The sequence below is a fragment of the Xenopus laevis genome, chromosome 6S, assembly GCF_017654675.1.
Source record: "Xenopus laevis strain J_2021 chromosome 6S, Xenopus_laevis_v10.1, whole genome shotgun sequence".
NCBI classification, from domain to species: domain Eukaryota; kingdom Metazoa; phylum Chordata; class Amphibia; order Anura; family Pipidae; genus Xenopus; species Xenopus laevis.
Window position 1 is genome coordinate 120,231,148 of NC_054382.1, and position 144,179 is coordinate 120,375,326.

At 38.7% G+C, this 144,179-nt stretch overlaps 1 protein-coding gene and 1 long non-coding RNA gene across 2 annotated transcripts; one reads left to right on the plus strand and one right to left on the minus strand.

The window, feature by feature from the left end:
• Positions 1–27,921: 27,921 nt before the first annotated feature.
• LOC121395267 lies at positions 27,922–32,393 on the minus strand. The gene is made up of 4 exons (XR_005962371.1): positions 32,337–32,393; positions 29,004–29,068; positions 28,714–28,797; positions 27,922–28,385 (listed from the first exon to the last, which is right to left on the minus strand). It is a non-coding gene; the product is annotated as an uncharacterized LOC121395267 (long non-coding RNA).
• A 9,750-nt stretch (positions 32,394–42,143) lies between these two features.
• Positions 42,144–103,176, plus strand: emc2.S (ER membrane protein complex subunit 2 S homeolog). Its single transcript, NM_001087285.1, is given in 12 exon segments — positions 42,144–42,192; positions 42,480–42,527; positions 53,029–53,142; positions 60,574–60,638; positions 64,860–64,945; positions 66,852–66,909; positions 75,918–76,003; positions 76,150–76,209; positions 77,778–77,859; positions 80,247–80,357; positions 84,686–84,790; positions 102,072–103,176. Coding segments are annotated over 11 exon segments (894 nt in total). The 5' UTR covers positions 42,144–42,192; positions 42,480–42,487; the 3' UTR covers positions 102,159–103,176.
• Positions 103,177–144,179: the final 41,003 nt, after the last annotated feature.

Below are 144,179 nucleotides of genomic sequence, written 5' to 3' on the forward strand. Positions count from 1 at the left end.
AATAAAATGAAATGAAATATCCTGTTTTTTTTTTTTCATTACCCTTGTTTTTCTGTTCCACTGTGTCCTAAAATGATTTCTTTGAGCGTGATTTTGGGACCATGGGAAAGGCAAATATTGGTAATGTAATAGCTAAAGTGGGCGCTGAGTAACAATATCGGCTTTTATTGCACTGGGCAGGAGAAAGGCCGGTGTTATTAGTTACAGTAAGAGCATGTGGGATTTCAGGCACTACACAGAATATTGTGTATATTATTTCATGGAATTTTCCTGGTGTTCCTAATGACATACAATGGGGGGGGTTATTTATTAAAGTCCGAATGCTAAAAACTTGAAAAGTTTTTTTTTTTTTTAAATAAAATACGAAATTTTAGTGGAAAAAAAACTAGAATTTTTCGAGATTTATTATACCCGGAGGATGCAAGAAGTCTGAAGCCTAAAATCTGGCATCTCAAACCTGCCGATGTTGTATATAAGTCAATGGGAGAGGTCCCTATCCTCTTTGGGGGTAGATTTACTAAAAAGCAAAGTGGTTAACACTAGCAGCTTTTTCCCATCGTTGCCACCCGCAGAGACATCACCAATTTACTAACAGGCGCAAGCAACAATTCATTAGCGAACGTGACCTTCTAGCCTTCCCGTCAGCTAGAATCGAAATCGCCAGCAGGATGGCACTCTGAGCGATAAGTTTTTCAAAATCGCCCAAAGTTTCCTCGTGAGGCAGAACTTCAGAAACGAATCGCTTCGAGTGCCATCCTGCTGGCGATTTAGATTCTAGCTGACGGGAAGGCAGTTTTGGGGAGATTAGTTGCCTGAAGAAGAGGCGCTTTGTCACCGGCAACTAAATCTCCCCGAATCTTCGTGTGTGTCTCTGCCCTAAAGGGCAATTCACCTTCATCAGCAAAACTGCAATAATGCATAAAAACCACATAAATGTGTTCAAACTTTCATAACCTGCCAAATTTTGTAAAATGGACATGGTAATTAGGGGGTGTGGCCACAAAATGGGTGTAGTCATAAATGTTGTCCCACTTTCTATTTCCTAAATGTTGGGAGGAATGTTAAAGGTCAAATTTTAGCATTTTTTGAAACCACAAATAAACTCATTTCTACGAATATCAGTCAAAAGATCCGAACTGAAAAAGCACAAATGAGAAAAAGCTGCAGAAAAGTCACAAAAACTGTGACTTTTTTTTCGACTTGTCGCACAAAATCCAGCATGAAAAATCCCTGAAAACCTCAAAAAACACGAAGCAAGTTGTAAAAGGCATATCTGCCATTGATTTCTACATGATTTGTTTTTCCTCTGTAGTGTCCATTTTAATGATTTCAGTAAAAACCTTAAAATGTGTTGTTTCGTCTGTGTTTGTTAGTGATAGACAATGGATTTTGGAAGAAAAAATATATCCTTGGCTGTGTAAAGACAAAATTGTGTGCCACGAGCAATCTATCTTTATCTATGAGAAGTGATTTACAGCAATGTAGTTGGTTACCCACTAGAAATATAAGGAGATATTATACCATGGGGTTAATTTACTAACCAGCGAAAATTCGGAGCCATCACAATACTTCACCAGGCGAAAATTCACTCATACTTTCAAAATTACTTTGATACACTTTCAGTTTTTGGTGTTACTGTTTCAGGAGGTACCATAAACTGAGGAGTCGGAGTCAAAGGATTTATGTACCAACTCCACAGCCCTGCCAGTTACATAGGGGCATATTTACAAACCAACTGAAAAGTCGCCAGTGTTTTTTGGGTTGGAAGATTTTCCACTCAAAAATTATGAGGCACTTTGACTGGTCTCAGCTGGCGAAGGAAAGTCTGGCGAAAGAGGTAACATTCAGTAAAATCCACATCTTAGTGAATTTGCGGAGTAACATCCATTCGCCGGTGTGAAAAGTCGCCTGGTGATAGAGTGCAAATCACACCAGGTAGTTCTGTTACCGATTGCCCCTTTAATTGCCTCCTGATGAAATGTATCCTAGTGTGTGTGTGTATGGGATAGGAACATAGGGGCAAATTCACTAAAGGGCAAATTTTTCCTGGGAAGGCTTCACCACAAATTGCGCAACTTTGCCAGGTGCAAATTAGCTACCACTGTGCAAATTCACTAAAATGCGAAGTTGCATCTCAGCAGAGGAATGCTGGTGAAGTTTCACTAGCATTAATTCGTCAGCGTCGTATATAGGTCATATATGTATGGGGGGCACATTTACTTAGCTCGAGTGAAGGAATAGAAGATAAAATACTTCGAATTTGAATGGTTTTTTTGGCTACTTCAAACATCGAATTGGCTACTTCAACTACGACTTTGAATGGAATGATTCGAACTAAAAATCGTTAGACTATTCGACCATTCGATAGTAGAAGTACTGTCTCTTTAAAAAAAACTTCAACCCCCTACTTCGCCACTTAAAACCTACCGAGCACCAATGTTAGCCTATGGGGAAGGTCCCCATAGGCTTCCTAACAATTTTCTGATCGAAGGAAAATCGTTCGATCGATGGATTAAAATCCTTCGAATCGTTCGATTCGAAGGATTTAATCGTTTGAAACGATTTTTCCTTTGATCGTTTGATCGCAGGAAATGCAGTAAATCCTTCTACTTCGATATTCGAAGTTGAAAGATTTTACTTCGAAGGTCGAATATCGCGGGTTAATTAACCCTCGATATTCGACCATTAGTAAATGTGCCCCTATATGTCTTTATTAGAGATGTTGGTGCAAATGCTTGAAGTGGCCACTTATTATTACACATGTCCAAGGAAGACAAAAGAGATCCTCTAATGCCCTAGACATGAGCCCACCCTAAAACAAATGTGGCATAACCCTCAAAAAAAATGTAAAAATGAAAAAATGTAATAGTTACAACTTTTAAAGACTTTAAAATATGAAAAATTTCCATTGTTTTTTTTACAATTTTTATGACTTTTGGGCATACAGGATATGATGTCACTGACATAAGATTGAGGAGGATGTCGCTTCATCTTATCAGTTCACCAGGTCTAAGCTGGCGAAGGAAACAATTGTACTTTAGTGAATTTACAGAGAAACAATCGTTCGCCTGAGCAAAAATGCGCCTGGCAAAAGGGCGCGAAGCTGTAATAGCGACGGTCTCTTTTGCTAGCGCATTGTTCTCTACGTTTGTTAGTAAATTGGTGATGTCCCTGTCGATGAGATTTCTGGCGAATGTTTGCTAGCCACGGCCCCTTCACCCTTCAGTAAATACGCTTCATAGTCTGTAAGCTCCACTAGGACAGAGACTAATAGCAATGTTTTTACTAGACTGAGTGTGTCTTGAAATGCAAAAGCAGATGAGAAATCCAGTGTTTTTGGTAGTGCTAAGTCAAATATAATTAATTTCAAAAGTGCCAAAATGGCATGATGTAAGACTCCTCGCGCTTCGTGGCTGATTTTCTATATAAACATGTTTTTCTCTACAGTTTGACATTTTTATGTCCAATTCTTCTTTCTCTTGTGCCCAAATCCACAGGAAAAAGCCCAGGCAAATGGGGTGTGCCTGGACATAGCATTCAGTTCATTCACATTTCTTTGGCAAAACAAAATATTCGCAGGCGACATCCATAAAACTGCTAAACAAACACCGGTGTGAATCACACGGGAATGGTTTGCACATTGCTCATGCAAAACATTTCAGACATACTATATAAGAATTTCTAGCAATTCTTATATTATTATCTCTATCTAGACTGTTTACTTTGCATTGCACATTGAAGGGATAATAATCACTATATAAGTAATCAGCTCTAACAATTGGTTGCTATGGGTTACTAGACCTGGCTCACACTTTATAAATCTTATTACATAACCCCTTAAAGGAAAGGGAAAGCTCCAATCCAAGGGGAGGGATTAGGTCACCTCCGTCCCCCCAAGGATTGTAATGTTTTACATGATATCCCAGATAATTGCTCCTTTTAGCAGAAAACTGCACCGGCCTTGGGCACTTGCAAGTGTGGAATCATCGTCTTCCCTTTATCAGAATCCAGTGGCCAAAGCATGCATAGTATGGCAAAAAAGAGCTTTTTTTATTCGGACGCCCATTTTGACTTTATGCCAGCATCAAAATTGTTACGCAAATTTTGTGGGACATCCACGAATTTTTGGCGAAGCGAAAAGGGACAAATTTGCCCATCACTAGTCTGGGGTATCACATAAGTCAGTACAATCCTTGGGGTTGCCCTAACATGTGGCATCCCTTTGGATTGATGCTTTCCTTCTCCTATAAGGGTAAATGATGTAAATGACATTGGGAGGCCCATTTATCAAAAGTAAAATTTTAAATTCATGTGGATTTTTTTTTAACTCTATTGCATTCGAATATCCTCAAAATTCGATTGGGAGGTTAATTAATAAAAAAAATCGAATATATAAAACTTGAACGAATATTACCTACCAGAAAACTTAAATCGAATTCTAATCGAATTTGACTAAACTCGTTTCGATTTTTTTTCTAAAAAAAAAAAAAACTTGAATGTCAGGAAGGCTATTAACATCTTCAAATGGGTCACTGGACTTCTCCCATTGACTTGAACAGGAACTCGGCAGGTTTTAGGTGGCGAATAGTCATATTCAAATTATTCACAGGGTAAAGGTTTGATAAATCTCGAAATTCGAATCGAGTTTGGATTATTCCCATTTGAATTAGCGAGTTTTGACCAAAAAGACTATTCAAAATTTTAAAATTTTCGATAAAGGGCCTTATTTATCAAATTCCTAATTTTTCTGATTATTTTAATGAAAAAAGTCCGACCAAACTAGAATCCACAATCGGACCTTATTTATTATTAAAAAAAACATGATTTAACCGGATCAGGGTCAAACGCGAAAAAACAGAGCAAAAATCCAAATCATGCAATTTTTCCCCCGAATCACTAGATTTTCGGATTTGGATTTTGCCCGAAAAGTCCGAAATAGTCGGATTTTCAGGCTAATTCCAGCACAGTCCACAGAAAGTTGGTAGGTTTGAGATGTTTGATTTTCGGATTCTGACTTTTTCCATCCTAGGGGTATAATACAGTAGGGGGCAGATTTATCAAGGGTCGAATTTCGAATTTGAAAAACATCGATTTTTTTATTTTTTTTAAATCGTTTTTTTTTTTTGGCTGAATAGGTCTGTTTTCGATTGCATAGGTCCATTTTCAATCAAATTTGAATCCTAAAAATCGAAGTACAAAACTTGACTCCAAATAGGTTCTATGAGGTCCCACATAGGCTAAAACAGCAATTCGGCAGATTTTAGATGGCGAATGGTTGAAATCGAATTTTTAAAGAGACAGTACAATTTTCAAATTTTTTTCAAATTCAAATCAAATTTGGACTATTCCCTAGTCAAGGGACACAAAAATTGGCTTGAAATTAAATTTTTTTAATTAGAATTTTCACTTCTATCTTTAATAAATCTGCCCAGTAATCTAGAAAAATGTGAGTTCTTCATTTCCACAAAAATTCAGATTTTATAGTTAAAAAAAAAACTATTGTACTTTAGTGAATTTACAAAGTAACAATCGTTTGCCTGAGCAAAACTAAGCCTGTTAGTAAATTGCCGATGTCCCTGCTGATGAGATTTCTGGCAAATGTTTGCTAGCCACGGCAACTTCACCCTTCAGTAAATACGCTTCATAGTCTGTAAGCTCCATTAGGACAGAGACTAATATCAATGTTTTTACTAGACTGAGTGTGTCTTGAAATGCAAAAGCAGATGAGAAATCCAGTGTTTTTGGTAGTGCTAAGTCAAATATAATTAATTTCAAAAGTGCCAAAATATTCCCAAAATGGCATGATGTAAGACTCCTCGTGCTTCGTGGCTGATTTTCTATATAAACATGTTTTTCTCTACAGTTTAACATTTTTAATGTAAATGAAAAATGTAATAAAAAATGTGTGATTTTTTTAAATAAAATCACGAATTTTTCAGAATTTATTAAATCCGGAGGATGGAAAAGCCTGAAAATCTGGCATATCAGACATGTCCAGGTTGCACATAAGTCAATGGGAGACGTCCCAATGATTTTTTGATGTGCGCTGGGTTTCATGCAATACCCTGAAGTTTTCGGGCAAAAAGTATAAGAAATCTGAGTTTTTGGGTGAAAAATCCGAAAGAATCAGAGTTTTCGGGTGAAAAATCCGAAAACATCATGAAAATGTAATAATAAATAAGCGTAAAAACCCGAGCTGATTTGATTGGAGTTTTTAGCAGAAAATGTTGAAATAAAATCGGACTTTAAGGGCTATTCCACACGGGGAGATAGCGACGCGTTTGCGGTCGCGGCGACAAAGCGCCGCGACAGTCGCCGCGACCGGCGCAGGCGACAGTTTTGTATGGGCGCCTATGTAAAAACGCCTGTGCTAACCACACGAGGCGATGCGCTTTTCAACAGTCGCCTGAAAATGCCTCGCCAACTGTCGCCTGCGCCGGTCGCGGCGACTGTCGCGGCGCTTTGTCGCCGCGACCGCAAACGCGTCGCTATCTCCCCGTGTGGAATAGCCCTTATAAATAACCCCCCTAATGTCACCCAAAGAAAGCACGAAAAATGTATATCGGTAGGCCTAGAAACACCATGCAACTTTAATATTGATGTGTAATATACAACATGAAGCAGTTGTTTTATCTGGAGTTATTCCATGGTACATATGAAATTAAGTATGGGGTCAATACATCTATGGAAATATGCTTTGATGCGCACATATTAGGGTTTTTTTTTTGTGCTCTGCTTAAATTGTATTTTTCTAACCATCCAAAGCATTTATTACTCTGCAGTCAAGAAAATCTCCTTTCATCAGCTATGTCTGTACATACTGTATTTTATATCTTGTACACCATCCATGGCAACGAAAGCGACACTAGCAGCCAAAAATATGTTTTTACAATATCCTTGCGTCTGATCGAGCCCCGAAATCCCTTTCTTCACGTTGCCCACATTTATGTTGTCTTAAAGGACTATTTGCAGCTGAATATCATATTATTTTATTTAAATGTTCTGAGCTCTCTCTCCTAATATTAATATAGAAAACACTGAATATCCCCAGAGATAGCCCTAAATTAAATATTTCTGAACAAAAAGCCAAATACTTTCCCAATCAGTGAGATAAGATTACCACAATACAATTTCATATTGCTTGAACCAGCCATTGTGTGTTATGAACAACGCAGGGTCTTGGCCTGAACAATAGAACGTGATTAAAACACATCGGAGCAGCTCTTGTTGCCAACTTAACTCATTCTTCAAAAAGACCATCCTCGCATTCAGTATTTTCTTCATTTTAATGGCTCCCTTTCTGAAAACTATTCTGCATCCGCCTTTGGTTATTTAATAAGTCTGCAGGTTAATAAAAAGCCGAAATCCACATTGTCACATCTCTATTATTTCTGTAGCCAATAAGTACTTTCTATAAATTTTGATATTATAGAAACAATCTCTTTAGAAATACGCAATGCTTGTTTGTTCCCCTCTAAAACTATATTAAAAGGGAACTGTCCAGTGTCAGTCCCAAAAACCTGAAAAAAGTTGCACAAAAAAAGCATGATTTATTATGAGACAAAACTGCGACAATTCTAAATCCGGAAATACTCCAGCTAAAACCTGTTGAAATCATGTAAAAACTATGGCACTTTTACAAAAGGAAGCTCTTTCTTTGCTTCATAGTTTTGGAGGATTTTGTGAGTTTTTGATGCTGGATTTTGTGCAACAAGTCGTAAAAGTCACAGTTATTGTGCGACAAAAAAGCAAAAGTTTTTGCGACTTTTCTGTGACTTTTTCCCGTTCATGCTTTTTCAGTTTGAATCGTTTGATAAATAACTGACATTTGTGGAAATGAGTTTCATTGTGATTTCTTAAAATTAAAAATAAGAAAAAATTGAGTTTTAGTAAATCCACCCCCACAGTTTCACATATTCAGGTTTGTAATTCACTTTGATTTATTAAGGTTTAACTGGTAAATTCAATTTCAATTTTTTTTTGTGTCAAAACTCACAAATTCAAATTAAAAAGCACCAACTTGAATGTGAATTTGAATGTGAGATTATCACGCCTCGACCATGAAAAGTGTTCTAATTTGAATATTCGACCACCTTAAACCAGCCGAATTCATTTACAAGTCAATGGCAGAGGTCCATTGACCCATTTGAAAATGTTACTTGCCTTCCTGACATTCAAGTTTTTTTTGGAGGAAAATTTGATTTGAGTTTCATTCATATTTGATTCAAATACAAATCAAATTTTGGGACTATTCAATCATATTTTAGACGTTCTAATTTTTTCATAAATAACCTCCCATTCGAGTTGCGAGTACATTCGAATTTTAGAGAAAAAAAAAATTCACATCAATTCGAAATTTGACCTTTGATAAATAATCCCCTTAATGGCTGATTTATCAAAGAATGAGATGAAAAATTATTATTTTTTCTATGGTATGGTATGGGATCCGTTATCTGGAGACCTTTTATGCAGAAAGCTCTGAAATACAGAAGGGCCATCTCCTATAGACTCCACTTTAAGATATAATTAATCCCTATTGGAAGCAAAACAATCCTGTTGGGTTTAATTAATGTCTAAATGATTTATTAGTAATTTATTACCAATGGGTGCATCATAGTTTGAATGGAAATCATTTGCCACTCTGCTAACTTTTAAGAGAACTTTTGAGTTGCATTACCTCTGAACTCTATGGGAACCTTGCCCAGTGCAAGAAAAATATTCTTAGGGGTTTTCAACCTGGAGAAAATCCAAAACACAAACAATAACTACCTGAGAAGGAAAAAGTTGTGAAATACTTTGCAACATTTCTTTCACAAAACATTCGCCAAATTTTCGCAAAAACAACTTGATTGACAAATCAAGTGAAAATTGTTGCTGAAAATGACAGAGGCGGGTGATTTGCACATCAGGATGGTCCTTATTTTAAAACTATTCTTCTTTGAGAACAAGCTGGAGATGAGGATTAGTAATGGTAGTTTCAAGAACTGTCACATATATTTCTGTTTAAAGGATAAGTAAACCTTAAAAATCAGTGAATATACAATTAATGAGGGTGGTATTTTTAGCACTTTTGCAATGTTCATTAGTTATTTATTTTTTAGATTCCAAGATATTAAAGGATACATGAACTGTTAATATGAGTGAATTTTGTAATAACAGCGCCACCTGCTGGTCATTTTTTAGACCATTCTGACCACCAATCAGTCAAGGAAGTTGTCAGGAGAAAGAAAGAGGCTGATCTAATGTTCTTCTGTTTAGGAAGGATGTGAGAAAGGTTTCTAATTTTTTTCCTAAGCAGAAAAACATCAGAGCAGCCTTTTCTTTCTCCTGACAACTTCCTTGACTACTTGGTAGTCAGACTGGTCAGAAACTGACCAGCAGGTGGCGATGTTGTAACAAAATTCATTTATGTTAACAGTACATGTATCCCTTAATATCTTGGAATAAAAAAATAAATAAATGATGAATGTACATTGCAAAAGTTACTTTTCGGCATACAGGATATGATGTCACTGACATAAGATTGTTGAGGATGTAGCTTAATCTTAGTTCGCCAGGTATAACCTGGCGAAGCAGACTCATCTGAGCGAAAATTTGCCTGGTGAACGGGGGCGCAACTTCGTTAGTGATGTACTCTTTTGCTAGCGAATTGTTCTCTACGCCTGTTACCCAATTAGCTCATGTCCATGTGGATTGGATTTCTGGCGAATTTTCCCTACCGATGGTCACTTCGCCCCTTTAGTAAATCTGCCCCTATGTGCCTACATATGCAGTGTACTTTACCGCAGTACTCAATACATTGTCAGCAAGCTCTAGAGAGAGTTATTCCAGATTCTTTGGGTTGAACACAAATTCTATAGAATGCTAAAAAAAGGCACATTTTATTTGTCAGCGTCACAGTGGGCCCTATATATACAGGTATGGGACCTATTATCCAGAATGCTCGGGACCAGGGGTTTTCCAGATAACAGATCTTTCCGTAATTTGGATCTTCATACCTTATGTCTACTATAAAATCATATAAACATTAAATAAACCCAATAGACTGGTTTTGCTTCCAATAAGGATTAATTATATCTTAGTTGGGATCAAGTACAAGCTACTGTTTTATTATTACAGAGAAAAAATAAATCATTTTTAAAAATGTGGATTATTTCATTATAATGGAGTCTATGGGAGACTGCTATGCCGTAATTCGGAGCTTTCTGGATATTGGGTTTCCGGATAACGGATCCAATACCTGTGTGTATATATATATATCTATATATATAGATATATATATATATATATATATATATATATAATATGAGCTTGTTTTTGAAGTCCTGTTGTTCCTTAAAACATATGTAATTTATTTAGCTTTCAGCACAATAGTTAGTCGATTACGAATCTGACTTATTGAGGCTGTATTTCTTAACCTGACTGCAAAGTCTCCTGCCACGTTCATTTAAGTACTCATAGGCTCGCGTGGAGACTGCCAGGACATGGCTTCTTGATTTCTTGCCCTGTTCCCATTTTGGACTCCATTGCTCCGGCGTTCGGTGATGTATCCTGATCACCAGCTTCTTGACCTTACTGAGGATAGTGAATATGATGATTTTCTGGCAGCCGTTCAGATAGATGACATTTTTTACATTCTGAGAATATGTTCTTTGCTTTCCAAAAGCCTGCTTTCAATGTTCTTTCATGAAGAGAGTTGCTTAAGAAAAGAAATATACATAGAATGGCTATACATTATACTTGCACCTAGAGTTTGGCTTGTTTCCTTAATCTTTATATATAGCACACTGCACAGAATGATGTAGCAGGGGTTTATTTAGCAAGGGGGCTGCAATCTAGAATAGATGTCACAGAATAACCCAAGGGAGTCCACTGTGTGACATCTTTTGGCATCATTGTGACATAATCAGATTTTTTGCCTTTTCTTGAAGCCAACTAACGTATTCTGAAGGTTGCATTGCACATAGGTTTCTTCCTGATAGTTTTCTGCTTCCTGCTAATGTAATTCAATGGGGCAGATTTACTAAAGGGCGAAGTGGCCGTCGCTGGTGAAAATTTGCCAGAAATCGAATCCGCAGGGACATCGCCAATTTACTAACAGGCGTAGAGGACAATTCGCTAGCAAAAGAGACTGTTAGTTGCAAAGTTTTGCCCTATGGTCAGAAGAATTTTCACTTGGACAAATGATCGTAACTCTGCAAATTCACTAAAGTGCGAATTTTACAGTACGTTACTTCTTTCGCCAGAGTTTCCTTCGCCACCTTAGACTTGGTGAACTGATAAGATGAAGCTTCATCCTTCTCAATCTTATGTCAGTGACATCATATCCTGTATGCCGGAAAGTCATAAAAGTTCTAAAAAATGCTGGCGTTTTTTCATACTTTAAAGCGGGATTACCTTCAAAAGCTCTAACTATTAAAGGAAAACTATACCCCCCAAACAATGTAGGTCTCTATAAAAAGATATTGCATAAAACAGCTCATATGTAAAACCCTGCTTCATGTAAATAAACCATTTTCATAATAATACACTTTTCTAGTAGTATGTGCCATTGGGTAATCATAAATAGAAAATTGCCATTTTAAAAAATAAGAGATCGTAGGATTCACTGTACTCACAAACATACCAACAAACCATACATGTTAGGTCACATGAGCCAATTAACAGACAAAGTTGTGTCTTTTGCTTCCACACTTCTTCCTGTTACAGTTAGAGCTGCAGTATTTCTGGTCAGGTGATCTCTGAGGCAGCACACAGACCATCACGAAATGGTGGCTCAAGGCAAGAGATGTAAAAGGGCAATATTTACTTAAATATATATTCCAGTTTGGTAAGATTCTTTAATATGCCACTTAATATGATATGAACTATCTGTTGCTTAAGTGTTCATTTTGGGGGTATAGTTTTCCTTTAAAGATTTTGTGTTTCAAACTGTTTGAGGGGCAGCATGCCGCATTTACTGTATTTTAGAGTGGGCTCATGTCTAGGGCATTAGAGGATCTCTTTTGTCTTTATTTTGCTTCCCCAGCGTTCGGCTGCAGAGAAGCAACTTTGCATTTTAGTGAATTAGCGTCGTGGTAGTGAATTTGCTCCTGGTGAAGTCGAGTGAAGATTGGTGGAGCCTTCGCAGGCAAAAATTCCCCTTTAGTGAATGTTCCCCGATATATTTATGTATATCTATTTGCTGTCAATTATATTGTTTCCCTTATTTATACTACTTATTATTAGAAAAATGCTGTGTATATGATCAGGGGTAGATTCAGTAAAGGATGAAGTGGCTAACGCTAGTGACAATTCGCCAGCGTTACTATCCACAGGCAATTCACTAACAGACGCAGGCACCAATTCGCTAGTGAAAGAGACCGTCGCTAGCGTTCGTTCTCACTATCACCAGGCGACTTTTCGCTCTGGTGAAAGGTCGTTACTCCACAAATTCAGTAAAGTGCGGATTTTACTGAACGTTAACTCTTTTGCTAGATTTGACTTTACCACCTCAGACCAGGCGAACTGCTAAAAATAAGCTGCATCTTCCTCAATCTTCTGTCACTTACATCATGGCACTAGAAATGTATGGAGAGCTTGTGACACCTTAAAGGGCATGTAAAGTCTAAAATAGAATAAGGCTAGAAATGCTGTATTTTGTATACTAAATATAAACATGAACTTACTGCACCACAAGCCTAATCAAACAAATACTTTATGCTTTCAAAGTTGGCTACAGGGGGTCACCATCTTGTGACTTTGTTATACATCTTTGCAAGACTAAGACTGTGCACATGCTCAGTGTGGTCTGGGCTGCTTAGGGATCGTCATTAACAAAACTGCTTGAGTTCTGCATGGCTGGGAAGTAAGGCGGGGGCTCCCCCTGCTGTTCATAAGTATGATTGTTTCCCTGCTCAGTAGTTAGGGACCGTCTGACAATTCCTATCCACAGCAGTAAATGAAGGGAGAATTTCACTGCATACAGTCAGGTTTCTTATAAAAACGGTACACATTTTTTAATTGAAGTATATTGGAGATAGGTTTCTTTTTCATTAAAGAAAGTAAAAATGGGATTTTATTTTTTTGCCTTTACATGCCCTTTAATAAGTACCCCTAAGTCTTGTGAGAGGTATGGAATTTATTACATGAAATAAAACCTATGAAATAAGTATCTCATTCAGAATCATACATAGTTTCTGAAGCTCCCAACAACTGTATGAGTTTGGGCCCCCTGAAGTGAAGCTCACAACCTACGGGAAAACACTACCAACATGAACATTAATCTTATCATCTACCAAGACTTTTCCATCTTGTTTTCCTCACAAAGCCTTTTATGCATGTCGCAACACTGTGCATCACATAATAATAATGCCCCTAAGAAACTTTGAAGTCCAGCACATATTGATGATAGTTTATGGAAGGGATGTATATTAGAACATATTTCTAAGTATGTTGTGTTCCTTGCAAATGAAGAATGCTAAAACACAGTGTGATGTTAAAACAGCACATCTGGAAGAAGAAATAAAGGACAATGCTTAGGTTTGCATGAGAACTGGTTCCAAAGCAAATAAGAAGGGTTAGGAAAAGAGGTACAAATTTGCTACAGATCATGGTAACATAGCTTTCAAACAAATGATCAATAAATGCCTCCTGTTGATTGGTTGCTTTGGGTTATTAGACATGGAGAAAATCTGCACCAGACCTATATGAATACCTGACATGAATGTCCTGCCTACAGGACACCTGAAGAAGGCAGAAGGAGTACCATGATTGCTCTATAGACTCACGTCCACAAATGCAGTTGCAGTCTCTGCAAATTAAAGGTACTTGCATCAAAATACACTCAATGCACATTCTCTGTAGTCATGCTTGGTGAAACTCGGTCCTTCCTGTTTTCTGTTCCGAATTCGAGTGCTGCTGCACCTATTGATGCATCAAGAACCCTGGAACTACTGCCACCTCTTGACCAAAGTCAACTTGCACAACACACTTGTGCCTAAAGAATCTCTTGCCAATCACTGAAAATGACACCAGACGTATATTTCTACACAATTGCCCCAAAATGCGTGCTCAGTTACGGTCATTTTGGCAAACTGGGCATAATCAGGGGCAAGTGCATTGTACCCTTGAGTCCGCATTATGGGGAAAAACACCGCATTGTGGTGAAAAAACTGTTTGGCAATGCCCAAGCTTTTTTATGCAACTAAAGCTTGCCTTCAAGTCAGGAATTCAAAAATAAGCACCTGCTTTGAGGCCACTGGGAGCAACATCCAAGGGGTTGGTCAGCAACATGTTACTCACGAGCCACTGGTTGGGGACCACTGCTTTAAAACATAAGAAATGAGACCTATTAGCGATTGGGCAAATTTTTTGGCAGTCATGGAAATCTGGCCAAATACCCCATTTTGCCACCCGCAAATTTCTTCACAAAACTAAGGCAAGAATTAGCCACGGAAAATTTGCTGCGACAAAAACAAAAAAACACCCATTGACTTTAATAAATTTGGACAAAAAAGTCGCCTTGAGAAAAAAAATGCTCATTGACTTTAATGCATTTGTCGCACGGAAATTTTTTTTGATTGTGTTTTTCACTGAAGCTAAATGGGACAAATTCGCTCAATAGGAAATAGGTATGCTCTATCATTTCCATTAAAAGGGCCCAATCACTTAACCCTTCCACTCTCTGGAATTATTGGAGTCCCTATAAACAAAGAGAGCTCCCTCTCTTCTACTTACTGTTACCCAAGTCTCAAACGAAACAGATAAAGAATTTATTATACAGGGTGTGGGAATTCACTCAAATGTTAGCCTTAGCAATAACTTCTAAAAGTAGAAAGGCTGTGATATCCAGGTAACTTTAAACACAAAACCGTCTGTTTTATTCACAACTAAGTTTTCAAAAAGAAAAGTAACTTGTAACAGAAGTAACAGTAATTACAGTTCTTGTTCACTGGGGAAAACAGCCTGTTGCAATGGCCACACACGTTTTGCTCTTTACAGAAAATTAAGTATGTAAGCATACATCAACTTATAATAGACTTAGCACAGGAGTATTTACAATCTCTCTACTTCAGACAAATACTTCACAGTCCTATACTTTCTATTTCTTGCTTCCCTTCATAGAGTTCCCCTCCCCAGGTGGTGATATCACTCACCGCAGCTGAACAAGTTATTACCTGCTGATTGCACCCATCCTATTATATTCTCTTTATATGCTGGTTTCATAGAGCATCCTGGGAGATATGTGCCTTCTCTCTAGTGTTTTCCCAGACATTGTGCCACAAGGGATTTGGGAGGGAGAATACAACTATTAATATTGTTTATATAAATATTGCACTTTACAGAGTTACAAGTTATTGATGTCATGCCATGGCAGAGCTTATGGGCATATTTATCAAGGGTCGAATTTCGAATTGAAAAAACTTCGAAATTTGAATTCAAAAAGACCAACCGAAATTAAGTCGAAGTTTTTTTTTTTTTGGTCGAATAGGTCCTTTTTCGAATCATACGAAACTAAGGAATAGCGCATTCGATCCAATTCGATTCAAAGTTTTTCCCCAAAAAAACAGATATATCAAGGGTTGAATTTCGAATTTTAAAAACTTCGAAATTCGAATTCAAAAAGACCAACCGAAATTAAATCGAAGATTTTTTTTTGGCCGAATAGGTCAGTTTTCAATCGTATTTGAATCGTTCAAATCGAAGTAATAGCACATTTGATCGAATTAGATTCAAAGGTTTTACAAATAAACTTGGATTTTTCAAAGTCCACCAATTGACTCCAAATAGGTTCTAGGGGTTCCCCCATAGGCTAAAACAGCAATTCGGCAGGTTTTAGATGGTGAATGGTAGAAGGTGAAATTTTAAAGAGACAGTACATAATAAATTTCGAATTTTTTTCAAATTGAAATGGAATTTGGACCATTCCCTAGTCGAAGTACACAAAAAATAGCTCGAATATCAATTTTTTTTCAAATTCGAATCGAATGTGGACTATTCCCTAGTCGAAAAAACTTTGAAATCTGAATTCAAAAACACCAACCGAAATTAAGTTGAAGTTTTTTTTTGGTCGAATAGGTCCTTTTTCGATTGAATAGATCCGAAACTAAGGAATAGCGCATTCGATCCAATTCGATTCAAAGTTTTTCCCAAAAAAACTTTAATTTTTCAAAGTCCACCAATTGACTCCAAATAGGTTCTAGGAGGTCCCCCATAGGCTAAAACAGCAATTCGGCAGGTTTTAGATGGCGAATGGTCGAAGTCGAATTTTTAAAGAGACAGTACATAATAAATTTCTAATTTTTCTAATTTTTTTCAAATTCAAATCGAATTTGAACTATTTCCTAGTCGCAGTACACAAAAAATAGCTCGAAATTCAAATTTTTTTCAAATTCGAATCGAATGTGGACTATTCCCTAGTCGAAGTACACAAAAAATAACTCGAAATTATTTTTTTTTTCATTCGAGAATTCACCTCGACCTTTGATAAATCTGCCCCTTACAGTCCTGTTTTGGAATGTCGGAAGAAACCAGTGTATCTAGAGAAAACCTGGAACTGCTGACACAGGAAGACCATCTTTGCAGATACAAGCAAAGTTTAAATTATATGAAAGAATGAAAACATTTTATTCTGCTTAGCACAATAAATAACAACAGGAATAGGTTTTTAATTAAAATAACAGACATCCTATTTAAAGGGCTCATGTCGAACACAGGAGTACTCTGACAGCTGAAGACATAATTCGGTTATCATGCTTATCTTTATTAGTTGCCTATAAATTGAGTTTGTAGACGAGTTCCCATCAGTATTCACTGAGAGGTAAAATCATATATCTGCCGGTGAAATAAAACCTTAAGATGTCCAGAATCCATAATGGATGATTAAATTACAGCAATTGAGGAGAACAGATGATTTGTTTATTGGGAAAGAAACATCATGCTTCCAATATATATAAAACCTCATATATTGCCCCTTGTAAAATCCAGGTATTTCCTAAAAGAAACATGGGGCCAATTAGTGACCATGTTAGAAAAATTCCAACTGGAATTCTACTAGACATACATGATTCTCACAGAGAACCTCTACAGCCGTCAAATGTTATCACAATGTTTTAAAAAAATGCACGCCGTAAAGGAAATTTGATATATTAAAAACTTTTTTCACCTGCTGATTTTTTAAAAAAATCATGATTGTACCTCGAAAACATTCATTCAATTTTTAATAAGCAGAAAAAATGCTGCTGCTAAATGAATTTTTTAAATAAAATTAGCTTTTTTTTTACAGCAAACTAAAAAAAACATTCATAATGGTTCCTGTAAACTAACGGGAAATCAGGAGGTGACAGGTAAACTAGCTTCATATACAGACTGAAATGGCAAATAAATATTCCACTAACTTTGCTTAAAGGGATAATGTCATTGGAAAAATTTTTTTTCAAAATGAATCAGTTAATAGTGCTGCTCCAGCAGAATTCTGCACTGAAATCCATTTCTCAAAAGAGCAAACAGATTTTTTTTTATATTTAATTTTAAAATCTGACATGGGGCTTGACATATTGTCAATTTCCCAGCTGCCCCAAGTCATGTGATTTGTGCTCTGATAAACTTCAATTACTCTTTACTGCTTTACTGCAAGTTAGAGTGATATCACCCCCCACCCCCCCAGCAACCAAACAAAAGAAAAATGGGAAGGTAACCAGATAGCAGCTCCCTAACACAAGATAACAGCTGCCTGGTAGATCTAAGAACAGCACTCAATAGTAAAATCCAGGTCCCACTGAAACACATTCAGTTACATTGAGAAGGAAAAACAGCAGCCTGACAGAAAGCATTTCTCTCCTAAAGTGCAGGCACAAGTCACATGACTGGAGGCAGCTGGGAAATTGACAAAATGTCTAGCCCCATGTCAGATTTCAAAATTGAATATAAAAAAATCTGTTTGCTCTTTTGAGAAATGGATTTCAGTGCAATTCTGCTGGAGTAGCACTATTAACTGATGCGTTTTGAAAATAACATGTTTTCCGATGACAGGATCCCTTTAAAATGACCCCAAATTACCAGTCGTGTGATATTTGGAAAGATTATTAGACGTGGCATTGGAGATATTTCATCTGTATAACTCGGCATGGGGTGCAGAGCCTTTATATGGTAATTGCACTCCTGATATTCTTATAATTCACTCTAGGGGGTACATTGCCCCATAGATATGTTCCTGACTATGTTTGATCAACTGCTTCCTGATGACTACTGTTAATGTGTTATGTTGTAGGCACCGGCAGTCACAAACATTGTTTTGCATCTCTCTGTATCACAGTAATATTGAAATATTCCTTTTTTTTTCTTTCTAGTAATCTGTCTTGGATCGCCCAAGACTGTCATCGGCCACTTTTTTCTCTTGCCTTTATGCTTCTGAGAATTTTTAATAAGGTGTAAAGTAGAGTTTTAACTTCAGCTAAATGGAAAATAGGAGCTTATTCCAAAACATCTGCTTAGCACATGTTCCAGAAGGATAGAAATATATTAGTTTTTTTTTTCACATATCAACCAATTTTTATGGATTCAAATTTTATCATGAAATTACACGGGTCTGAAGATGAAAAAAAAAATCTCCGACAGAGGTGCAAATTCCTTGCAACTGGCAGATATTTGTATTTTCTTCTTCCGTTGATTTTGCCGTCTCTGAACCATTCTTGGCTGCCTATCAGATATCTGTCCTGGAACCTCTTTAATATCATTCAAACACAAAAAAGATAGTTGCAGACAGCTATAAATAACCAAAATGAAACACATTACTCAGCCATCCCTTCACGTGAACTTGCTCAGCTCTGATGCCCATAACCTGAAACATATGTGTGTGCCTCGGAGTGACCCCATTGCAGAAACCTGGTTCTCATGGCCCCAGTTCCTACAACTCTACACAGTAGTGCAAACTACGTAAAGGTGTGTGCGTTCAACATTGCTGAATAATCACATCACACAAACAGCCAACATTCAACATTTGCCCTGGATTATCGATGAAGAAAACATCTGGAAAGCCAGCTGCAGTTTTTATTGAAGTTTGGAAGGTGGGTGGAGGAATACTTTTAATAAAGGTTTTCTCGCCGTTTATGTCTAATTGAATTGCGCACTATACAGTATAACAGCTACGATTATTAAAAGTTCTATACAGTGCCTACTGGAAGTATTCTCCCCAACTTTGACTTTTCCACATTTATATTGTGTTAGAGCTGTAAATGGATTTTTACCATTTGGTTTACACAAGATTTTGAAGGTGCAAAATATTTTTTATCGTGGCAAAAAAGTTCAGGAAACCAAAAACAGACATGTGTTGGCTGCATTTATATAAGTTAAGACTTGGAAGGGTCACTTTTTTCTGCTATTACATCTGTAAAGGTGGCGATACACGATAAGAACCACTCGTTTAGCGAGGTTGCTAAACGAGCGGATCTTTCCCAGATATGCCCACCAACGGCAGGGCGATATCTGGTTAATCTGAATGATCAGATTACATCGAAGAGAATGGGCGCTGACGGGATGAGGACAGCATCAACTGCCCGATGCGGTCCTTGATTGTCAAAAGAATAAAACCTCCCAGATAAGCTGACCGTGTATGGCCACCTTAAAGGGATACTGTCATGGGAAAACTATTTTTTTTTCAAAATGCCACAGTTAATAGTGCTGCTCCAGCAGAATTCTGCACTGAAATCCATTTCTCAAAAGAGCAAACAGATTTTTTTATATTTAATTTTGAAATCTGACATGGGGCTAGACATATTGTCAGTTTCCTAGCTGCCCCCAGTCATGTTACTCTTTAATGCTGTATTGCAAGTTGGTGTGATATCACCCCTCCCCCCCCTCCGCAGCTTAACAACAGAACAATGGGAAGGTAACCAGATAGCAGCTCCCTAACACAAGATAACAGCTGCCTGGTAGATATAAGAACAGCACTCAATAGTAAAAACCAAGTCCCACTGCGTCACATTGAGTAGGAGAAACAACAGCCTGCCAGAAAGCAGTTGAATCCTAAAGTGCTGGCCTGAGATGCACCTACACACCAATATTACAACTATAAAAATACACTTGTTGGTTCAGGAATGACATTTTATATGGTTGAGTCTAGAGTGAATGATTTGCAGTGTAAACAGTGTAATTTAGAAATAAATACTAAATCATAAAAATCATGACAGAATCCCTTTAAATCTTTTGGGGTAAGTACATATCAGCTTTGCACAATGTTTGAGGATGAATTTGGCCCATTCTTCCAAGCAGATTATATGCTCAGGTTAGTCAACTGATACTTAAGTACCTCAATTTTCAAATAGTGCTTTGACCTGGAAGACATTCACCTTTTCATCTTGAGCCACTCCAATGTTATTTTGGCCTTGTTTTGGAGATAATTTTCCTGTTGACCGTTGAAATCCTGAGATTCTTTTGTAGTTTTTAACCTGTATTTTGCACCAGTTTTCCTTCCTTCTATTTCAACAAGAGGACTTATTTATAAACTTTGCACAGGGTAGAATGGTTCGCAAAGTGAATATATTTGCCCTGTGCATGGTTATATTTATAAAGCTTTATAAGCGTGAGCAAACAGAATTGCAAATTTGTTTTGCACTGCGAATGTCCATAACAGCTTTTTAAATATGAAAAACATAGTAAATTGCACATTTTATATGCACACACTGCGTTTGAATTACGCCGCGACTTTGGTGGCAAAAAGAATATTTGCATAACAGTTTTGCAAATTGCGAATTTAAGTTGCTGTCAATGCTATTTTCTCGCTCAACCTTGCACAGGGGGCGCACTCACACAAACACCCGTCTCATTTGCGAGCGATTTGCGAAAATGTCAGCACAATGCGAATTTGCAAAGCACATAAAGGTGGGCACAGCAGTGGAATATTTTAGCGTTTAGGAAAAAGCATGGGCAATACAACCATTTACGAACAAATATGCGCTATGCGAACGTTATAAATGACCGACAAGATGCCTTAATCAAAAGCAGCTGCATAGCTAGAGGGCCACAAGTTGGACTCACATGACATCTCTGGATGGGAGGTTGGAAAAAATACCAGAGTAGTAGAGGAAAAGGAATCTTGTTCCTCACTCATCCAAATATTATGGAGCTACAACTCCATAACCCCCAACCAGTGTAAAATAATAGCAGTTGCAGTTCTACAGCATCTGGTGCCAAAATCGGAATGCTCCGGTTAAAACACGTAAAATAAACTTTATATGTTTCACAGCTCAATCACTTCTTCTTTGTGCAGCAGAGAAACTCTTCTAGGCATATCACATTTTACTCTTGTAAGAATTTTGATGAATGTTGTTGAAAATTGTACCCTGCACCCTGTGCTGTATTTTAGTCCAGTGCCACCCCAGGCACCAGACTTCAGCGCAGCCACCCACAAACCTCAATGCCCAGGAATGATGTAGTGCACGTCTGTGGTAGGAAGTGACATCATGGGGCAGATTTATCAAGGGTGAAAAAAAATTGAAATTCGACCATCGAATTGAAAAATTTGATAGTCAAAGTTTTTTTTTTGTTTAAATTTAGCTGTTTTCGATCGAATTAAAATCGTTCGATCGATCGTAGAAATCGTGCGTATCGAACTTCGACAAGCTTAGCCAAATGTTGGCTATGGGTTCTAAGAGGTCCCCATAGGCTAACATAGCAATTCGGCAGGTTTAAGGTGGCGAAGTGTCGAAGTTTTTTTAAAGAGACAGTACTTCGATTTTTGAATGGTCGAATATTCAAAGAATTTTCAATTCGAATTGAAGTCGAATTTGGCCTATTTGATGGTCGAAGTACCCAAAAATGACTTAGAAATTTGAAGTTATTTAATTCGAAAATTCACTTCAACCTTTGATAAATCTGCCCTATCATATGTGTGCGTATTATGTCATTTTCTAACATGCAGTTGTGCCAATGGATTAAGTAGGAAAGTATCTGACGGCAGCAGGGAAAATACATTTTTTTTGCCACCGCACCACCCTAGGAACAAGCCCTCGGTGCTTATACATAAATATGCAAAAAAAAGAATTACCCTTGGCCAGTGAAAGGGTATCAGGTACGTAATTATTATTCGTGGGGGATGTCTAAAATTTGCCACCACCCTGTGACTTAAGCTTTTCTTCTCCTTTAAACTTAATAGTATGAGGAACTATTGAGCATAAAGTGGTGGGAGCAAAAATATTCCACTTGCATCAAATCTAAAAGATATAGAATTAAAAAATGTTGAATGGAATACAATTATAAAGTAAAAAAAAGCCATCTTGCATAAACTGAAAAAAACAATATTTCATATTAATACGTCATTTTATCCACCATATAAAATATGTTTTCATTTCCGTCCTTATTTTCTTTTAGACTAACTATTTCTATTCTTGCTCTGCTTATCTGAGGCTGGATTGCCAGTCAGTAACAAAGAAAGCTTTTGTGGGGAATTTCTAATTTGTAAACATCTAGTAAAGTAATAGTCTGAGAACGTTAAGCTCATTTTGCATATGACCTGAGGTGTGTGTTGAATTTGGTTACTGATACTTTGATAGCTATTTACTGGCAGGCATTCCAAGAATTGGAATTACTGTAAACAGGTTTCTGTATGAAATGAACATTAGATATCATGTCGGTAACTCCATGTCGAGGATTATGAAAGGATTGTTTATACGCGGTACCAGAATTTACTCAAAAAAAAAAATGCTTTCACATATGAACTTGGACTTGAGAGAAATACATTCCTACAAAATATATAAAGTCCATTTAAATCAAATATAGCTAATAACATCTGTAGCAACAGGATGTGGATAGTCATGGCACCAATAAAACGGGGGGTTTAATTTCCCCCTAAGGCAAAGGATTGGTATATAGGAAGCTTGTTCCACTTGAACGAAAAAGAAATCCATACTCTCCATGCTTATTCTTCTCCAACATTTTAATAGAAGCATTTGAGGGACTTAGAGGGCATTTTAATAAGTAAAAGTTGAAAGAAAAATCAGTAGGGGTGACAAGTTGCCAAGAACATAGCATTCCTTAAACAACACCATGGGATTGTGCTTTTCTTTTTGAAGAACGGAACCAACCCAGGGTAGAAGATAAGCAACTAGAATCACTGAGGGGGTGCCAAGTTGCCAAGAACATGGTGCTCCTCAAACAGTAACCTGGGCTTGTGCATTTTTTGAAGAAGTGGGGCACCAATCCAGAGTGACAGGTAACCAAATATGATCACTAAATGTGTGCCAAGTTGTCAAGAACACGGTGCTCTTCAAACAGTACTTTTGACTTGAGCATATTTTACCCTGGAATTGGTGCTCCTCAAACTGTAACCTGGGCTTGTGCATTTTTGAAGAAGAAGGGAACCAACCCAGGGTAAGAGATAAGCAACTACAATTACTGAGGGGGTGTTACGTTGTCAAGAACATGGTGCTCCTCAAACTAACCTGGGCTTATACATTTTTTGAAGAAGAGGGGCACCAATCCAGAGTAACAGGTAACCAAATATGATCACTGAGGGCATGCCAGGTTGTCAAGAACACTGTGCTCCTTGAACATTACTTTAAACTTGGCATATTTTACCCTGAGATTTTGCTTTTTTTAATTAGAAGAGGGGAACCAACCCAGGGTAGAAGATAAGCAACTAGAATCACTGAGGGGGTGCCAAGTTGCCAAGAACATGGTGCTCCTCAAACAGTAACCTGGGCTTGTGCATTTTTTGAAGAAGAGGGGAACCAATCCAGAGTTACCGGTAACCAAATATGATCACTAAAGGTGTGCCAAGTTGTCAAGAACACGGTGCTCTTCAAACAGTACTTTTGACTTGGGCATATTTTACCCTGGGATTGGTGCTCCTCAAACTGTAACCTGGGCTTCTGCATTTTTTGAAGAAGAAGGGAACCAACCCAGGGTAAGAGATAAGCAACTACAATTACTGTGGGGGTGTTAAGTTGTCAAGACCATGGTGCTCCTCAAACAGTAACCTGGGCTTGTACATTTTTTGAAGAAGAGGGGCACCAATCCAGAGTAACAGGTAACCAAATATGATCACTGAGGGCATGCCAAGTTGTCAAGAACACTGTGCTCCTTGAACATTACTTTAGACTTGGCATATTTTACCCTGAGATTTTGCTTTTTTTAATTAGAAGAGGGGAACCAACCCAGGGTAGAAGATAAGCAACTAAAATCAATGAGGGGATGCTAAGTTGCCAAGAACATGCTGCTCCTCAAACTGTAACCTGGTCTTGTGCATTTTTTGAAGAAGATGGGAACCAACCCAGGGTAGGAGATAAGTAACTAGAATCACTAATGGGGTGCTAAGTTGCCAATAACATGGTGCTCCTCAAACAGTTACCTGGGCTTGTGCATTTTTTGAAGAAGAGGGGCACCACCCCAGGGCAGCAGAGAATTAAGTTGCCCAGGTGTAATGGCAAGCTGTAATTGGTTTCTCACATCCTATTGTGATTTTAAAGAAGGTCCAACAGGACGAGGCCATCACTCATTTGCAACACAGGCATATTCAAAGGGATCTATTATTGTCACTTCTAGGACAATAGGCCATGATGGGATTTTTTTAATCCTGCCCCAACAGCATCCGGCCAGGTACAGTAGGTCCGTCTGAGGTTCCCCATACTCGGGCCAATAAATTGGCAACTCAATCTATCGCCTGCTTTTTTTCTCTTTTGTTCCACCAATTGTCACTCTTCCTATGCACCCTATTCAGTTATGAGGACATTATTAATTTTATTATATATTATGTAGATTATGCAAGTTATTTAATAAATAGTTCTCTGGTAACATAAATGCTTTCTGGTAACTTAAATCACCCCTAAATGTCCACTGAATCTCCAGAACCAACTCTTGTGAATTACTGTATATCTAGTGAATCCATGTTATTCAGTAGAAAATAGGGGGCAGATTTATAAAGGGTCCAATTGAAAAAAAATCTAAATTTTAAGTTTGAATTTCCACCTAATTTTAGTGTACTTCAACTAGGGAATAGTCCAAATTTGATTAAAATTTGAAAAAAAAATATTGCAATTTATCATGTACTTTCTCTTTAAAACTTCGACTATTTACCAACTAAAACCTGGCAAATTGACGTTTTAGCCTATGGGGGACCTTCTTGAACCCATTTGGAGTCTTTTGGTGGACTTGGTGAAAAATCAAAGGTTTTTATTTAAAATATTTCTAGTGGATGGAATACGATCTGACTCCGATTTGAACGATCGAATACAGCTTATACACTCGAAGTTATAAAATTCAGGTTTTTTTTAGTAATTTTGGTTGGTCTTTTTTTATTCGAATTTCGAGTTGATGGGAGTTTAAAAAACTCCCATCACTTTGAAATTCGACCCTTGATAAATCTGCCCCCTGGTATCAATTTCGAGTCTGAAAAGGTTGCCCAGTTTATTAGATGGCTCTTTATCTCCAATTCCTTCAGAGCGATGATGGCCTTCAGGGATAGAGAATTAAGAGAATGCAATAATATTAATATCCTCTCCATTTAAATATTAATTACCTTTAAAATCATGCTAACATCCATCATCTAGTATCCATCTATAATCATTCCAGCTCTAGGTTTTAACCTAGGTCTGCTTTGAGTTTATATCGTGTTTCCATGCTTACATTGGTTTCCTTTAAACACTCCACTTTCCCACCACAGTTGAAAAACATACTGGGAGGTTAATTGGCTTCTGGTGTAACTGAACCCAATATGTGTATATGTGTCTGTGGTAGGAAAATTAGATTGTGAGCTCCACTGGGGCAGAGACTGAATATACTGTACTTTCTACAGCAATGAGCAATATGTTGTTACTACACAAATAAAGGATAATAATTCTAAGTTGTGGAGTAAAAGATTTGTAGACATTGTGCTCAACTTTTCCAAACTCTATACGTTTATACAAAGCTTTTTTTATTTTATTCGAGAAGATGTAATGTTATCTAGTGTTAATAACAAAAAGACTTAACTTTTATGAATTCAGATACATAATAACAGTTAATACATAAAAAAAAATAGCTAAGTCTGTCTGTAAATTAGAATCTCTGGTGGCACCGCTGCTAATTTCTACAAAATCTGAGATGTCTAGAAAGATGTATTCCCAAAATATAAAAAGAATTTTAATTTCCCAAGGAATGATTTCTGGCTAGCGCTATGTTGACAATAGTCAGGTTTTCTAATTACGCATCGAGACGAATATGATGCTGGTGAAACTTCATCCATGGATGCTTTCGGTGAGAAAATACATTCTTTTTCTCTGTTCACTTGGGGAAGATAAACCGCCGTCAACGGATACATAATTGTAAACTTAAAAAGAAAAAGAAATTACATTTATAAGACCAAAATATGAGAGGGTTTATCGATTCAATTTGTTTATTACAAGGTTTAAAGAGTTATTTCTATTTCTAAATGTAATTTTGCTCACAATAATATCTCTGTATATCATGGCTTTTTCCCATGATTATTTTTGTGTTCATGCCTTTTTAATTTCATATTTCTTTCTCTCTCCCTTTCTCTCCCTTTGTCTCTCTCTCTCTCTCTCTCTCTCTCTCTCTCTCTCTCTCTCTCTCTCTCTCTCTCTCTCTCTCTCTCTCTCTCTCTCTCTCTCTCTCTCTCTTCTCTCTCTCTCTCTCTCTCTCTCTCTCTCTCTCTCTCTCTCTCTCTCTCTCTCTAAGGCATGGTCACAATCCAACACAAAGATAATGTTTTACTTACTCAATGTGCATTTGGTTACAATGTTGTAATAAGTAATAATGTAGTGGGGATTATAATCAAAACATAAAGTTTGTATTTGTGCCTGAAAAGAGTTTGTAATGTTTTGTTGAATAATTATGGAAAGAATGGCCAACTTAAATTTAAGCTGGCATAGGGAAGTGTAATCAAATCATGAATGGCTACCGCACACAAGGCTCATTCTCTGCCAATATATTTCAGCCAGCAGTGAAACCAGAACAGAAGGAAGGAGACGTAGGCTTATGGAACACAGGTCAATTGGTGAAATATATCGGCAGAGAAATACAGTACCTGAAACCACCACTGTAGAATTCCAAACTGTGTATTGATGGACAGTTCTGGTGCCATGTCTTAGATGAGTGAGAGAACCAAGGCAAGGGTTCTGGGCAGACAAGGGAACCGTAACATGAAAGTAGGAATGGGGAACAGGAAGGTTAGTCGAGGGACAGGCCGAGGTCAATACCAATCAGACAGGAGCCAGGGACACAGTTGAGGATACATGTCGGGGTAAACCCAATCTGTAACTCAGAACAAAGTCAGGATCAGAGAGATAATCAGACTTGTATCTGAACTATCAAAAAATAGAACTATCAGAAAATAGACCTACTTTGGGCAATGAGCAATTGGCCCCAGCCCCCTTAAATATTTGAATTTTGCACCAGCTTGATGACTTTAGACGTGGCACGCCGAATATATATGAGGATGCACAAGCGGAGTGAATCTGGAAGTGCACACGGCGTACATCAGGAGTGGCGTGCAGGATAAGGCAGCAAACGTCCCCGCTGGTGGCTGGCGTGATGGTGTCCCTCCCAGGAACTATCACAACAAGTTTGTAATGTGGCATAAATATGTGCCCTTAGGACCTATGTACTTAGTAGATGACCTAGGACAAGGGTGTGTAGTTGTGTAGGATACTATGAATATTGGGCTGGATTAACAATCCAGCGCAACACTGTTAGGTACAGAAAAGCCCTATACTTAATGCAATGGGTATATGATGTACAGCATGGTTCTGTTTTTCAATGACAGTGAAAAAGATTTAATGAATTAAATAACAATAAACACTATAACATAGTAAAAACTTTAATATAACAATTTAAGCTATGAGAAAGAATATATATATATATATATATATATATATATATATATATATATATATATTATACAAAATTGGGGGGTTGTGGAAGCACTCATAAGGCTAAATCAAAGTATATTTAAGTATAATGGAAGTGCTACTTACAATGCACTATATATATATCAGTTTTATATTTTTCTTCTTTTTTGTCATCTGTTCTGCATATATCAAAGTAATGCATACATAATAAGACAAAATCACAATGTTTTTTTCCTGCCCCAGACCATATAATACACATACTCACAAACAAACATATACTGTGTTAAAGAACAAAACATACTTCAATATACACTTAGAGCTAAGAATATATAAATAAAATACAAAGAAGAAAACCCATTTTCCAGCTTCCACTCCTTCATTTTAACACAAGGGTGTGGCGGGCGGTTGCGGGTTGAGGTCTTCTCCTGCTCTCCCCACCCGCCACCTTCAAAAGCCAGCTTCTGACTTCCGGCTTTACAGTCATGCGCCTGCTCGTCTGAGGAAGGGCGAAGGAGGGCGGGTTAGGGTCAGGTGCGGGTCGGGAAAAACGAGACCCACACATCACTACCGTGCAACAAAAAGTATAAAAGTTAATAAATACAAATCTTTTCATATTCAAATTTCTGATACATTTCTGAATGTCCCAAAAAGCTCTTGGAAGTCTCAGAATCAAAACTAGAATAAGAGATTTAAACTGTTTATAGGTGACATGCAGAGCTTACATCAACCCCATCTCCCATTTCTGATTAACCCACAATCCATTAAGTTTGAAAGAACAACCTTAAAGCGATTCTGACACTTTTTTTTTTTTTTTCTATCCTGCCTGTGGGTTTCTGCATCCTGTCAGCATGGCTACTGTGCTTTTTTTTCTTTAAAACGATGATTCTCTTACCTAAACAAGGCGATCTTCAGTTCAGCCTTTGAGGTATCCATGTTGGCTAGTCCATTCAGCGCTTCCTGTCGACAACGCCTCCTGCTGGAAAAAAAAAACTGTAAGAGCCAATCCGACGCGTCTGCTTGCTTGAAGAGATTCTGCCCTTACTGCTTCGGGCGCGCGTGACGTCATCACGCATTGCGCCGCACCATGTGACATCGCCGGCCAATAGGAAACGCCTGCTCCGGCTTTCCTTGTAGAGAGACCAGCAACTGTTGTCATATGGGAGGGTCACGTGGTCGACTTACGCAGGCTCAAAGTAAGGGCAAATGAAGCTCAAAGTTCCTCCCATGGATGACGTCATCCAGCCACACTGAAAACAGGAAGCAGGGGAGAGAAACAGTCGGAGACAGTCGGGTAGAAAAACTGAGTATTGCATTTACTGTGCACAAGAAAACTCTAAGGAGAAAATCTTTTGCATGACCTATAGGTATGTTTAGATGAAGTATTATTTATTTATTTATTTTTTTTTGGTGTAAGCTTCTCTTTAAGAGCTGCTTTTGATTCAAAAGAAAATAATTTTGTACCAATAGGAAAAAAACTTAGCAGAAAGCAATTATAATTTCATACAACTATTGTTAGGGTATTTTTTAGACTCCAGCAGTAACAACAAGGGGCAGATTTACTAAGGTTCCCATGGTAAATTTGAATGTTCTCATTTTTATTGGGTCAAAACTCACAATTTTGAATTTAAAAGCACCAACTCGAATTTGAACTCGAACCTGAGACTTTTAACACCTTAACCCTGAAACCGTTCTAAAGTAAATGGAAGCGTCCCCGTGAACTATTTGAAGATGTTAATAGTAGTGACGAGCCAAATTTTTGCCAAGTTTTGCTGCAAAAATGACGCCCCATAGATTCCAATGGGAGAAAAAAGAGTTGAGGTTTATTTTCGGAGGAAAACTTGTTTCAAATTCGATTTAAATTTATAGAATTGTTCGGTGAATATAGTGTTCATTTAAGGGAAAAAGATGCAGCTGTATGGGTTACATATGCTATTATAAATATACATTCCCTTTAAAGGCAACCTCCTCTTTAATCCACTCTCAAATGATTTGCCACATCTAAGATGGTTAAAGGAGAAGGAAAGGCTAAAATTAAGTAAGCTTTATCAGAAAGGTCTCTATATATACACCAGTAAACCCGCAAAGTAATGCTGCTCTGAGTCCTCTGACAAAAGAAACACTGCATTTCTTTCCTTCTATTGTGTACTCATGGGCTTCTGTATCAGACTTCCTGTTTTCAGCATAAACCTCCAGGGCTAGGGCTTGAGCATGCTCAGTTTGCTCCTCTCCCCGTCCCTTCTCCCATCACTGCTGTAATTTGAGCTCAGAGCTGTAAGTGAGCAGGGAGAGACTCAGGCAGGAAGTGATGTCACATCAAGCTAATATGGCAGCTTCTATCCTAAACAAACAGAGACAGTGTCTAGAGCTGTTTACTCAGGTATGGTAAAGCATTCTGCAGAATAAATAAAGTGTTCTAGCTTGCACTATTGTGGCTAATATGTTGGCAATAAACTGTCTTGGAGCTTTCCTTCGCCTTTAACAAACAAGTCGGGTTAACTTGGCTTTGCTAGGACACCATTAATGAATGACTCTAACAAGATGTTCGGATACTGTTTGTACTTTCACAGCAGTCTCTGTCTGTCTAGTACATTATAAGCAAACAGTGAAATACACTAAGGAATATTTCCATGAAATATATCTTTTTTTTATTTCCAAGCCAGTATATTTCAGATATATCCTTTTCCAGCAATCAGGGTATATTTCTTTCATGATTTGTTTGCACAATCTCAGGTTGATTAAAGGCCTCCGGGTCCAGGCAGGAACCAAGCAGGACTGCATTACTTTACTGTACAGCTGCCTAAACTTCCAGGCCTGTATTGGGTGTTTCTCTAAGCAATTTTGCTATTTACATTCATCTTGTCTTTTTATCGGTTTCTGCGTTCTTCAACAGCTGTTGCCAGGTGTTTAGCTCATGAGACACCTTCAAGTTAACTGAATAAAAGAAGTGAATAGAAAGTGCATAGTTATGGTCGCTGAAACTCTGTTAAGCTGAAAGCCCGCCTAGCTGTATAAAATTTCCTAAAACTGCTAATATCTCTGTCAAGTGCGGTTCCAGCAATGGTAGGGGTTAATATTACCTGCAAATTTCCCCATTTGGGAAAAATTACATTCGATATAGATCAAATGCGCCATTAGTTCGATTTGTACGATTCAAATTCGGCCTAAAACTGACCTATTCCATCGAAAACGGACCTATTCGGCCAAAAAACAACTTCGACTTAATTTCGGTTGGTCTTTCTAAATTTGAATTTTGAAGTTTTTTAAATTCCAAATTCGACCCTTGATAAATATGCCCCTTAGAGGCCCAATTGTCAAAGTTCGAATTTCAAATACATGTGAATTTTTTTTAATTTGAATATACTCACAATTCGACTGGGAGGTTATTTAAGAAAAAATTTGAATGTCTAATATTCGATCAAATGGTTCAGACCCTAAAATTCAAATCAGGTTTGATTTGTACGAATCGAGTTGTTCAGACCCTAAAATTCAAATCAGGTTTGATTTGTACGAATCGAGTTTTTCTCCAGAAACCTTGAATGTCAGGAACGCTATTAACATCTCCAAATGACTCAACTGTCCTCTGCCATTGACTTGTAAATAGGGATGCACCGAATCCACTATTTTGGATTTGGCCGCACCCCCGAATACCGAACCGAATCCTAATTTGCATATTCAAATTAGGGGTGGGAAGAGGAAAACATGTTTACTTCCTTGTTTTGTGACAAAAAGTCACGTGATTTCCCTCTCCGCCCCTAATTTGCATATGTAAATTAGGATTCAGATTTGGTTCGGCCGGACAGAAGGATTCAGCCGAATCCTGCTGAAAAAGACCGAATCCTGGCCGAATCCCGAACCGAATCCTTGATTCGGTGCATCCCTACTTGTAAATTAACTTGCAGGTTTTAGGTGGCAAATATTAGAATCAGGACTGTTTCAATCGATGAGGTGTGATAATTCTAACATTGGAATAGGGGGGATTAAAATTAGAATATGTGAATTTTGACACTCGAAAATCCAAATTCGAATCAATATTCGACCCTTGATAAATCTGCCCCTTATACATTGTTCTGGGCAAAGGGAGCACATGCCGATATATCTGAACGACAAAGACAAGAGATTCTCTGCACTCAATCCATTATTAAGGACATGAAGACATTTTGTGGACTGACCACTATTTGTAATCAAAGGCACTAAATTAGACTAGAAGCAGTAACCCATAGCAAACAATAGGATGTTTGCATGAGCAGTAAATGTTTCCTGCTAATTGTTTGCTAAACAAAACAGGGATTGTTTGTCCATATATTGCAATTGTAAGCTGCGGGATCCACGACAGACACTTCTCTTCTCTTTAAGGCAGTTTATTTACACACAGGGGTGACCATTTCAGGATACAAAACAAATAATAAAAATAAATCCTGCCCACACATTTACACATGAAGAGTTCCCTTACTAAACTGGGCCCCTTGTGGACTACCAGTAAGCAAACACATAAGTAGGGGTCACCCCTGTACTCACAAATCTTCTGGGGGATTGCTCAGCCTCCTGGCTTTCCTCAGTCAGACAGACAGACCCTCTGTCACTTGGTCTCCTCTCTCTGCACCTTGCAGAAGCAAATGGCACCCCCAGCCCCTCTGGGAGTTCCTTACACAGGCAGGTGTTCTTCCTGCTCTGTGTCCTGCTCTGAGAGAGTTTCCTAACAGCCTCACTAGACCTAAATACCTTTCCACAGGACAGCCTTCCTGTGAAAGGTGAGCTCTAATCCATGAGCTGGACTTCTGGATCGGAGTACCTGGCTTGCCTGTTCTTTCCAGTATACTCCAGCTTCCAGGACCTGGCCGCGAAAGCCTTTAAACAGAGCAACACTTCTCTGTTTATTAACACCCTTCCTGGTGCCTATATCTTCTATTAGGGAGCTCTTAAAGGGAAAACACACCTTTTCCCACATTGTTTTGGTCACTCTACCACACAATATACTCAAAGCTGGCCAACTATGTCCCAGTCATCCCTGGTCTGGCCAGTCCTACACTGACGTTTATGTGATTCATTAAGAATTCTAGAAGTATCTGACATGACCATCCATCAAAAACTTCATAAAGAGAGATAGATTGCTAAGAGGGGGGAAAATGAAGATGAAATAGATGATTCATGAAATGGTACAGTATTTTTGCCTGACTATATTTAAAAATTATTTCCATAAAATGAAGCTCATATTTTCATGATAGTTTTCCATTAAAATGCTTGAGTGGTTTTCTCTAGAAAATAGATAACTGGGTAGGATACAAGGAAATTTTACTGACGTCAAAACTGTGGACAGCCCAGCATGTTGTACAGCTCCATGTTAGAACACTCATTGTGCTTGGAGCCCTCGGGGGAACTTTTTTCTTTTTTGAGAACTGAGAAGCACAGAGTTTGATTATTTTTTTGTGGTTACACACTGTTTGGGTTACTAGGAAAATCTGATCATGTATTTACTAAAACTTTGCAGGATTTAAAGCCTGCTGATCACTAAAGCGTACCTTAAGAGGACTTACATAAGCCACTTTGAAAGCATAAATTAGATGTTAGGAGTTTTTCCTCTTGACAATCAGTTTATCTGTTTCCAAGGAAAAGCTTGGTGGCATCTCTGTAAAGGCAAAGGAGGCTTAGAATGTGCACATCAACATATTTGTTATTTTAATGCAGCTACTAAACTGCTAAAAACTGTATTATAAAGAATAATGGCATTCAGTTACACAGCAAAAGTAAGGTGTTAATTAATTTAATTTCACTAGCCTGGTTTGTACATTTCAAAAGGAAAATAACATATGGGCAGCTGAAACATTTGCCAAAGTGAAAAAGTGAAACAACCATAAATGAAGGACAGGTAGAATTCATATTTAAGATCGTAACAACGACGTTGTCGGGAACCTTGTTTAGTGACTGTACCTTGCGGACGCAGAGGTGACCCTGAGGGTTCCAGTGTTCACCGATGCCCTTTTGGGGCCCCCGGGCTTTCTGCTGCGGAATCCAACAAGTCAGTGCGTGGAAAAATCACAAGCAAGGTACCAGCTCGGTTGAAGAAAAGACGTAGTCGAAGTCGGGCAAAAGGTTCAAGGCAGGCAACAGAAATCATAGTCGCGAGTCAAAAAACAGGAATTCAAAAATAGTTGCAAAGTTTAGGCAGGATCAGTAAACTGGAACCAGCATGGGCATTTACAAAATGGAAAACTGGCCTTTTAAAGCAGTTCTGGCGCCAGAAATTAAAATTTGGAGCCTTTAAGTGACGTCATGACGCTCAGCGTCAATTGCGGATGTCACTGGGGACCGGCATGTGAGTGTGAGCCTGCGCACCATTAACCTGGAAGAGACGCGGCGGGAGGTAAGAGATCTTGACAGAATTATTCTTTGGAACCAACCAAGTTCAGGGATTGTTGTTTCACTTCTCTCGGGTGAACCTCAAGGTGGGCCCATCTACTATTAGAAGAGTGTGTACTTGTGACATGGGGATAAAATGTTTTTTTAGGGCTCCTTGGGTAATTTAATCTACCTGCAAAATAAAATAAAGTTCTAAATGTATGAGTTGCACATAGGAGCTATGGGATTACTGTTAATTTTACCTTTGCCCCTCACACCCATTCTCTAATCTCTAAATTATGGGTCAAATTCTACTTCACCACATGACTATTTTTTTTACATGAATATTTTGGTATATACATGTTGCGTTCAAGAGTTTGTGCACCTCTGGGTTAATTATACTTTTAGAAGTTAGCACAACCTCTGCAAGAGACAAACTTGATATAAACATGATATAGTTCCCCAGGGTTAACCGCAAATGGGAAACCAGAGGCCTCCACAAATGACCTGGATGACTGGGATGTGGAGAGTGAAGCATTTACCAACTATTAGCAAGCACAAGATAAAATTATACATCAAACTGATCTGATGCCCCAAAACAACAATCTATGGGTAGGTCCTATCATTCCAGATGCCTTCACTGTAATGCAACAGAAGCAGATTTTATACACGTATGGTTACTGCCTGAATATCCAGTCATTCTGGCAACAAGTCATGCAATTCCTTCCTAAGGAACTGCAAGTTTTAAACCCAGTACCTGTACCTGTTAGGACTAGTGACGACCAAATTTTTTCGCCATGAATTTCAAATTTGAAATTCCACATCTTGCCAGTTGCAATTTGTTTTTGCAAAACTGCAGCAAAAAAAGTTGCTAAGATAAAAATGTCACCATAAAAAAACACCCATTGACATTAATGCATTTGGACAAAAAGTCAATGAAGAAAAAAAGTCGCGCAATGACTTTTTTTAATTTCGGATGACTTTAATGCATTTTGCTTATTTTTCATGTTTTGCCAAATTTTCATCGAAGCTAAACAGGATAGATTAGTTCATCATTAGTTAGAACTGGCAGACTCCCTTGGACCCAGGACAGCTTTCAGACTACTCATGGGAGCTCTTCTTTTCTACTTTTCTAAGTGCTGCTACACTGGATGGGTCCCTCTCCACCAACAATCTCAAGGTGGATTAAATTTGTAAACTCACAGTTAGAATTATACAGATTGATTGATTTATTAAGCCAGAGGATGTCCGCAAAAGTTTAAAGATTTTGGAACCCTTGTCTTGAAGCTCCGGCAACTACTTCAGTCTGACAAGTCTCCTTAAAGGAAAACTATACCCCCCAAACAATGTTGGTCTCTATAAAAAGATATTGCATAACACAGCTCATATGTAAAATCCTGCTTCACTTAAATAAACCATTTTCATAATAATATACTTTTCTAGTAGTATGTGCCATTGGGTAATCATAAATAGAAAATTGCCATTTTAAAAAATAAGGGCCGCCCCCTGGGATCACAGGATTCACTGTACTCACAAACATACCAACAAACCATACATGTTAGGTCACATGAGCCCAGGGGCAATCCTGGTCACTCCACCGCCTGAGGCAGCAGCAATTGCTGCTGCCCCCCCTCCCCTGGAAATTTGCTCTTAAAGTACCAGGAGCAGCATTTTTGCTGCCCCTGGTACCTAGCGGGGAGCTGCCGCCTGAGGCGACAGCCTCAACTCGGCTGATTAGCGAAATACCCCTGCATGAGCCAATTAACTGACAGAGTTGTGTCTTTTGCTTCCACGCTTCTTCCTGTTACAGTTAGAGTTGAAGTATTTCTGGTCAGGTGATCTCTGAGGCAGCACACAGACCATTATGAAATGGGGGCTCAAGGCAAGAGATGTAAAAGGGCAATATTTACTTAAATATATATTCCAGTTTGGTAAGAATATGCTTCTTAATATGATATGAACTATCTGTTGCTTAAGTGTTCATTTTGGGAGTATAGTTTTCCTTTAATTACTCTCCTACTCCCTCCTTTATCCCCTTACTCTTTTCTACACTCTTTCTGTGTTATATTTATTACATGTTAAAACTGAATAAAGAAATACCTTTTTTAAAAGTACTATACAATTCTACAAATTTCAGTGCACAAGTACTGTATATATGCCAAACTTAAGACTGGAAAAAATAAAACATAAATTGTGGCATGTGCAAAGTTTGGGCAACTTTTCAGTACATAGTAACACTAGCTTTGGCAGAAATAACAGCCGCCAAACATTTCTTGTAGCCAACAGTCATTCTGTTCTTGCTTTAGGAATTATTTTCCACTTTTCCTTGCAGAAATCTTCGAGTTTAGACATGTCTTTAGGTCATCTTGAATGTCTGACATCTACCCACAGATTTTCAATAATATAGAAGTCTATGGACTATGAAGGCCATTCCAAAACCTTAATCTTTTGTGTCTTGAAATAGTTTATTGTTGATTTTGATACATGTTTTGGATCATAACATTGTTGTAATATCCAATCTTTTTTTTGGTTTCAGTTCCCTTACTGTGGGACGTAAGTTTCCAGGATTTGTAGACACCTAGGGAAATCTACAGTTCCCTCAACCAGTTCAGCTACTGCAGTGTTCACCTCAGGATATTTTTCCTGGGCGGATAGCCCGGCACTTTTTTCAGCCCCCCCCCCCCCCCCAAATTCCTGCTGGCTTCTATTAGGAAGTGTGCTGAGGATGATGGAAATGGGTTAGCTTTGCTTTTCCCTGCACACCTCCTTTTTATCCATGGCCAGACATTTCTGAAGCATTTTGATATCCCTTTGCATTATTCCACTGTCGTTTATCTTTATTGTCAAATCCTCATTCCGCTGCTTAGATGCGTCCATGGCTGTTGAGTGGAAGCACAAACCCCTAAAAGTGTTGAAATGCCTAGAAATTTACTTACATTGACTTATATTATTAAGAATTAACTGTCAATTAGGTGCTAAGACCTTACAAAACCTTTGCACATTTGGGGAGTTATTTATAACAACCCAATTTTTTTCTAGCCAAGTTTTTTTTTAGTGAAAAATCTTTAAAGAAAAAACTTTTTCCAGATTTATTATGCCCCAAAGCTGTTTTAAGTCTGAATCCAAAAATTCTCCCTCTTCAAACCTGTCGAATTAATTTAAAAGTCAATGGTAGCTGTCCCTTTAAAGGGATACTGTCATGGGAAAACATGTTTTTTTTCAAAACACATCCGTTAATAGTGCTGCTCCAGCAGAATTCTGCACTGAAATCCATTTTTCAAAAGAACAAACAGATTTTGTTATATTCAGTTTTGAAATCTGACATGGGGCTAGACATATTGTCAATTTCCCAGCTGCCCCCAGTCATGTGACTTGAGTTCTGATAAACTTCAATCACTCTTTACTGCTGTACTGCAAGTTGGAGTGATATCACCCCCTCCCTTTCTCCCCCCAGCAGCCTAGCAACAGAACAATGGGAAGGTAACCAGATAACAGCTCCCTAACACAAGATAACAGCTCCTTGGAAGATCTAAGAACAACAGTAATAGTAAAAGCCAAGTCCCACTGAGACACATTCAGTTACATTAAGTAGGAGAAATAACAGCCTGCCAGAAAGCATTTCTCTCCTAAAGTGCAGGCACAAGTCACATGACCAGGGGCAGCTGGGAAATTATGTCTAGCCCCATGTCAGATTTCAAAATTGAATATAAAAAAATCTGCTTGCTCTTTTGAGAAATGGATTTCAGTGCAGAATTCTGCTGGAGTAGCACTATTAACTGATGCATTTTGAAAAAAACATGTTTTTCCATAACAGTATCCCTTTAACCATTTGAAGATATTTTTATCCAAATTTAGGGAGTTTTGGGGTGTTTAACGTTGGTTTTCACCGGAAAACAGAAATAATTGGGGCAAATTTACTAAAGGGGGAAGTGGCTGTCGCTAGCGAAAAAGTACATCACTAACAAAATTTTGCACTCTTTCACTAGACTAATTTTTGCTCAGATGAAGGATCGTTACTCCGCAAATTCACTAAATAGTGAATTTTTCATTACGTTACTCCTTTGCCAGAGTTTCTTTCGCCAGGTTATACATTTCGAACTGACACGATGAAGCTACATCCTCCTCAATCTTATGTCAGTTACATCATATCCTGTATGCAGAAAAGTTATAAAAATTAATACAAAGTTGGCGATTTTTCATATTTTAAAGTTGGATTATTTAATAAATGAAACTATTAAATATTTTTGTTTTAGTATATTTTTTAATCATTTGAGGGGCATGCCACATTTGTTTTAGGGTGGGCTCATGTCTAGGACATTAGAGGATCTCTATTTTGCTTCCTTGGACATTTTTAATAAGTGGCCACTTCAAGCATTTGCACCAAAACATAAAGGCATATATATGACCTATATGTACCGCCCTATTCAAATTGACCTAAGTGTAAGTGTATTAACGAAGTTTTGCTAGGCATAAATGAACATCAGCGAAAGTTCGATATTAAACGAAACTTCGCCACTTCACTGATGAAGTGGTGCAAAGTGTGGTGAAAATTCGCCCTTTAGTTAATTTGGCCCTTTTTCTGCAACAAACTCGATAAACTTCAGTTTGTCAAGCGACAACTCGAGAAAGTTGCATGATTCTAATTGTCGCACCATTTTTACAACATTTTCCTGACCCGACTTTTTTGATCTGATTTCTTTATTAATAAGCTAAATTTGTGGACGGAAGTTAGGTCAAGTTTGTTTTAATTAAAAAGTGAGAAAAAGTTGAGTTTTAGTACATAACCCCCTTGATGATTTATTTTTTCAAGTCTTTCAAAAAAGTAGTAATTGTGCATTAAAATCTTAAGAAATATGTCATGTTTATGTTTACTCTTTGCAGAGCTGTTCCCTTCTTTAATATAGAAAATGAACAAAACATGTCATTTAGGGTTACTTGAGCACTTGAAAATTCTGTGAAAGGTCTACAAAATCCACCTGGAAGGGCTGCCTTTTTCCCCTATTTGCCTTGATAATATCTATAACATTGAACTGGTTGTATTCAATTGCTTTTGTCTAGTATCCACAAACTTGCACTCAACAAACCATCTATAATATAAACTTAATTATCCAAAGGATACCAGCTCAATATTCCATGTATTTAATGTTCCCAGAACTAGGGTAAGAAAAATAAATACATGCAGAGTATGAATTCAGTCCCCTAGATTGTTCTGATACTGTATTCTGTCAGGCAGTACAAGAAGTAAAATATTTAACAAAACCGTCAACTATTAAAGTTTGTCTGTGGCTTTATGCATTGGTTTGTACAAAGCAATTATGGCAAACCTCAAATAAGAAGAACTAATATTTACCTCTCACAACATGTGTTTGGAATAAAGAACACAAGATAGGATCTCTAGGAACTGTTTCCAGAAAAATCATACACACACAAGCATTTTGGAAGTGAGAACTGCAGCAACACAGTATCTTTGCAACTAATAAATGTCATATAGTAAAACTGTATGTGAATTCATGGTACATATAATGTATACCATTTACAGACGGTTGTTGGCATCCTAACGCTGATTTCTTACAGATCACCCCATTGCTTTATTAACCAGATGTTGTTCAATCTGACCACACAACACGACAGTCAGACTGCACTTCTCACCACTGTATGCAGCAAAGTGCAAATGAGTCATTTTAAAAGTACAGCCCCAATTGTTTTCCTATGGCTCCAGACAAATGCCTACGATGAAACTAGGCACAAGCAAGAGTACATTAGGCTTGGTTTGAAGGCACCGCACACTCATTCACAAACGCAAGTGTGGTATGCTATAATGGAAGCAAAGTTGTTTGTGTAGCAATGCCACTCATGAAGCTTGAGAAAAGGCCATAGAGCCTGAAACGTCGCTGTATCCAGATCATTGCCAAATGTGCTTAATAAAGGCTTTTTATTTTTAAACATAAACCGGTGCTGTGCTTCAAGTTTTCTGCAATGCCACTCATGAAAGGTACCTATTCTCAAACATGCTCCTTGTACCTGTGTGTATTTGGTAGTACATTTGGTAGTGTATTTGGTGACAAAAGGGAACCTTGGAAATACACACTCTGAATGTGATGGTAATTTCAGAATTCCATCTGAGTTAGTAGCCGCAACTGACTAGCTCTAAGAGAATAGCACACCAAAAAGTAATAACATTCTCACTCTGCATAAGTTGCAATTTAAAGAAACGCAAAAAATTAGCGCATCAACCGCAACATGGCAAAGATGCTGGAATTCTGAGAAACAATGCTGTACTGTTGGACGAAAAAATGCTTACTTGCATTCAAAAAATGTACTCAGCACCATACGATGCATTCACATATTATCCACAACTGTATTTGCGTCACGCATGGCTCCCTAATTTCAGAACAAGTGCCAAGATCCCTGGTCACAGCTCAATCTTCCAACACATGGGGCTGATTTAATACCGTTAAAAGCCGACCCACACATTACTACCAAACAGGCCTTAGAAAAAACGAACTGTTCGGGTCAAAACTGAACAGGTGGCAACCGTACACCCAGGGTCGGAAACACGGTGGGCCCCGGCCCTCGTGTGCCCCCACTGGGCCAGACCCCCTCTCCCAATCCCTGGCCCTACAAAAAAAATGCTCCACCGCGCATGCACGGTGTCGCAGTAGGGGGTCCGGAGTGCGGCCCAGAACTAGGGTTGCCACCTATTCTGGAAAAAAATACCGGCCTTCCTATATATTTATCTTTTTTCACTATTAATAACATTGTGATCAACCATCATTTTTGCCGGCCACCAGAACAGGAGTCCCGGTGGGCCCCGGGCCCCCCAGTCCGACCCTGCCTACACCAACATTTACTATGGGTCGAATATCGAGGGTTAATTAACCCTCGATATTGGACCATCTAAGTTAAATCCTTCAACTTTGAAGTATTTACCGCAATTTGTTCGATCGAAGGAAAAATCGTTCGATCGAATGATTGAATCCTTCGAATCTAATGATTTTAATCCATCGATCGAACGATTTTCCTTCGATCAGAAATTGCTAGGAAAGCCTATGGGGACCTTTTCCATAGGCTAACATTGGTGCTCGGTAGGTTTTAGGTGGCGAAGTAGGTGGTCGAAGTTCGAACGATCGATCGAAGGAAAAATAATTTGATCGAACGATTAAATCCTTCGAATCGAACGATTCGAAGGATTTTAATCCATCGATCAAACGATTTTCCTTCAATCAGAAATTGCTAGGAAAGCCTATGGGGACCTTTCCCACAGGCTAACATTGGTGCTCGGTAGGTTTTAGGCGGCGAAGTAGGTGGTCGAAGTTTTTTTTTAAAGAGACAGTACTTCGACTATCAAACGGTCGAATAGTCAAACGATTTTTAGTTCGAATCGTTCGATTCAAAGTCGTAGTCGAAGGTTGAAGTAGCCAATTCCATGGTCGAAGTAGCCAAAAAAATACTTCGAAATTCGAAGTATTTTTTATTCTAATCTTTCACTCAAGCTTAGTAAATGTGCCCCCAAGTATATATGCCTCTTTCCTTTAAATATTTAGGCTTGTGTGTGCCGCTTATCGTTTCTAACCATCAATAACATTTTCTCCTCCTCCTCCTCCTCTGATAGAAGAATGAGCTCTGAGCAGAAAAAAATTACTTCAGAACAAATATTGAGAGCACAGAAACTCCATTGGCAGCTATTGGGAGATTGCAGGAGCAGGAAAACAAATAATCCTTATTATTAGCTGGCCGCAACTAGGAGTTGCAAACCGAAAAAGACCGAGCCCTACACAGACTGGCCTATATTCCTATCGCCTTATCCTTGTATGACACTGAGACCCAGCTCGTCACTCCAACAAGGCGGCTACGTGCAACGTCACTACGTTTGTAGAAGTGTGATGTGACGTCGCTGTCTCGCGAGAGTTGTGACGGGATTAGCGGTATTGGTCAAAGCGCTGGAAGTCAACGGGGCTACGTACGGATCCGGGGCTCAGCTGCTTGTGTGTTAAGAAGGTCGGCACTGTCCTGGGAAGAGCTGGGCTGTAACAAGGCGGTATGTTACTAGTTGAATGGAAGTAAAACGCACATGATTGTGATTGTCCATTGAGCAGGGTCAGTGTATGTCAGGCTGGAGTCTAAAAGAACATTATGAGCCATTTCATTCGCTCGGTTTACATGACTGACGCTCTTGCTTTGTTGTTTTATGGAAAAGAGCGGCTGATGGGAGCAAAACATACTGTAATGCTGCCAAAACAACTGCAACAAAACAACAATAACGCAAATTGGTTGGTCACAAGAAAACTGGAAATTAATGTCTTTTTTCTTCTGTTCTTCTTACAGGTGAGAAAATGTCAAAGGTGTCAGACCTGTACGATGTGACCTGGGAAGGTAAGAAGTGGCAGGAAAGTGTGGGGGATGCACAGGATACACTTTTATTTGGGGGGGGGTTCCACAGAATCCATCATGGAGGAAGATTCAGCGAATCACTAGCCGAAGCCAAGCCCAGATTTTCGTATGTAATGTCAGGATTGGATCAAAAAACCCAGTAGGTGCATATGCGCAAATGGGGTCAAATCCCAGTAGGCACGTATGCAAAATTGCGGTGAAAACCCAGTAGGCGCATATGTGCAGTCACGGTGAAAACCCAGTAGGAACGCAATTGCAGTGAAAACCCAGTTGGCGCACATGCACAATTGCTGTGAAAACCCAGTAGGCACGCAATCACGGTGAAAACCCAGTAGGCACGCATGTGCAATTGCTGTGAAAACCCAGTAGGCACACAATTGCGGTGAAACACAGTAGGCACACAATCACGGTGAAAACCCAGTAGGCACGCATGTGCAATTGCTGTGAAAACCCAGTAGGCGCACATGTGCAATTGCTGTGAAAACCCAGTAGGCACGCATGTGCAATTGCTGTGAAAACCCAGTAGGCGCACATGTGCAATTGCTGTGAAAACCCAGTAGGCGCACATGTGCAATCGTGGTGAAAACCCAGTAGGCGCGCATGCGCAATTGCTGTGAAAGCCCAGTAGGCACGCACATGCAATCACGGTGAAAACTCGGCACACTGCACTGTAGGATAGGAACCAATCAGCAGCTAGGCTGACCTGTTAGGGAACTGAAGCCTGTCTTTGCTTGTGTGACTGCAGGACTGTGATTAGCTGTCCCCCTCTTACTGTTTTTCTAGCAGGGACATTTAGGACACCCTCATTTGAAACACAGACAGGGACCGGTGAGCAGGGAGCTCTAATAAAGGGGCTATTTTTAAAGATAATATTAATTTGTAGCACAACGTGAGACCAACACCACATTATTTATAGTTGCCTAAAAAAATGTGGCTTTTTCCATTTATCCTATATTTATCCATTTTTTTTTTACATCCTTGTTTGTGTGTTAGTTCCAGTGTTACCCTAGGCACCAGAGCTGAGCAAGGCCCCATTCATTGCAGAAGTGACGTCTACAGGTGACTTCATGAACATGGAGTATTGTCATTCCACCAATAAGCACCAAAAATTGTGCTCCTAACTCCTCGCTCCCCCAGCTTAGCTGCCTGATTAAGCCACAAGTCTTCAGCAGTGGCTTGGGAAATTATTTTTACCTAACAAAGAAAAATGTAATTTAAAAATTTGTTGAAAAATTGCTATAACAACTCGTTATATAGTCACCCGAGTGCCGTCCCTAAAGCTGCTGCCCTAGCCACAGGCCCTCAGGTCTCTATCTATAAATACAACCTTGTGTGTGATAAAAAGTCACGGAAATGAAAGGATTCAGATTCGGTTTGGCCAGACACTTGATTACAGCCAAATCTCCACTGCAGATCTAGCTGAGGCAGCAGGGCCGGGCCAAGGGGTAGGCATGTTCCTAGGGCACAAAGCTGGGGGGCGCCAGGCACGTACCTCCTCTGTCGCCTACACCCAGTCCGTTCCCATCTCTGCCTGACTCTCTCTGCCCTTTTCTTCTTTCTGCGCATGCGCGAATTGGCGCTCGGTCCCCTGTCTGCCAGAGCGTTTCTGCCCTTTTCTTCTTTCTGTGCATGCGCAAACACAAGTTCATTCGCAGTAGCGCAGAAAAGAGAAGAAACAGTTGGGCAGTGAGGGGACCGCACACTAGCGCCAATTCGCGCATGCCCACTCGCACTGAGCCGGTGCTGTGTCCGCCCGGCTTGCCTAGGGCACCCGTGCAGGCCCGGCCCTGTGAGGCAGCCATCTTGGATTTCACTGGCTCCTCCTATATCTTCCCAGCCAACTGTAGCTCTGAAATCTCGCACATGCTCAATTGAAATTCCTTGGTTGCTTATCAACCCTTCTAAGCTATTTTCAAATCAGCCAAACGTCAGTGTTAGCTGCGGTTCTGTAGTGCTGCCACCTGCTTGAAATTAGCGTGTGCCCTTCATTGGCATAATAACATCACCAGCAGGGGACAAGGTAGGGAAATCTCCTGATACTTCTAGTGGAGGAGTTTACTAAAGCAAGGCATTCTGGGTAGAATACTCAAGGCAATGCTACAATCTGAGCATGCTCCTGAAATTTGCATGTTATAGCTCAGTATGGCCTCCCTCAGTGAACGAACCCATTTGTCAAAGTAAGTGATTTTTTTTAAAACCTTCAGTTTTTTTCAAAAAATGTTATATAGAGTTTGATTAAATGTGTTTAGGTTGTACTGGTCAGATTGTTAATATGTGTTTGATTTTGGCTGTGATAGGTGCCCTTTAAGTTTAAAATTTCATGTTTGTATCTGTAGTGTTTCTTTCAGTCTGGCAGCTCAGTGATCCAGGAGCAGTTTCTGAACTGTTACAATCTGCTACATTTAGTTGATCCATTTCTCAGCAGTATCTGGAATATTAGCAACTATTGTATCAATTCTAACAGCTCGGCAGAGACAAAGATAACAACTGTATCAACTAAATTGATTAGTTTAGAACAGTTAAAGAGTCGGCGACCCCCTCCCCCAGAGCTGCTTTAGAAGATTTAAAATTTACACTTCAATATTAGAAAAACATTCACATATAGAAAATAGAAAGTAATTGGAAAAAGTCTTTATTTCTGATAAACTATCTGAAACCAAACTTAAAAAAGTGTTTGAAGGTGAACAACAGGGAGGTTGCAGTCAGCGATCTAGAGGAAGTGAGGTAGAAAATGATTAGGCTAGCACTGTATTCAGCCCCACGAGGAGAGTGAGGCCTTTCTTGTCTGCAAAATGGGGATCAGATTACTCCCTGGATTATATTACTAATTATTTAACAAATCATAGTTCTATATGGTCTTATCCACCATAAGCTTTATGGCATAAGATATCTGGTCACTGAGGATGCTTCCATTACCCCATCTGTTTGAAAATCCATGACCTGACCAGCATTACAAAAAAAAAAACCTCCTGTAATTGAATATATCTCCTTTCATCCAATCTCAGTGGGTGGGGTCTTGTTATTTACCCTGCAGTCTTTTGTCCATCGGTGGCCTATGAGCTCAAGAAAGTCAGGCCACTTTACCTAGTTTTTATTTATTGGCTTGTTTAGCCTTTCTTACCATTAACAACATATTGTTGTTATAGGGGAACCATACAGTGTTTCTTAACAGATGCATGTGTGATATTCTTAGGAAAATAATTGTTGTGCTGTTTCTCAGAATGCTGCTATTTGCAAGACTATAACTTGGGGTTCTCCCATCCTTTTGCCCACGTTGCTTTTATGCACATCTTATTCGTACTGTGATGTCTTCTATTTTTAAACATATCTAGTTTTCATAGAATTACATTTTGTATGTATTATTAAGCTTTGTTTATTTCAATCTCTGTGGTAATTAATCCATGTTAAAGGGATACTGTCATGGGGGAAAAAAATTCAATATGAATCAGTGAATAGTGCTGCTCCAGCAGAATTCTGCACTGAAATCCATTTCTCAAAATTGCAAACAGATTTTTTTATATTGAATTTTGAATCTGACATGGGGCTAGACATATTGTCAATTTCCCAGCTGCCCCAAGTCATGTGACTTGTGCTCCGATAAACTTCAATAACTCTTTATTGCTATACTGCAAGTTGGAGTGATATCACCCCCCTCCCTTCCCCCCCCCCCAGCAGCCAAACAAAAAAAACAATGGGAAGATAACCAGATAGCAACTCCCTAACACAAGATAACAGCTGCCTGGTAGATCTAAGAACAACACTTAATAGTAAAAACCCATGTCTCACTGAGACACATTCAGTTACATTGGGAAAGAAAAACAGCAGCCTGCCAGAAAGCATTTCTCTCCTAAAGTGCAGGCACAAGTCACATGACCAGGGGCAGCTGGGAAATTGACAATATGTCTAGCCCCATGTCAGATTTCAAAATTGAATATAAAAAAATCAGTTTGCTCTTTTGAGAAATGGATTTCAGTGCAGAATTTTGCTAGAGTAGCACTATTAACTGATGCTTTTTGAAGAAAACATGTTTTCCCTTTAAAAACAGTAGAAATAGACATATTAAACATCAAGAAAGCCTTCGCTCATCCAGCACGAGGTATAGACAAACAAAGGGGCAAGAAAATAATTCCCATATAGTGTAGTATTTTTACATGAATTTAGTACACCACTTTGTGAGATTAGAGTACTTTTAAAAAAGTGCCCTTTTCAAATTATACTATTTGCCGTGTCACTTATTAAAATCCACACAGTGAAGTGAATCTTATGTGAGGGTACTCACGAACGTTTAAACGGAGTTTAGGCGTTTAGAAAGATAGTTTAGCGATCATCAAACAATGCGCTGACATAGTGTAAAATCATCACTTTTTTAATCCCAAAATAACATTAAAATCACACTCACAATGTTGCTATTAAAATTTTCGCATTAAAAGAAAGTCACCCCTTCGCCGTCTGTTGGAATCACCAGACAGTCAGTACAGATGGTTTAGCCGGCATCTCGACTGCCTCGTGTATCCCAGTGCGCTCGTGGATGACGTCACTGCCCGACGCGTTTCGTCTTCTGACTTCCTCAAGGAAGTTATTTTGGGATTAAAAAAGTGATGATTTTACACTATGTCAGCGCATTGTTTTAAAGCCACAGAATCTGGAGAGAATTGGGAAGATGATCGCTAAACTATCTTTCTAAACGCCTAAACTCCATTTAAACGTTCGTGAGTACCCTCACATAAGATTCACTTCACTGTGTGGATTTTAATAAGTGACACGGCAAATAGTATAATTTGAAAAGGGCACTTTTTTAAAAGTACTCTAATCTCACAAAGTGGTGTACTAAATTCATGCAAAAATACTACACTATATGGGAATTATTTTCTTGCCCCTTTGTTTGTCTATACCTCGTGCTGGATGAGCGCTGGTTTCTTTCCGTAATTCTGGATTGGATTTCTATACAAGTCTGAGGGAGAACAGACCCTTCTGGGAACCGGCAGAGGGAGCGGACTACCGGAACCTTTGATATCCTTTATTACTGTGATCAAGAAAGCCTTGCCAGAAGTCACCTAGAATACAGTGTAAATAATACATGAAAGAGAACCATGTAGTTCGCATCTGGTTGTCAAGGAATAAATCTGAATGCATTCTGCATATTATTTATTATTATTAGAATTTATTAATATAGTGCCAGCCTATTTCGCAGCACTGTAAAGTAAATGTGTAAACCCATCCAATGAAATGTTTCCAGAACCACCATTTTATTTCCTCCAAACAACTACTTAAAGGACACCCATCACCCAAAAATAGTTTTCCCCACCAGAGTTGCAGGCTAATACAGTATAAACGCCAGTTGGGGGGGAAACAATACTTTTTATCTTAAAAAACAAAAATGCTCAAAATGAACTTTTCTATGGGCTTGTGATGTCTAGCAAAAGCTGTGGCACAACATGGGTGCCCACACCAAGAGCTCCCTCCCATTGCTGATGGCCTAGTGCTCAGGGTGGGGCTATTTGGAGGATAAAAACAATTGTTTCCCCAAGTGTGAGCTCTAGTAGCCTGACACAAGTTTTTGGGTAAAAAGTTTTAATTTGAAACAGTCTGAAATTTGAGGCCAGCTAAATGCAACATATTACAACACACAGACGTAGTCTAGATCATAAGCTATTTTCCCTATGTCCCTTCCATTGGGGGTATGCAGCGCTTCCTGGATTATTGGGCTGATCTGATGGGCTGTATCCTTAAATTACAATGGGTGACAAGGCTAAAACATTTTTTCAGCAGAATTGTGCTTAGCGGAAGGTAGGGGTCCCCAACCTTTTTTACTGGTGAGCCTCATTCAAATGTAAAAAAAGTTGGAGAGCAACATTAGCATGCAAAAAGTTTCTGGGGGTGCCAAATATGGGCTTTAATTGGCTAATAATAGCCCCTATGTGGACTGGCAGCCTACAGGAGGCTCTGTTTGACAGTACACATGGTTATTATGTAACTAAAGCTTTCATTCAAACCAGGAATTCAAAAATAAGCACCTGCTTTGAGGCCACTGGGAGCCACATCCAAGGGGTTGGAGAGCAACATGTTGCTCACAAGCCACTGGTTTAATCGAATGCCTATGATGCCATAGACTTGGTGGTATCGCTTTTTTAATGCTATGGGAAAAATCAATTACACTACCACAAAGTCACCATTTTATTAGACCTTTAAGAAATGGTTGGCAGGAGAGGGTAAAATGGAATCTACGTGTACTGTAGGCACTGGGGGAGGGGAACCTTTCTCCTTCCCCAATAATTGCCCTGGAAACGTTTTTAGTTTCACTGTTCTCTGCTGTAGTGCAGCAAATAACAAAATGAATAGATTGGTATTTGTCAATTAAAACCTTAGGCATAAGCCTTTTTAATATACCGTTGAACTATTGTGTATATTTAAACAGCTGGGAACTGTAATAAAATAAAAAGAATAGTTTAAGCAGCAGACTGGCTGCAACTTTCAGATGTTCTATTTCCTAGACATAAAAAAGAACATCCTTGGACCTATTAAATAAACTAAGTTATAATCAGTGTCGGACTGGGACACCAGGGGCCCACCCAAAAACCTTACACCAGGGGCCCACCAAGAAAATTTAGACCAGGGGCCCACTCTCAGTACTATTATTATTCTCTCCTCACTCAACCTATATTCTCCTAGTCTTTTTAGTTATACATACTATAATCTATTATTCCATCTATTTAGCCTCTTTGTTCTCATAGAAATAGGGAATGGCCATGAAATAGGTCAAATGTTTAGGAGCACTAGGGCCCACTGACACCTGGGCCCACTGGGAGTTTTCCTGGTATCCCGATGGGCCAGTCCAAAACTGGTTATAATTATTTTAATATCTAAATGAATAGTACAGGAATGGGCTTCATTACCTAGAAATCTGTTATATTGGAAAGTTCCAAATTACTGAAAAGGCATATTCCATAGAATCCAAATTCTATTTCCTTGTCCTCTGTAATAATAAAGCAATAACTTAATCCAAACTAACATATAATTAATCCTTATTAGAAGCAGAACAGTCCTAGTGGGTTTAATTAATGTTTCCATGATTTTTTACTAGACTTAGGATATGAAGATCCAAATTACGGAAAGATCCATTGTCCGGAAAACCCCTAGTCCACAGCATTCTGGATAATGGGTCCCATACCTGTTATTTTGAAGAGCTTTGATTTGTACTCGTTTGCCCATTTTTTGTGAAAAGGGAAAACAAAGACAAAGGACACATAGTTTCACTATAAAGGATATGGCTAGGAAGGGAAAACTAGCAATTGCTTTTTAGAAGTAAATAAAAATGAATTATTTTTGGAATGGATGATATGGGGGCAAAGACCTCTGTTTAAGTCATAAATATTTTTCCTGTTTATTTGTATAAATCTTTTAATTCCCTTATTAACGTCTCTTAGGGTCAGTGTGGTTATGAAATGAATTAATTTTATTAAATAATACAGGAGACAAAAAACATCTGTTTTTTGGTACCTTTGGAGTTAAACGCATAATTCAGCCCAGCAGTTTTCACTAGTTGTCGTCCAGCACAGATGGTTCACAAAATTAGCACCCAAAAGTAAAATAAACTGCCTCATACAAGATGTCAGAATTCTTTTAGCTACAACGTGTTTTTCTAGTTGTTCTCCTAGATATAATTCACTATTTTAAAAAAAAAAGGGGAGCTTTTTTTTCCCCATTGAATTACCGAAACGACCATTTGTCACCCAAGTGTGGAATTAGTAAATACCTCCAATAGCTTACACTGGTGCGATGGATTTTAGCTTGTGCCAAGTTATCAGTAGACAGGAAACTTTGGCCGCTTATTATATTTCAATATATAGCAGCCCTTGCCAGTCTTCTGATGCTTTCCTGCTAGCTAATATTCAGACGATCCAATTAGAATTTCCTTGGATCTTCATGTCAAAAAGCATTTGCGTGTAGTCATTTATAGGAAATATTACCCGAAAGATGGTTTTGGCCGTATTTAACAGAAATCAAAATGTGGAAACACGGACAGATTTATGAAAGTTTTTGGATTTGGTTGGAGACTTGTTTCCGGAAGGTTAGTCTGGAAAATAATTTTGTCTTTTGGTTGATACAATTATTCCTTTTTTGAATGTATACATTGATGGAGTGAGAATTTTTCTTAGAGATGAATAAACGTAGTAAGTGGAAGTGAAACCCATTTGATTGCAATAAAGTTTGTGTGAACTTAGGGGCCGATTCACTAAATTCGAGTGAAGGATTCTAAGTAAAAAAACTTCGAATTTCGAAGGTTTTTTTGGGCTACTTCGAGCATCGAATGGGCTACTTCGACCTTCGACTACGACTTTGAATCGAAGGATTCGAAGTAAAAATCGTTCGACTATTCGACCATTCGATAGTCGAAGTACTGTCTCTTTAAAAAAAACTTCGACCCCCTAGTTCGGCAGATAAAAGCTACCGAAGTCAATGTTAGCCTATGGGGAAGGTCCCCATAGGCTTGCCTAACTTTTTTTGATCGAAGGATATTCCTTCGATCGTTGGATTAAAATCCTTCGAATCGTTCGATCGAAGGAATTATCCTTCGATCGTACAATCACAGAATTTGCGCTAAATCCTTCGACTTCGATATTCAAAGTCGAAGGATTTCAATTCCTAGTCGAATATCGAGGGTTAATTAACCCTAGCTATTCGACCCATAGTGAATCAGCCCCTTAATGTTGATCAAAATACTTGCCTATTTCCCATTATACTGAAGTAGCGATGTAACCAATTTCTCCAAACTGTATGCTTCTTGACCTACCTCCAAGTCTATTTTAAAGCCAAGTTAGCCAGGAGACCAGGCTTGTTAGAGTCTGACGGTGGTAAGTAATAGGAGTCCCTGAAGGCAATGCTGGGTTGGAAATAAGTTTCTCTCCTAACATTTTTAACCTTTCCTTCCCTTTTAATGAAAATAAATCAGCTTTATCAGAAAGGTCTATATACATACACCAGTAAACCCCCAATGCTACTCCTCGTTCAATAGAAACACCACATTACTTGCCTTCTATTGTGTACAAATGGTCTTCTGTATCTAAACCTCCTGGGCACGGGCTTGAGCATGCTCAGTTTGCTTCTCTATTCATCCTTTTGCTTGCAGTTGGCTTGCTTACCACTTATTCTTGGCCTCAATTTGGCTCACTACCAATGGGGCATTGCCCAGGTACCATTGTGCTCCTACCAGGCTTTCTAGGAGTTTTAACTTTGGGGTTAGATTTTTTTCTTACGTGGGACTGGGAGTTTTCCAGATATACCAAGCGCAATACATTGGATTTCACTCCTTCAGGCCACCAGTAACACCAATTGGCTGTATATAGTTGTGTCTCTTCTAGGGATGCACCGAATCCAAAAATCGTTTCTGGATTCTGCCTTTTTCAGCAGTATTCGGCTGAATCCTTCTGCCCTGCTGAACTGAGTCTGAATTCCCGAATCCGGGAAATTGTGTGACTTTTTGTCACAAAACAACGAAGTAAAAAATGGTTTCCTCTTCCCACCCCTAATTTGCATATGCGGATTCGGTTTGGTATTCGGCCAAATCTTTTGCAAAGGATTTAGGGGTTCGGTCGAATCCAAAATAGTGGATTTGGTGCATCCCTAGTCTCATTGTTCCCTCCTGGCAATCCACAGCAAAGGTATAAACTCTTTATAAGACTGAGACTGTCTTTGTCCCTTTGTCAGTCTATCCATCAGGATATTTGGCCAGTGGACTGGGGGTGGGGAGGTGTGATTTTGGTTCTATATGAGTGTAATGTTATTGTAATGTTAGTCTTAATTATGTTCATATTCTGTTGTAAAATTTTCAGTAAAAACCCTCCTCCCCTCCCTGCTGTAATCTGAGCCCAGAGCTATAAGTGAGCAGGGAGAGACTCAGGCAGGAAGTGATGTCATCAAAAAATGTATATGCAGATCAGCGCCTACGGCAACAGAGAAAGAAACAGAAAAAAATAGCGCAATATGTTTCAATATCACACCAACACCCAGTGTCCAGGTTGTTATTTTTTTTGAGGTGTATTTCCCTTTAAATTTCCACTGTTATTGGTGACATGCAACGTTTCTCCAATTTTTCCACCACTGTTTGGCTGGATTGCCTACTTACAAACTGTAGGTATAGTATATGGCTCGTAGTGTTTAGCAGGTCTCTCCCTTCTTCTCCTGTCAGCTACTCATGTTCCCATAGAGAGAAATAAAGCCAGGATAGTGTAACACCATTTATTAAAAAGTGATGCAAATTGCAATTGCAAAGATCTGAATAAAAAGCTACATAACTCAAAAACCACAAATAAAAAATGAAAACCAAATGTAAATTTTCTCAGAATATCATTCTCTACATCATATTAATTGTTAATTTAAAGGTGAACAACCTCTTTAAGTGCAATTACTAATCTTTCCCTACTGTCACTCAAATGAATTCATGTAGACGCCTTCCAACATAGTAAATTCCCCTTTCACTTTCCAGACATGCGGGACAAGATGAAAACTTGGCGAGAAGATAACTATCGGAACAGCGAACAAATAGTTGACGTCGGAGAAGAGCTGATAAACGAACACGCTTCCAAGCTTGGAGATGACGGTGAGTTTTATTTTGATTGCAAACAAATGAAAAAAAAAATGTTTTCTTGACCGCATTGTTTTTATGTGTAGCCTTCTACAGAAAGTCACCATTTTTTGTAATGAGGAAAAGTGCATGTCTGCCGAACTGTATATAAAAGATCTCCACTAAGAGGCAGAATATCAACGTTATGTGACTTTTTTTTTTTAACTCTAATAAATTTGAATGTACTCACAACTCGAATTGGAGGTTATGTATGAAAAACTTGAATGTCTAATATTCAATCGAGTAGTAACGACCCGAAAATTCAAATCAAGATTTCCTCTGAAGAAAAACTTAAATGTCATGAAAGCAATTAAAATCTTCAAGTGGAACAACAGACCTCTGTCTTTGACTTCTACATGAACTCGGCAGGTTTTAGGTAGCGATTAGTCAAATTAGAACTGTTTTCAGGGTTGAGATGTGATAAATCTCACAATCAAATTTGAATTTTTTTCAAAAATGTTAATTTACCATTCGAACCTTAAAGGGATACTGTCATGGAAAAACATGTTTTTTTCAAAATGCATCAGTTAATAGTGCTGCTCCAGCAGAAATCTGCACTGAAATCCATTTCTCAAAAGAGCAAACAGATTTTTTTTTTTATATTCAATTTTGAAATCTGACATGGGGCTAGACATTTTGTCAGTTTCGCAGCTGCCCCAGTCATGTGACTTGTGCCTGCACTTTAGGATGGAACTACTTTCTGGCAGGCTGTTATTTCTCCTACTTAATGTAACTGAATCAGTCTCAGTGGGACTTGGCTTTTACTTTTTAGTGCTGTTCTTAGATCTACCAGGGGGCTGTTATCTTGAGTTTGGGAACTGTTATCTCGTTACCTTCCCATTGTTCAGTTGTTAGGCTGCTGGGGGGGAAAGGGAGAGGGTAATATCACTCCAACTTGCAGTACAGTAGTAAAGAGTGATTGAAGTTTATCAGAGCACAAGTCACATGACTGGAGGCAGCTGGGAAATTGACAGTATGTCTAGCCCCATGTCAGATTTCAAAATGGAATATAACAAAATGTGTTTGCTCTTTTGAGAAATGGATTTCAGTGCAGAATTCTGCTGGAGTAGCACTATTAACTGATGCATTTTGAAAAAAACATGTTTTCCCATGACAGTATCCCTTTAATTTATTTGCCTTTTAAACTATGGCAACTCCAGCTACGTTTCACAACACATTCAATCAGAAAAAATGGAGAAATGTGTAGCTTCCTATACACAACTAAAAAATGGAAAAATAATAAGGGGCAGATTTATCAAGGGTCGAATATTAAATTTGTATTCAAATAGTTTTTTTGGTCAAAACTCTCTGATTCGAATTGGGAATAATCCAAACTTGATTTGAGATTTATCAAACCTTTACCCTGGGGATTATTCAAATTTGATTATTCGCCACCTAAAATCTGCCGAATTCATGTAGAAATCAATGGGAGAGGTCCAGTGACTCATTTGAAGAAGGTAATAGAAGGGATGCACAGAATCGACTATTTTAGATTCAGCCGAACACCTGAATCCTTTGCGAACGATTTGGCCGAATCCTAATTTGCATATGCACATTAGGAGTGGGAAAATGGAAACATTTCTTACTTCCTTATTTTGTGACAAAAATGTACGCATTTTCCCACCCCGCCCCTAATTTGCATGTGTAAATTAGGATTCGGTTCGGCTGTGTAGAAGGATTAGGCCGAATTCAAATTGTGTTGAAAAAGGCCGAATCCTGAACGGAATCGTGGATTCGATGCATCCCTAGTTAATGGCCTTCCTGACATTTGAGTTTTTTTTGGAGAAAAAACTCTATTCTAGTTTAGTCTTATTCGATTTGAGTTTTCGAGTCGGTAATATTCATTCGACTTTTAGACGTTCTCATTTTTTCTTAACCTCCCATTCAGAATTTCGAGTATATTCGAAATTATCAGAGTTAAAAAATATTCACATGAATTCGAAATTCGACCTTTGATAAATGGACCTCTAAATCCATTGAATTTTATGTCTTTCTCCATATATCCAGTGGTTGGTACTGAGACTCCGGTCATATGTACGTTAGAAATCTGAAAACGAATAGACACAGAACGATTTGTTGCGATGAGACACAGAACACGCACTGTGGGATTAAATGTAATAAGTTTGTGCTGCAGAATATCTCTCTGGCAGGCAAGTGTTTTGTGTTGGCTCAGTACACTGTCATCACTCCATAGGCCATGTAAGGAGGCTCGTACATTACCTCTCCCTTAGCTCCAGTACCCCTTGCTTAGTCTCAACAGCATTGCTTTCTGCTGATAATTAGGTTTCGGTGTGCAGTGGTTGTTCCAACACAAACATATTCCAGGAAAGGGTCACCTAACGTGCAGGAAATTTGACCTCGTTTGGCACAGCTCTATCATTTGGTAACTTTAAGCAATATTTAACAGATCTCCAATAGTAAAAGCTCATTTATCTTCAGAGCTGTGAACTTTGGCAGCTCCAGTGCTTCTCTTCATAATCCAGTTCACTTCTTTCCTACTCCCCCCCCCCCTTCTTTGGGATACAGCTAAAAATGTCTCTGCTTTCATATCTGTGCAAGAATCTTTGTTGAATACAAAATTTAGTTGTTTTTGTCATTCTTTGTGCCCCAATTTGTATGAACTGTAGGTGTAAGATACTGGAAATGCCTGGAAATGTGACTAGTTGGTTAACTGTGCACATGTGTCATGCCTCCTACACCTCCCACCCTCTGAATGTCTCTTTTTCATGAAATATACTTTACAGGGGGTGGGTTACTAAGGGGTCTATGGGTTTCATTGCTGTTCCTTTTAAAGGGGTTGTTCACCTTTTAGTTAACTTTTTAGTATGAAATAGAGAGTGATATTCTGGCACAATTTGCAATGATTTTTGAGTTATTTAGCTTTTTATTCAACAGCTCTTCAGTTTGCAATTTCCAATGCAAGTCCAAATTACCCTAGCAACCATGCATTTATTTGAATAATAGACTGGAATATGAATAGAAAGACAAGTAATAAAAAGTAGCAATAACAATGCATTTGTAGCCGTACAGCATTTGTTTTTTTAGATGGGGGTCAGCGACCCCCATTTGAAAGCTGGAAAGAGTCAGAAGAAGAAGGCAAATAATTACACTAACAACTATAAAAAAGAACAAATAAACGCAAATTGAAAAGATGCTTCGAATTAATCATTCTGGAACGTGCTAAAATTTAACTAAAAGGAGAGCCACCCCTTAAAGGAGAAGGAAAACCCTGCGCCCAGGGACTTTCCTTCTCCTTTAAGTGAAAAAATAAAAACTGGGTAAATTGGCTGTGCAAAATAAAAAATGTTTCTAATATAGTTAGTTAGCCAAAAATGTAATGTATAAAGGCTGGAGTGACTGGATGTGTAACATAATAGCCAGAACACTACTTCCTGCTTTTCAGCTCTATAACTCCGAGTTAGTCAGCGACTTTAAGGGGAGCCACATGAGACATAACTCTTCAGTGAGTTTGCAATTGATCCTTAGGATTCAGCTCAGATTCAAAAGCAATAGTTATGTCCCATTTGGCCCCCTCAAGTCTCTGATTGGTTACTGCCTGGTAACCAATCAGTGGAAACCAAGAGAGCTGCAAAGCAGGAAGTAGTGTTCTGGCTATTATGTTACACACCCAGTCACTCCAGCCTTTATACATTACATTTTTGGCTAATTAACTATATTAGAAACATTTTTTTATTTTGCACATCCTATTTATTTACCCAGTTTTTATTTTTATACTGCCTTTAAGACTCAGAGCATATTATATATCCTTTGGCCATTACAGTAGTTATATTTTACCAAGTTTATTGGTATTCATGAGAGCGCCCTTCCATGTTCTTTGGCCCTTTCTTACAGGCTTTGCCAAGGCTGACAAGGTATTTTGCAATTACTATATAGTGTTATTGCCTGACACACAGCTCCCTCTACCACTTTATCAAATAAATCAAAGGCATTCAATTTATTACTTTCTCGTCTCTTGGTAAGCTTGAGCACAGAACGATTTATCTGTGTATTTGTATTTATATATTGCTGCTAGGGAATGCAGATGTGAATATTTGAGCAGTATATTTATAATACAGAAATACAGGGAGTTGGTGCTTATGAAAAGCCATTCTCACTGACCCACCTGTATGAAATCTCACTTGTTATGTATATGAAAAAAAGCTTTGCATGACTATGTGAAGTATTACCATTTAATTGTCACACCTATCCGTCTTTCCTCCCATTGCATATGAAATTTATATTATTTTTCTTTATATAGAGACTGTGTAACGGCTTTTTCTACAAACTCCTTGACCCTGTCCATACACCAACCCCCATATATAAGCACCTTTCAATCCCAATTTATAAACGTCTACATTATCTCGCATATACTGATTAGTGCGGATGCTGTGTGAAAGTTGGATGTATGGGGGGGATGTATGGGGGGGCCCACTGCCTAATCAAACCACCACCACCAGTCTGTCTAGAATTGAAACCAGGGCAAAAAAAACTGGGATACAAAATAGGCCCTGGCATTTAAAAGGGGTTGTTCACCTTTTAATTGACTTTTAGTAGGATGTAGAAAGTGATATTCTGAGACAATTTGCAATTTTTTATTATTTGTGAGTTTTTGAGCTTTTTATTCAGCAGCCCTCTAGTTTGCAATTTCAGCAATCGGGTTGCTAGGGTCCAAATGGCCCTAGCAACCATGCATTGATTTGAATAAGAGACTGGAATATGAATAGGAGAGACCTGAATAGAAAGATGAGTAGTTATAACAATAAATGTGTAGCCTTACAGAGCATCTGTTTTTTTTAGATGGGTCAGTGACTCCCATTTCAATGCTGTGGACAGTGTCCAGAAGATGAAGGGAAATAATTTAAAAACTAACAAAAAAAAAAAAGAATTAAGGGAAATTGTAAAGTTGATTTGCATTAGCCATTCTATAACATACTAAAAGTTAACTTAAAGGTGAACCACTTCTACTTTTTTCCCGATAGATCACCAGAAATAATTTCCAATTACTTTTTATTTTCTATGTGTCACAGTTTTTCTAATATTGAAGTGTCATATTTTTTGTGGCCCTGTAGATCACCCATTATTTCTTGTAAAAGTCTGATAGCCGAGTAAAAGTAATAGTAACTTCAAAAAAATAAAAGTGCAATGCAATGTTGCCCTGCACTGGTAAAACTGCTGTGTTTGCTTTTGAAACACTACTATTGTTTATATAAATAAGCTGCTGTGTAGCCATGGGGGCAGCCATTCAAAGGAGAAAAGACTCAGGTTACACACCAGAAAGCAGATAAGCTCTGTAGAACATAATGGTGTTATCTGTTATCCATTATTTAAACTGTGCCATATAGTCTTACTCTTTTTTCAATTTCCGCTATTGCTGCACAGCAGTTTGTTTATATGAACTGTAGTCGTGTTTCTGAAGCAAATACACTACCAGTGCAGAGTAACACTACATGATATTTTCATTACTTTAAAGGAGAGCTAAATGCTAAAAATGAAAATGTCTAAAAATGCCATATTTTATATAATGAACTTATTGCACCAGCCTAAAGTTTCACCTTGTCAATAGCAGCAATGATCCAGGACTTCAAACTTGTCACAGCGGGTCACCATCTTGGAAAGTGTCTGTGACACTCACATGCTCAGTGGGCTCTGAGCAGCTGTTGAGAAGCTAAGCTTAGGGCTCGTCACTAATTATCCAGCAGAAAATGAGCTTCCCCTGTAATATAAGTTGATGCTACAGGGCTGATTATTAAATTCTGATGCTAATTGCACTGGTTTCTGTGCTGCCATGTAGTAATTATCTGTATTAATTACTAATCAGCCTTATATTGTGACATTTCTATTCTATGTGTACTGTATATTGTGAGTGGGTCCCTAAGCTCAGTAAGTGACAGCAGCACAGAGCATGTGCAGTGAATCAGCAGAAAAGAAGATGGAGAGCTACTGGGGCATCTTTGGAGACACAGATCTTTACTGGTAAAGGGCTGTGGTTGCCTTGGGATGGTACAGAAGCCCAAAACATAATGTATAACATTTCTAGCTACTTCTATTGTTAGACTTTAGTTCTCCTTTAAAACACTTTAATTTTTCTGGTGTTACTGTTCCTTTAAAGTCTCCTATCCATGAGAAATGCGAGTGCTGTATGGCAGCCTGGTTGAAGGCTCTTAGGATCCATTCATGTATTTGTTTTTATCAGTGCAGAGGAAGAGCCTTCTAAACATTTTTTACTTTGAGGGGCTGAGACTGATCTGACATATGCAGCATATACTCCCTTTGCAGGGTCCTGGATAAAAGGAAACCCAGGAGAATCATTCACTGCCTCCTGAACCTAAATTATTTTCATATTTGGTAGCCACAAAAGTTGTTCTTAACATTCCTTAGAGTAATCTTTCAGTGATGGATGATTATAAAACAGTAGCTAAGCCGAAATAGATGAAAACCAGAAATTGTTCTTCCAGTGCAGGAAATCATCCACCCAGTGTGTCTTCAGCCCTTCTCAGGATTCCTGGCAGTGAATTCAACCAAGGAAACTATTTCTGGACGAGTTTAAGGGGCAGATTTAGCAAGGGTCGAATTTCGAATTGGCCGAATTCGATAGTCGAACTTTTCTTTTTTAATTTTTTGGTCAAAGTAAAATCGTTCGAGCTATCATAGCAATTGTTCGAATTGATTGATTCAAACAATTTAATCGATCGAACGATTTTCAAAAAAAAAACTTTGACTTTTTAAAACTTCACCAAATTTTGGTGAAGTTCTAGGAGGTCCCCATAGGCTAACATAGCAATTCGGCAGGTTTAAAGTGGCAAAGTGTAGAAGTTTTTTAAAGAGACAGTACATTGATTTTCGAGTGGTTGAATGTCCAAAGTATTTTCAATTCGAGTCAAATTTGGCCTATTCTATAGTCGAAGTACCCAAAAAAAATACTTTGAAATTCAACGTTTTTTCATTTGAAAATTCACTTTGAACTTTGATAAATCTGCCGCTAAGAGTTAAATAGGAAAGATTTGCTTTTTTGTCTTAGGCAGAAAACCATGATGACCCTTATCCATCACAATTTACTTTATAGCAAGGGTGTGGGTAGTAAAAAGTGACTGTTTTGGTGACAGTCTGTACTTTTTTTGTGTTGTAAAGAGTGTGCTCTCCACCAATCCTCTTCAACCGCACAGGTAATGAGACCAACGTTCGTCTTCTGTGATTAAACTAAGACATTTATTATGCTTTTCGGTGTTGCTTAGGAATTTTTCTGGATCTGATAAGCTGGATATTTATCTGCTAGAGGCTGTCAACGGAATGCAAGTCTTTTATATGATGTTTAATATATTATCCTGCTGTAAGTTAATAGAAAACATACCTGCAAGATTACATTTATTTTTTTGATTCAATTATGCTTTTCCTTGTCTTTCTGAACAGTTTGGATAATTTATGAACAAGTGATGATTGCAGCCCTGGACTGCGGTAGAGATGACATAGCAATGGTAGGTCAACCCTTGCTCCCCACTATGCACAACATACTTTAATGAAGAACTAAAGCTCAGCAAAGTATAAGTCTAGACATGCTATTCCTTATGTTTTGGGTTTATGTGATAGCCCAAGGCCACCGCACCCCTCTAACTGTGAATTTCAGTACCTACTGTATATCGATGTTACCAGAACACATGATGTGAACTCCTGTTGGTTTCCTGAGTTTAAGCAGAGATGCAGTACAATACAATTATTTAGTCTTTAAAGGGGACCTGTCACCCAGACATAAAAATCTGTATGATAAATGACCTTTTCAATTTAAACATGAAACCCAAATTATTTTTTTTTATTTAAGCATTCATAGCTGTTATAAACTCATTTAAAAATCTCAGCTGTCAATCAAATATTGCCTGCCCCTCTTCCATGCCTTAGGCATAGAGGCGGGGCAGGCAATTACTTTCACTTTCCATTCAGCACTTCCTAGATGTCACTACTCTCCCCACATTCCCCCAGTTCTCTTAACCATTTAATTGTGTAGCCAGTACATGGGGATGGACATCAGGTCCCCCATTCTGGTGCACAAACAGGATTCTGAGATGATACAAGGCTTGTCTTAATAACAGTGTCCACAAAATGGCTCCTGCCTGCTTGTTATAATTATGAATCCCCAGACGGAAGGAAACAAGATTAAAAAAATCTATTAAATTAAAGTTCACTTTGATTGACTAACATGATAAAATAGGATTTGGAATTATTTTTTTGGGTGACGGGTCCCCTTTAATTCACATACATATTAATGGAAGCACTTTTTGATGTTTTAAACATTTCCAAAGACGCCTAAGCTAAGCTTGTTAACAGAATCCCAGAGCACACTGAGCATGTGCAGTGCCACTGGCACACAAGCCTAGCAAGATCCAAAATGCAATGCTTCTGTGTACAGCTTTAAAGGCTGTAGAGGTATCTTAGACCTGTCGGCTTGTATATAAGTCAACGGGAGAGGTCCCTTTACTATTTGGAAGTTGCTGGAATTAGCCCCAAAATCCGACTATTTCGGACTTATCGGGGAAAAAAATCCGAAAAACTCAGGGTTTTCAGGAAAAAGCCAGAAAAAAATTGAGCTATTCGGGAATTAAATCCGGAAAAATTGGACAATTTGGATATTTGATCGATTTTATCGAGTTTTACCCCGATCCGATTAAATTTTTTTTAATAATAAATAAGGTCAAATAGTGGATTCTAGTTTGTTCGGACTTCTTTTAATACAATTATTACATCAGAAAAATTTGGATTTTGATAAATAAGGCCCTAAATAAACCTAAATAGGCTGGTTTGGCTTCCAGTAATATCTAAGTTTGTATCAGGTACAAGCTACTGTTTTATTATTACAGAGAAAAAGAAAAATTATTTTTATCATTTTTAAATAACTTTTACGACTTTGGATAAAATCAAGACTTTGGGAGACAGCATTCCGTAATTGTGAATTTTCTAGATAACGAGTTCCAGATAATGGCTCTCATACCTGTACATCTAATTAGTGAGCTTGTTTTTCTCAATATATTCCACCCATGGCCTCCACATTTTAAAATGTATTAATGCATTGCCTGACCTTGATGCAACTAGCAATATTTATTTATTTAAGCTTTGGTTCTCTCCGATTTAGGGGTTTGTGCCTTTAAATGCATAAATATAATAGCCAGGCTGTGATATCTGTACTCTGATTTGCTCTGATATAAATGAAATCATTGCCAGTGTTATTAACAACATTCTTGCTCCGTCGGCAGATGCAAGAGTTCTTGTTCAGATGTGTACGGTATTTTTCTGTTCTGCGTCCAAGACTATCATAGAGCGGCTTTAGCTAAAGTCTATCCAAACTTCTGTTTCTGAAAAATCAAGAACGCATCATGAAATGGAAGGGTGTGAAACCCCTACTGAATAATCAGATTTTCGGAGACATAAAAGCTCTGGCAGCAGCTACATGTTAGCAGATGCTCATTAAATGGGAACTAAATCCCTCTTATTTTAACCTCTCCGAACTTTGTAACATTTTTTTTTTAATCATGTCAGGTTTGCATTTGCATGTATGATTAACTAGTTAAAGCTGAGCCTGCATCAGCATTATCTGTGTATCCATTGAAGTTGTCCGTTTTAGGGCATATTTAGGTGAAAAAGTCCAAAGCAGATAAGTTCATTTTGTCAGTTACAGAAGATTAGAAAACTCCACCAGTACAGGCAAAGCAGATACCATTATTTTACTTGAATAATGCAGTGGGAAGGATTATTATCCTTTATTTATATAGTGCCTGTATTTTCCACAGCACTTTACAAAAGATTATCCTTCAATCACATCATCCCCCCCTGCAGACTGCAGTTTACAGTCTGAGACAGTAGTTGCTGACCCATGGTCAGGGTTCCTCTAAGCCAGGGGTCCCCAACCTTTTTTACCCGTGAGCCACATTCAAATGTAAAAAGAGTTGGGGAGCATGAAAAAGTCCCTTGGGTGCCAAATAATGGCTGTGATTGCCTATTTGGTAGTCCCTGTGTGGACTGGCATCTTACAGGAGGCTCTACTTGGCACTTTACTTAGTTTTTATGCAATTAAAACTTGCTTTCAAGCCAGGAATTCATATATTAGCACCTGCTTTGAGGACATGGAGAGAAACATCCAAGAGGTTGGTGAGCAACATGTTACTCACGAGCTACTGGTTGGGGATCACTGCTCTAAGCTAATGATCCCCAACCAGTGGTTCGCAAGTACCATGTTGATCACCAACCCCATGGATGTTGCTCTTAGTGGCCTCGAAGCAGGGACTTATTGAATTCATGACTTGGAGGCAAGTTTTAGTTGCACAAAAACTAGGTCTACTGGTGAGCAGAGCCTCCTGTAGGCTACCAGTCCTCATAGGGGTTACCAAATAGCCAATCACAGCCTTATTTGGCATTCCTATGAATGTTTTTCCATGCTTTTGTTGCTCCTTAACTCTTTGAATGTGAATGTGGCTCACAGGTAAAGAAAGGTTGGGAACTCCTGCTCGGCATTGGTGTATTAGTCCTTTTCACCCCAAATCTGTCTCAAATTGAACTTCACACTTAAGAATCAGATGTATCTAGGTGAGCAAATTAACACTATCCCAAAATCTCATTGTATCTCTTGCCAGTGCTTAAAGCCCTGCTCAAGTCAGGACAGGCCCCTATCTCTCTCTCTTGGGGGCAAATTCACTAAGCGCCGAACGCTAGCGTTACTTCGCTATCGTTTGGCATTTTCGTTACTGCGCAAATTCACTAACGAACGCTGGCGTAGTTTCGCTAGTGTTACTTCGCACCCTTACGCCTGGCGAAGTTTCGCTAGCGACGAAACTATGCAAATTCACTAACGCGCGCAGTGTACTGAACGCTACCTTTTACGCTAGACTTCCTTCGCCACCTCAGACCTGGCGAAGCGCAATAGAGTAGATAGGGATTGCTTCAAAAAAAGTCAAAATTTTTTCTAAGTCCCAAAAAACGCTGGCATGTTTTCTACATTATGGGTGATAGGCTGAAAAAGATCGAAAAAAAATTTTGGGGCTCCCCTCCTTCCCCCCTACATTTCCTGACTCATGGCAACTTACCTAGACAGTGGGCACATGTGTAGGGCAAAATAAAATTATTTGATGTTTTGAAGGTTTTCTAGGCATTTTTAGTGCTGATACGTATTCCTCCATTGAAATTTGAATTTGGTGCCGTATGCAAATTAGCCTTCGCTAGCGTAACTTCGCTTTACTTAGCGAATCAACGCTAGCGCAACTTCGCAACCTTACGCTACCCCTGAGCGCAACTTCGGGTTTTAGTGAATTTGCGAAGTGCTGGCGAAACTACGCCTGGCGAAGTGCGGCGAAGTTACGCCTGGCGCAACTACGAATCTTAGTGAATTTGCCCCTTGGTGTTTGGGAGGAAACCCATGCAGACATGGGAAGAATATGCACATTCCCTGCAGATAGATGTGTTGCTGGGTTTGTTGGCAAGTTGGACTCCATTGCTGGAAGGCTGTGATAATAGCAATTGCGCCTATGTAGAGGACGATGCAAAACTCCGGATGAGCTCCGCCATTATCGCATCGGGAATTGATGTTTGCGCCTATGTAGACCCAGGGTTCAAGAATCGTTTTCTGATATCGATATTTAGTCAGAGTATTATGATGAAAATGTTGTATTTTCTTTAGCACCCACATTAATTCCTGTTTTTTTTTTTTCTTTCTAAAGTCTTGTCTTCAAGAACTAAGAAGGCAATTTCCTGGGAGCCACAGGGTGAAAAGGCTAACTGGCCTGAGATTTGAAGCTATGGAAAGGTAACCATATTAGAAGGCTATGACTAAATGTCCCAGTGACACGAAACGCATTAGGCATGAGATGTTTATAAAAAAAAAGTTCATATTTTTACTTGTCATCAGTCTGATCTATGCGTGACCTATCAGAGTGCCTTGTTCCAACATTTTGTTTACCTAACCATATTAGATCCCAAGGCAACTAGATGTGGTAGATGGGATTAGTATGTATAACTGTGCATTCTTCCTTCTGAGATGGTTGGACTGTGAGATAAATCACATATGTTAAATAAGACTTTTATTGCCAGATAGCTTGCTCCCATAACCAGTAATACTGAACATGAGCACAGCATTGCCTATACCACTAGGTAGTGCTACTGAAAAATGCCCAGCATTATTCAGAAACTAGTGTCTGATCTGGTTTATATTTTTGTAAATACTGAACCAATACAGAATAAAAGTCAGCCATTTGGCCAGGCCTTAAAGGAGAACTAAAGCTTAAAGGGATACTGTCATGGGAAAACATGTTTTTTTTTTCAAAATGCATTAGTTAATAGTGCTGCTCCAGCAGAATTCTGCCCTGAAATCAATTTTTCAAAAGAGAAAACAGATTTTGTTATATTCATTTTTGAAATCTGACATGGGGCTAGACATTTTGTCAATTTCCCAGCTGCCCCCAGTCATGTGACTTGTCCTCTGATAAACTTCAGTCATTCTTTACTGCTGTACTGCAAGTTGAAGTGATATCACCCCCACCCCCCCAGCAGCCTAACAACAGAACAATGGGAAGGTAACCAGATAGCAGCTCCCTAACACAAGATAACAGCTCCCTGGAAGATCTAAGAACAGCTCTCAATAGTAAAAGCCAAGTCCTACCGAGACTGATTCAGTTACATTAAGTAGGAGAAATAACAACCTGCCAGAAAGTAATTCCATCCTTAAGTGCAGGCACAAGTCACATGACTGGGGCAGCTGGAAAACTGAAAATATTTCTAGCCCCATGTCAGATTTCATAATTGAATGTACAAAAAATCTTTAGAGAATTGGATTTCAGTGAAGAATTTTGCTGGAGTAGCACTATTGATGTGTTTTGGAAATAACATGTTTTCTGATAACAGTATCCCTTTAACTAAAGAAGTAGCTAGAAATGTTGTACATTATGTTTTGAGCTTCTGTTCCAGCCCAAGGCAACCACAGCCCTTTAGCAGTAAAAATCTGTGTCTCCAAAGATGCCCCAGTAGCTCCCCATCTTCTTTTCTGCTGATTCGCTGCACATGCTCAGCCCTGTAGCATCAGCATAATTTACAGGCCAACCTCATTTTCTGCTTGATAATTTGCAACAACCCCTAAACATAGCTTCTCAACAGCTGCTCAGAGTCCACTGAGCATGTGAGTGTCACAGACATAGACAACATACCAGTTTGAAGTCCTGGATCATTGCTGCTATTGAGAAGCTGAAACTTTAGGCTGGTGCAATAAGCTTAGTGTATAATATATGGCATTTTTAACCATATGAATCTTTAGGGTTTAGTTCTCCTTTAAAAGGGGTAGGCCACCCTTTAGTATGCTGTAGACATTCATATAGGTTTTCATTTTTTGTGGGTTTTGGCTTGTTGTTCAGCAGCCCTCAGGTGTGGAAATTGATGGGGTCCAGTTTACGCTATCATAAGGCAACATATTAAACGGGAGACTGGAAAATTAGTAGGAGAGGGCCTGACTAGAAAGCTAACTAAAAAAAATAATAATTTAACAGATTGTCATACACAATAGTCATTTGACCAGGACAGTGGGCACAACACATTGTATAACTATTGACCAACCTAGCATTAAACACCTTGTAAATATAGCCTACTGTTTAGGGTTGTTTAGTCAAATGTGCATTTTGTGGAACAAATTTCCCAGTGGTTATCACTTTCCTTTTTTGGAACAGGTACGATGATGCGCTCCAGATATATGACAGAATATTACAAGATGATCCAACTAACACAGTAAGTAGAAGATTGTGCCTGTAGTAGGTAATTTGAGAGAAGCAGCCTGAGCATATGCTTGGCTAGCAAAATATTGCTTCAGTCCATGCTAGCTCTCCCTCTGGGAAATGCGCTTCTTCTCAATTATTTTATTATTATTATGCCTGCATGTGAAATGTTATAGTAAGGACAATTAGTGGTCCACAGAGAAGGTCCCTATGTGGATCAAAACGTCACGTTGGCTGTTCATGCAAATTTGAATACACTTTCAATTTTTTTCACAAGATATCTGTGTTGCTGGTCTCTTTTTGAAATAAATATATATATATATATATATAGATAGATGCAATCAGAAGCACTCACGGTTACAGTGATCAAAGTATTTCTTTTATTGGAGTGTTACAAACTACCCCACATCAACGCGTTTCGGTTCTCTCAGAACCGTCGTCAGGGTTCTGAGAGAACCGAAACGCGTTGATGTGGGGTAGTTTGTAACACTCCAATAAAAGAAATACTTTGATCACTGTAACCGTGAGTGCTTCTGATTGCATCTATCTATTCTCCTCTGAGGAGCACCCGGGACTTGATTTATTGAGGGTGAGTGCCGGTGAAGCATTTGACTATATATATATATATATATATATATATAAAGGCTACGGCACAGATTTCCGCACAGTAAAGGACACTAACACAGCTTTTCACGTTTAAACTGCACCTTTGCTGGCTTTTATTTTCAACAAAACACAGTTCTTCAGCCCACTGGCTTCCCATGGGGAATCACATAACATCAGCAGTCCTGCTTCACACCCTCACTGGTGTTCTCTTTGAGTTTAGTCTTTTGCTGGCTTTCAGCGGACCACAAATCCCAGAATCCTCTCTGGGCACACTTGAGACACTCTGGGCACATGTGGCCCCTCCTCCACTCCAGGAGGTCTCTAGGGGGAAGCAGCCCTGAGGTGTTGCTCCACACCTACCTTTTAACTAGCAAACTACCTCTAATTAGGCAACTGCAAACCCTTACATGGAGCAAGGAATGGAAGCCCACCTTGAGCTCTTCCATCCTCTCCAGGGACCCTTAGTCCAGTTTAATGCTGGTGAAATACACACAATATTGTGCCCTTTAGGCACCCTTATCTTAATAAATATATATATTTTATATATATATATATATATATATATATTTTTATATATATATATATATATATTTATATATAAATATATATATTTATATATATATATATAAATATATATATTTATATATATATATATATATATATATATATATATATATATATAAATACACAAATGCCATGAATATCCTTAATATATCCTTATAAACAGTGAGTAGTGATGTCATCAGTTATATAAACGGTGGGTAGTGATGTCATATTTGTCACATGAAAAACTAAAACTTGTGTTTTATAATAAATAAAGTACCCCTTGTTGGAAAATGAGGATATTCGAAGTAACCTTGGAGTTCAATGACCTGTATAAAAGCACTCGGCCTTTGGCCTCGTACTTTTATATGCCTGTGGAACTCCTTTGTGACTTACGATATCCTTATATTTTACAATATGGGGTACTTTATTCACTATATACTGTATATACTACTAACTTATAAGCAATGAATTAAACTGGATGAATGCCTCCTTAAAAATTAAACTTCATAAGAGTAAATTACTCCCCTGTTGCATGGGATCTTTTTTTTTAACCTTAAAATCGTAACTGTCACAAATTCAGCCAGTATCAGAATTACTAGTAATGGTGTCCGGGGAAAAATGATGTCAAGAAAGAGCCAAAGATTCCGCAAGGAATGCTGCACGTATGCGACATGTTCCCTTATTTATGTCCTGGCAAATAGCCCAGGTGGAAAAGTGAAACTGTCCTCTCTAGAATATAAAAGGAACATGTGGATTGTATGAGCATCATTGGCTGTATGGATATATCTCGTATAAGAGGCTGATTCCCATTTGCTTTGCTGCTGTTTCTGATGCAATTGCCATTTATCGCTGATGTTTGGGGGATGGATTTTATTTTTTGTTTGGTCTGACCTTTTGAGCATTACCTTCAGGTGACTACTACTGACCCTGTCTGTGTTCAAATGAGGAGTGAGCATGTCCTACAATCCGTACCAGAAGCACAGTAGCAGGGGGTTGCCTGTGTGACTGCAGGGCTGTGATTGGCTAAGACAAACCAGTTCCCTATGAGGTCAGCCTTGCTGCTGATTGGTTCCTATAGTACAGCGCAGTTTGCTGAGTGCCCCTGCACAGCCAGAGAATTCAGCCAGCAGGAAGTGGAACAGATGGGCGGGACTAGTAGGGTTGTTTTGGAATTTTTCAATAAATCAGCCCCAAACACACTTATTTTAAACACATTCCCTCTGTCGTTTGAGGGGTATAATACACTGGCAGTTTCCTCCCTGTTTTTACACAGTTTGTCTCCTTTAAGCAGTTACTAATCTTAAAAGACATCAGGGCTTAATTAATAAACAGTGGTCACATTTGCACCTGGGCAGTAACCCATGGCAACCAGTCAAAGGTTGCTTTACTTGTTGAACCTACAGGTGGCTTTGATTTTGCTATGGGTTACTGGCCCGCTGCAAATTTGCCCACTGTTTAGCAATGAACCCCTCTAAGTTTGCCCACTGCCTAATAGTAGTAAATCATAACAACCAATAAGATGTTTGCTTTTAAACAGGTGACCAGTAAATTCTGCCTGTTGCTATGGGTTACTGCTACTGGGCAAACTTAGCCCCTTTTATTACATATGGAGGTCTCTTCTTGGACAAAGGACAGCTTTTTATCACTTGTAACTAGGGATGCACCGAATCCAGGATTCTGCCTTTTCAGCAGGATTCAGCCGAATCCTTCTGCCCAGCTGAACTGAAACTGAATTCTAATTTGCATATGCAAATTAGGGGCGGGAGGGAAATTGTGTGACTTTTTGTCACAAAACAAAGAATTAAAAAAATTATTTCCCTTCCCCCCAAATTAGGGTTCGTTATTCAGCCGAATATTTCGTTAAAGGGATACTGTCATGGGAAAAAACATTTTTTTCAAAATGAATCAGTTAATAGAGCTGCTCCAGCAGAATTCTGCATTGAAATCCATTTCTCAAAAGAGCAAACATATTTTTTTATATTCAATTTTGAAATCTGACATGGGGCTAGACATATTGTCAATTTCCCAGCTGCCCCAAGTCATGTGACTTGTGCTCTGATAAACTTCAATCACTCTTTACTGCTGTACTGCAAGTTAGAGTGATATCATCCCCCCTCCCTTTTTCCCCCCAGCAGCCAAACAAAAGAACAATGGGAAGGTAACCAGATAACAGCTCCCTAACACAAGATAACAGCTGCCTGGTAGATCTAAGAACAACACTCAATAGTAAAAACCCATGTCCCACTGAGACACATTCAGATACATTGAGAAGGAAAAACAGCAGCCTGCCAGAAAGCATTTCTCTCCTGAAGTGCAGGCACACGTCACATGACTTGGGGCAGCTGGGAAATTGACAAAATGTCTAGCCCCATGTCAGATTTCAAAATTGAATATAAAAAAATCTGTTTGCTCTTTTGAGAAATGGATTTCAATGCAGAATTCTGCTGGAGCAGCACTATTAACTGATTCATTTTGAAAAAAAGTTTTTTTTCCCATGACAGTATCCCTTTAAGGATTCGGGGGTTCAGCTGAATCCAAAATAGTGGATTAATTGCCTCCCTAAACTAGACGTTCTCCCTCTATATGCCTAGCATCGCTGTTCCCCCTGCCATCTGCCCCTCTGTCGCCCATTTAAGGATGGGAACACAAGGGGTGACATTCAGAAGACTAGACAATGTTTGCTGTACAGGTATAGGATCCGTTATCCGGAAACCCATTATCCAGAAAGCTCCAAATTACGGAATGACCATCTCCCATGGACCCCATTCTATCAAAATAAGCAAACTTTTTAAAAATGATTCCCTTTTTCTCTTTTACAATAAAACAGTACCTTGTACTTGATCCCAACTAAGATATAGTTAATCCTTATTCGAAGCAAAACCCGCTTATAGGGTTTATTTAATGTTTAAATTATATTCTAGTAGTTTTAAGATGTGAAGATCCAAATCATGGAAAGATCCCTTATCTGGAAAAACCCCCAGGTCCCAAGCATTCTGGATAACAGGTCCCATACCTATATAGGACTGGTGTATACAGTAAGCTCACAGATAAAATACATTCTGCATTTTAGTTGCCCTTTAAAATACTGTTTTTTTGGGGGTTTTATTAATGTTAATTTTACTTATAAGTTTGTTTTCACTCCTCAACAATTGTTGATTAAAAAATAAAAAAAACGCCCCGGAGCCAGCTCTTGACTTTCTAGCTTTGTTTTCACCCAAGGATAATCGGAGCTGAGCTTGGCTAGATTTAATGTTTTCTAGGAGAAACCTAAACAGAAACGTTTGATAAATTGTCAGGTATCGAAATTGTTTATATATCATTTACCTGCTAATTATTTCCACATGCACATGTGGCTGCTGCGAGGAGGAAATAGTCTCTGGATCTTAAGCAGGACTTTTGCTGAGTTTATTTTGGCAAATATCACAGACTATCACTTTTTCTTATACGTGTGCTGACACATGGACTTGCTTAGATGACAGTATAAAGCAAAAAAAAAACGAGGGTGGCCGTAAGGCAGCCAAATAGCCTTGCTTGGCCTCAAGTCTTATAACACTTCCTTGTTTGGAAGGGTTAAATGCGGGTTAACCCTTACCGTGCTGGTGGTGACCCAATGTAATCTGAGCTGCAATGTGATTGGCTATAGGAAAGGCTTAGTTCACACTACTGATTATTTTTAGAGATGTGCTAAAGTCATCATTTTTGCATCAAATCCCTCTGTAATGTTTTGGGGAAAAAACTGTCAGTTGATCGAGGTTTTTAAGTCATGACATTTAATAAAAGGGGTGGTTCACCTTTGAGTTAACTTTTTAATATGTTATACAATGGCTAATTCTAAGCAACTTTTCAATTGGCCTTCATTTTTACTTTTGTTTTTTAAGAGTTTTTGAGTTATTTCTTATGACTCTTTCCAGCTTTCAAATGACCCCAGCTAAAATGACAAATGGTCTGTAAGGCTACAAATTGTTATTGGTCCTTTACTTATCTTTCTATTCAGTCCCTCTCCTATTTACATTCCAGTCTCTTATTCAGATCAGCGCATGGTTGCTAGGATATTTGGAACCTAGCAACCAGGCTGCTGAAATTGCAAACTGAAGAGCTGCTGAATAAAAAGCTAAACTCACAAGCCACAGATAAAAACGAAAACCAATTGCAAATTGTCTCAGAATATCACTCTCTACATCATACTAAAAGTTAATCCATTTTAAGTAGGAATCCACTATTTTGGATTCGGCTAACCCCCGAATCCTTTTGCGAAAGATTGGGCCGAATACTGAACCGAATCTGAATCCTAATTTCCAAATGCAAATTAGGGGTGGGAAGGGGAAAATGTTTACTTCCTTGTTTTGTGAGAAAAAGTCACGCGATTTCCCCCCGACCCTAATTTACATATGCAAATTAGAATTCAGATTCAATTCTGCCGGACAGAAGGATTCGGCCGAATCTTGCTGAAAAAGGCAGAATCCTGGCTGAATCCCAAACTGAATCCTGGATTCGGTGCATCCCTAATTTTAAGGGGGTTATTTATTAAAGTCAGAATGCCAGAAACTCGAAAAATTCAAGGTTTTTTTCCATAAATGTATTATATCCCAAGGCTGCTAAATTTCTGAATCCAAAAATACTCCAAGCTTTCAGGGTCCTATAGAAGTCAATGGCAAAAGTCCCATTTCAAATTTGAAGATATCATGGTCTGCGCTGCGTTTTGGCCAAAAATCCTGAAAAAATCCAGGGTTTCGCAAAAACCCGAATTTTTCAAGTTTTTTTCCGAACCAATTTTATTTAGTTTTTTCAATGATAATTAAGGTCAAATTGTGGGTTCTAGTGTGGTTGGACTTTTTTTACTTAAAACATTTGAAAAATTGGATTTTGATAACCCCCCCTAAGAGTTAAAATCTAAGTTACATTTTAATATGTTGTAAAATGCAAAATTCTTGTAAACTTTTATACTGGTCTTTAATTTTTTAAAAAAAATTTGAGTTATTTGGTGCCACATTCTGACTCTTTCAGCTTTCAAATGGGAGTCACTGACCCCTCCCCCAGCAGCCAAAAAACTATTGCTCTGTGAGGCTACAATTCTATTATTACTTTTTATTATAGGTATAGTATTCGTTATCCAGAAAGCTCCGAATTGCGGAAAAGGCCGTCTCCCATAGACTCTAATTTATCCAAGTAATCCAAATATTTAAAAATAATTTCCTTTTTCTCTGTAATAATAAAACAGTACCTTGTACTCGATCCCAACTAAGATATAGTTAATCCTTATTGGAAGCAAAATCAGCCTATTGATTTTATTTATGTTAGCATGATTTTCTAGTAAACTTAAGGTATGAACATCCAAATTATTATCCAATAAGGCTTAATTATATCTTAGTTGGGATCAAGTACAATGTATTGTTTTATTATTACAAAGAAAAAGGAAATCAATTCTAAAAATTTGGATTATTTGGATAAAATGATATGGGAAATGGCCTTTCTGTAATTCAGAGCTTTCTGGATATCAGATCCCACACCTGAAAATTAAGTTATTCTTATTATGTAGCTGGCAAGTAACTAATTAATGAAATGTATCATCCCTATCCTGTACCCTGCTGGAAGGATAAATTACACATAAATGTATTCACAAACAGGACGGGATCATGTTTGGCTCACAGGTAGTTACATGGTTCCATATAGTAACTGGATGGGGTTCTAGAACTTGGTACTGAGTATCTGCTTTCCTTTAGTCAGCCTGACACAGGGAAACCAACCCAGCTTGATATTTTAAAGGGGAACTATCGCGAAAATGAAAATTTTATATTAGCTTCATCATACTGAAATAATAAACTTTCTAAATACAATCAATTACATATTATGTGCGGTTTCTGAAATAATCAAGTTTATGTTCACTATCCCTCTCTCAGCATCTGTTTCTCTTCATTCTGACTTCATTCAGGAGATGAATGATCCAATATATCTTATGGGGGGGGCTACTTTGGCCTAGATAGAAGATGTATCACTCTATTAAAATCACCAGACATCATGTCTCTCTACATGCAGAATTTGTGCAAAAGGCAGTTATTTTGTTGGATTTTGTTTATACTGGAATCAGTTGAGTGAGCTCTAATACATCTGCTAGGAAAGGAAGCCCCCCTATAAGATATATTGGATCATTCATCTGGCACCCAACTGCAGCATGGAGACAGAATGAAGAGAAACAGATGCTGGGAGAGGAAGAGTGAAAATAGATCTCTTATATACACTAATGCCTTTTGAATATGTAAGGAGTGTTTTTCCCTTTAAATGGATTACCCAGAATGCATTGAGATGTATAGGTCAAAGTTCACATGAGCCTTAAATAGGGGCACTTGATAATGTTCCTTTATTCACTTGATAAAGGGTATTGGACCCGAAACATGTTGTGTTGCCACTACTCGAATAAAAGTTATCTGCAGTAATACTGCTGGAGCTCCTTTTCCTTTTTCTAATTTTTGATTTCACTAAGCAGTTGCAGCACAGAGCAACTATAAAGGAACTGGACATAACCTTTTTTCAATTAAGTACTAACCATCATCCCTTTCTTCTATTTTTAATTTTTAATGTACCGGAATCGGTTATTTTAGTGAGCTCTAATACATCTGCTAGGAACGGTAGCCCTCCTATAAGATATATTGGATCTAACTGCCAATGAATATCTGACACCCAACTGCTGAATGAAGAGAGAATGAAGAGAAACAGATGCTGAGAGAGGAATAGTAAAAAATTTCAGAAACAGTGAAGAATATCTAATTTATTGTAATTACAAAGTGTCTTATTTCAGTATGCTGAAGCTTATATTATATTTTCATTTTCACAATAGTTCCCCTTTTAAGTATGAAATCACTAAAATAAGAGAAAATCCTATGTTATCCTATGTTATCCTATGTTAAAGGGCTTGTCAAGTCTAAAATAGAATAAGGCTAGAAATGCTGTATTTTGTATACTAAATATAAACATGAACTTACTGCACCACAAGCCTAATCAAACAAATCATTTATGCTTTCAAAGTTGGCTACAGGGGGTCACCATCTTGTAACTTTGTTAAACATCTTTGCAAGACTAAGACTGTGCACATGCTCAGTGTGGTCTGGGCTGCTTAGGGATCGTCATAAACAAAGCTGCTTGAGTTCTGCATGGCTGGGAAGTAAGGCGGGGGCTCCCCCTGCTGTTCATAAGTATGATTGTTTCCCTGCTCAGCAGTTAGGGACCATCTGACAATTCCTATCCACAGCAGTAAATGAAGGGAGAATTTCACTCCATACAGTCAGGTTTCTTATAAAAACGGTACACATTTTTTAATTAAAGTATATTGGAGACAGGTTTTTTTTTCATTAAAGAAAGTAAAAATGGGATTTTATTTTTTTGCCTTTATATGTCCTTTAACTGGGGGAAGACAAATTTCCAATATACAAATCCACACATTAGTTTACATAGCAAACTTAGTCAGGCATGGTAATTGTGATGAGACCTTTAGCTCTCCAGTACCAAAATCACCCATTGCGTCTTTCCCTGACATATGTCCAGAGATTATAGGAATGACAGGAAGCAGAGATGCCACTCTGAATGGGATCTGAGGATTAGCCTCCCCTGCTGGTGTGTAATTACAACACTCGGGCTCTTGGGATGAAGTGATGCATACAGTGAAAGAAAGGCCCATACAATGGCATTGTAGAGGTACTTTGCATTGCTTCTGCGGCACCATAGGGTTTGTTTATGTTCTCCAACAATCAAACAGTGGCCATGCCATGAAATTCCTCTGGCATTGAGATAATAATTTGCACAGTCAAATGACCTTCTTTAGAAATAAAACCTTAGGGAATTATGAGCACCTAATCCTCTATTAATGTCACCCTCCAGGCAACAAGAAAGCGAAAGATAGCCATTCGCAAAGCTCAGGGAAGAAACGCGGAGGCCATCCGAGAACTGAATGAGTATTTGGAGCAGTGAGTGTCTTTTTCTCCCATTCTGATATATATATATTTTTTAATCAAAATGGAATTTGCATTTGATTTAGCCCTTTGCTTCCAAGCTGTTCACTTATTCTTTCCCACGTTGTTCTCCCTCAAGTACTTTCCCCTTATCCTTTCAGATTTGTCGGTGACCAAGAAGCTTGGCACGAACTTGCAGAGCTTTACATCAATGAACTTGAGTAAGTTATTAAAGCGCTTCTTGTGCTCTCGACACTCCATTGCCCGTGGGTCAGGCAGGTTGGCCAAAATGTTTACGTCAGTGATCCCATTGTAAATTATTTTCATAAATACATTTTTTAGTTTTGACATCGCAAGGGTCACCGTGTTGTTTGTGGGCCGGTTTGGAGTGATCTTTGTAGTCCTCCATGATCAATTTGAAACTCGGTTATCCTCAGAATTCAGTTATCCTAAAAGGGATTTCTAGCCAGACAAAGGTTGGGAAGGGGGAGGTTGTTTAATCAAGACAAGATTCTTTGTTGCCAGGGTGCAAAGCCTGGGGTTATGAGGAATTCTGAATGGAATAGGAACATTCTTATTGGATATTTAACGTTTTTGTTAGGTGTTTTATTGCTCTAGTGACAGGAGGAAATCCCAGTGTGAAAGGATTAAGCACAAGCTTTAGTTTAGATTTAGTAAGATCACAACATTCATTCCATCTTCTGTCTTAAGGCAGAGGCGAGTCGTTTTATCATCATTTTATTATACTGCCCTTCCTAAATATTATTATTATTATTATTTCTCCTTGTCCATTGGGAATGTGGCTCAAAAATGTCTGGGGCTTGCTCTTAAAGTAAGTGCTGTGCTCCCAGTATTTTAGGCTTAGTGATTTTCCACCATCCCCTTTCCCAAACACCTTACTTTCCAAACTTGTATACGCTAGACTTTAAAGGAGAACTAAACCCTAAAAATTATTATTTCTAAAAAAAGCCATATTTTATATTAACTTAACTTTTAGCTTGTCAATAGCAGCAATGATCAAGGACTTCAAACTTGTCACAGGGGGTCACCATCTTGGAAAGTGTCTGTGACACTCACATGCTCAGTGGGCTCTGAGCAGCTGTTGAGGAGCTAAGCTTAGGGCTCGTCACTAATTATCCAGCAGAAAATGAGGTTGGTCTGTAATATAAGCTGATGCTACAGGGCTGATTATTAAATTCTGATGCTAATTGGACTGGTTACTGTTCTGCCATGTAGTAATTATCTGTATTAATTACTAATCAGCCTTATATTGTGACATTTCTGTTCTATGTGTACTGTATATTGTGAGTGGGTCCCTAAGCTCAGTAAGTGACAGCAGCACAGAGCATGTGCAGTGAATCAGCAGAAAAGAAGATGGGGAGCTACTGGGGCATCTTTGGAGACACAGTTCTTTACTGCTAAAGGGCTGTGGTTGCCTTGGGCTGGTACAGAAACCCAAAACATAATCTACAACATTTCTAGCTACTTCTTAAGTGAGGCGTTAGTTCTCCTTTATGGGACTAGGAAGCTTCATAAGAGCAACGAAAAAAATCCCTGTAATTTGCTCATAAACAGCACCCGGCTGTAGCAAATAGTCACTGTCAATCCCCTGTGCTAAATTCAGTGAATGGAAAAAGCTCAAAATAAGTGTATTCTAAGGATTGTAAATTGGGTATATTTTCCCTTTTTTATTACATGTTTTTTGTTTGTTTATGCAGATTAAATAATTGTGTTTAATTCAGTGTAGCAATGTTCTCACAGCATGTAACACTTCTTTCTTTCCCTCTAGCTACGCCAAAGCTGCTTTTTGTTTGGAAGAACTCATACTGACTAATCCACACAACCACTTCTATTACCAGCAGTTTGCTGAAGTGAGTACACGGAATCTGGTTCGACATATCTGCCGAACAGTAGTATGAAACATCCTTCATATAATGCCCTGCCAAAATGTTCAGTAAACGGCAAAAGAGGTGCTAATTTGTATGGAATGTTTAATGGTTTGACCCAAATTATTTTGAATACTTAATATTTGTTATTCCAGACCATGTCTTTTCCAGAGTTCAGTGTGTAGATTTAGCCTGCTATGAGTGCCCTGGCTGTGCATCATACCTCCCAACATTTTGGAAATAAAAAGAGGGACACAAATATTCTTGCGCATAGCGTGGCAGAAATTGTGTGACCACACCCATTTTGTGGCCACACCCCCTAATTATCATGTTCATTTTACAAAATTTCACAGGTTATAAAAGTTTGAACGTATTTCTGTGGTTTTATTTACAGTTATTACAGTTTTGCTAATGAAGGTAAATTGCCCTTTAAGCTGTGAGTCTAACTTTTCCCAAGGGACCTGTTATCTTATATTGTTACAATTACTTATTTGCTTATCTAGATACATTTGAATTGTTACAAATGTATCTTATCTTTTTGTTGTGGCTGTTCTGGGCTATCTGCCAAAAGCCAATTAAGTTAGAAATGTTTCTTTTTCTGGCTGTTCAGTGCAGAGAAACTTTCCAGTACAAATGATGGACTGCAGGTTGAGCTGTCCAAAGAGGGACTGTCCCTCTAAAAACGGGACAGTTGGGAGGTATGGTGCATGCTCTGGTACGAAGTTTGTAAAATTAAGGCCCAACCGGCACAGAACATATAAATATGCACCTGCATTTTACAGGCATGGGATGGAAACCCATTATCCAGTAAGCTCATCTCCCATAGACTCCATTTAAATGAAACAATTCCCATTTTTAAAAATGATTTCAATATTCTCTTTACTAATAAAAACAGTAGCTTGAACTTAATCCCTGCTAAGATACTAAGGCATCCTTATTGGAGGCAACGATATCCTATTGGGTTAAATAAGTTATAGTAGATGTAAGGTATAGAGATCCAAATCATGGAAAGATCCCTTATCCAGAAAACCCCTTGTCCCGAGGATTCTGTATCACAGGTCCTATGAAGTTTCATTTACATCCAAAACCACTGTTGTGGTCACGCAAATTTCCCTGGCAGTTGCTCAAAAATACTATTTATTAAAGGACAAGGAAAGTTAAACTAAAGAAGTAGCTAGAAATGTTGTACATTATGTTTTGGGCTTCTGTAGCAGCCCAAGGCAACCACAGCCCTTTAGCAGTAAAGAACTGTGTCTCCAAAGATGCCCCAGTAGCTCCCCATCTTCTTTTCTGCTGATTCACTGCACATGCTCTGTGCTGCTGTCACTTACTGAGCTTAGGGACCCACTCACAATATACAGTACACATAGAATAGAAATGTCACGATATAAGGCTGATTAGTAATTAATACACATAATTACTACATGGCAGCACAGAAACCAGTGCAATTAGCATCAGAATTTAATAATCAGCCCTGTAGCATCAGCTTATATTACAGGGGAAGCTCATTTTCTGCTGGATAATTAGTGACGAGCCCTAAGCTTAGCTTCTCAACAGCTGCTCAGAGCCCACTGAGCATGTGAGTGTCACAGACACTTTCCAAGATGGTGACCCCCTGTGACAAGTTTGAAGTCCTGGATCATTGCTGCTATTGACAAGCTGAAACTTTAGCCTCGTGCAATAAGTTCACTGGAATAAGGAAGTTCATATGGAATTTTTAGCCATATTAATATTCAGGGGGCAGCAGAAGGGAATCAATGTCATCATATTCACTTCAAACTCCCACTTTAAGTAATGCAGACAAGGTATATTCAGTTCTTTTCTCTGTGTGAATTACCCAGAATTGCAGCTGATCACTTCCTATTATAGTGATCATTATATTGCGTGGCTTATGGCACATTGGAATGATTATTGACAGAATAATTGCACTCCCTAATAACAGCAATGTGAAGCATTATAACTAGGGATGCACCGAATCCACTATTTTGGATTCGGCCGAACCCCCGAATCCTTCATGAGAGATTCGGCGGAATACCGAACCAAATCAGAATCCTAATTTACATATGCAAATTAGGGATGGGAACGGTAAAACATTTTTACTTCCTTGTTTTGAGACAAAAAGTCACGCAATTTCCCTCCCTGCCCCTAATTTGCATATGCAAATTAAAATTTGGTTCGTCCGGGCAGAAGGATTCGGCCGAATCAGAATCCTGCTGAAAAAGGCCGAATCCCAAACCAAATCCTGGATTCGGTGCATCCCTAATTATAACCCAGTATCTTGTGCCATTTGCTTGTCTTCACGTTTTGTGCTTATTTCATTATCTATATGCAATTTTCACCATACCTCTTTATTTCTGTGTGTCTTTTTCCAGGTGAAATATACCCAAGGAGGACTTGAAAATCTGGAACTTTCTAGAAAATATTTCTCCCAGGCCCTGAAACTTAACAACCACAGCATGAGAGCATTGTTTGGACTTTACATGGTACGTCCTTTTAATTATACTATAGTTAAAGATATTCATTTTTTAATGGCTTTTAGGTCATTGGTTTGATGAGACATGAATTACACACCTTCATCAATTTGTGCTTTTAAAGGGTTAAGTTAACTTTTAGGAAGTTATAAAATGGCCAATTCTAAGCAACTTTCAGTTGGTTTTCATTATTTATTTTTTGTAGTTTTTTATTTACTTGCCTTCTTCTGACTCTTTCCTGTTTTCAATTCAGGTTTACTGACCCCATCTAAAAACAAATGCTCTGTAAGGCTACACATATATTGTTATTTCTACATTTTGTCACTCATATTTCTATTCAGGCCTCTCCTGTTCATATTCCAGTCTCTTATTTAAATCAGTGCATGGTTGCTAGGGGAATTTGGACCCTCGCAGCCATATTGTTAAAATTTCAAAATGGAGAACTGCTGGATAGAAAGTAGGGGATGCACGGAATCCAGGATTCAGTTCGGGATTGGGCCTTTTTCAGCAGGATTTGGATTCGGCCAAATCCTTGTGTCCGGCCGAACCGAATCCTAATTTGCATTTGCAAATTAGGGACAGAGAAGGAAATTGCATGACTTTTTGTCATAAAACAAGGAAGTAAGAAAGGTTTTCCCCATCCCTAATTTGCATATGCAAATTAGGTTCCGGTTCAGTATTCAGCCGAATCTGTCGCAAAGGATTCGGAGGTTCCGCCGAATCCAAAATAGTGGATTCAGTGCATCCCTAATAAAAAGCTATAATCTTCAAAACCACAAATGATAAAAAATGAAAGTAAACTGTAAATTATCTCCGTATTTCTCTAAACCATACTAAAAGCTGACTCAATGGTAACCCCTTTAAGTTATATCTTTATCACATGAGATGTGTAAACTGTTAAAGGGGAGCTATCTCGAAAAATGAAAATGTAATATAAGCTTCAGCATACTGAAATAAGAAACTTTCTAAATGAAGTAAATTAAAAATTCTGCATTGTTTCTGAAAAAATCAAGTTTATCTTCAGTATTCCTCTCTCAGCATCTGTTTCTCTTCATTCTCTCTTCATGCAGGAGTTTGGTGTCAGATAAATTATCCAGTATATTTTATAGGGGGGCTCCTTTTGCCTAGAAGATGTATTAGAGCTCACTCTATTAAAATCACCAGACATCATGTCTCTCTACATGCAGAATTTGTGCAAAAGGCAGTTATTTTGTTTGTACTGGAATCAGTTATTTGAGTGAGCTCTAATACATCTTCTAGGCAAAAGGAGCCCCCCTATAAGACATATTGGATCTAACTGTCAAGGAATATCTGACACCCAACTGCTGCATGATGAGAGAATGAAGAGAAACAGATGCTGAGAGAGGAATAGTGAAGATAAACTTGATTATTTCAGAAACGGTACAGAATTTTTAATTGATTGTACTTGAGAAACCAGAAGGAACTTGACCACCGAAGCAGCCTGAAATAACTGCCGATCAATTAAGTTGAGCTGTCTCGTTTTATGAAAAGGGATTACGGCCTTCCTAATGTTGTTTTAAAGAAATTGTTATACTACGTTGGTAACTATAGGATGTGGTTAAAAAAGGTAATAATTTATGACTGTGTCAGCTGAACTAATAAAGTAAAATAGAGTGGATGAAAGCTTCTGCTGCTGAGTGCTAGCTTTTATTGCCATTGACCTTAAGCACCTTTATCCTCATACATACCACATTTCTTTCTTAATGTTTAATTTTAAAACATTTTATTGATGAGGCTAATGGGGCAGTTTATATAAACATGCCGAAGCAAAACAAGATAGCAAATATCATTTGGTGGTGGTAACATTTCCCCTTTTTAAAGGAATTGTTCCGTATAAAAATAAAAACTGGGTAAATAGATAGGCTGTGCAAAATAAAAAAAAAATGTTTCTAATATAGTTAGTTAGCCAAAAATGTAATGTATAAAGGCTGGAGTGACTGGATGTGTAAAATAATAGCCAGAACACTACTTCCTGCTTTTCAGCTCTCTAACTTGGTGTTAGTCAGTGACTTTAAGGGTGGCCACATGGGTCATAACTGTTGCTTTTGAATCTGAGCTGAATGCTGAGGATCAATTGCAAACTCACTGAGTGTTCCATGTGGCCCCCCCTTCAAGTCGCTGACTAACTCTAGGGATGCACCGAATCCAGGATTCGGCCAAGATTCAGCCTTTTCCAGCAGGATTCGGATTCGGCCGAATCCTTCTGCCTGGCCGAACCAAATCCTAATTTGCATAAATTTGTATATGCAAATTAGGGGTGGGGAGGGAAATCACGTGACCTTTTTGTCACAAAACAAGAAGTAAAAGATATTTTCCCCTTCCCACGCCTAATTTGCATATGCAAATTCGGTTCGGTATTTGGCTGAATCTTTTGCGAAGGATTCGGGGTTCGGCCGAATCCAAAATAGTGGATTCGGTGCATCCTTAACTAACTCAGAGTTATAGAGCTGAGTGTTTTACTAGCCTGTAGCAGCATTGAGGTTTCAGAGTTAACACTAATTGGGACACACTGGGTAGCTATGGCCAAGGACATTTGCACATGAACAACTAAGTTTTGGACACTGTATAGTTAAAGGGGTTGTTCGCCTTTAAATTAACTTTAGTATGATGTAGAGAGTGATATTCTGAGCAATTGGTTTTCATTTTTTATTATTTGTGGTTTTCCAGTTAATTCGTTTTTTATTCAGCAGCTCAATTTCAGTGGTCTGGTTGCTAGGGTCCAAATTACCCAAGCAACCATGTATTGATTCAAATGAGAGACTGGAATATGAATAGGAGAAAGCCTGAAAACAAATATGAGTAATAAAAAGAAGCTATAACAATACATCTGTAGCCTTACAGAGCATTGTTTTTTAGACCCCTATTTGAAAGCTGGAAAGAGTCAGAAGAAGAAGGCAAATAATTCAAAAACTATAGAAAATAAGTAAATTTATAACAAGCCAAATTATAACATACTAACAGTTAACTTTAAGGGCAGAGACATACAAGAAAATTTAGGGAGATTAGTCGCCCGGCAATAGCCTCTTCTTTGGGTGACTAATCTCCCCAAACTGCCTCCCCGCCGGCTAAAATCTAAATCGCCGACGAGATGGCAGTTGGATCGCTTTGTTTTACGAAGTCGCCCAAGGTGCAACTCCGAGTGCCATCCCGCCGGCGATTTCAATTCTAGCCGGAGGGGAGGCAGTTCGGGGAGATTAGTCGCCCGAAGAAGAGGCTATTTAACGCCGGGTGACTAAATCTCCCCGAATCTTCTCGTCTCTCTCTCTGCTCTAAAGGTGAACCACCCCTTTAGGGGAGAGGCTCAAAGACACAAGAGGAGAGTTTATGAGCTTTTTCAGTACAGTTCAGTACCTGGGGTTTTCCAGATAAGGTATCTTTCCGTAAATTGGATCTCCATACGTTAAGTCTACTTAAAATGAATTTAAACATTAATAAACCCAATTTACCTCTAATAAGAATTAATTATATCTTCATTTGGATCAAATAAAAGGCACTGCTTTATTATAACAGAGAAAAAAATCAGTTTTAAAAATCTGAATTATTTGATTAAGATGGAGTCTATGGGAGATGACATTCGGAGCTTTCTGGATTATGGGTTTCCGGACAACGGATATCATACCTGTATATGAAGGAGCCTTGTCTTAATCTTTTAGTATTGTAAACCTGTGCATTTCTGATGTATGAGAACAAATAAGGTTCTGTAACCTATTGTGCTCCATGTGGGATAAAAAAAAAAAAATAATGTTCTGTTTTCCTTTCAGATTCAATTTCATGGCAATTATAACAAATTAATAATGAGGCCTATGTTGGCGAGCATAGGTTTAGTTTGTTTTGACTTAAAGGGCTCTGGAGAACAATCCCTAAATAGAATAGTACAGCGATGAATAGATTTCATAGTCAATTCAGACTGATGTTCGTAAAACCTGCTGAAGCTTCTCAAATTGGATTTTTCTTGTGGCTTTCTGATTAGATCCTGATGTTCCCATTTACTTATAATTAGAAGACTTTATTTAGGAGGATTTAAGCTCCGTAGTTTTCATTCCTGCCTCTTGCTATTAGTAAGTTCCTGGCATTCTCTTCCTGGACATTAATAATTAGAAATTCTTGTACAAAGTGTGCCTGCCGTACTAAATGTGAGCCATGTAAAACGTAGGGGGGATTCTTGAGTGACGGATTTAGAAAAAGCTATTTTTATGTAAAGTGCTGAAATCGATAGTTTGCTTTCCATCTGTCCTAATCCGCTCTGCCATAAATACTCGTAACAATTTTACACATGTGTTGTTCATTTGCTTACCATATAAATGTCTTCACCTTTCTAGTCATCCGTCCATATTGCCTCCAATCCCAAAGCAAGTGCAAAAATGAAGAAGGATAATGTAAAATATGCAACTTGGGCCACTAGCCAAATAAAAAAAGCCTATCAGGTAAGTTCTAACATTTATAAGAATCTTAAAGGGATTATGGTGTCGTTTTTATTTCTAAATTACACTGTTTACACTGCAAATAATTAACTCTACAACAAACTTTTATTCCTGAACCAGCAAATGTATTTTTTTTTGTTGTAATATTGGTGTGTAGGTGCAGCTCAGGTCATTTTGCCTGGTCATGTGCTTTCAGAAAGAGTCAGCACTTTAGGATGGAACTGCTTTCTGGCAGGCTGTTGTTTCTCCTACTCAATGTAACTGAATGTGTCTCAGTGGGACCTGGATTTTATATTGAGTGCTGTTCTTAGATCTCCCAGGCAGCTGTTATCTGGTTACCTTCCAATTGTTGTGCTGAGGGGGGGGGAGTACAGAAGTAAAGATTGACTGAAGTTTATCAGAGCACAAGTCACATGATTGGGGGCAGCTGGGAAACGGACAATATATCTAGCCCCATGTCAAATTTCAAAATTAAATATAAAAAAAAAGTTATGTAAAGGGTGAACATCACTTTTAACTGACAGGCTGAGATGGGACAGTCAGGTTTAGGAACTTCAACCAACAATTACTTATAAGAACAGACCTCTCAAAAAAAATAAGATCAACATGACCTATAGGTAAATTTGAATGTAAATTCATATTTTAAAAAGTAGTTTTTTACCGTCCGTATCACTTTAAAGGGCATGTAAAGTCTAAAATAGAATAAGGCTAGAAATGCTGTATTTTGTATACTAAAAAGTAACATGAACTTACTGCACCACAAGCTTTCAAGGTTGGCTACAGGGGGTCACCATCTTGTAACTTTGTTATACATCTTTGCAAGACTAAGACTGTGCACATGCTCAGTGTGGTCTGGGCTGCTTAGGGATCGTCATAAACAAAGCTGCTTGAGTTCTGCATGGCTGAGAAGTAAGGTGGGGGCTCCCCCTGCTGTTCATACGTATGATTGTTTCCCTGCTCAGCAGTTAGGGACCATCTGACAATTCCTATCCACAGCAGTAAATGAAGGGAGAATTTCACTGCATACAGTCAGGTTTCTTATAAAAACGGTACACATTTTTTAATTAAAGTATATTGGAGATATGTATCTTTTTTATTAAAGAAATTAAAAATGCCTTTACATGCCCTTTTATGAGAACACGTGTTGTGTGTTTCGCCTGCATCGATTCAGTTATACGACTTAATATCTTTGTCTAGAGAGAACGGTGCCTTATGAGTCATGTGTATTAGTGGAGCCTGTTTATGTTATTTTATATAGCACTGACATATTACACAGAGCTTTACAAAGATTGATAGGGACCTTAGACTGCAAGCAGTGTATTACTCATGCACGCTAGAGGCAATTGCATCAGGAGCCAATTAAATCTGCCTGCATGTTTGGGGAGTGTGGGAGGAACCCAGAGTACCTGTATGAAGCCCGTGCAGATAGAAATCTTCTCAAAGGATTTACCATACCAAATTCAAGCCCCAATTTGCATATTCAAATCTGAGATCAATAAAAGTATTTTATTGTCTAAGAAAGAAAAATTGCAGCATTCATATGTGTTGAATGTTAAAGTCCCTTAAAGGATAAGTAAACCTTTAAAATAAGTGAATGTAAAATTGATGAGGGTGCTATTCTAAGCACTTTTGTAATTTACATTCATTATTTATCCTTTTTTCATTCCAAGATATTAAGCGATACATGTAGTGTTAATATGAATGAATTTTGTTACAACAGCGCCACCTGCTGGTCAGTTTCTGACCACCAAGTAGTCGAAGAAGTTGTCAGGAGAAAGAAAGAGGCTGCTCTGATATTCTTCTGTTTAGGAAAGATTTGAGAAAGGTTTCTAAATAATTTTCCTTGGCTGTGTGCTACTGTGCACTCAGCAGAAAGCTGCCAAATGCTCGTATGACTGATTTGGGGACACCAGAAAGTTACAATACCAAGGAAAAAGATGGCACTCCGGTAAAAGGAAGGCAGACACTTAACGCGTTTCGAGAAATAATCCCTTAATCGTAAGGTTTATGATCAAGGGATTTATCCCTGAAACGCGTAATTGTTCGGTAAAATCTGCCTTCCTTTTACCGGAGTGCCATCTTTTTCCTTGGTATCGTATATAGTGATGGGCGAATCCACGGTGAATTTCTGCATTTTGCCGCCGGCGAATAAATTTGCGGCAATTCCAACGCCAGCAACAATTCGGACACAGGCGACCGTTAACATAAGCCCATTCGGCAGATTGTTGTTGTTTTTGACGCCCGCAAATTGCCGCCCGGCGGCAAAAGTCCTGTTTCGTGAATTTTTCGCCCTTTTGTGAATTTAGCTGCAAATTTTTCGCCGAAGTGAAACGGGACAAATTCACCCATCACTATTCATATATTATGTGCAGTGGGGACACTGTGGACAGAGCACCCGGGAGGAAGTTTGGGAGCAGCCTCACAAGCTTGGAGCGGCCCCTTTGGTCAAGACCAGAAACTTAGAGGCAGCAAATTCGAATAAGAATTACCTCTTCTAATGCTGAGCTTGATGGTCATGTCTTTTGCTTATCCTTAACTTGCTTCTATCCATACCATGTGCCTCTTGTTTTCTGGGATTATTTCAGAGAAGCAGTCGCTGTTATGCTGCTGTTTCCTTGGCAGTAGTTAAAATTGCAACATCCATTGCAAACACGAGCTTAATTTTTTAGTTCTGTATTTTCGCGTTTCACGCAGTATTCTCAAATTCAATATACATTAATTGACATATCTACACATTTGGGGGCTATTTGTGGTGTGTTATTCCTTGTTATTCATTTTAGGAAGTAAGCGTTAGTTAAGTATTTGGTTTGGCATATCCAAAAGCAGAAGAATTTTGGCACCGCCAAGCCCATTTGAGTAACGCTCAGAGAGTTTATTAATTTGATACTTAGCCGAGTTCGTTTCCAGTTAAAATATCGTGGGGATGAGTTTTTAATGTAACTGATCCATGTTTATAACTGAAACCTTGTAGAATTTGTTGTATTAGGTGAAACCATGAACCATTCCACAGCTGTACCTGTACAAAGCGACTACTCATAGGGCAAACCTCACGGGGAAAGCCTTTTTTTAACTTCATCATTAAATAAGTACCCTCTGCTCTCCCACTTCAGTTTTCAAAATACAGTTTTTAAAAATAGTAAATTTGTCATGTAGTTTTCCCCTTCGCAACTTCATTGTATCCGCCATCTTTAATGCTAAATAATTAGCACTGACAAAAAATAGAGGTCAATTGGATGCGCAATAAATATAGGTTTACAGACCTAAAAAGAAATAAAGACAAAGATTTGTATGCGCTTCCCGTAATAAACTTTCACCAAGTCTAATCAATCACAGCTGCAGAGGTTCACTCGATGCAGGTAGCGAGTTGCCGACGTTGCGGGCTGGGAAACCGTTTCGGGCAAGACAGGAAGATGCTCAATAATATGGTTTGGATTTTATTACATTAAATAATCCACACTTACTCTTAAAACTGAAGTTCCTGGCCTAACGCTTTTGTGAAAATTTCACTTCATCAGAGGCTAATGTAATAAAATCTAAACCATATTATTGAGCCTCTTCCTGTCTTGCCCGAAACGGTTTCCCAGCCCGCAACGCCGGAAATTCGCTACCTGCATCGAGTGAACCTCTGCAGCTGTAATTGATTATCCAGGAAGCGTATCCGCGTATGTGGGATCGTGGAACGAAAGGCAGCCGAAAAGACCTGAGACTCAAGCCGCACTGCAAATAAGAGCCGCATCTTTATTCTGAGAGATAAAAGGGATTTCTTAATGAAAGAGGGACTTGAGACTTGGTGAAAGTTTATTACGGGAAACGCATACAAATCTTTGTCTTTATGCTATCTTTAATGAGCCTACATCATGATGAGTGACCTTTCCAAAGATCTGCTTGTGAGCAATATCATCTGCAATTTTCGGAACTTTGGGCAGAGACACACGTGGAGATTCGGGAAGATTCCGAGAATGAAATCGCCTCTTCTTCGGGCGACTAGTCTCCCCACAATGCCTTCCCGCAGGCTAGAATCTAAATCACCGGCAGGATAGCACTCGGGAGTGATTCGTTTTCCGAAGTTGCCTCACGAGGAAACCGGGCAACTGTGGAAAACGAAGCGCTTCGAGTGCCACCCAGCAGGCAATTTAGATTCTAGCCGGCGGGAAAGCATTGCGGGGAGATTAGTCACCCGAAGAAGAGGCGATTTCATTCTTGGAATCTTCCTGAATCTCCACGTTTGTCTCTGCCCTTAGTTTGCCTGTCTCAGGTCTGTGATAACTACTTTTGGGCTTGGGACGAGAAGTGATCCAGTCAAATATGGCAGCCATTCCAAGTGTACTTCTGTTTGTTACCACACGCATACAAATCTTTGTCTTTATGCCATCTTTAACGAGCCTACATCATGATGTGAGCTTTCCGAAGATCTGCTTGTGAGCAATATCATCTGCACATGCACCGAATCCAAAGAATATGTATTCTGCATTAATTCCGGTCTTTGTCTTGCTGGCAGAGGATGCCTTGTGGTTTGAGTTCTTTATATACTAAGCACTTTTGTAAAAACGTTGGCTTCAGTTCTTGTAAACTGCTTAGGATTTGAGCAAAAAGACTAATCTATTACCCAGTATTGAGAGGTATGCCTTTGCCTGCAAGCAATATTCTGTTCAGACTTTCTTTTTCTTCTAATATTCCCCAACATTATTCTGATGTTCTTATTTGCTGAAATACTTGGTTCTATACACATTTCATATACATTTCGAATTAATGTGAATTTTTTTCAACTCAAATAAATTAGAATTTACTCTCAACTCGAATGGGAGGTTCTTTATGAAAAAATTTGATCAAATGAGAAAGATCCGAAAATTTGTTTCGCATTCAAATCGAATACAAACAAAACTCAAATCGAATTTTCCTCCGATAAAAACTCGAATGTCAGGAAGGATATTACATATTCAAATGGATCAATGGACCTCTGCCATTGATTTGTAAATGAACTCGGCAGGTTTTAGGTGGCGAATATTCGAATTAGAATGGTTTCCATGGTCAGGTTTTCTAATTTATTTTATTTTTTTGTCAAAATCACACATTAGAATTGAATTTATTAGAGTTAAAATAAAATCACATGAATTTGAAATGTATATGTGATTTGACACCAAAAAAAAAATTTGAATTTACTATTTGACCCTTAATAAATCTGCCCCTTAGGGCAGAGACACACGTGGAGATTCGGGAAGATTCTGAGAATGAAATCGCATCTTCTTCGGGAGACTAGTCTCCCCACAATGCCTTCCCGCCGGCTAGAATCTAAATTGCCGGCGGGGTGACACTCTGAGGGTTCCGAGTGCCATCCAGCAGGCGATTTAGATTCTAGCTGGCGGGAAGGCATTGCAGGGAGATTAGTGACTCAAAGAAGAGGCGATTTGTCGCTCGGCTACTAATCTCCCCGAATCTCCACGTGTGTCTCTGCCCTTAGTTTGCCTGTTTCAGGTCTGTGATAACTACTTTTGGGCTTGGGACTAGAAGTGATCCAGCCAAATTTGGCAGCCATTCCAAGTGTACCTCCACATGTTCCTAAGGGATATTGGGAAATTTTTCAGTTTTACTCAGATTGCTCTGGGAAAAGGTTGCTCTTTTTAATGACAACTCTTACTGGAATGTAAATATTCTGTTAGACAAAGTTATTTGCTTTTCGGCTCTGTTGGTGGCATCAGTCCTAAAGGCCTAAGCTCTGCCTCCTTTTGAAAAGAACAACGTTCCTAATTCATTGCTAACCTCATCCATGTGAATATGACACCGAGCATTACATTGGTGGGCCGCTTCCAACTTTAATATTTGTCTGTTATCTTTATATTGTTTATTCAGAGCGCCGAAATCTGACCTTGTTTCTCCAAAAGCTTCAGTGATTTTATCGTAAGATTCCCAACCATTAAACCTTGCTTTTTTTTTTTTTTTTTTTTTTGCATCAAAGCCATTTATTGGAGGAATTGGAACTCCCAAAGCATCAGATAAGGACTATTCCTGTTTGCCTGGGAATGGAAGGGGAGAGGCAGAAGAAAAGGCATTCTGCTCTCCCTCAGGCCAGGCGTAGCTTCATTTTATCAGCTAGGAAAGTGGAAATAAAAAGTAATCCACGCCGCTGCACAAAGGCCTTTATCATGGCGGGAATCATGGGAATTTTCGTAGGGTGGATTACATTGAAAGTAGTCAGTGGAGGAAAATATTTTCAACTGAATTTGTTACAGTATTTTTTCATAGTGGTGGGACAGGGTTATGTGCAACATTGCTACTTCATTGCCTAAAATACAGGTATGGGACCTGTTATCCAGAATGCTTTTCACCTGGGGGTTTCAGGTGATGGATATTTCTGTAATTTTGATCTTGATACCTTAAGTCTACTAGAAAATCATGTAAACATTAAATAAACCCAATAGATCATGGACAACCCCCTACTATACTCCACATGGCAAACCTGGAAGGAACTGAGAAAACAGTATAATCTGAATAGCCATCATTCTCTATACCTGCCCCTCTTACTGAACCCTGACTTTCAGAGCGGACGAGCCTTAGCAATATACCAAAATTGGAGATTTGAAGGGGTGACAACTGTGCGTTACTTGACCGAGAGTGGCACTCGAAAACCCTTAACTCTTGCACAATTCCAGACCAAATTTCCAAATGCACAGAGCAATATATTTGCCTTTCTACAAGCTCAGTCATACACTAGCAGGACTCTGAGACTTTTAACAGGGAAAGACTGGGATAATTCTTTGGACAGGCGACCTGGCTCCACCAAAGGAGCTATATCGCAAAATTATAGATTCCTTCAGGACATCATTGACTATGACTGTTTACCCACAGGACCCAAACAGTGGACAATAGACATACCAGACTTGAGAATGGAAGACGTCTTCAAGATGTATAAAAGGCTATGGTTTACCTTACCCTCGAGCATTTATAGAGAAATGTTTCTTAACTTATTGCATAGAACCTACCTGACCCCAGACGTACTTTTCAAAATGCATAGACGAGAGAATAGTGATTGTCCGAAAGTGTGGCAAACCAAAGCCAACCTCATACATTGTTTATGGGCATGTCCCTTCATTCGAAGGTTTTGGAATCGGATAAGGGACTATGCAACAAGACACCTGGTTAACTATATCCCACTTTCAGCTGCATGGGCACTCTGGGAATAATCCCCGACACCATACCAGAGTTACACGGGGTGCACGGAGATTACTACTAATTATATCTGCAGTAGCAAAGAAAACGATCCTTCAGGTCTGGATATTGAATACACCGCCCACTGTCAAAATATTTCTGGAGAAATTAGTCAGAGTTTTTTTATATGGACTGGGCAGAATCATCTTTAAATAAAAACACAATAGTTCAACGATTTTTCGAAACGTGGGAGACGTTTATTGACATCATTCCACAGGCAGTAAAGGTTAGGTTGCAAGAATGCTTCCAACACACAGAATGGTACTCCTTGAGAATTATAAGTGGAGATCCTCCTATTAGCTTGTGACGAACTTCCAAGACGTGGGTAGATGGCACCTCCGGCACTGTGACACTTAGCACTTCTGAGACATAGAGACAAACATAGAGAACTGGTACTGGTCATCACTTACACATTGGTTGTTAAAATGGTTTATATGTTATATATGTTGATCAGTTAATGAATAAATGCAGAGACCATTCGTATGGCTTCATGTCATACACTTATGCCTACATCTCCATTTCTACTTGACGTTTTGGTGACTTTAACTGTACAAGATAGTAACTACCATCAATGTCAATGCATACTGCTTCATGTTTTTATATTTGTCATATGACAATGTTATTCCCTTCACCTGCATTATGCCAACTGTTGTAGAGGAACTATTATTGTGCACTTTCGAAGATGTAGAAACTGTATCTAACTTTTGCTCGAATAAAAATTGTTTTCTTAAAAAAAAAAAAATAAACCCAATAGGCTGGGTTTGCTTCCAGTAAGGATTAATTATATCTTAGTTTAGGTCTAATACAAGGAACTGTTTGATTATTACAGAGGTAAAAACAGTCAGTTTTAAAAATTTGGATTATTGGGAAAAAATTGCATCTATGGGGGATGGCCTTTCTGTGATTCAGAGCTTTCTGGATAAGCTGTTCCGGATAATGGATCACATACCTTTACTACATACATTTCATTTACGTCCTGCATGGCTAATGGGAACTAATTTAGGTACACGATGCAGACTATACTGGTTTAACAGAAATGGTAACTGGCATTAAATGCAGAGTTAAACAGTTCTAGTTTTATTATTTAAAGGAATTGTTCAGTATAAAAATAAAAACTGGGTAAATAAATAGGCTGTGCAAAATAAAAAATGTTTCTAATATAGTTAGTTAGCCAAAAATGTAATGTATAAAAGCTGGAGTGACTGGATGTGTAACATAATAGCCAGAACACTACTTCCTGCTTTTCAGCTCTCTTAGTTTCCACTGATTGGTTACCAGGCAGTAATCAATCAGAGACTTGAGGGGGGGGGCACATGGGTCATAACTGTTGCTTTTGAATCTGAGCTGAATGCCGAGGATCAATTGCAAACTCACTGAACAGATATGTACTATGTGGCCCCCCTTCAAGTCGCTGATTAACTCAGAGTTAGAGAGCTGAAAAGCAGGAAGTAGTGTTCTGGCTATTATGTTACATGTCTGTTCACTCCAGCCTTTATACATTACATTTTTGGCTAACTAACTATATTAGAAACATTTTTTTTATTTACACAGTTTTTATTTTCACACTGAACTGTACCTTTAACCCTTTAAAGGGGAAGTAAAGTCTAAAATAGAATAAGGCTAGAAATGCTGTATTTTGTATACTAAATATAAACATGAACTTACTGCACGACAAGCCTAATCAAACAAATAATTTATGCTTTCAAAGTTGGCCACAGGGGGTCACCGTCTTGTAACTTTGTTAGACATCTTTGCAAGACTAAGACTGTGCACATGCTCAGTATGGTCTGGGCTGCTTAGGGATTGTCCTAAATCAAAAAAAGCAGGAAGTAGTGTTCTGGCTATTATGTTACACATCCAGTCACTCCAGCATTTATACATTACATTTTTGGCTAACTAACTATATTAGAAACATTTTTTTTATTTTGCACAGCCTATCTATTTACCCAGTGTTTATTTTTTAGTTCCTTTAAGGAAAGAAAAATCTAACGTCTATAGTGAGCTTAACACTGTACCATACCTCCCGTCCCGCTTTTGACAGCTCAACCCACAGTCCTGTGTTTGTACTGGAAACTGGAAAGTCCAGACTTTCTCTGCACTGAACAGCTATAAATATAAACAAAGTTTCTAACTTAATTGGCTTTTGTCAGAGAGCCAGACAGCAGCAGGTGCAGCTTGAATCAGTACTAGGAGATGCCCCGACCTTACCACGCAACACCGAGTCACAATCGATATACCACATGACCATCCGCGAGTCACCACGCTGGCGTCAGGGGGAGGCGACGTAGAGAGTCGAGCACAGAGGTACATACCCTTACCCCCACACCCCTGGACACTCCCTTCCATCCTATAAATGAAGCCCTGCAGCGTTTTTTTCATTCTGCCTGTGTTGCTGGAAAGAGCTATGTAGGGAGAGAGCTGTTTAGGTGATTTGAGGGACAGTTGATAGTAACTTGCTGGCTAAGTATCTACTTGAACTGCTCTGTATTGTAGGACACGAAGCTCTGCAGGCTTTGAGGGACAGTGAGTTAGGTTAGTAGCTTGCTGACTAGTAATGCTACTCTTACGAGCAGTGCTCTGTATGTTAGCTGCTGTGGGCAACTGCTATCCTGATCTCATCTGCTGACTGCTGTAATAACCCAATAGTCCTTGTAAAGTATCTCTCACTTTTCTTTTTGTTTTCTTTACTTTGCTAACTATAAGAGCCAGGCTATTAGTCTAAGCTGTGGGAGAGCGGCGCGCCTCTAGTAGTTCACCACTACCAGCAACCTAACCAGAGTCGAAATTGTACAAAGTCATCTTATTTGCACCTGTTAGCTGTCTGAGCTCTCTGCAAAAGCTAATTAAAGTTAAGAAACCTGTTTTTTTTCACTGGCTGTTTCAGTTCAAGAAAAGAGGAACTGTGTGCTGCTCATCCTAGCTAGTTCAACACTAGCCAGCACCAACCAGAGTCACAATTGTTAACCAAAGTATCTATTTGCACCTTTTAGCCCTGTTTCTGAGCTCTCTGCCAAAAGCTTAATTAAGTTAGAAACTGTTTTTTTTCTGGCTGTTCAGTTTCAGAAGAAAAGAGGGACTTTCCAGTACAAAAGAGGGACAGGGGGTTGAGTGGTCAAAAGAGGGACAGTTTGGAGTTATGCAAGTGCCACCTAGCTGTGGTGAGCTTTTCACATTCTGTCTAAATAGAGCAATAATAATTCGTGTCCGTAAACATCAACTGAGTGATGGTTTTTAACAGGCAGCAATAACTATCATTCCGTACCCACTTACTTGTATAACGTTGCCCTTGCAGGCATTGTTTGCCCAAGTCTTTTAACCAAGTGGCCACCTAGCTGTGTGGAAGCTTTTTCACATTCCGTGTCCAGAAACATCACCTGAAGTGAACGTAGTGTGATTTCTGGGCCGCTTACAGCACAAACGCACAGCGCTGTGTCCAACAATGGTATTTTTCAGATACATTTTTGGCCGCCTGAAATCCCCCTCTGCATGCATCTGTCCAGGTGTTGCACCCTTTAAACAACTTTAAAATCATTTTTCTGGCCTAGAAATGTCCTTTTCTATGCTTTTAAAACTTCGCCTTCGTTATTGAAGTCCTATGGGCGTTCGCGATGTTCGCGAACCGTTCGCGATTTTTGACGCAAGTTCGCGGAAATGTTCGCGAACATTTTTCCGCACGTTCGTACATCCCTACTTATAACTCTGTTTCGCTGGCAGCTGGCCAATGCGAAGCTACAGGCAACAGAAAAGATTCCGGGAGAGATAACCTATTTATAGGTTGATGTCAATCTAAACATTTCTGGAGAATTGAGGGTGTTTTCAAAGTTTGTCATGCTGTTAAATCGAGCAGAAGCTACGGAGTGGCTTACACCTTTATAAACTTTCCACTATTACCACTGAAACCTAGATACATTTTATGAAATACAAATAAAACATCAATAGCGGACGAGCATTTCTCAGTGTGAAGCTCTTGTACAGCTCAATCATTGTAAACCACCGCTTTAATCTAAGGGGCCCGAGTCACCTGTTGAATTGGCGTTTGTTCTTCTTTTTGCTGCAGTTTTTACCTGAAACATAAAAATATCATTGTCATTGTCATGCAGCCTGAGGTTGTAACACTTGATTTGTATATACGTTTTGTAGCAGGAGTGCTATTAAGGCCTAAACAATGGCCTTTAGCTATTAAAGTAATCACTAGCCATGCTGCACATGCTGAGTACTCTCATTCACATGGCAGATTAGCCTTGCAGCTTCTCTCTTGTCATAAGCAAGAAACTTCTATGTACTTATATAAACTGGAATACTACAAGGTGAACTGTTCCTTTAAAGAGTTTTATATGTTGAATTGGAGCGAGCGAGAGATAGAGCTAAGGCTTGAAATGAGATTCAGAAGCGTGGTCACTTTGCATGGTTGAATTTCACCCACTGCAGCTCTCGTACGCGCGGTCACAAATTGATATGCATTTTATCTTACTGGACGTTATTCTTCTGAACAACAGATGAATAGGACAGTATACTTGGATTGGAGGGCTAGCATATCGTTTCAGGAAGTGGTGGTCAGGATTCAACAAAATGGACCCCGGCAAGGGTATATTTCTCATATAGTGGTAATGCTTAGTGCAAGAGCGAGGACAACTCTTTGGTCATTTTGGTGTGATATATCAGCTAGTGCGGATGGCCCAGAGACTTTTGATGTGTATATTAACAGCAAAATAAGCAAAACGGCGAAATAATTGGGCATAACGGGCTTGATAATTTTGACTCGCTTTATAACAGTGAACGAAAGATATATTCAGTCTTATACACACTTATACGGGCGACTATCTTGTGGTATAAATGCCATTAAAGTCAAATAGGGTCCCGAAATTATTTTGCCTTGACAATTTTTTAATGCGCGCAAATACTTTTTTATGCGCGCAACAATCTTTTTTTCACTGGCGAATTGTTGCTCAGTATTTCGCGAAAATTGATTCGCTTGCGTGAAAAGTCTGGCGATTTTATTCGCCCCTCGTATAGTTTTCCCCCAGTCAGCTCAAGTCCCTGGATCAGGCCCGGACTTGGCAATGCGTGTGGGTATCTGGGGCAAAGTGCCCAATGGCTGCTATAGGTGCTTAATAGGGTCGGACTTGGGCCTGCGGGAGCGAGCGCACACAAACCCACGTGGGGCCCCCCCTCGTCTTGCTTGTGGCCCTGCCGGCCAGATCTGTACAGCCTACGATTCTGAGGACTGAGCTGTACCGCGCCCAAGAACACATGGCAAAGGGCCGTCACACCACAAAGTACGGCGCGACGAGCGAGCGCACAACAAGATTGGTGCAGCGGAGGGTGTAGCCCGACCAGGAGCACTTGAGGCGGCATGCCGCAGACTGGTGGGCCCTGCGGCCCCGCCAGGTTCTGTATGGGCGTGCTAGGTGCGTGGCGTTAGTTTCTGTCCCTCGTGTCTTTTTATGATCGTGTTGTCTCGCGCGAGCGCGAGCTGTACCATAGAAAGGTCAGTATTTAGTGGGCTGGTAAGGGGATGGTTTGGGGTGTACTCCATAAGCGATTGTCCTCTGTGCTCTCTAGGCACTGAGAGACGCTATGAGCCATACTTTGAATTCTCTGTCTCACGGATCACGGGCGACAGTAGTAACACGTGAGATTCCTGGAACTCATTGGAAACAGATTGGGAGTTAAACATTTATAATAATCCCCAAAGTGTAAAAAACACACTCAAGCATGAAAACCCATGAGAGATTAGGTGTGTAAACTAGATGTTACTGGCCCCACAACATATCCAGAAGTTGTGCACTGTTTTGACAATATATGTGGACATCTTCTCGATACTAATATATGTGAGAGGCATGGACTGTGGGCCCCTAGTTCCGCACATGGGGCCAAAGACTCCGCTAATTGCGAGCCACAGGGTCGTTCTCCTTGAGCTGTCCATGCTGTAGAGATCAGACTGAGGGAGTTTTTCTGCTTTCTGCCAACCTTATCAGCTAAGATGTCCATATCTCAGCGAGATAAGTATCAGTCGGCGAGAGACCTAACTCATATTATCGCAGAATAATTTTATTAACAAAAAACTCTAATTGAAAGTCTATGGGAAAAAAGTTGGGATACTGAATGTTGGAAGAAAAGTTTTTCCTTTTTCAGCACATTGAAGTTCTCCCATATAACGAGGCTTTTCCAACTGGATTAAATTGGAGGAGAATGAACTTGTTGTTGTCTTACTGGAAGTTGAATTGGGCTCATAGTTTCTTAACTAATGTTAAATTTACCCCTGGCTGTGAATATGACACAAAAGGGCATCTATGGTAAGGATATAAACTCCACGGCCTGTGCGTCTTTTCTGTGGTTCCAGGTGGTTGGGCGCAACTTTCTCGCTGTCTTCCTGTTCAGCAAAGAAATGGCTGGAGCAAATGAATGAGGAGGTACAGGTATGTGCGGCAAAAAGAGTTAGAATGCCTCCACTATTAAGGGAGAGAACCTCTTTTCAAATATATATAGTAGAAATATATACTGCAAAATCACACGCACTCGCACACGCGCGCACTCTCGCCAGCAAATTGCCTATAAATTTAGAAGCCCTGAGAGAGTATATTCGGGTGAGAGTGTTTTGCACATACACTGTCGCAGGCAGATTGTTTAGACCAGTTTATGCAGTGGGTGCAGAAACCTATATAAAAGCACTAGATGGTTACACTCCCCTTACAACTCCTTCTCTAAGTGTGTTTGTATAGAAAATACATTGCAACCTTACCCCAGAAAAAACACTCAAACACACACCACCCGCAAATTCTTCGCAAAGGACCAAATTAGGCTTTCTATCTTTTTTCTTTCTTAAATTAATACAAACATCCTAACTGTACCCAACAGGATAAAACTAACAAAAACCAACCTATTTATTATTACATACTAGTTACGCGACAGGACCATTTGGGGCGGGTGCCATCGCTGGTCACATGTAACTCGACTATCCGGCGAGGCTCGTCCATTCCTACTTGGATATTTTGTAACAATTTGGGAGATAAGGCAAAGTAAGATATTGTAACAAATTTAGATAAGGAGGTCCCTTGGGAAAAGTTACTCACCGATTAAAGGACAATTCACCGTCATTAGCAAACCTGTAGTAACTGAAAAAAACACATGTTCAAATTTTCATAACCTGCCAAATTTTGTAAAATGGACATGGTAATTAGGGGGTGTGGCCACAAAAATGGGCATGGTCCAAAAATGTTCGCTATGCTCGGCAGTTTTTTATCCCTCTTTTTCTTCCAAAATGTTGGGAGGTATGCCATTCTACTCACACATTTAGGATGTTACAATTTTTTTTTTTTTTACAGCTCCTAAAATTAGTCCATAATACACTTCCTAAAATGTTAAATTACTCTGTTTTGCTTTACAGCGCATTTTTATACATTTATTGTAATCCTCATAAGAATAATGTGAGTTTAGACTACAGTAAAAGTCGCCTGTAACTGACTGAGCCATATAGTTAGCATAGGGTCAGTTGCGGGTTAAGAGCTCGTGAAGTCCTTGCCTGGGTGGAACTGTTCTTGATCACATAATCCGTCCCCACACATCATATGGAACTGGCTAAATGAACCCAGCTTAGGAGAAGAGCCATAAATCAGAGACATAATTATACAGATAGCCGGGAAACATCCCATTATATTGAGAATTTATTACGTGTTTAAGCATTTAGATAAGGAATGGCTTCCCTGACTCAGAGCAAATTAGAGCAGTACTCTCTTGAGGAAAAGCACCATTAACTGCTCGTACATTTAGAGTGTCCGAAAAACAGCAATTTAACGACTTAATATATTTGCTATAATCGGGCCGAGGAGTGATGGAAGCTGTCAATGCTGCTAGAAAATTCATTTTAAAATCAGCATGGAGCAGTCAGCAGCTTTCTATTCAAAGGGTTGAGGTCCACTAACAGAATTGGCTTAAGGTATAATTATAGGAATATATAATTGGCTGGGCTTAATTTCTTCCTGACCAACGACTTCAGAGTGGAAATGAAATCTTGGTTTAATGGGGTTACATGATTGTTAATCTTGCCTCGTGCTATCCAGACCAAAGCTGTGTTTCATAGTCTCCGTTGTCTTTTACGCACTGTCACCAGCCGGATATTTAAGTTTTTCCTTTATTTCCGCTGACTTCAGAGGTAACACCTACATTATCATTTATTTTTTTGTTTTATTACTCTATGGCGGTTATTTATCAAAGTCCGAATTTATCTCTGCTACAAACTCCAATCAAATCTGCTCTGGTTTTTTACACTTATGTATTATTACATTTTCCAAAAAATTCGCTTTGCGGGAAAAAAAATCAGATTTTCACGGTTTTTCGGATTTTTCATCAGATTTTTTCGGAAAACATTTTTAAAAGTCCAATTTTATTTATAAAAATCACACATTTTTGTGCTTTTTGCATTCGGAGTTTAGTAAATAACTCCCTATGTGTAAAGCAAGTTAATTATTTTGTTGTTTAATTCTGAACAAAACCTTTCATAGCTAAATAAATGGCTTTGCTTTAGAGGTGATAACCTGTAAAAATGGACTCCGGTAAATTAAGTGCCAATGGCCAAAGGCTGTATTGATCCTAGAAAAGGCACACTATGGGGGTTATCAAAGTCCGAATTTATATTATATTTTCTGCTACAAACTATGATCAAATCCGCTCTGGTTTTTTACGCTTATTATTTCATTTTCCCGAAAAATTTGATTTGCGAGAAAAACTCAGTTTTTCACTGATTTTTCTGATTTTTCATGAGATGTATAGATTTTTTTCAGAGTTTTCACCCGAAAACCCAGCGCACATCAAAAAATCATTGGGACTCCAATTGACTTATATGCAACCTCGACAGGTCTGAAATGCCGTATTCTCTTATTCAGACTTTTCTATCCTCCGGGTTTAATAAATTCCAAAAAATTTGTGATTTTATAAAAAAAACAAACAGAGTTTCCGTAAGTTATTTCTTAATAAAGACTTAGCGATTTCAAAGTTTAATTTGTCTTTATGGTTTTTTTCGTTGTATACTAACGAATTTTCTTAACAAAATATTTGATATTACTGGTCCTTTAAATCACAGCATTCGGCTGCTTATTGTCCTTCTAAATAGTCATCAGTAATTTTGAAGAACCTGTACAAATTATTTTATACTTTAATGTTGTTTATTTTTTATATAGCTCAGAGAAGGGAGTTTCTTTTCTTTGCATTGTACAGATATGGGATCCATTATCCAGATATCCTTTATCCAGAATGCTCTGAATTACAGAAAGGCATTCTCCCATAGACTCCATTTTATCCAAAATATCCAAATTTTTAAAAATGATTTCCTTTTCCTCTGTAATAATAAAACAGTAGTTTGTACTTGATCCCAACTAAGATATAATTAATCCTTATTGGAAGCAAAACCAGCCTATTGGGTTTATTTAATGTTTACATGATTTTCTTGTAGACTTAAAGGGCATGTAAAGTCTAAAATAGAATAAGGGTAGAAATGCTGTATTTTATATACTAAATATAAACATTAACTTACTGCACCACAAGCCTAATCAAACAAATAATTTATGCTTTCAAAGTTGGCTACAGGGGGGTCACCATCTTTTGGGTAACTTTGTTATACATCTTTGCAAGACTAAGACTGTGCACATGCTCAGTGTGGTCTGAGCTGCTTAGGGATCGTCATAAACAAAGCTGCTTGAGTTCTGCATGGCTGGGAAGTAATGCGGGGGCTCCCTCTGCTGTTCATAAGTATGATTGTTTCCCTGCTCATCAGTTAGGGACCATCTGACAATTCCTATCCACAGCAGTAAATGAAGGGAGAATTTCACTGCATACAGTCAGTTTTCTTATAAAAATGGTACACATTTTTTTAATTAAAGTATATTGGAGATAGGTTTCTTTTTCATTAAAGAAAGTAAAAATGGGATTTTATTTTTTGCCTTTACATGCCCTTTAGGGTATGAAGATCCAAATACTGGGAAGATTTGTTATCTGGAAAGCCCTAGGTCCTGAGCATTCTGAATAGCATGTCCCATACCTGTATAAAACAACTGTCACCTGCTAACAACACTTCTTATTTTCTCAGCTTGCAGGTCGCACCATGACGGATACACAGACATCTTTAAAGGCTGTTGAAGATATGTTGGAAACCTTGCAGATTACACCGTCCTAATAGTGAATTGCTACACCATCAGCAAGTCCTGTTAATCCCCTTTTCCTCCAATTCTGCATTTGTAAAATCTATGAGGATCAATGAGATGTGAATATTTGGTTCAGATTAGATTTTTGAAAGATGGGTTTGTGCATTGCTTTGTTACCCACCACATTGACTGTGTGCAGGACAATATTTACTTAAATAAATATTCCAGTTTGGTAAGATTCTTTAATATGTCACTTCATTTGATATAAACTATCTGTTGCTTAAATATTCATTATAGGGCTATAGTTTTCCTTTAACTTATTACAAAGTTACATCAGTCGATTCACAACATTGTTGTATCCATCATACTGCCGTAACTCAAGAAATATCCAGAAGCGCAAATAAACTTTCACCCCAGAACTGATCTTAAAACGGGACTTTCAGGCATATCTGCTCTAGGTCAGACAATAGATATTCTCACTAAATCTCACCTCAACTGCCCTGCGATCTGAGCCCACCTCTAATACTGCTTTATAGCCACAGGGGCACTAGTCGTGCAGTTTTATGAACCACTGGATTAGGCACATGACAAACATTCAACCTGTACCAGATGCAGCTAAGCTGTGTTACTATGGATTTGGTTTGTCTGGTACAATTTCAACTTTCATACAACAGCCTCCACCCATTTAATCAGCAGGAGAAAAACCCCATTGTGCCATCTCCTGTCATACTGCTTCTGTTGTTCAAATGCAAACATTTCCTTTGTGGTTTTTATATGAAATATGAAACTAGAATTAAATACACGTGTACCTGACGGTGTCCACCTGTGGCACATACCTGAAGGAATAAAAAGAGGAGGTATATAACTTTTAGACCCTTCTCCTATAAACGCAGTAAATGTCTTTGCTTCTCCCAAACTCAGGCCATTCCCAGAGCAATACTGTTTGTGTCACTGAATGTTTATGGAACATATTTATTATATAATATGTAAAGCATTTCTATCCTGTTGAATGTCTGCAAAGAATGGAATAAACCTTACTAACAAAAAAAACTCTTTACGTCCATCATTTTTATGTATATTATTACACTATTATATGAATCCAAGATTTGGTTCAGGATTCGGCTTTTTACGGCAGGATCCTTCTGCCCGGCCAAAACAAATCCTAATTTGCATATGCAAATTAAGGGTGGGGATTGAAATCCGTGATTTTTTGTCACAAAACGAGGAATTAAAAAATTTTCCCCTTCTCACCCCTAATTTGCAAATGCAAATTAGGATTTGTTTTGGTATTCAGCAGAATCTTTCGCGAAGGATTCAGGGGTTTGGCCAAATCCAAAATAGTGGATTCGATGCATCCCTAGTATATATATTGTTTGTACAGTTAAACCATAGGATTTAATTTTCATAATCTGCCATTTTGGATAAACTATAATTTCCATTGTACTGAATAAGCACCCGCTGTCTACGCCAGTAAACAAGTATTCAGAGGCTGAGGGTTACAACATCCATTGTCTTTAACCAATTAAGGGAACTGCCATGAGACGATTAAGACTTCCATTCTGCACCATTGTGGTGGGTCCGCCAAACCCCCAGTATTGGTGCAGTTAGTTGCCTGTTAACAGGCCTGTATGCCAGTTAATTCTGTATGCTGTGGGTTACACTGATGGCACAGGGCTGTGGGCTAACTGGCGGCACCGCGTTGTGTGCTTGGGGATGATGGAGAAATAGTTAAAAGTTTGAAGACTAAGAGAACAGGCAGAAAAGCAGGCTGCAAAGAGTCTGTTGTTCTTGATCCAACTTTGTCCGAGATCAGGACATTATATCACTTATTTTACTGCGATTGCAAGCATTTGTCTGTGATTTACATTTTTAAAGGTGGGCAGCAAACCAGCAACAATTATCCATTCATTGAACGAATTTTAAAATGGCTGCACCCTGCCAGTGTACTCACAGTTAAAACAATTACAGCCCCCCCCCCCCGAAATACCTCTGTAAATGTTTCAGACTGATAAACCTCCACAAGTGCCCTGGTGATCAACATTCAGTTCGTTGGTAAAAAAAAAAAGCATTTTACCCCAATTCCTGCCAAGTTGGAGATTGGGGGTGGCAAAGTTTGTGCCATTGCATTTAATGTTAAAGCCCCTAAGTGTTTAGAACCCCTTTAAAGCTAATGGCAAATTAAATTATGGGAAATAAATATATAAAATAAAACTATTAAATATATTCCTAATGCAAATATTAGAGCATCGCATCAATCATGTTGCACCTACTGCACCAGAGACATACTGACAACTACTGAAATAAGGTGCAATGTTCAACTGACTTTTGGGTTTTATTTGGGTTCTGGACCTGCACATAAATCCTGAATAGCATATTAATGAAAAGGGTTTCAGAGACCGCCCATTTTATGGTCCTACTTATTCAGTGCAATAAGGCACATTTATATAACTCTATTCTAGGTTATCTATTTTAATGCCTTCCAGCTGGGCTTGGACACCCATCAGCCCCTAAACACTGTATGGATATTTTGGGGGTTCTAGTTCCACAGTAATTATAGAGTAATTTTTTTGAAAATCCTCATTAGCTTATCAATCATTTCTATTGCCTAAACACATGGCACAGTGCGCACAAATAATTGTGTGTGAAAACATCATATTTTGTATTAATTCTGACCTGAGAACACATTTTTTAAAAACTACACACATTGCACACTGAATCGTCAGGCAGGGGTCACAACAGATAATCAGAAACAAGCTCAGAGTCCAGAATAGCAAAAGCTAAGGCACCAGGAACAAATCTATAACGGGCAATGAGAACAGGTGGAATGGCCCTTTAAATATTTGAATTTTTGCGCCGTTGCGTGCTGGTGTCATCACTGCTACAAAGCAGGAGAGGCACGGCGCTCGCGCCCTTAACAAACCGGCGCAGGAGGAAGAAGACGCGGCTGGCGTCCCTGCCATCCCCCCACTAGACCACCAGGGTAAGCCTTTACAATTAGCCACAATAGTGCAAGCTATAACACTATATTGATTCTGCAGAATGCTTTACCATACCTGAGTAAACAGCTCTAGAAGCTCTCTGTTTGTTTAGGATAGCAGCTGCCATATTAGCTTGACACGCTATCACTTCCTGCCTGAGTGTGTGCTGTTAGCTAGTTATGTTTATGCTTCCCTTTAATCTTTGCAGGCACCTTGTTATAATTCCAGAAATATCCTCTGTGGTCCAAGTGAGATTGAAAGGCCAGTGTAAGGGATACTATGGTGAGGAAGGTGTGAGTCCTTCAGATGAGGACTGGTATTGTGCCAACAAAAAAGAAAAGCCATGACTGAAGGCTAGTAGCAAGATCAGGTTGATGAGGGCAAGGAGTCAGGGAATCAGGAACAGGCTTAACAGGATAGAGATGGTGTGGGTGAAGAACAGGTGACTGGGACGAAAGGGATGGAGCAGGTAAAGAACCAGTGACAAACAGGAGGCAGGATACATGGAGATAAGAACTTGTTGGCTGATCTCCTAACCCAGTGATTAAGGAATGCAGCCAACAACCAGGAGGTCCTTGGTTCAAACCCCAGAAGACCATGAAGATAGATTCTATGAGAAATATATCTGTACCAGGAGAAGGAAGGTAGTGATGAGTGAAATGTTTCACCAAAAAATTAAGCCCTGTAACAAAAACTCACCCTGGTGGTCCAGTGGGCTGGCAGGGATGCCAGCCGGGTGGTGTTGCCTCTTTGGTGGCTCACGGTACACTGCCTTAGGGCATGTGCGGCGCGCACATCTGCCTTTTCTCTGCGCATTGATGCTGACGTCATTACGTCAGGTAAACCGACTACTCTACTCTCTGTAACCTGACCTGTGCCTGTTTTGACAACTCTTGATTGACATCCCAGCTTTGACCCTTGCTTGTCTGACTCCTACACTAGATTTAGTCTATCCTTGAACTGTGACCTTCTGCCCAAAGACTTTGTTTAATGATCGTGCCCCTCTGCTCATCCAGAACTCTCGCTTAGCTCCTCACTTAATAACACCTTACGGCATCCAATTAGCCGAGGGCTCCTCCCGAGGTAAAAGGCAGCTGTTAAAGGCAGAAGCAAGAGCCGAGACCAAGGAGCTTAGCATTGGTTCTGGATTCTGGGTGCCGATTTGTGACAAGCCCATAGAGCTCTAGGTATTTGACAAGCAATTTGTCGCACGTCAGAAATTTTTTTGTCACCTATAGACTTTAATGCATTTCGGTGAATTTTTTTTGTTTCGCTAAGTGAGATGGATCAAGATTCGCCCATCACTAGAAAGGAGTCCAAGTAAGGCCACTTCTGATTCTGTTCTTGGTTTTCAAGTCTGCAATGTGTACATTTCAATAGTTTATTTAACAATGTCCTGCAGGTAATCAATACACTCACATTCTCTATTTATGATTTTATACAACTGATCCTTTGCAGGACCTCCAGTTTTACACGAGGTGAATGTATTTCAAGTGAAATGTGTTCATCGGCCGTGCCTTGGATATTGAGTTTGACATTCCCCATACATTTTTCACGCTGGTGGAAATGACTTATGTCGCTATATAGTTCTCATTTGGCATTCGCTGTATTTATGATGGCAGCTTCCCTTACTGTCCACTGTATTTTGTAACCTGTAGTTCAGCCGGCAGAGGAATGGAAAGAAAGCTAATTAAGCCTGACTTTTTTTGGCAACGATACAGTAGCTTCTCGTTACTTACACGTTTATGTTCCAAAAATACCAAAAAAAGACCTGTTTAGTTTGTCTGAGGTTACCAATCCTACGCTGAACTTTATATGCACTAATAAGTACCCAATATCTAACAGGGCACCGTTATTACAACTTTAGTTTCAGTCTAGGGCATTGCAACACACCATTTGCTACCAGATGTTTCGCTGGTACTAAATCTTATTATTCCCATCTGGCCTTTCAGATGAAGAGACTGTAATGCGCAGAAGGCTTTTCACGTTTTTCGTGCATCTAGCCAACAATATCTTGCTTTTATTTTAATTGCAGCACACTTGATTATTTTTCCTTGGTCTAAAGTTTCACGCTGTTCTCAAAAGCACTATTTTTAGTAGGAATTTGAGAGTTTGACACCCAAAGTATCCGGAAGGCTACTTTTCATTGATATGAGACCAAACCTGTTCCTATTTCGGATTAACAGTTCTGCTTGTGAAATAAACTTCTGACATCCCTCTTAATAGGTGCCCAGCCCATGTTCTTCCTGATTTCTTTACATATTTACTTCCAAGGCACAACTAAAGCTAATTGCCCTGGCTCGGTCTTATGTAACCTCATGCTGGGCATGAAGAAGGTAGTCTAAAAGATTTCCTGCTGCAGATTTAAATCTTCAGTCAGCAACATCCTAAAATGAACTCAGCCTGGTAATACCCGTAGACTTGAAGAAACAAGTCCTTTCTAAAATTGATTTAAAACAAAGTTAAATCCGTAAACCACCAATTAAAAGTCAAAAAGTTTTTATTAGGTTGACATAATAAAAAATTGGTTCATACTGACCCTCAAATGATCCACCTTACGCGTTTCATACCCTCTGGTACTTAGTCATAGGTTAAATCTCAAAATTTAAAACCAGGGTAATCCCACCCTCTATTATTTAGACCAATCAATGGGGAAACCAATTAATAGGGAAACGCCACCTCCTTGTATCTTCTACAGGGCACAGATATACAGTATATACCATTTCTTATATCGTATATACTCAGAAATCTCAAATGATCTATATTCATACCTCACTCCCAGGATTTTCATATTAAGTAAATTATAATACATTGAGAGGAAATGCTAATGTTAGCCTATATCTGAAGATTTAAAGGGGTTCAATGGCAAAAGTACACATTGATTTTGGGTGAAGCTTTTTAGCTATTTAAAGGTTTTTTTTTGACCAGAAACACCAGTTACATCAGCAGAAAAAAGTTATACTCATGGGAAAAACAGGGCTCTGAAAGGAAAGGGGGTGCTCAATTCAAAATCTAAGTTTGCAAGAGGCATTTGAAAGCTTTCCAATTGCCATCCTAAATGCACCAGGGGTCCAGTTAGAAGGCCAGTAGTTAAGATAGCCAGAGCTATGAGTGAGTAGGGAGAGACTCAGGCAGGAAGTGATGTCACACCAAGCTAATAAGGCAGCTGCTATCCTAAACAAACAGAGAGCTCCTACAGCTGTCACGGTCAGCACCCTAAATCCAGAACCGATGCTAAGCACCCTGTTCTCAGCTCTTGCTTCTGCCTTTAACAGCCACATTTCCCCTTGGGAGGAGCCCTCAGCTAATCGGATGCAGCCAGGTTATTAAGAGAGGTGCCAAGCGAAGGGTTCTGCACGAGCAAAGGGGCATGACGGTAAAGCAAAAGTCTATTGGGCAGAAGATCACAGTACAAGGCGTAGGCAGAAAGCGTAGTCAAAACAGGCCGGGCCGGGGCAGGCAGAGTACAAGAGGGTCAAACCAGGAGATCAATCTGGAGGGATACGGATATAGAAGAGTCTGTTACCAGGCAGGGTCAGGATTTCAGAAGTCAGGATCATCAAAACAGGCAGAGGTCACAACAGGTATCAGAAAACAGACAGAAAACAGGTTCAGAAGCACCAGGAAATCACCAAAAATGATCCTATAATGGACAATCACAAAATCTAAACTGTCTCTTTAAATACCTTTAAATTCCACGCCATTGCGCGCTGGCATCGTAACCCCAGCGCAAATGCATGCCGCGCACCCCCTTAGTTAACCAGCGCAAAGGAGCGTCCCCGCCGCACTGCTAGATCACCAGGGCGGTAAGTCATTACAACAACTTTTTACTCAGGTATGGTAAAAACATTCTACAGAATAAATATAGCATTCTATATTGCACTATTGTGGCTAATCTATTGGCAATAAAATGCCTCCGTAGCTTTCCCTCTCCTTTAAGGGCACTTGCATCAACATGTGCTCCTTGCACTCCTGTATAGTTGCGATTGATCCTCTTGCCAGTTCTGAATTGGGTGGAGGTATATATAGAAAAGCACAGCACTCTACCCAACTATCTTTGTTCTAGTCTCATTCTACCACATTTAGAGGTGGTGCTGGAAACAAAAAAGTTTAGCTTATAGAAAAAAAGAGAGAGAAAGTGTTTCCAATCAGCACTCGATGAGGTTTTACTAGTATTAAGTCAAACCGAGGGCATTAGTTCATTTGGCCATCCAACTAGAAACTCCAAACACCCATACTATTAAAATTTTCATGTTTAATTCATCATTTTAAAATATAAATGGTTAATACATGCAAAATTTCATGGCAGTCCAAGTAACCGGTACAAATACATTGAAAGTAGAAATAAATTAATCAAGATGATATATTGAATAAATGCAGTTGATAAGTGAGAAAAATCAGGCTGGTAAATTCATTCCAAGCCGTTTTTGCTGGCCCTGATGAAGCCAATTTGGTGAAACGCGCGTCGGCGTGTTAACATGGAGGCAGTATTTGCTCTGGTTCCTAACAGTTGCAGCAGAGTGTGAGGCCACGCTAAGTTTGAACACAATCAGCCGGGAGATAAAAAGAACATAAAGTATCATTTGTATAAAGGAGAAGGCCGTCCACACATACCCTGCATCCTGGACGGCGAGCTTCATGACTGAGCCGCATCAAACATCCCAGCAGGCTACCAGAGGGTAACGTATATGGCGGTGACATCTTAATGTGTGGGATACTAAGCTCTCCTCTATAACTCTAACATACTCCCTGCTGACAACAGCGAATTGAACTTTGCTATTGAAATACCAGAGATATCGGACTTTTTATGATACCGTGGAAGAGTTAGTGCAAAAAAAGACTGTGTGTCTAGTAAGCGGCTAACCCGGTGTATTTATTACAAGCACTATTGAAAGTCTTCGTCTTGATAGCAGCGGAACTCGTTGCATCAATTGGGCGTCTAACTAATAGTATAATGTTTCCCCACAGACGCCATTATTGACTTTTCAATTTTCAGCACGCGGCATCTCAAACAAAATCTCACACTGCAACCTTGGAGCAAATACATATCTATCAACTTGACATTTTTCCTCCTTCATTTTTAACAGGATTTATGAAGTATCAGCAAAACCGGCTTGGAATGAATTTACCAGCCTGATTTTTCTCACTTATCAACTGCATTTATTCAATATATCATCTTGATTAATTTATTTCTACTTTCAATGTATTTGTACCGGTTACTTGGACTGCCATGAAATTTTGCATGTATTAACCATTTATATTTTAAAATGATGAATTAAACATGAAAATTTTAATAGTATGGGTGTTTGGAGTTTCTAGTTGGATGGCCAAATGAACTAATGCCCTCGGTTTGACTTAATACTAGTAAAACCTCATCGAGTGCTGATTGGAAACACTTTCTCTCTCTTTTTTTCTATAAGCTGAATTGGGTGGAGCCAATTCATGCAGGCTACTGTGGGAAGCCACTGGCACCTCCAAACCAGGTGGCAGTTGTTGCATGCGTCAATCGCTACACCACAGTTGCAACAAATGAATTGGATACACATTGGAATTAATGCCAGCTGGACTTTTCCATTGCAATTGCATCCAAACTGCATCAGCTGTAACTCCACCTGGATACACCAATCACTGGGGAAAACAATGCATTTTGGCAGTGGCGTAACTAGTTGTTACTGGGCCCCATAGCAAATTCAATTTAGGGCCCCAAAATATTTATAAGTTGGCCTATTTTACCAAGATATATTAAAATTGTTAATTAATTAGGGTCTCACTGGGCCCCCTACACTCCTGGGCCCCCCTGCAACCGCAGGGTCTGCTTCCTCTTTAGTTACGCCCCTGCATTTTGGGTAAAAAATTGCAATTGCATCCAAAATTGTACCAAATTACATACTGCAGTTTTTGAAGTAAATGTTCCCTAATGTGTATGAGATTTTGAGCTCATAGACAGTTCAGTTCTCAGCTCAGACATATATTGTGCATGTTCATCTCATTCCATCTGTTTTTTTCTTTCCCAAGGAAATATATTATTTAGATTTTTTAAATGACTAGTACTTTGTACAAAACAAATTGCTCTGTAATGTAAGTCAAGTATATCTGTGCCCGTGGGTGTGTGATTGGCTGTGCTGTGACCAATTGTTTCCCTTGGACCTTGCACTTGGAACTGATATTTTAAACCAGGTTAATGGGGTGCTCAGAAATTATAATAACATCTAATGTCAGCAGTGGAATGTTTCCAATAAGCAGAATACTACCAAAAATAACAAATGCACTTTGGCCCTTATTTCTCGCAAATTGGTTTTGACAAACTAGAATGTCTGACTTGTTGGTTTAAAAATGTGGTCCAAGATATATTTTAAGTGAGATGTATAGTTGTCATTTTGTAATTTATATTCAGAGGGATAACACATTTCAACCAAATCACCCAACCCCATAACTCTTGTCTCACATCTGTGCACGTCTTACACCAATGTCTCCCCAAACGTAAACAGAGCAAAGCCATGGAACGTCCAACATCCGTGGAACAAACTGCTGAAATGTTGATGAGTGTGAGTATAGTCAGGTGGATTGGATGACCCAGTGACACGGGCCCACACAAATCTGCAGCCAAAGTAATTGTCAGGGATAAAAAGGACCATTCCCAAATGTATTCAGTGGCAGTTTCATGTATCAGTGATGTTCAGTCTACAGGCCTCTAGCTGTAATGTGGTTGCTGTAGGGTAAGCAATTTAATAATGCCAGGTTGCATACCTCTCATATTATGTTTTAAAGCATGTGCTACATGTGTTTTTACACACGTTCAGGGTAGAGTCCTGCAGCGGGTCGGGTACCCGTGGGTTACCAGCAAAAACCTGCGGTACCCTGTGGGTTGCGGATAGAAGTTCCGGGTGTGGGTATAGACACGAGTCGGCGGTTCTGCAGTGCAATGGTAATATTTACTCCTTTTTTCTGGTCATGTCTACTTCCGATGATGTCACTTCCAGTTTACAATGACAGCACTTCCTGATTCTTGATGGTCAGTGGGTCGCGGGTCCGGGTTGCTGATATGGTACTTGCGGGTCGGGTCGTGTAGCAGGTCCAAGCGGGTAAGAATGTGGGTTGTGGGTCCGGGTTGCGGATTGCAGGTTGCGGGTACAGGTTGGGTACGGGTCCCAAAAATTTGACCCATGCAGGACTCTAGTTTGGGGTGCATTAGGGATTCACCACATTCAGTTCGAAATTCAGCTGAATCATAGCCTTTCTAAACAGAATTTGGATTTACTGAATTCAAGTGTCTGAACCAAATTCAAACCATTACACATAGTAACGTTGTTAGTTAGGTTGAAAAAAGGCACATGTCCATCAAGTTTACCTTTGAACATTCTGAAGACTCTTCCTTCCTGACTCCAAGATGGCAATCGGACTAGTCCCTGGATCAGCTTGTACTATGAGCTATCTCCCATATCCCTGTATTCCCTCACTTGCTAAACACCATCCAACCCCTTCTTATACCTATCTAATGTATCAGCCTGTACCACTGATTCAGGGAGACAATTCCACATCTTCACAGCTCTCACTGTAACAAACCCCTTCCCAATATTTAGCTGGAACCTCTTTTCTTCTAATCGGAATGGGTGACCTTGTGTCAGCTGGAAAGACCTACTGGTAAATAAAGCATTAGAGAGATTATTATATGATCCCCTTATATATTTAAACATAGTCATCATATCACCCCTTAAGCGCCTCTCCAGCGTGAACATCCCCAATTTGGCCAGTTTTTTTCTCATAACTAAGATTTTTCATACCTTTTACCAGCTTAGTTGCCCTTCTCTGTACCCTCTCTAATTCAATAATGTCCCATTTTAGGGCAAGGGACCAAAACTGTACGGCATATTCTAGATGGGGCCTTACCAGTGTTCTATACAGTGGAAGAATGACCCCCTCCTCCCATGAATCAATGCCCCTTTTAATACAGTTCTTACCCTGATTTGCATATGCATATGAGTTCAGATTCAGTTCAGGATTTGCCCGAATCCTCCATAAAAAGATTCTGAATTTTTCCTGATCCTAAATAGTGAATTTGGTGCATCCATAGCCTTTTATACAATATAGTTTCACTGTCAATGGGTTTATGTGTAAAATAGATTGTACTGTCATGTGTCTCCCTAAAATCCTTGATTTGACTGATATCATTGAGAATTAAGTTTATTAATATTATGTAAAATGCGACTCAAAGCACACATAATTGTGTTATCATACAAGAATGTTTAACTGGCCAGGAATTATTGTAGGAGACATTCAACAAATGTAATCTGTCCATAGACAGGCAGATCTGGTCATGTCATCCAATGCATTGGATTGTCAGCTGCTGTTTCCGCACACTAAAATATAATTACCAAATGTACTATAGTTCTGTACAAGAAACACAGGAAATTAATTAAACATGGTGGTATTTACATTCAATGTACCCACAGCCAGTGTAATTTTCAACAAAGAAAGGTGCCATCCTTGGTCCAGTTAATTGGCCTTTTGGTTCTTTAAAGACATGATTATTGGCCAATAAATTGATCAACATTGACTTCCTTGAACTTAAAAAACAATTGCTTGCTTAGAGTTCTTATTGTAGCTTGCCCTATCAGACCTAGAAGCTTACAATAGGGCCGCTAATGTTGAATAAGTCTAGTATGTTATTCATTAATACAGATTTGATGGATGTGGTTTGTAGTCTGCTCAACAACACCCCTGTTATTGATGTTTTTAGGTTACATGGTTGAAGTCCTCTTTGTCCAACATTTATTCAACAACTCTTAGTTCATAACAAGGTTAGAAATACATAAAAACATGATCACTGCAATCATCTGCAATTTATCGGAATATCCACAGCTACAAATGTAAATTCACCCCCTTTGGGGCTCAGCCCTACAGCTGTTTTGTAGTTTCTATTAAATAGAATTATTCTGACATGATGATAACTCCTCGCAAGGAACCCAACTACTTATTTTCTAAGTAGCAATTGACTTTCATTTGTTTTTGCGGACTTAAAAATTAAATTCTTTAGCTGAAAAAAACAAGCACAAAAAAAATATATATCCCTACCGCTGAGTAACCACTAATGTCACATCATTAGTTTTATTTTCTTATGTTGGGCGAGCCAATCTGTTGGCGTTTAGTAACCGCTGGAACCGAGGCTTGTTACTGTGGAGAAATAATGGGAACCAAAACAATAAAAAAAAAACTGGTAATACAATGTGTGAGTTATCAAGTTGTGTGTTTAGTTCTTTTACGTCACTACGGAACCAATCCAGGGCTCAGTTTCTTCCAACTAACATTGGTTATGGTTCAAGTATAGAAAATGTACTGGCTGATACAATGGGGCACAGAAATTCCGCACAAAAGATTATTAAACTTCTATATTGCCATGGGCTGTTATCTAGTTGATAGCTCAAATTGTAACAAGTTGCATGTATGGATAAATAAAACTATAAATCACATACTAAGGGGCAAATTGAACAAAATTAGTTTTTTTGCTGCAAAAAAAAAAAAATCCGATTTGAGTTTCCAAAACTCAATTTAAACTCAAAGATTTATTAAGCGAAAAAACCTCCATTGAAAAAATGGCCACTTCGTGTCAAAGTCAATGGGAATTATATTTTTATAGGGCAACTATCAAAAAATGAAAATTTAATATAAGCTTCAGCAAATTCTGTACCATTTCTGAAATAATCAAGTTTATCATCACTATTCCTCTCTCAGCATCTGTTTCTCTTCATTCTTTCTTCATGCAGCAGTTGGGTGTCAGATATTCATTGACAGTTAGATCCAATATATCTTATAGGCGGCTCCTTTTGCCTAGAAGATGTCATTGGCGTAGAATGTGATTTCGCTATGTTTGAGTTTCTTTTTTCACATTTTTGTAATTTTTTTTCATACATAAAATAAACACACCTTTGAGAATGTTAAAGGGATTCTGTCATGGTTTTATAGTGTAGTTTTTATTTCTAAATTACACTGTTTACACTGAAAATAATTTACTCTACCATGTAAAATGTCATTCCTGAACCAACAAGTGTATTTTTGTAGTTGTAATATTGGTGTGTAGGCACCATCTGAGATCATTTTGTCTGGTCATGTGCTTTCAGAAAGAGCCAACATTTTAGGATGGAACTGCTTTCTGTCAGGCTGTTGTTTCTCCTTCTCAATGTAACTGAATGTGTCTCAGTGGGACCTGGATTTTACTATTGAGTGTTGTTCTTAGATCTACCAGGCAGCTGTTATCTTGTGTTAGGGAGCTGCTATCTGGTTACCTTCCCATTGTGCCATTGTTAGTCTGCTGGAGGGGAAAGGGAGGGGGGTGATATAACTTCAACTTGCAGTGCAGCAGTAAAGAGAGCACATGTCACATGACTAGGGGCACTTTGGATACGGACAATATCAATTGGCCTCATGTCAACTTTCAAAATAAAATGTAAAAAAAATGTGTTTTGAAAAACTGATTTCTGCTTGGCCAGCACAATTAACTGATGCGTTCTGGGGAAAAAACATGTTTTCCCGTGACAGAATCCCTTTAAAGTTTCTTGAATTAGAAAAAAAATGTAAACATTTAAATCTTCATAAATCTGCTTCAAAATGTATAATCAGGATCAATTTTTCAGAAATATTTAGGGACTCCAAGTTACAGAAATGATTACATGACCATATTTTGGTGCAAGTAAATTCAATACAGTTAGAATATTCGCACAAATATTGGAGAAGAAAACTGCCAAATGCACCTGGAGAGACAAAAAAGAGAATGCAAACATTATTGAATTTGTTTATCGCATTTGAACAGGTTTACTTTGGAACCCGTTTAAATATTAATTTGAGGCCCTCAAACTGCATTTTCATGTATAAACTTGGATGTGGGCAAATTTTGTTATAAGGCTTTTAAAAGGTTTTAATTGGGTTTGGTTGTTGAGCCTGCCAAGCCTTGACTGAAAGTGATCACTTATCTTATTCTCGGCAGACATAATTGTTGGAGGAGATTGGTTTCAAGTACTCTCTTGTTTTTGTCAAGCCTCAACATAGTTTGTGATATCTTAATAGCCACAATGTGCTTGATAGAATTAAAGATCGTTGCTTATGTAGTTTCTTTTTTATTACACTTAATTTTTAAGGGCTGTGAAACCAAAGTAATTGTGTCATTAATATATAATTTCATATCATTAATGTTGTTTATATTTGTCTTAGACTTAGATGTTCTAATTTCTAGAGCCTTCTTTATTTCAAGCTAATGTTATTATCATACACAAAAGCCATGAATATCTTGTACATGATAGCCTTATAAATGGTGAGTTCTGATGTCATCAGTTATAAACGGTGAGTTCTGATGTCATCAGTTATAAACGGTGAGTTCTGATGTCATCAGTTATAAACGGTGAGTTCTGATGTCATCACTTATAAACGGTGAGTTCTGATGTCATCAGTTATAAACGGTGAGTTCTTATGTCATCAGTTATAAGCGGTGAGTTCTGATGTCATCAGTTATAAATGGTGAGTTCTGATGTCATCAGTTATAAACAATGAGTTCTGATGTCATCAGTTATAAACGGTGAGTTCTGATGTCATCAGTTATAAACAATGAGTTCTGATGTCATCAGTTATAAACGGTGAGTTCTGATGCCATCAGTTATAAACGGTGAGTTCTGATGTCATCAGTTATAAACGGTGAGTTCTGATGTCATCAGTTATAAACGGTGAGTTCTTATGTCATCAGTTATAAGCGGTGAGTTCTGATGTCATCAGTTATAAATGGTGAGTTCTGATGTCATCAGTTATAAACAATGAGTTCTGATGTCATCAGTTATAGACGGTGAGTTCTGATGCCATCAGTTATAAACGGTGAGTTCTGATGTCATCAGTTATAAACGGTGAGTTCTGATGTCATCAGTTATAAACGGTTCTGATGTCATTTCTGTCACATGACTTACTGAAACTTGTGTATTATAAAAAATAAAGTACCCCCAGTTGCAAAATATGAGGATATTAGAAGTTACCTCGGAGTTCCATGACCTGTATAAAAACACTTGGGCTTCAGCCTCGTGTTTTTATATGGTCATGAAACTCCTCGGTAACTTATAATATCCTTATAATTTAAAAGAGGGGGTACTTTATTCACTATATAAAGTATAAAAACAAAATAACTGTAAATTCCATGAGACTTAATGCAAAGAATTATGAACAGAACAAGTAGTAGTAAAGCATGAAGTGAACCTTATGTTCCCTTAGAAGAACCAGTGGACTAATTAGAATCAGGTGCTCAAGGAATTGGCAAACAAACCTCTATGAATTATGGTTCTGCATGATACAGTTTGGATGTTCAGCCCAATATAAATATGCAACGAGTTGCCAATCATCATCTCGGGGGCCTTGTAATATAACATGTAATGTCACAATCAAAAGTACTTTTATGAGTCATTAATAATCATCTATGAGTTGCAATTCCATTTTTATGTATAAGGGCTCCAGCCATACACTGATAGATGGCTGATCTTGCTGCAGATTTAATCAGTTGACCAAAGTGAAAAGTTTGGCAAGTAATTTCAAAATGTTTTTAAAAGCTATTTTCAGCAAGGAAACTACTTTTCATGGCAATACTGATTAAAGTCTAATTTTCAATTGATAAACTTAGTAGCAATTTTTAAAAAATATTTGCTCTTTGACAAATCTTACCTGTAGTCTGAAAACTGATACCTGTTATCCAGAATGCTCGGGACCTGGGGTTTTCCTGATAACCGATCTTTCTGTAATTTGGATCTTCATGCCTTAAATCTACTAGAAAATCATGTCATCAATTAATAAGCCCAATAGGCTGATGTTGCTTTCAATAAGGATTCATTACATCTTAGTTTGGATTTAGTACACAGATCTGTTTTATCATTACAGCGAAAAGGGAAATCATTTTTAAAAATTGGATTATTTGGATAAAATCTATTATTTCAAAATTTGGAGCTTTCAGGATAATGGGTTTCCGGATAACAGATCCCATACAGTACCTGTAAAAGCTGAAATTTGGTTGATATATAAGGGGTTGTTTATTAAAGTTGAATGCTAAAAATTCTAAAAAAAATTGTTTTTTTTTACTATATAATCTGAATTTTTAGTGGAAAAAAAACTCAAAACTTTTTATAGTTTTTTTTCCACAGTTTTCCACGTTTTAACAATTTGGCTCATTTATTTCAATTTATCCCATTATTTTTGTTTTGCAGAAAGTGTACTCCAGGCTTAAAATTATTTTATCATAAGTTTTATAAACAGGCAAAGATGAAAAAAAAATTGGTGAAATCTGCAATTTCTTAATTTTTATATTCTTCAACTGCAGATCAGAAGAATTTACAACTCTAATTTCACATTTTCTCACTCGGGTATTCAGTGTCAATTTCTTCTAGGTAGGCCTCATAAACCTTCTCTGAAGGTGTCAGGACCAGCCCAAACTTGAACTCTTGTGTTTCAGTTCTGAGACACTTGCACTTACCTCGTGAGCCACTGGAGGCTCTTGGGGCTGGTCCTGAACTGTTCATCTCTGCCTGAACTGTTCCTGACTCTACCTGTTCCCATTATGTCTCCTCCCTGGTCTTCTCCCATCTCGTTACCCTCATGTGTTTCCCATTTCCATTTATGTCCCCTTTATAAGCCCATCCCTGACCCTTGTCCGGCACTTGGTCATTGTGTTTTCCTTTCAAGACTTGCCATTCTTGTTCCAAGTGCCTGTATCCCTAGCACCTGTATTCCAAGCTCATGTGTTCCAAGTTGATTGATTCCGGTATTTCTGTGTCCTGATACCTACCTTTGTGGATTTCCCGGGTATTGACCTTTCCCAGTGTATTGACTATTCTTCGGATCCTGCTTTTCTACTGCGTTTTGGTGTGTTTGAACTCAGCCTGTGAACTCCCAATTTGACATTTCCAGGATGCCCCATATTTGCACCAACTGGTATCCAAAGTTCACATTCAGGATTGGTGGCCCATCATGCACACACTGAAATGCGTACTGCTTCTGCTGCCATCTGGGATAAAACACACAGTGCAGTAACAGTCAAGCCTCAGAGCAGATGCAATTAAAAGACCATCTCAGTGAAGGGGTCTGTCTGCTCCATGTACATCAGATGGGGTGAGGACAGGTGAAGAGGAGCAGTTGCCCACCACACTTTTCCAGCAGAAAGCAGTGGTAGATAAAACTCCCTTTGTGCTATAGCCTTTTATTATTGCTATTCCTTTATGGGAAAAACATGTTGATTTTTGACTTAACAACACCATAAGGTAATGACTGAATTCTTATTTAAGTGACATTTAAACGCTGGGGCTGGCCCTCCCTTGGGAGCCATAGAAGTGGTTTGGCAGTCCAGCACAAAAGCCGGCCACTATCAATTCAAAAGTTAACTGCCTATTCCAACAAGAACAGAAATGGCACATATGTTTATTTAAAGGAGAACTAAACTCTAAAAATGAATATGTCTAAAAATGCCATATTTTATATACTGAACTCATTGCTCCAGCCTAAAGTTTCAGCTTGTCAATAGCAGCAATGATCCAGGACTTCAAACTTGTCACAGGGGGTCACCATCTTGGAAAGTGTCTGTGACACTCACATGCTCAGTGGGCTCTGAGCAGCTGTTGAGAAGCTAAGCTTAGGGCTCGTCACTAATTATCCAGCAGAAAATGAGCTTCCCCTGTAATATAAGCTGATGCTACAGGGCTGATTATTAGATTCTGATGCTAATTGCACTGGTTTCTGTGCTGCCATGAAGTAATTATCTGTATTAATTACTAATCAGCCTTATATTGTGACATTTCTATTCTATGAGTACTGTATATTGTGAGTGGGTCCCTAAGCTCAGTAAGTGACAGCAGCACAGAGCATGTGCAGTGAATCAGCAGAAAAGAAGATGGGGAGCTACTGGGGCATCTTTGGAGACACAGATCTTTACTGCTAAAGGGCTGTGGTTGCCTTGGGCTGGTACAGAAGCCCCAAATATTATGTACAACATTTCTAGCTACTTCTTTAGTTAAGCTTTAGTTCTTCTTTAAGTAATCAGCAACTTTTCACACCAGCCTAGTAACAACCCATTGCAAACAAGTAGCATTAACTCCATTGTGAGTCAATAGATAAAAAAAACTTGCTGCCCTACAGAACGGGGTTTTTAATGGTTTTCAATTGCAGCCAATAATGTCCTTTTGCAACAGGTTCCACTGTGCCGAGACTAACAGCTCCATTTAATCGCACTCCATCTGTGCCTGACACTGGATCACCTGAAATTCTCACAAAATAAAGAATAATAAAAGGCTTCTCTGGGCTTCTTCCATGAGGAAAATATACAACTTTTGAGGGAGAAAAGAAAGAAATGGCTGAACGTGGTTACGCAAGTGCGACATGAGAAGTCGTTTAGTAGTTGCTCTGTAATTGCTAAGTGGAGAATTCTTTTCAGATATTGTTTCTTTTTTTATTGGTTTTCTATTATTTACAAAGTAGTTTGATACATTGACACTGGAGCACATTAGATAGAATGTCTGCCAGAAACCCAGCAAGCGATGAAGTAAGATCCAGCCGCAGGAATACATTACAATCCCTGATGCTTCTTGTACAGGCCTTTTTTTTTTTTTTGGATCATGTTTTATAACAGATGAATTAGCAGATTGTGGCTGTGGTGCACCACAGGTATATGCAGCTCACATTATTTCTCCCTTCTCTTGCTTGCTCTGTATTTCTTTCTCATTGTCAAAGTGAATTCTCAAAGCGTTTGCAACATTAAAATTTGTAATGAATTTGGCAAGAAAACCTTCGTTATATTGCACAGAAAGGAAGGGAGTGGAAGAAAACCGCTTCCAGGATAAATTTCCTGTTCCTTTTTTTATATGTGCTGGTAACGGTATTCTGACTTTTTCATTTTTTTCAAGTGAGGGTTTTACGGTTGAAATAGCAGGCGCTCCAAATGGATATGTATTTCAAATAAATCTGGTCTTTATAGCACTCCCTACTTTTCACTCCCTCTAACAAACTCTGAACAGTAGAAAACGTCTTGCGTTGTAAAGAAAACTATATTTTGATGGACGGAACAAAAACAAACTATGTCCACAACTCAGCAAGGTCACTTGGAGGTCCAGGTGCAGTTCCCTGAGCCTTTACATAAGGGAAACGGAATGAACTGTGTTGATAGGAGCAGGCACTCAGTGGAGTAGATTTACTAAAGGGCCAAGTGGCCATCGCTAGTGTAAATTTGCCAGAAATCTCATCTGCTGGCACATCGCCAATTTACTAACAGGCGTACAGGACAATTCGCTAGAGAAAGAGACCGTCGCTAGCATAGTTTTGTGTCCTATCGAACGATCGTTACTCCACAAATTCACTAAAGTGCGAACGTTACCTTTTTCGCCAGAGTTTCCTTCGCCAGCTTAGACCTGGCCAACTGATAAGATGAAGCTTCATCCTCCTCAATCTTATGTCAGTGACATCATATCCTGTGTGCCGGAAAGTCTTAAAAGTTAAAAAAAAAAGGGTTTATTTCCATATTTTAAAGCAGAATTGCCTTCAAAAGTTCTAACTGTTAAACAATTTTTTTAACCAATTTGAGGGGCATGCCACATTTGTTTTAGGGTGGGCTCATGTCTAGGGCATTAGAGGATCTCTTTTGTCTTTATTTTGCTTCCTTGGACATTTTTAATAATAAGAGGCCACTTCAAGCATTTGCACCAACATCTCTAATAAAGACATATATACGACCTATATGTACCCTCCCTATTCAAACTGACCTAAGCGCAAGTGTACTAACAAAGTTTCGCTAGGCAGAACTGAAAGCTTGTGAAATGCTCGCACTGACGAATTAACGCTAGTGAAACTTCACCAGCGTTCGGCTGCTGAAACGCAAATTCTACTTAGTGAAGTAGCGTAGTGGTAACGAACTTGCACCTGACCAAGTGACGTGAAGTGCGGTGCATTGTTCACTGGTGAAAATTCTCCTTTTAGTGAATTTGCCCCATTGAGACGTCCATCAAAGGCAGAAGAGTAAGATCAGTGTAGATTTATTTAGCACACACTGCAGAGGCAGCCTTATGCATTTTGTGTTTACAACTATACTGAACTATGACTGTGTGTAAAGATGAAACAATTACAGCTACCTCTACAGTAGGTACTCTCCATTTATTTTACTCTTCTGTCTTTGATGGAGTACTCATTAAGTGCCAGCTCATAGCTACAAGGTTGATTCTGCTCCTCTAGCTGTATTTTGATGGAAGCCTGTAAGGCATCCCAATTAGTTGAGGTGAAACTATATGGCCTGTCCAATATCTTATTCCTTGGCGGCTCCTGTTACAAGGCAAGATGTGAAATTTTCCTCAGGCAACAGTATCTTACAGGTAAATAGGGGTGGCAAAAAGCCACTCTTGGTAACATTGAGATCTGAATTGTAAAACCAACATTTAGGCTCTTCTAGAGCAAAGCGCACACTCGCAATGTGTCCCCTCCGCGATCCTGTAGAATTGCAAAAAGTAAACACATGGGGTGAAGGGGAGCAGTATGGGGGGTAGAAATACCTCTGCTCATTTCCAAACCAAGGGTATAAACATGAAGTTGATGCTCTCTTTGCTCTTAAAACAGCCTCTACTCTCTACATTAAACACAGAAATTGCCAGAGCCCGGTCTAACAATGTAATTATCCTACCGCACACCTGTAGTTCACAATCCTGCAAGCTGGTGGTGCGTTCCTTCCATTGACCCGGCCGGGTCCCTTAGCAACCAATGTGTAAAAGAAACGGATCCGCACACACACCGATTAGTGCAGTTGGGGATTATCCCCTTTTATTCAGCCACCAAACATCAACGTTTCGGGGGGAACACCCACCCTTCATCAGGATACAATTATTTGTGCAGTCACCCATTTAAACCCAACTTCCCACGCCTTCTTTTCCCATCATGCAATTTGCCATAAAAATTGACCCTTATGTGGGATACAGGAAATTCGACCTATATGTTACATACAATAAAGCAATCAATTTGGTACGACAGTCCACAAAATGATCTTTTTCTTTCTCAAAGTGCCCATGTGCAATAATTATTATAAAATATGGTATCAAAACATTATTTTAAACAACTTTTTCTAAAAAACCACATACATTAAACACCAAATTGCAAAAATCCATGTGTTGTATTATAATACCTTACTGCCCTTGGGATTTTCTAATAACCCATAATATTATATGTGATCATTCAGCAGTTCTTATCTGTAAGAAATGAATAAAAACAAGGGTTATTAGAAAATCCCAAGGGCAGTAAGGTATTATAATACAACACATGGATTTTTGCAATATGGTGTTTAATGTATGTGGTTTTTTAGAAAAAGTTGTTTAAAATAATGTTTTGATACCATATTTTATAATAATTATTGCACATGGGCACTTTGAGAAAGAAAAAGATCATTTTGTGGACTGTCGTACCAAATTGATTGCTTTATTGTATGTAACATATAGGTCGAATTCCCTGTATCCCACATAAGGGTCAATTTTTATGGCAAATTGCATGATGGGAAAAGAAGGCGTGGGAAGTTGGGTTTAAATGGGTGACTGCACAAATAATTGTATCCTGATGAAGGGTGGGTGTTCCCCCCCGAAACGTTGATGTTTGGTGGCTGAATAAAAGGGGATAATCCCCAACTGCACTAATCGGTGTGTGTGCGGATCCGTTTCTTTTACACATTGAGAGCCCGGTCTAACCCACATTCTGGAGTTGACCAGTTGCTATACGATAACAAAAGGCAAATATTTATACACAAAAGGGAAAGAGAAAATTGCCAGTGCCACTGTACAGGTTGCCTTTGTGGCTCACGTGCCACATCAAGACCCCTGATTGTACATCAGTCCTACACTATCCATTAGCATTCTAAGTATGTAGTGCATTTAAAGTCAAGTCCCACAGCAAACAGTGTCAAAGAAGTGTAGTAGAATGCAGGACAAATCCAACGCAGTAAACTCTGACTGCAAAGTGCTTTTATTGGGGAGCATTTTCCCCAATAAAAGCACTTTGCAGTCGAAGTTTACTGCCTTGGATTTGTCCTGCATTCTACTACAATTCTTTGATCGTGTCATTTTGGGGTGTGGCCACAGGATACCCCTGCAGGAGAATCTACTAAAAAAACATTACTGGTGAGCTACAGTTACCCTAGTTTATCACCCCAGGAAACATTGTGAGTAGTAAAACCAAAAGTGCACTTACCCTTAAAGGGCATGTAAAGGCAAAAAAATTAAATCCCATTTTTGCTTTCTTTAATGAAACAGAAACCTTTCTCTAATATACTTTAATTAAAAAATGTGTACTGTTTTTATAAGAAACCTGACTTATGCAGTGAAATTCTCCCTTCATTTACTGCTGTGGATAGGAATTGTCAGACGGTCCCTAACTGCTGAGCAGGGAAACAATCATACTTATGAACAGCAGGGGGAGCCCCCGCCTTACTTCCCAGCCATGCAGAACTCAAGCAGCTTTGTTTATGACGATCCCTAAGCAGCCCAGATCACACTGAGCATGTGCACAGTCTTAGTCTTGCAAAGATGTATAACAAAGTTACAAGATGGTGACCCCCTGTAGCCAACTTTGAAAGCATAAATTATTTGTTTGATTAGGCTTGTGGTGCAGTAAGTTCATGTTTATATTTAGTATACAAAATACAGCATTTCTAGCCTTATTCTATTTTAGACTTTACATGTCCTTTAACTCAAAAGCTCTAGTGAGAAAGCAGAGAGCTTTTAAGCCCCAGCCCATTAACTAACACCTGTACTCTCTATGTTGTTGGTGGGATTTACTTCACAAGAGTATTCGTGAAGTTGGCCACTGATGTTGGGGATCAGGTGTGGCTTGCAATCGCCATTCCAGTTCTTTTCACAGGTGTTCAGTTGGATCAGACAGGGCTCTCTGCAGGACAGTCATGGTTTTCCACTCCCATCTCTGCAATCCTATTCTGTATGGAGAGCCTTCCCCAAACTGTGGCAACAAAGCAACAGAAAAATCTAACTGTTTAATGCAGTGGCAAATGTGTCAGCAATAATCGGCATGACTTAATGACTTACCAATAGTGACCACTTACTGTTCTTTGTGCATTAATTGCACCCAATAGATTCCTGCCTTATTGGTTCCAAAAGGAAGTTTGTCCCTTTGGAGTAAGTGTATTGTCCAGGACAATTACATTTTTTGTTTTTGAAGATCAAGATTATGAATGTGATGCAAGACAAACATGACGTGAGCATTCAACTCTTTACAGAAAAACATTCAAACCAGCAAGAATGAATTAATTAAAAGAGTGGCATAGTCCATCTGCGTGGATAGTGAATGCAGAGGTTCCAGTGGACTGACAAGATAAGTAGCTGTCAAGAAACAGGCTGCAGAGAGAGAAGAAAGAGAAGAATGGTGAGAGAATTGTTTGGACAGAGTTTAGGTAAAGGTGGCATGTGAAACAAAGCAAGTTATTGCTTTCTTGGCATGTGTACACCAGTAATCTCTCATAACACTACAATCTAGGATCTTCCCCGCCTTTAATCTCTTGTATATATCATGTCTCCAAAACACTCACTGAGCTCCTGCTTTGGGATCCATCTTCATTATGGCATTGCTTGACTTATCTTTAATTGCCATCAGTTAACACAGACCGACATATGTTTCCATAGCTGAAACCAGTAACGTAACTAGAGGGGGGCGGGCCCTGGCGCGGGATGCACAGCCGTGCCCCTCCGTACGCCCGGAACTGCACGGAATTCATTGTTGGCGAACTGCCGGGGGGCCCTGAGGGGGTGCAGGCCCTGGCCCAATTGCACCCCCTGCTCCCCCGGTAGTTACGCCACTGGCTGAGACAATTGTTGTTGCTACACTTATATTTCCTGAACAATACAAAGAAATTTGAAGTTTGATTCTTTTTTTTTTTCATCTGGATTTTGGCACAAATATAGAAATTAAGGGAAAAATGCAAAATGACATTGGGCTCATTTATAAACATGCAGCTGGGCAGTAACCCATAGCAGACAATCAATGATTAGATGTTTTTTGAGCTGCAGGAAGAACAATAGAAGCAAACATCTGATTGGTTGCCATGAGTTACTGCCTAGCAAATTTGGCGAGTGTTAATAAATAAAGTCTAATGTATAATCATTTCCATAGGTGCAAAATAATGTAGATGTTTTAAAGTTTGATCCAGATCTAATAACGTATCAACATTAGTAGTTACTGGTCACCTTTTTTGAAAGCAGACACTTGATTGGTGCTATAAGGTACCCAGCCTGTACAAACTTTGCAACTTTTTTACATTACTTACAGTACTCAGTAAATACTTAATATTACTTTATAGGCAAAAGTTTTTGCACGGTGATGAGCTTGTTTTATTACAATTGAGGCAGCAGGTCCATCCATGTCAATGGTCATAAATAGTGATGGTCGAATAAATTCACTAGGCATGCATTTACGGTGAATTTTCTGAGTTTCGCTGCCCGCGAATAAATTCGCGAAACTGCAGCGGAAATTTACTGGTGAAAAATTCACAGCGACAAAAAAATAATAATTGAGACGCCCTTTGACTTTAATGCATTTGGACAAAAAAGTTGTACTTATAGAAATTGTCACTCGCTTCAAAATAGTCGCGCGCCAAAAGTGTTTTGACGTCTATTGACTTCAATGTGTTTCACTAATTTGCCAGAAGTGATGCAAGTCTTAAAATGGTAGCCGCAATGTACTGCCTTATTGCCCAATGGTTTTATCATATATGTAGAGTATGTGCAAGTTTTCGTCCACTCGTTTCTCCTAAAATTTTGCCTAAATACAGAATAAAACTGATTGTATAGAATATTTATTCAATCATGTGCCTAAAATAATGATATTGCTAGATTCTCTAAGTGGAAAGTCACATTCTAGGCATCTTTTTGACTTGGGTAAATGAAGACGGTTAACAAGGGGAGGTAAATACCTAGAGGGGCTCTCCGGGGGAATCATCGGCAGCCAAATATTCTTCTGCTAGAATGATAGCTATGTATTCACAGGCAGTTGTTTATATTTCTGTCCGTGTTTCACTGTAAGAGATAAAAATAAGGTTATACATTTAAATCCCTTGCAGATTTAAGGAAACACGTTTATTAAATTCAACCTTGAAGATTTATGTACTAATGCCATATGTTTTACCTTATCCTTAATGGTGCAGCACCTATGGGTAGATCAGTTGAGGACTAACTTTCTGCCAAGGAAGCCGGCATTAAAATGTACAGAATTTTGTATATGGAATGGTCCAATTTATTGAGAGAATGACAGCAGAACATATGTGGAGAAGCAGGTCCCTTTAGATGACACATCTTGGGTCTATGGGTCTATGATCATCTTCCATTAAAGCATTGCCATACCTCTTAAGTAAAATATAAAGAAGGCAACCCCTAATGGAATCCTAGGCTGGCTTCCCAACTTCACAAAGCTCCATTGTGCCTTTTATGTAACTAAACCACAAATTTAAGACCCCCATTTAAGAGAAGCATGACAATATGTGGAACAACAAAAGACTATATCAGAGAAAATAAATAGAGAATACAACCGCATCTACTGGACTTAATCTTTTAAAGCTAAGGTGCATTTGTGCAGATCGACATTCCTGAGTATGATGTCAGATACTTACCAGTCTTCAGGGAGATGCGGCTCTTCGGCGCGATGCGTTCCAGTGACGTCACAACGTGCGTGCCATGACGCTGGCGCGGGCGATTTGCTGGACGCAGCGTATTGACGCAGACGACATTATTTCTGTTGGCGCAGAGTTTCTCCCAGTGCTCGGACATCGTTTTCCTAGCTGAATTGAGTAAGTTACTCTAATTATTCCTGAACTTTGGTTTTGACCCCGTTTCTGCCTGTTTGACTACGCTCCTGCTTAACCCTTGGAACCCTGCTTGATATTTGAACTCCTGTTGCCAAACCTGCTTGCCTTTGACTACGCTTCTGTGTTAACCCTTGGAACCCTGCTTGATATTTGAACTCCTGTTGCCAAACCTGCTTGCCTTTTGACTACGCTGCTGTATTAACCCTTGGAACCCTGCCTGTACTTGTTTTCCTGTTGCCAAACTTTTGCCTGTTATCGATTACGCCTTCTTGCCTTGACTCCTGTCTACCGTCTGAACTTTGATCACCACTGCCGACCCAGTTTTGTCCTACTCGACTACGCTCCAGCTGTCACCCTGGGAACCCTCTTCCTGTGATATTTCCATCAACGTGACGCCGTCTGCTCAACCAGTGAGTCTAGTGAAGCGTTTTATTGTGTCATCTGTGCTGACCGTCATATCTGCCGACTACAATTCAATATTTACATGCAGCTGACACTAAGGTGATTGCCGCACTAGTTCCTGTGATGTCCTCCCTACTCTTAGCTACTCCAGCAACTAATCCTGCGTCTTCCTATACCTCTACAGCAGGGATCCCCAACCTTTTGAACCCATGAGCAACATTCAGAAGTAAACAGAGTTGGGGAGCAACACTAGCATGAGAAATGTTCTTAGGGTGCCAAATAAGGGCTGTGATTGGCCATTTGGTAGCCCTTATGTGGATTGTCAACCTACATTGAGGCTCTGTTTGGCAGTGCACCTGGTTTTTATGCAACCAAAACTTGCCTCCAAGCCTGGAATTCAAAAATAAGCACCTGCTTTGAGGCCACTGGGAGCAACATCCAAGGGGTTGGAGAGCAACATGTTGCTCACGAGCTACTGGTTGGGGATCACTGCTCTACAGACACAAGACCTGCTCCTCCACAGACCGGCGCATCCTGCCAGGAATCTCAGGCTCCCATACTACACCTTCACTGATCTCCCTCTGTTCCCAGTGGAGGGTGTATTGGTAGAGGAGCTGTAAGGGTTGTCTTCCTCACCATCCGTGGTCCTTCCCCGTTCGGTAAGTCTGACACATGAATTATCACTGAGACGGGGGAAATTTGCACCCTGATAGTGTTCCTAGCACTTATTCTTATTCTAAATTTAGCTTATGCTTCCATATATCTAATGTATGTACAACGGAACCAAAACTGCAACAACAACAAAAACATTCTGGAGATAGAAATTGCAACTTCAACCAGTTGATTTTCTTATATTAAAATCTGTGTACAATTTAAATTCCTGGCCTTGCGTGCCTGTGTTATTCTCCAGTGAATCCCACTGGCACAGAAATGAGGGAATAACTGGTTTTCATTTTCACTCAGAAAGCACATGTCTGTTATAATGATGTTAAATAAGTTAAGGGCAAAAGAAACTGCTGGATGGACAGATGGAATCACCACAGTTGCTGTAGAATTCATGGACGCATGGAAGGTTTCCCTGACATCCCTCTCTCACAAGTACACATGGAGTTAAATGAAATCTTATTACCTACCCATCATGCATTTTCGGTCTTAGAAATGTTATGAGAAATAACATTTTTGATGGTTTTTCAACCTTGCCTGCAGCTTTAGATACAACCCACTATCTGGTAACAAGGGGCAGAATCCTAAACAACCTCTAAAATGTTTAACTAACAGATTATTGGGAACATAGCGTTGAATAGAGTTGAAAGTACAGTTAAGAGACCTGTTATGCAGAGTGCATGGGGACATGGGGTTTTCCAGATAACGGATCTTTCCATAATTTGGATCTTCATACCTTAAGTCTACTAGAAAATCATATAAACATTAAATAAACCCAATAGGCTGATTTTGCTTCCAATAAGGATTAATTGTATCTTAGTTTGGATCAAGTACAAGGTACTGTTTTATTATTATAGAGAAAAAGGAAATCATTTTTAAACATTTGGATTATTTGGATAAAATAGAGTCTATGGGAGACAGCCTTACTGTAATTCGGTAGTTTCTTGATAACAGGTTTCCAGATACCTGTATTATAAGAAATATAAGACAAGCATTAGGTTACAAATTAATTAGTTAAGTAAAAAAAAAAACCTTCTGTTCATCATTGACTCATTGAGGGTGAATTTTCACCTTGGAAGGCTTTGCCACACTTTGCGCAACTTCATCAGGAGAAAATTCACTACCACTACACTAATTCACTAAAAATGCGAAGTTGCGTCTCGGCAGCCGAACGCTGGCGAAGTTTCGCTATCAAAAATTTGTAAGCGCTAGCATTTCATAGCGAACTACACATGTCCAAGGAAGCAAAATGAAGACAAAAGAGATCCTCTATTGTCCTAGACATGAGCCCACCCTACAACAAATGTTGTATGCCCCTCAAATAGTTAAAAAAAAGTTAAAACAAACATTTTGAACAACCACAACTTTTAAAGACAATCCCACTCAAAAATATGAAAAAACGCCAGAGTTTATTTTTAATTTTAATTTTTTATCATTTTTCAGCGTACAAGATATGATGTCACTGACATAAGATTGAGGAGGATGTAGCTTTATTTTGTCAGTTCGCCAGTTATAACCTGTCGAAGGAAACTCTTGCGAAAGGGGAAACGTAATGGAAAATTCGCACTTTAGTGAATTTGCAGAGTAACAATTGTTCGCCTGAGCTAAAATGTCCCTGTCGAATGGTGTGAAAGTGTTATCGATGTACTCGTTCACTAGCAAATTGTCCTATACCCTGTTAGTAAATTGGCGATGTCCCTGCGGATTGGATTTCTGTCTAATGTTCACCAGTTCACTTCACTCTTTAGTAAATTTGCTCCATTGGGTCATTGGGTTCTTTTTCTCAATGCAAACTACCTACATTACCTACCTGGAAGGTACATAAGGAGCTTGGCATTTCCCCTGTAATACTTGCATGTTGCGCCTCCTAAATATCTCTGGTGACAATGGAAAATCAGGATAGGATTGTACACTTAATTTAAAGAAATTAAATAATATATTTATTACATAAGAAAAATATACAAAAATTACAGAAAGTAAAAAGTTATTTGTGCCCCTGAGGAAGACCAATAGGGTCGAAACGCTCACTTTTTATTTCTGCAATTTTTGTATATTTTTCTTTTTTTTCCATTTTTTCTTATGTAATAAATATATTGTTAAGTTTCTTTAAATGTGCAATCCTTTCCTGATTTTCTATAAGTGAGATTTGGAGACCCACATGGGGAGTCTCCTTATGGATTAGCGGGTGTGTGCACCCTCTTTTCCAATTTCTGTTAACAATGGAGTCTCTGCAGATAAGTAGAAACCTGGTGGTTCAGTTGTTAGAAATTCTGCCTTGCAAGCACCGAGGTCCTGAATTCAGTTCCACCCTGGGCTCTATCTGCAAGGTGTATGTTCTACCCATGTCTGTATGGGTTTCCTCCAACATCAGGCAGGTTAATCAACTTCCAATGAAATTGGCCTTGTGATAGTGACCATAGATTGTAAGCTTCACTGCGACAGGGACTAATGTGGATAATGAACAATCTCTGTTCTGCATAAAACGTGTGCTAAATGCTTTCTTGCATCTGTACACTACAATTTATAAGTATCTACTGTCTGGTCTTATTGTACAGATACCTTGGTTGTCTCACGCATACGCCAGTAGTGCTCTTTTAAAAAGAATGGCCTATGTATGAAATACAAAGTTCCTCTCAGTGTGGGGGATCTGCAAGTCTCAGCAACCCACTGACAACTAAAGGACAACCAGTTGCCCTGAGCTGGACTAGTCAGTGGTTGTCTGGTTTAGCTCTATTATATAAACAGATTGTCAGGTTTACATGATGTCTGCATCCTGTGACTACAGTTTCCCAAAGTCAAAAAATAAATTGTTTGGATAAAAGGAAAGAAAGACGAAAAGGGTTTGAGCAAACCAATGAATAATAAACCAATTTACAGCTGCAAAATGATCAGCTCTGCATTTTGTTTGTGGGTGTTTTGGAGTTGAAGGCAAGCTGTGGGTGAGCTGCCAAAGATGTCATGGGTTTCAGTTATGGGCACAGCTATTGTGGAAAGAGAGGTTTAATATAAAGAAGATGAAAAAATAAAAGAAAAATAGAGAAAATAAAAGAGAAAATCAATGAAATTGATATATATTACACAGTAATGTGAACTTAAAGGAGAAGGAAAGGCTTGGTGCAATTGGGGGTGCCAAATGTTAGGCATCAACCAAGTGATTATATTGAGTTACCTGAAACCCCCAGGCAGGTGCTCCTATCAGCAGAAAACTGCACCGGCCCGGGGTTATTCCAGTGAGCACCACGGAGGCATCCTCTTCCGTCTTCTTTTTTCTTCAAATTTCCCGGGGCAAATGCATGTGCAGTTGAGCGAAACAGCCGACTTTTTAGTTAAAGTTCAGCTTTTCGTTCTACTGAAGAAAGAAGCTCCGTGGTGCTCACTGGTATAACCCCAGGCCGGTGCAGTTTTCTGCTGATAGGAGCACCTGCCCGGGGTTTCATGTAACAATCACTTGGGGGTGCCTAATATTTGGCACCCCCAAGTGCAGGATGACTTTCCTTCTCCTTTAAAGGACATGTAAAGCCTACATTTTCCTACCATGTATATAAGATGGGTGTATCTTCCTCACCCAAGCCACATCATTTGTATTACATATACCCCCTCCATTTTCCAACCCATCACATTTTCCTAATACAAATAGCAGCTTTCACCCGGCGCCATTTTTCCTCTGACAAATCATCAGTAACATTGAGACATGTATGCTGTAAAGTTTATGCAATGGAGAATGCAGGGTTACACAGGCACAAAATACTTTGATAAAACATTCTGCTGGGGTTGAGCACTGTAATGGTTAAGCTGAGCTCAGGAGAGGGGGTTGGGAGAAAAAAATAGGATCAGACAGAGTTTCTATGGGAACCAGAAATGCTATCTCTTCATTGGCTGTTAGAGTAGAGGGTGTGTTTAGTAATCTGAGCTGAGAAGAACTGAGCATGCTCATAAGTCAATAGCCAAAGTAAATTCCTGAGGGAGGGGCACAGTGGTTTAGAGGAGGAGGAGAAGGATTTCTAAGTGATTAATGGGATGCTGCAGCCTTACTGTTAATATTTTAACAACCAGAGTGGCAGCTATCAAAAGATTTCAAAGAGGCTCTTCACTGATTACATTTTTGTGGATGGGGTTTACATTTACTAAGACTTGAAATCTTCTTATTACCTTATTAAAACTACTTCGACCAAACTTCCATACACAATTTTGCCTTATTTAATAACAAAATAACTCGAAAAATTTGGTGCAGGAAAAGACTTGATAAAAGCATAAAAAAATTGAAATTGTATGAATGTGTAGTGAATAATACTTACCCTGGTGGTCCAGTGGTGCGACGGGGACGCCCGCCACGCCGATCCGTGTCCGGCGCCATCTTGGATTCCTTGGACGCGCGCTTCCACGTCATTTAAAGGCGCAGGCGTGATGATGCCAGAGCGCAATGGCGCCAAATTTTAACTGTATTTAAAGCTCATTAGGGCTGTGAGACCTTGCCCGTGATAGGATTTGTTCCTGGTGCTTATGAACTTTAAGCTAAATCTGTTTTGATTCCTGTTGTGACCCCTGCCTAGCTTTTTGACTATTCTGACCTCTGGATCTTGACCCTTACCTGAATACAGACTACATCTTCTGCTAAATCCTTTCTGATTGGCTACCTGGTTTGACCCTTTGCCTGCCTGACTACACTTATTCTCTGCCTGCCTCGACCCGGCCTGATCTGACTACTTTATTGCTTAACGCCTTGTACTACGACCTTCTGCCCAAAGACTTTGTTTTACAGTTGTGCCCCTCTGCCTATCCAGAACCAATAGCCTTGCACCTCTTGTTTAAGTCCTGGTGGCATCCAAATAGCTGAGGGCTCCTCCCGAGGCCAACGGCGGTCACACTACAGATGAAGCACGAGCCGAGACCAGGGTGCTTGGCATTTGTTCTGGTGTTGGGTGCCGACCATTATAGAATGTTTTGGAGTATTTTTGGATTCAGACTGTTAGCAGCATCGGGATATGTTAAATAAAATTCCATTTTTTTTCCATGAAAAATGTGTTTTCCCCTTTAAAATCGCAACCAGGTTTTTATAAATAATCCCCTAAATATTTTATTTTCTTGGTCATATTGTGCCCCTTCTTAGTAAGTAGGAGGTAAGGCTTTTCTCCCTGATCTTAGTGCTTTATGTAAGATCTGCAGTTAAATATTAGGGATATCATTTTGGAACTTGAGAATTATAGGGGTTCCGTTTTACAACCAAAACATTCTACATGAAACAGTACATGAATGTTACGGAAAGTCCATGGGCATTCATTGAGTTAGCAGGTGCTGAACCTGATTTTCCATTTTTTTCTTGGTCGGACTTTTAAACGAGAAAAACACAATTTCTTCCCAGAAAAAAAACTCAAATTATTATTATTATTATTTAGGGACAGATCAAGGGTCGAATTTCGACTTCATGGGAGTTATTTTAAACTCCCATGAACTTGAAATTCGACCAACTGCAATTTATTTAAAAATCTAATTTTTTGTACTCGTGTGAATAGGATCGACCCGCAAACTCGAATGGAATTTGAATCCAATTTTAATCAAATTTCTCTGAAAAAACCTCGATTTGGCAGGTTTAAGGTGGTGAATAGTTAAATTTGTGTTCTTGAAGTGCCAGTGTATGATAAATTTCGAATAAAAAAAAAACCTCAAATCGAATTTTAACAATTCCCTAGTCGATTTTGACAGTTTTGGTCATAACAAAACTCGAAAATTTTAATTCAAAATTCTAATTTGAAAATTAGAAATTTCAAGTCGACGCTTGATAAATCTGCCCCTAGAAGTCAGAATAAAAAATTACTCCAATTTCTGATCTTCTCTGAGTTTTGTTCAATAATCCAAAGATTTTGTTGTTTTGGGCATCAAATCTGAAATTCACAGGTTAAAGGCATCAAATCTGAAAAAGTACCAGGTTTCAGAGACATATCCGAAAAAATAGTTTAATTCAAACTTTTTCACGATTTTATCAAGTCTTCTCCCACACAAAATATTTTCTTAAAAATGTATTGTAATGTATGATTTGTTCATAGTGGCTTTCAGAAAATAGTGAGAAAATTTCAGATTTGGATAAATAACCCCCTAGGTGTCTCCTGTAAAGAAGGAATTCAACTAGAAAGATGGAATTGATTGTATGATAAAATCCCAGCATGCTGTGGGCCATTTGTCGAACAATTTTTCAGGCAAATTCCTACTGCTGTCTGCTGTATCAGCTGCAATAGTTATGTACTCATAACTATGTAATGTCTATAATGTGACTTGTTCAGAGACTGTAAAAAGAAAATAAACCTTGTGAACATCTTGTAAAGACTATTCTGCCGCGAGTCACCAATATGTTAAAACTCAAATAAACAGTAACTTAAACTATAACTAAGCTGAGACCGAGCAGGCAATAAAACAAAACATTTCTTTAAGGGAAAGAAGTGGTTTATTTTACAGACCGATAAGACTGTTCCAGGAGTTGGACAAAGGCAGAAGGTGTTCCAACATTCTCCAGATAAACAGAACGTTATCCAAGAGACGTTCTGCTCTAAACAAACTTAATGAAAGCTATCAGAAACCAAAACTACATTAACATAGGAATGTATGAACTGCTTTAGAGCTGGGCATTTGCCCTTGGCCTGGCCCAAGAGGGAGTTCATTGCCTAAGAAGGCCTATGGTAACAGCTTTTGAGCTTTTTGTAAAAATTGATGGAGACCCTGGCAATGCAGGAAAGCTGCCCCAATTAAGAAAATTACAGCGACAAAGCCAGTAAATAATACTAAGCCCAAGATTAGGTTAAGTTAATTTTCAGTAAGAAAAATGGGCAAGTTTATCTGCCTATATTAGGGGCAGATTTATCAAAGGTCAAGGTGAATTTTCGATTTCAAAAAATTTGAATTCCAAGCTATTTTTAGGGGTTTATTTATCAAAGTCCGAATTTATCTCAATATTTTCTGAAAAAAGCCAGTAAATAATACTAACTCCAAGATTAGATTAAGTTCATTTTCAGTAATAAAAAATGGGCAAAGTCCGTATTTCTCAATATTTTCTGAAAAAACTCTGACCAAATCTGCACAGGTTTTTTGGGCTTGTTTATTAATACACTTTCCGGAAAATTTTGTTTGCCATTGGCTTATTTGCAACCTTGAAAGGTCTGAGATGCCGGATTTTCAGATTCAGACTTTTCCCTCCTTGGGCTTTGATAAATTCAGAAAAAATCATGATTTTTTTAAAAGTCCGGTTTTATTAAAAAAATCAAGAATTTTTCATGATTTTTGCATTTGGAGTTTAGTAAATAACCCCCTTGGTGTACTTTGACTAGGGAATAGTCCAAATTCAATTCAATTTTGAAAAAAAATATAGAAAATTTGAATATCGAAATTTATCATATACTTTCTCTTTAAAAATGTGACTTACACCATTCATCTTCTAAAACCTGCCAAATTGCTGTTTTAGCCTATGGGGGCCTCCTAAAACCTATTTGGAGTCAATTGGTGGACTTTGAGAAATCTATTTTTTTTTGGAAAAAACTTGGATTCGAATTCAATCTAATGCGCTATTACTTCGATTCATATAATTCGTATTCGATCGAAAATGAAACTATTCGGCCAAAAAAAACTTTGACTTAATTTCAGTTGGTCTTTTTGAATTCGAATTTCAAAGATTTTCAAATTTGGACCTAGATAAATATGCCAAAAATAGATTAAATAGTCCAAATTTGACTTTTCAAATATTTTTTTTGTCAAAACTAACAATTTCAAGTTCAAAACCACCAACTCGAATTCGAATATGAGATTTATAAAACCTCAACCCTGGAAACAGCTCTAATTCGATACTTTGCTAGCTAAAACCTACCGAGTTCATGTACAAGTCAACGGCAGAGGTCCGTTGAACCATTTGAAGATGTTAATAGCCTTCCTGACATTTGAGTTTTTTTCGGGGGAAAACACTATTCAAATTTTCGGGTCGTTCCTATTAGATCGAATTTTAGACGTTCAAGTTTTTTCATAAATAACCTGCCATTCGCATTGTGAGTACATTCGAGTTTATTACAGTTAAAAAAATTTGTATAACTCTAAAATTCGACCTTTGATAAATAACCCCCATAAAATAACAAGTACCTGAAATGCATCATCAATGAAACAATTAATTGTCCATGCAAGAAGGAATGTAAAAAAATATAAAAAAATGGCAAAACTTTGTGTGAAATCTAACATTTAGCCACCCAGGGCCATTACTGCTGCTGCTGCTTTTGCTCCTTTTGCAAAAAAAAGTCAACCAAGGTAATTTTAACCAGATTTGGGATTTTCTTTTTTTTTTTTAAATACAGGACCTAACCAGTCCCAACCAGGCTAGCAATATTCCTCTGTGTTCCTCTCCAATGGTCTCGGGACAGATTGGCCCCTGGTACAATACAGTGCTTTTACATTTAACTTGGTACCCCAAAGAAATGTTAAAGAAAATGTTATTTAAAATTATGCTAAAAACTAAAAAAAAATATTTCTACAGGTATGGGACCTGTTATCCATCCTAGAACCTGGTGTTTTTCAGATAATGGATTTTTTCTTAATTTGGATGTTCATAACCTAAATCTACTAGAAAATCATGTAAACGTGTAAATGTAAATAATCCCAATAAATTGGTTTTGGCTCCAATAAGGATAAATTATAATTGAGTTGGGATCATATACCAGCTACTGTTTTGTTATTAAAGAGAAAAATGTAATTATTCTAAAAAATTTGCATTATTTGATTGGACATAATTGGGATACGGCCATTCCGTAATTCGTAGCTTTCTAGCTAAAAGATCCAATACCTGTATAAACATATTTAATGCTTGAATTTCTCTATTAACAACCAGCACAAGAACAGTCTTGACCCCCTAGTTTTAACAATTTTGCATTTTTCTTTTTTTCCCATTCATATTTATTTTATGACCAGGGCGTTCGAGTAGGTTTGATATTAAAGGTAAATTCTTCTACTGCTCATAAGATTCCAAAATACAGATTTGTGTCGCCCTTTCTCTCACTTATTTGATATTTCAGAAAAAGTTCAAGTGTTTATTGAGCGGAAAGCCAAGGCTGAGGGATTTTTTTTCCCTTCTTTGGTTTATGATGTCGTAGGGTTAAATCCAGTTCACAATATGTCAAGAACACAGGCCGGTCTGTAAGCCAGATCTTTCAGAGCTTCACTTTAAAATAATAACTAAAGTAGAAACAAATTTGGAAATCACTGTATTTAAAAACATATTTTTTTTTTATTTTGCTTGTAGTGCCCAAAGTGCAGACATGGTCTACCATTCACAACCCCAGAGCCTTTAATAGACTGTTGAACTCAGCTGCACTTAGAGTAATTTAAGAACGCAAATTAATAGAACTTTAATAAATCCTAATGCACTTTGACAGTTGGTAATAGTCAACTATTAACATTCCTGTAAAACCACTAATGCGACTGTGGCAAGTACAATGTTAGTTAAAAATGTTTTGACATGATAATATGATAATTTATGGCAGCAGTTTGACCCGCAAATCTGTGAAAACACTGACTCCAAACTCAAATATTATCTGCTGAAAGATTAAACTTTTAATGATCTCATAGTGAAATGTAGCACCAAAAAAATAACAATCAACCACTTTACGAGCCTTTTATTGTGGGTGAAACTATGTTCTCTGTCAAAACGATTCTTTCTGGGTGTTTCTGAAATGTCCATCCAAATAGAAAGGGCTTTATTTCTGCCTATATTCTGTTTATGTGTGTACGGTAACAACATGGGCGATTACCAGTTTCCTGCATTGCTTTTAAAAAGTAATTTTCAAAAGATTATTTTTAAAGAAAATCTAAACACAAATAAAAGAGTTTTCAAACTATCCTGCAATTATGGAAATCATTTTGTTAAAAAAAATAATTGTTCAGCCTTACAGAAAACTGAGAGTTATTGATCAAAATCTGAATTTTTCTGATTATTTAAATTAAAAAAATCAGAGCAAACTAGAAAACACGATTTGACCTTATTAATTATTAAAAAAAAGCTTGATTTAATCAGATTGGGGGGAAACTCGATAAAATCGAGTGAAAACATGAATTGTACAATTTTTCCCAGAATCACTAGATTTTTTCTGGCTTTTCCCGAAATTCACATATTTTTCAGATTTTTTCCAGAAAAGCCAGAAATAGTCAGATTTTTGGGCTAATTCCAATGCTGACCAAAGAAACTTCCAAATAGGATAGGGACCTCTCCAATTGAGTTATACACAACCTAGGCAGGTCTGAGGTGGCAGATTTACAGATTCAGACTTTTTGCAGCATCGAGGTATAATAAATCTTGAAAAATTCAAGTTTTTTTTCCCACTAAAAAAATAATTTTTCGAGTTTTAGTATTCGGACTTAACCCTCTAAATGTTTAAATGACATTTGTACTGAAAATTCTGTTTTATAGCAGTTCCTGGCTCTCATTGCGTACTCATCACAAAGTCATTTCTGGGTTTAGTTTTCCTTTAACAGAATGAATAAAAGTGGTAATTTATCAGACCATCTGCATTAAAAAATATATGTGAAAGCCTGATCCTAATGAAATTGTGGAGACTCTCCCATGCAGAGTTAAGATAACCATGCCTAATAAAAGCATATTACCAAAATTTTAATCAAGAAAAAATCCAATCTGGGTACTTCCCACAATGGCTTTTTATTAATCAGCAATTGGGCGCATATCCATGTAAAATATTGAATGGTTTCATCCCAATTTGAAAAGAAAAAAAAATCAATCGCTATTTTCCCATTGATTTTCAAAGAGGCTGAATAATAATGGCTGGCCTAAAAATTGGGCTAAAAAACTCAAATATCAATTGAATGATAAATACAAGTTTCCTGTTGACTTTTATTGAATCTCAGCAGGTTTTAATTGGCATAATTTTATTTTCAAAGTTTGACTTTCTTTTATAAATTTGATTGTGGTAAAAAATGTAAAATATTAAAAAAAACATTTGTTCCTAAGTTTTGCATGTTTTTCAGCACATGTATGTTGGACAGTACTGACGGGCAGACTTAAGATGTCCATACTTACATGGCAAAAAAATACATAAAACTAAAGAGCATATTCATGAGATTTTGATTGAGGGGATAAAAAGCATGTAAAGGTGGCCATACACGGGCCGATAAAAGCTGCTGACAGACCGAGTCGGCAGCTTATTGGCCCGTATATGGGGGGCCCCCGACGGGTCAGATCTCCATCGGATGGGACTAAAAATCCCATTGGATCGCGGCCACATCTGTTCGTTGATGCGGTCCCGCGATCCGACCGCCTGTTCCCTAGGATCCGATCGTTGGGCCCTAAGGCCCACGATCGGATCAACCCGATATTGCCCACAAGGTGGGCATATCGGAGAGAGATCCGCTCGGATCTCTCCGTGTATGGCCACTTTAACTCAATACAATTATTTCTGCAATAATGGGTTGGTTATTTCATCCATTGGGCAGCGTTGATAATAAGGGGCATATTTATCAAGGTCGACTTTCGAATTGAAAAAACGTTGAAATTCTAATTCAAAAAGACCAACCGAAATAAGTAATTCAGCAGATTTTAGAAGGCAAATAGTGAAAGTCGAATTTTTAAAGAGACGGAACCTGATAAATTTCGATATTCAAATTTTTGAATTTTTTTTCAAATTCGAGTAAAATTTGGATTATTTCCTAGTCAAAGTACACCACAAATAGCTCGAAATTTTGATATTTTTTTCATTCAAAAATTCACCTTGACCTTTGATAAATCTGCCCCTTATTGTAGGGAGCAGGAATATTGGTACAGGTACTTTGTCCAGGTATGCAGGGCCCCATCAGAAATCACAGGGCCCTGTATGACAACGTTTTCTGAGCCTTACCCTTCACCACAGGCCCCGCCCTAGACCCCACAATAAAAAAGAAACACAAACATAAGCATTAAAACATAAACACTAAAACCCATTGGTCCCCCTACAAGAAAAAACAATTAGTGGCCAGGGCCCCCCATAAAAGTTAAAAAACTTCACTGGTGGCCAGCCCGCCCTACAATTTAAAACCCCATTGGTGGCCAGGCCCCTCCATACAAGGTGCAAAAACAATAGTGGTCAGGTGCCCCATAGGAAATGTAAAAAAAGCATTGGTGGCCAGAGGTTTAATAAAAAAAACACTGCTGTTCAGTGAAACTTACCTTAGACTCTTCTTCCTTGTCCTCGGTGATGGCAGTTTTCTTCGGCTCCTTTCACGGCTTTGGGTCTTTTCACAGCTTTGGCTCAGTTTCTGTCATGAGCACTTGGGCTTGCACGCTCCTACGGGGGGCCCAACTAATCCGGAAAGTCTTTTGCGAGTTGCAGATTTTTTGGCAACAGTTTAGGAGAATGAAATTTTATGATATAAATAGTCTATTAATATATTTGCCAACAATATATTGTTAAAGATAAGACATGGCAAAGTGAAAAGCTCTTGCTGAGGATTTATCAAAACCCATATTAACGTCTACAAAAGATATATCAATAAAGAACAGTATGCAAGAGTAGAAGTCAAAAACAATAGTCATTTATTGTTTTACAGGGAGAAGATTTAAGAATATATTAACATGATATGGTGACATTTTAAGTAAATGAGGCTCAGTGCTCCATGTCATGTAGGGTCCCATTGGAGGGTGATATAATTTATAATAATTTATAATTTGGGTTTCTGTTGAGTAGATATTTATGCTTAGTTGGGTTGTTGGGACCATTCGTTATCTGAGAATTAAATTGCTAAAAATTCATCCATCCATTTGTGTCTGTTTTGTCTCATGTCGGCCATTGGATCATCTTTTTACAAATTTGATCAGCTGATTTGGAGCAAATGTGAAAGTCCTTTTTGGATCATAGTCTATAAAAGACAATGGCATGTTTAATGCTCTCATAAAGGCCCATTTATTACAGGTCGAATTTTAGTGGTATTAGTGCTTTTTGAGACCAGAATTAAGTTAGTCGCAACTAACGCTTTACGATTGCAAAATTTTATTACATACATTACGCAAAAAGCTATTTGTTCACAAACATTGCGGACAAGTCGATGAGGTCTGTAATCAGCCAGTCAAACATGGTCGCTAATGTTCGCTAAAGTGTTTGCAAATGTTATTACATTCCTCCATATTTCTCTAAAATGAATGCCATGAACATTATTAAAATATCTTAATATAAAAGGTACAAATGTAAAAAAGGGCTGAACAATAAAAAAAAGACTATCTCTAAAATTACAAGTGATAAAAAAAATCCAACTGTAAAACCTCTAGTAGTCTGAACTAAAATAAGGGGGTTATTTACTAAACTCCGAATGCAAACATCCTGTAAAAAAATCCAGAAAATATTTTTAAAAAATCACAAATTTTTCAGAATTTATTAAACCCTGAGGATGGAAAAGTCTGAATTAGAAAATCAGACCTGTTGAGGTTGCATATAAGTCAATGTGAGAAGTTTCGATGACTGGGTTTTATGCAATACGTTTTTGGCAAAAAAAGCATAAGAAATCGGAAAAAAATCTTGAAAATCGGAAGCAAAATTTTGGGAAAATGTAATAATAAATAAGTGTAAAAAACCGGAGCAGATTTGATCGGCCTTTGTAGCAGAAAATGTTGAGATAAAATTGGACTTTGATAAATAACCCCCTAAATTTCCAATAGGATCAGTGCAGCTCTCATTGACTTCTATGGGACCTCAACTGCTTTTACTAAATGTGGACTTTTTAGAGAAATAAAAAATACACAAATTGAGAAATTTGAGAAAAAACATCCACGTGGGTGGGTGTGTTTTGTAGGTTCTGCATTTTTTAGGAACATAACGAACATGATTAACTACTCATATACCCAAGGGGATTTTAATAGAGAGTTGATGGGTGGGCCAAGGGCATTCCTCTAGGGGCCACTTTATTTTGTTTTGCCCCAAGCCAAAGGCTGCCTGGCCATCCGTGTTTGTGGACAAAAACAAACAAGACATACTGTACGTGCAGTCGCTCACGACAAACTATATGTCAAGCTATTGTAATTGTTTTTTTCTGCATTCAGCAGTATGTGTTTCTTCTGATATTCTCCTCTGACTTTTGTTTAGCTGAAATGATAGAATTGTTTGCAAGTAAGAGTGTGGCAACAGGAGGCCAGTTGTATAATCTGACCTCCTCCTTGGTGCATAAAGAATGTTATAATCCACTCTGAAAACACTTTGTTCATATTTGGTTTCACGTCATGTCTAGTTTTATTTCTTTGCCCTCTAGAGTTATCATCGAATTCAAAAAGCCATTAGTGTCTTTAAACACTCATAGAAAATCTACAACTGATTCCTTAATGGTCATTACTAATCAGAATGAAGTAATCCCAGAGCTGGGAAAATAAAAGTGAATTTTTGTGGAAGGCTGCGTTAAATTCCTCTAATAAATAATCCCTGTTTAAGATATGTAGTAACCATACTATAATGTCTTAAACAGTAAGTTAAGGGGCTGATTCACTAAGGGTCGAATATCGAGGGTTAATTAACCCTCGATATTCGACTGGGAATTGAAATCCTTCGACTTCGAATATCGAAGTCGAAGGATTTAGCGCAGATAGTACGATCGAACGATCGAAGGATTATTCCTTCGATCGAACGATTCGAAGGATTTAAATCCAATGATTGAAGGAATATCCTTCGATCAAAAAAAGTTAGGCAAGCCTATAGGGACCTTCCCCATAGGCTAACATTGACTTCGGTAGCTTTTAGATGGCGAACTAGTGGGTCGAAGTTTTTTTTAAAGAGACAGTACTTCGACTATCGAATGGTCGAATAGTCGAACGCTTTTTACTTCGAATCCTTCGATAGTCGTAGTCGAAGGTCGAAGTAGCCCATTCGATGGTGGAAGTAGCCCAAAAAAACCTTCGAAATTCGAAGTTTTTTAACTTCGAATCCTTCACTCGAAGTTAGTGAATCGGCCCCATATAGTTGATAATATCCAAAAACACATTGAGGATACATATTGAAATGGCATCCTCAGCATGTAATACACGTGGAGACCCATTAATCAAAGGTCGAATGTGAGTTTTTTTTAACTCTAATAAATTCAAATTTACTCGAATTTCAATTGGGGGAGTATTTAAAAAAATCAAATATCTTATACTCGAACGAATATTAACAACGCGAAAACTCGAATGTCAAGAAGGCTAATAACATCTTCAAATT